This window comes from Dipodomys spectabilis, unplaced genomic scaffold, assembly GCF_019054845.1.
Source record: "Dipodomys spectabilis isolate Male_0828 unplaced genomic scaffold, ASM1905484v1 ptg000042l, whole genome shotgun sequence".
NCBI classification, from domain to species: domain Eukaryota; kingdom Metazoa; phylum Chordata; class Mammalia; order Rodentia; family Heteromyidae; genus Dipodomys; species Dipodomys spectabilis.
Window position 1 is genome coordinate 5986623 of NW_024870719.1, and position 144179 is coordinate 6130801.

The window sequence follows — 144179 nt, forward strand, 5'->3', positions numbered from 1 at the left end:
CACACACACACACACACACACACACACACACACACACACACCCCAATATCCATTAGTTCTACATTGTCTGTACCTACATTATCTGTGCCTACTTTCATTTTTTAGTAACCTGTCTAAACTTTTTAAATTATTTAATTCAATTATCTTTAAGTAGTTGTAAAGGGGGTTTCACTTCAACATGTGAGTTTCTGAGTACAATGTATCTTAAATCATACCATATTTTGTCTTTTCTGATTTCTTGCCCTTTCCATTTTCTATGTCACATATTTCTGTTCTACCCTTTTATGTCTTGCCTTGCTTTTTTATGTTTTACTCATATGCATATGAATATGCGTGCATGTGTGTGTGTGCTAGTTCAACAGATTTAATTCTTCGGGTATCGTTCTCCTGTATAGCTGATGCTCTACCACTTGAACCATACCTCCAGTACTGGTAAATTGGAGCTAGAAACTCACAGACTTTTTGGTCTTAGCTGGCTTCTAACCTTTATCCTCCAAGTGTCAGCCTCCTGAGTAGTCTCTAACACCTGGTGATTTTGCCTGTGCTATTTTTCTAACATCATAAGTAGGTAGATAGTGATTTATCCATCCCAAATAATGATTTTGTCTTTTATATAAAAGTACAACATAGCAGCTTTATTTCTGTTGATCAAGTATATTTTATTTTATTTATTTACTTCCAAACATTTCTTGTCATCCTGTGTTGAATAGCTTTTGGAGCAATTTAAAAAAAAAAAATTAAAAGCCAAATGCTGGTGACTCACTCCTGTAGTCCTAGCTACCCAGGAGGCTAAGATCTGAGGATCAAGGTTTAAAGCCAGTGTGGGCAGAAAAGTTCATAGACTCATCTCCAATTTAACCACTAAAATGCTGGATATGGAGCTGTGGCTCAAGTGGCAGAGTGCTGGCTTTGAGTGAAAAAGCTCAGGAACAGTGTAAGCCCTAAGTTCAAGCCCAGTTCCAGCACCAACATATACAAAAATAAACAATCAAATAATTCACTAAAGTTTCATTTACAGTTTTAATTTAATTTTAATTAATTTGCTTACATTTACTGTTTTTATTCATGTTTAAACATTCAGGTTTTCTTCCCCTGGTACTGGGGTTTTGAACTCAGGGCCTTGAGCTTTCTCAGGTAACATTCTACCACTTGAGCCATGCTATCAGCTCTGATTTTTGCTGGAGATAACGTGGACTTTCTCCTCAAGCTGGTTTCAAACCAAGTTTCTCCAGATCTCAACATCCTTAGTAAGTAGGATTATTGTACAAGCCATTGGTGTCATCTTTTTTTTATTTGGCTCATTCTTCTCTTGTATTTTTTCTTTTCAAGTTTTTATTTCTATACTTTTCTTACTATAATAAAATAATAATATTAGCAAACACACATAAGCAAAGTTAGGAATAACAAAAGCTCAAGCCAGGACATAAAATTTCCAAACCAAAATGTGTAACTTTCAAATCAGTAGAGGAGGAGAGGGAGTAAATGTAACTGAAGCAGTCAAAAATGTCAACGAAATCTTTCCTTCTCTTTCCCAGCTCTCTTCTCTTTCCCAGCTCTCTCTTTCCCACCTTGCCCAGACACCCTCTCTCTGCTCTTTCCTCTCTTTTTTCTAGCTCTCAGCTCTTTCCCAGCTCTCTCTCTTTCCCAGGCCTTTCTCAGCCGCGTGGAGTGCCAACCTGGCCTGGTCCCAGCAGGTCTACTGAATAAACCTACCCCTTACCTAAAAAAAAAAAAAAAGTCAACGATAAGGAACAGGAAAGGAGCAGTGAAGGAAAGGCATGGTAAATAAGCAAAAAAAGAAAAATAATAGACTGATACTTTTTATTTTTTTATAAATTAGAAAGATTTGTAAGGTTCCTACAATAATAAACAGTAGTATTGCATTCACTCTTTTCCAGTCTTCTGCAAATTTCTTAAGACTTCATAAAATCAGTCTTCTCACATACTTATGTGATTTGCCAGTCTATCACTGCTTATAGTGAATAGCATTTTCCATTACTTACAAAATTTTTAAGCAATAGTTACTTTTAGTTTAAGCAATAGTTACTTGAGTTAAACAAAACATCTGTAAATTGCTGGATTCTGAAGGACATTGAGACGGCTTCATGAAATATGAGGAAATATTTAAATCAATCTTACATGACAACACATCCTTGTAACTGCTGCCCTATGAAGTAATCTGGTACTCTCTGATATTCTCATTTAAAGAAATGGTGGCATGGAGCCCGGCACTAGTGGCTCATGCCTGCAATCCTAGCTATTCAGGAGGCTGAGATCTGAGGATCACAGTTCAAAGCCAGTCCAGGCAGGAAGTCCATGAGATTCTTATCTCCAGTAACCACCAGAAAACCGGAAGTGGTGCTGTGGCTCAAGTAGTAGAGCTTTAGCCTTGAGCTGAAGAGCTGAGGGACAACACCCAGGCCCTGAGTTCAAGCCCCATGACCAACAAAAAAGAAAAAATAATAAAAGAAAGAAATGGGAGCATGGGTTAGGAAGATAGCTTAGTGGTAGAGTGCTTGCCTAGCATGCATGAAGCCCTGGGTTCCATTCCTCAATACCACATACACAAAAAAAAGCTAGAAGTGGCACTGTGGCTCAAGTGGTAGAGCACTAGCCTTGAGCAAAAGAAGCTCAAGGACAGTGCTCAGGCCCAGGACTGGCCAAATAAAGAAAAAAGAAAAGAAACGGTAGCGTCTGATAGTCCAGGTGTGTTTGCTGGTTAGAAAAATGTTTCCAACCAGAACATCTTAGACCCACTGTCTGCAGAACTATTCTTTTCCCAGCTGCAATAACCAGAGGATTTCAACAGAGAAAAACCAGTAAAGCCTGGTATGATGAATGTGTTTCCTGTGGGAAATGATTCCCTGCTCTGCTGAGGAAGGAAACCAGGGTTCTCTGATCTGTAAGCTCTTGCTCACCTGTCTGCAGGGAGGAGATGCTTCTCCACAGAGCTCCTGTGTATACATTTAACATGGGCTGAGGACAGTACTGTTTGTTTTGGATAAATAGAGAAATCCATAAGATCAACAATTTTCACAGGAATTAGAAATTTTTTCCCATCAGAAACTCTAGAGATTGCTGATGAATAAAGATTACCTCTGAGCTAAGATATCACTGAGAAATGATGAGCGTACCAATGAAAGAACCACAGATTACAGGGTCACATTTTACTTTATTTAGTGGCTTAAAGTCGTTTCTCCAGAGCAATTTAAAAATAACAATCTTCAAGTGTCTAAAAATTAATCTTAAGGAAATCCTTGTGAGAGGCTGAGGTTAAGTATTCCGTGTGCTTGAAAACATACATGAAGACGTGAAATCCAGCAGAGAAGACAGAATTTCAATGCTTCTCAGACCTGACCATGCATTAGAACACCTATGGATCGTGATGAAATGATTTTCACCATTAAGTCTGAGATTTGGCATTTCTGATAAGCTCCCAGATGATACCAATTAAATGTGATCTTTGCTATGTTTGGGGACTTTCAAAGGAAGAAATTCAGCAGTTTAGTGGCAAATGTACATTTTTTAATTAGAGACTCCAGTTTGGGAACCATAAAGATGGAGTTGACAGCTCAAGTTATGGGAGAGATGCTTGTTTTACTGTTTACTGACTATGAAGAAAACTGTCACTTTTAGCAAATTGTCTTACTTAAAAGTTCCTGCTTTGGCCTGGTGGCTTGGCTCTTGTTGAGGAAAAAAGGAACTGCTTTGTGATAAGAAAGGATTTGTAACATGTGAGGTTTTGTCTTAAACTGATTTCTTTTCAAGATAATAATAACAGGGGGTATGAGTATATTTTGAGATTACTTGAACTGTCCATCTTATTTCAAATACAGGCTACTACATTCAAACTAGCCAATCATGAGAAGATTGTGAACCTGAGCTCAACCAATCTGAGCAGAGGGGTGGGGACTGCTGCATTAGAAATAAATATCATGGCAGCCTGCCTGCTCCGTGTACTTGCTTGCCTGACCTTTGGCTGACAGTGCACCCTTCTGGGAAGAAGTAAATTTTGCCATGCTGAGATAGTTCTGTATTTTCATATCTATCTTTGTGAGTCCAATGGTTCTTGCAAAGCATATGTATAACATGACAAGGCATGTAGAGAGCAGTATTAGTCTTTTACCATGAGCATGTATTCAGCCCTCAAGTATGAGTCCTAAATGTTTAATTCTCAAATTTTATTTTTTAATGAGAACAATAAATCTTTTTTTTTTTATTGTGAGAATACCGTACAGATGGGCTGGGAAGGTGGCTCAGTGGTAGAATGCTTGCCTTGCATGCATGAGGCCCTGGGTTCGATTCCTCAGCCACCACATAAGCAGGAAAAAAAAAAGCCAGAAGGGGCGCTGTGGCTCAAGTTGTAGAGCGCTAGCCTTGAGCTGAAGAGCTGAGGGACAGCGCCCAGGCCCAGAGTTCAGGCCAATGACTGGACCAAAACCCCACTCCCTCCAAAAATATATATATATATATATATACTATATATATATATTTGTGAGAATACTGTACAGAGGAGTTACAATTACATGGGCAAGATAACGAGTACATTTCTTATCAAGCATTGTTGCCTCCTCTGTTTCCCCTTCCCATCCCTTTCCATACTCCCCCCTTCCCCCCACCCAACCCTCCTCCCACCACCCACCAAAGTTGTAAAGTTCGTTTTTTCGACATAACGACTTGTACATCTCATCATTGCAGTGGGTCCACCTGTATCCCTAGTTAAACGATCTGTTTTTTCCCTTCCCCTCCACAAATTATACCAACATCAAATACAGTGAAAGCATGGGTTATACCATGGGGGAGGGACATACAAAGCAACACAGAAATCATCTTATGAATATGTTAGAAACAATCGCATAAAAGGAAAAACAAAAAACAAAAAAATTTGAATACTTATCTTGGGGTACACTCCCCTAATGTCAACTTATCTGACCTTTTCTGCTTGACTCAGACATACACTAGTTATTGCAAATAAGGGAAACCATGGGACCTATGTTTCTTTGGGCCTGGCTTACTTCACTTAATAGAATTTTTTCCAAGTCTTTCCATTTCCTAACAAATTGGGCAATGTCATTCTTTCAGATGGAGGCATAGAATTCCATTGTGTATATATACCACATTTTCTTCATCCATTCATCTACTGAGTGGCATCTGGGTTGGTTCCATATCTTAGCTATGGTAAATAATGCTGCAATAAACATAGTTGTGCTGGTAGCTTTAGTGTGGTCTTGTTTGTGATCATTTGGGTAAATGCTCAAAAGTGAGATTGCTGGGTCATAGGGGAGGCTCTAAGTGGAGTCTTTTGAAAGTAGCAGGGTATAAAATTAACCCTCAAAAATCAATGGCTTTTCTTTATGCCAAAAATGAGAAAAGTGTGGCTGAAATCAGGAAAGCAACTCCATTCATAATAGCCCCACAAAAAAATAAAATATCTAGGAATTAACTTAACCAAAGAAGTGAAGGACCTCTATGATGAAAACTTTAAAAACCTGAAAAAAGGAAACCAAAACAGAACTTAGAAAGTGGAAAAAACTCCCATGCTCCTGGATTGGAAAGATCAACATTGTGAAAATGGCAATACTTTCCAAGGCCATCTACAAATTCAATGTGATACCCATCAAAATTCCAACCTCATTCTTCAAGGAAATAGAAGAGGCAATCCAAAAATTCATATAGAATAATATAAGACCCCGAATAGCAAAAAAAATCCTTAACAGAAAGAACAGTACTGGAGGAATATCAATACCAAATTTCAAACTCTACTACAAAGCTATAGTAATCAAAATAGCTTGGTACTTGCACAAGAACAGACCCAATGGAATAGAATTGAAAACCCAGAAATGAATCTAAAGACCTATAGCCATCTAATCTTGGATAAGGGAGCTAAAAAAATAGAATGGAAGAAAGACAGCCTCTTCAGTAAATGGTGCTGGCAAAATTGGTTAATTACTTGTAGAAAACTAAAGCTAAATCCTTATATATCACCCTGCACCAGAATCAACTCCAAATGGATCAAAGACCTCGGAGTCAAAGCAGACACTCTGAAAACATTACAGGATGGAATAGGAGAAACCCTAGGTCTCCTTGGCACAGGCCAAAATTTTTTTTTGGGGGGGGGGCTGGATGGTGGTCCGGTCATGGGGCCTGAACTCTGGGCCTGGGCGCTGTCCCTCAGCTCTTCAGCTCAAGGCTAGCGCTCTACCACTTGAACGACAACACCACTTCCAGCTTTTTTCTTTTTGCTTATGTGGTGCTGAGGAATCAAACCCAGGGCCTCAGGCATGCAAGGCAAGTGCTCTACCACTGAGCCACCTTCCCAGCCCCTGAAATTTTCTTAATAGAGACCCAGAAACACAACAAATCAAAGAAAGGTTGGACAAATGGGATTGCATGAAATTGTAGCGCTTCTGCATAGCAAAGGAGATAGGCTTGGAAGATCAATAGAAAGCTCACGGATTGGGAGACCTTCACTAGCCATACAACAGACAAGGGTCTCATATCTAAAATATACCTGGAACACAAAAAATTAAATCCCCCAAAAACAAATCCTCAAAGAAACAAATGCCCAATAAATAAGTGGGCTAAAGACATAGAAAGACATCTCTAAAGAGGAAATAAAAATAGCAACTAGACACATGAAGAAATGCTCAACCTCTCTAGCCATAAAAGAAATGCAAATCAAAACAACATTGAGATACCATCTCACCCCAGTTAGAATGGCTAGAATCAAGAACTCTAATAACAACAGATGCTGGAGGGGATGTGGACAGAAGGGATCCTTACTGCATTGCTGGTGGGAGTGTAAACCTGTTCAACCACTTTAGAAAGCAGTATGGAGTTTCCTCAAAAGACGGCACATAGAGCTCCCCTATGACCCAGCAATCCCACTTTTGGACATTTACACAAATGATCACAAACAAATCTCTTTATTTATTAAATATCCTTTTTCAGCAAAGAAGTGTTTCTATTTTGATTTTTTAAAATCATTATGGAGGCTGGGAATGTGGCTTAGTGGTAGAGGGCTTTTAGCATGCATGAAGACCTGGGTTCCATTCCTCAGTACCACATAAACAGAAAAAGCCAGAGTGGTGCTATGGCTCAAGTGGTAGAGTGCTATCCATGAGCAAAAGAAGCTCAAGGACAGTGCCTAGACCCAGAGCTCAAACGCCAGGACTGGAAAAAAAATCATCATATTATTGAAATATTAATGGTTGTACAATATCATGTAACTGAAAGTTTTCATTGACTTCTGGGTTCTGGTAACACCCACAACTAGGTTCTGCATTTAATAGGGATATTGAGGAAATAAGATCCAGAGTACTCAATTGTAAATGGGTCAATCATCATCTATAAGAAAGATCCCAAGGCTGGGAAGGTGGCTCAGTGGTAGAGTACTTGCCTTGCATGCATGAGACCCTGTGTTCGATTCCTCACCACCACATAAGCAGAAAAACTCAGAAGTGGCACTGTGGCTCAAGTGGTAGACCACTACCCTTGAGCTGAAGAGTTGAGGGACAGTGCCCAGGCCCAGAGTTCAGGCCCCACGACCTACACAAAAACAAAGATCCCAAGCCAAGTACTAGTGGCTCACCCCTATAATCCTAGCTACTCAGAACGCTGAGATCTGAGGATCAAGGTTCAAAGCAAGCCTGGGCAGGAACGTCCCTGAGACTTAACTTCAAATAACCACCAGCAAATCGGAAGTAGCCTTTTGGCTCAAATGGTAGAGCGCTAGCTTTGAGCTGAAGAGCTCAATGGCAGCACCCAAGCCCAGAGTTCAAGACCCACAATGACAAAAAAGAAAGATCTCCTTTGTACAGAAAAGATTGACTTCTAAGATTATGAAAGGTTCCTAATTAGGCATGCTCACTAATTGGTTAGATACCATTTATGGAGTAGGTAGTCTTGGCTCTACTTGGAGTTCCAAATAAACTTGGGCTGGGTGCTGGTGGTTCATACCTGTAATCGTAGCTACTCAGGAAGCTAAGATCTAGGGATCATGATTCAAAGCCAGCCCCCGCAGGAAAGTCTGTGAGACTCTTATTTCCAATTAATCACAAAAAAAGTCGAAGTGACATTGTGGCTCAAGTAGTATAGTGCTAGCCTTGAGCAAAAAGAGCTCACAGGGACAGCGCCTAGATCCAGAGTTTAAGCCCCAGGACCAGCAAACTTGGAGCTGGATGCTACTGGATCACACCTGTAATCCTAGCTACTCAGGAAGCTGAGATCTGAGGATCGCGGTTCAAAGCCAGCCAGTCCATGAGACTCTTCTCTCCAATAAAACACTCAGAAAACTGGAAGTGTTGTGGCTCAAGTGGTGGAGCACTAGCCTTGATCTGAAGAGCTGAAGGACAGCGCTCAGGCCCAGAGTTCAAGCCCCATGGCCACAAAAGAAATAAGAACCTGGGAGTCTCTGAGCAGACTTTGCACCATAGACTTCTATATTGTTTGTCGTATGGTAACTCATTTTCCTATATTTACAGAGGGTTTTCTCAATTATATTTAGTTATTAAGTTCCATACATGCCCCAAAGTGGTTCCTGGTAAATGACTCTAATGATTAGGTTCCATTAGTGCTGCCAAGTCCAGCATAGTTTCAGGGAGCTAGTGGATTATTTTTCAGGTATTTGCACAAGAATATTCAGCACACTCACTGTGCTTAGTCCAACTATTTGATGAGAGCTACATCTGCTTCTCCATCTGCATCTGTCTCATCAGAGTTCTATCCATTAGCTGTCTATGACTGTTAAGAGTCAATATGGAGCTAAGGAAAGAAACTACATTTTAAATTCTCTATCCCTCTGCCTAGACATATCATCATTTTGCAGAGTGATATATTTCTTGTGATTAAATAGACCACCAAGGCTGCGATTGTCAAATAGAAAGGTTAACAGAGGCAAAGTTTACTTTTATTAAAAAATGTAATCATATCCAGATATCAGTGGCTCATGCCCATAATCCTAGCTACTCAGGAGGCTGAAGTCTGTGGATCTCAAAGCCAGTGTGGACAGGAAAAGTGTAAGATTCTATCTCTAATTAACCATCCTCCCCCTCCCCCCCCAAAAAAAGCTGGGAGTGGAGCAGTGGCTTAAGTGTAGAGTACTGGCTTTGAGAAAAATGGCTCAATACCTAGGCCCTGAGTTCAAGGCCCAAGACTCACACACACACACTGCAATTACAGAATATCATTAGTAATATACTGATTCATGGTTTCCAAGATTGTCTTATGTGTTAAAGCATGTCTGTCTCTGGGGTCCTTTCACTCCAAATGTGCTAACTCACACATGTGCTTTAAAAATAGAGAAGGCTGGGAAGTGGCTTAGTGGTAGAGTGATTGCCTAGCATGCATAAAGCCCTGGGTTCTTCCATTCCTCCATAACACATAAATAGAAAAAGCCGGAAGTGGCACTGTGGCTCAAGTGGTAGAACCTTGAGCAAAAGAAGCTCAGGGTCAGTGCCCAGACCCTGGTTCAAGTGTCAGGACTCGCAAACAAAAACAACAAACAGAGAGAGAGAGAGAGAGAGAGAGAGAGAGAGAGAGAGAGAGCTATAATTTTATTGTTATTGAGGGGTTACTATTTCACAATCCAGGTAATGAAATCACCCCTTCCTTCATTTTCCCCATTTCCCCCTCCCATCTCTCCCCATAAGTTGCATAGTTCATTTTCCACATCGTGAATACTGAGTACCATAACTGTATTTGTTCACACTTCCTCCCTCCCTTTCTCCACTCTCCTTAGCCCCTCCAAAAAGCAGAAAAAGGGAAAAAGTACACACCATTATTTGAGGTAAACTATACTTACCTGAGCATGGTGACTCAAACCTGTAGTCCTGGCTACTCAGGAGGCATAAGTAGAGAAGTTCCTTTTCTGACCAGCTCAGAACCTTCCTCCCACCAAAAAAATAGTTTTCAACCCCCTCAATGAATAAAAGCCAGGCGCAGCAGCACACATCTGCCATAGGAAGTGTATGAGGCTTACAGTCCAGCCCAACCAGAGCAGAAATGTGAAATCTTACTTTAAAAATAAAAAGAATACAAGAAGTGTCTCAAGTGGTGGCTCAAGTGGTAGGGCATGGTGTACAAGGCCCTGAGTTTGAACTGTAGTCCTGCCAAACAAATAAATGAACTTAGTCCTGAAACAAAGATTATAGCACCATGCTGATCTGTGATGTTTGTATTGTCAAGATTTGGTCTTCTTACATCAAGTGACATATGTGACACATGTGACAGAGTTCTAGACAATGCCTTGTTTCCCCTCTGCTATTGGGGCATGAGCTGGTGTCTCACTCTCTGATTGCTTTTTGCACATGGCTAGTGCTCTACCACTTGCGCCATACCTCCACTTCTAGTTTTTTGCTGTTTAGGGATCACAATCTTTCAGATTTGTCTACTGAGGCTAGCTTTGAACAGTGATCCTCAGAGATTCCTCCTGAATAGGGATAAACCACCAACACCCAGAAAAATACCATTCTTGTTTGAGATAGGGTTTTTAATATATACTCCAGGTTGGCCTCAAATTTGTAACCCTCCTAAGGCTTCTGAGGTGTCAAGATAAAAGGTACATGCCACGAGATACACTCCAGCCACAGAATATTACCCTGGCTGATAGACTTCCCCCTCCTTTTCCTTAATTCAGAGACTGATTGTTACAAATGTAGTTGTGAAATTCTAATGAGAAACCAGAGAATCTTAACGATTCTTGGGATCTACCTAACAGCTTCCTTGTCTACTTACTATTCTTCACCTTACTGTGCTAAACCTCCATCATTACGCTACCAGGTCTGGGAAAATAGAAGCAGTCTCTGTTCCTCAAACACTTTTCTCCCTCCTGCTAAAATTCTCTTTGCACACTATAACAGAGTGTTATTGTGTGTGTGTGTGCACATGCGCGCATATACACATGTGTGCATGTGCTAGCTTGAACGCATGGCCTGAGTACTGTACCTGAGCTTTTATTTGCTTACGTGCTCTACCACTTCTGGCTTCTGGCTTTTTTAGTAGTTAACTGGAGATAAGTTTCACAAGCTTTCCTTACTACTCCTGCAGATCTTGAGACATGTGACTCTGCAACTCTGCTGTCTCCTGCAGTTCTCCCATCTTTTCCTGCAGCTGGTCCAGCTTCTCAGTCAGATAGCCCTGGACCTGCTGCTCTTGACTACAGTCCAGCAGTAAGTTCCTCACTTTCATTAGCCTGACCAGGCCAGCCTGCAGATCAGCTAACTGCTCTAGGAACTTGGGGTTCTGCAATAGTATGCATTTTATGGCTTCATGGACATTCTCCAAGGTCTCCAGAATCTTATTGTGATCTTCTGTAGGTTGACTGAAATCTCCCCAACTCTCTAGTGACCACAACCTCACCTCCTGCTCCTGGTTGAGGACAGAGACTCTGATTTTTCTTGCATTTGAACATGCAGCTTCTAGGTTTCTCCATCTGTAGCTGCCGCTCTGCTTCCATAGTCTTGGGAGTGATGGCTCCACCAGCTGGCTCAATTCTGCCATCCTGGCCTCCAATACCTGCCTCGCCTCTTGCTTTTCCTCTTTCAGTGTGCACATCTGTGCCCATATATGCTGGACCTTTTCTTTCCATGTGGAGCTCCAACACCTTCAGGTTCTCTGCCTATTGGTCTCTCACCAGTTAAGAGTTTTGTCTCCACCTCTGTCAAGCTCCAAACTTATCTCACCAGACATGCCTGGTCGCTACCTGGAGGCTCAGATGTGCTAGGGAATTGAAGCAGTTCTGACATCTAGGCCACCTCTAAAGCTCCTTGAATTCTCAGCTTCATGTCTGCTTTGTCTGTCCGGATTCACAGCCCCTTCTGCCGTTCTGAGTTCTGCTCCTACAGGTCCTCCTTCCTTTCGCTTTTGTCCAGATGCAAATTCAGTCCTCTCTTTCAGTCAGCTCTCTATTGTAGCTGAATGCCTGCTTCAGCTTGGTGTCTACTACAGATGGGTTCTCTCCAGCTTTGTGATGCACTGTTGGGAAGACTGCAGGCAGCCAAAGACTCCAAACTTTCCTGTCAGAATTCCAGCTGCCCCCCCCCCCGAAATGGGATATATACCCAAGAATGGGACAGGTGGATCATATAGTGGAATTATGTGTAGTTTTTTTGAGGGACCCTCTTACTTTTTCCATAATATCTATCCTAATTCATATCCCCCCACTCCCCCAGAAGTATGTTCCATTTTCTGTAAACTCTCATTCATATTTCTCTTTGCTTCTTTGATAAGATCAATTTTTAATTAGAGAAAGATACTGGCTTTTTTTTTTTTCCAAAACTGGTGTTTGAGGGCTGGGAAGGTGGCTCAGTGGTAGAGTGCTTGCCTTGCATGCATGAGGCCCTGGGTTCGATTCCTCAGTACCACATAAGCAGAAAAAACCAAAAGTGGTACTGTGGTAGACTGCTAGCCTTGAGTGAAGAGCTGAGGCTCAGCACTCAGGCCCAGAGTTCAAGCCCCAGGACCAACAAAAAGAAAAAAGAAAACTTGGTGTTTGAAGTGGGACTTGCATTTGTTAGGCAAGTGTTCTACCACTTGAGCCATGTCTCCAGCCCCACTGTGGTTCTGATTTGCTTTCCCTGATGATTAGTGATAGAGTATTTTTTCAGATACTAGTTAGTTAAGCAAATGTAGTTGTTATTGGCCAAGAAATGAATGTAGTTTATTGAACTTGGCTTTATAATTTTTATTTTTTTTTTTGAAACAAGACCTTGCTATGTAGTCCAGACTGGTTTTGAACTCTCAATCCTTCTGCCTCAGCCTTCTTAGTTACTGTTGAACTTATAAATGTGTGCTACCAAACTTGGAAACACTTGGTTTGATGTTAAAGTATTTTTTCAGCTATTTTTTGGACAATATTGACCAATTAGTATTATTTCAAGTATTCATGGCATTTCTATTTACATTTTCCATTTTTCTAGTATACATGTGTATTTTGTAGTCTTGTGCTTGATTTGTATTCATCTCAATTATTTTACTAAGGGGCTGGGAAGGTGGCTCAGTGGTAGAGCACTTGCCTTGCATGCATGAGGCCCTGGGTTTGATTCCTCAGCACCACATAAGCAAAAAGAAAAAAAAGCCGGAAGTGGTGCTGTGGCTCAAGTGGTAGAGCGCTAGCCTTGAGCTGAAGAGCTGAGGCATAGCACCCAGGCCCAGAGTTTAGGCCCCAGGACTGGACCCAAAAAAAAAAGAAAAAGAAAATATAAATTATTTTACTAAGTAAAATTACAGACTTATGGGGGGAGGGCACACAAATCCCTGAGTTCAAGCCCCATACTGGCACCAAGATTAATAATAATAGCAATATTCTTTTACAAAAAATGTAAGTATTCATGGATGAGTTTATAAGGTCATTTTTTAGAGATAAGGTCAATAGTGATAATAGGCTCAAAAATGAATTCCGAAAACAATTCTGAGTAACAGCCCCACGCTCTCGGTGCTAACAATTTAGCAAATATATTTTTATATATCCTAAGTTCTATTTTTTCCCTAATGGCAGTGTCCTTTGAACCACAGACTTGTGGATACTAAAAATCTATTGTGTCCTACATGACTATGCCAGGCAAGAGATAAAATGTATGTGTGTGTGTGTGTGTGTGTGTGTGTATGATGATGATGATGATGAAATATATATTTAGGGGCTGGGAAGGTGGCTCAGTAGTAGAGTGCTTACCTCACATGCAATGAGGCCCTCCGTTCGATTCCTCAGTACTATATAAACAGAAAAAGCCAGAAGTGGCGCTGTAGCTCAAGTGGTAGAGTGTTAGCCTTGAGCTGAAGAGCTGAGGGACAGTGCCCAGGCCCAGAGTTCAGGCCCATGACCAACCAAAAAAAAAAAAAAAAGAAAAGAAAAAAATGTGTATTTATATTATGTAATAATCAAATTAGGCTTATAGAGTATGTATGTATTAATGATCACACTGCACCTCTTAAGTACATAGAAGTATTATGTGTCAATCAGAAATGTTTTAAATGCTCTAGTTCTACATTAGACTTCTCAAGCTTTGCTTGATTTCAAAGTAAGCAGGAAAACAGAGGAAGTATATTTTATTGGCATTTTGACCCAGCAAAGCACAACTCAAATAAAATAGAACAAAGCAATTTAAACTAGTTGAACAACATATAACAGTAATTTCTGTTTTACTATCATATGATTGTGTTCATGCAAGTACAATCATCAAAACTATCTTTCAAAATATATGTCAGAGCACCACTTCCATTTGTAGTAAATGATAATGTAAATTCATTGTCAAATCTTATCTGGCTTTAGAAGTGTAAACATATTTGCTACAAGTAAACTTTAAAAGGTAAAAGTTAATGTTACTAATGAATAAATCAAACTAAAACCAAATACCAACACGTGACATAATTAAACATTACATAATACTGTTTCAATAACAACAACTTAATAATTTCACAAAAGAGAAATAGAAATAAAAAGTAAGGTGTAAACTCCCCATATAGTGTTAAAATACTGAAGGATATAACTTCTACCTAACAAAAAGATGAAACATCAAAATGAAACACCAAAACTAAACCAAATCTGGCTTAGTAGCTACCACAGTCATTATACTTCAAAAGATCTTTTCATTCACTTTGAAAAAAATGCTTTATTTCCTACCTCTTGTTTAATTCATGTAGTTAAATTATGTGAATTGAATATTTGGGGGAGATTTCACATTTATTGTCAGTTGTAGGACTGTAACCCCCTAAAATTTTTCTTTTTTAAACAATTTTTCCAAATAACCTAAAATATTATCTTCATAAAAAAATTACCATTATAAAGTCAGGCAATTCCTAAACATTAAATCCATCTTAACAGAAGTAGAGAAAAAGTGTATATATAAATGCTGAAAATGACAGAAAAATATTTAATGAATAGGCAAAAATGTTCACATTTATCATTACTATTGATTTGTTCCTTTCTGGCTAAAATTCAATATGTTCTTAAAAGGTCAGCAAGGACATTCAGTGCCACTTTAGATTTTTCTATCTGTAATACAAGGCAGACTCTATTTTTATTCTTAAACATAATTAAATTATAAAGACTACAAATTTGTAAAACTAGTTATAATACTGTACCAAGCAAAACAAAGTTGTTCTCATTGCTCTTGTTACATTCCAGCTTAATCTATACAAGTAAAAATGTTTCTAGATGTTGTGTCAAACCATACTGGTACAAGGTGGAGGGAAAAGCATAGAGAGAGATTTCTGCTGGCTCCTAGGATAAACTGAAAAGGGAAAAAAATGAAATTGAAATATTTCATCTCAAGTGTCCTTACGAGGCTTAGCATGTCAAGCAGCACTTGATACAGCAAGTTTCTTCAAATGATCCATGAACACTTGTAAACTAACATCATCTGTGAGAATAGGGGCTCCAGACTCCTAGAGGAAAAGGAAACATCTGTTAGAATCAAAATATAGGATGACACCTTGGAATGTATAAGCAATGTAGAAGCAAATTCTTAAGGCTATCATTTGAAGTAGAATAATGACTGATTCTGGTTGCAGAAAGGGAAACTCAATGTAAATCCTAAGAAATCCCTGAGTAACAGTACTGTCATTCATGGGCATACCTTCGCTTCTGCTAGGAGATGAACTGTCTCAGGAAGAAGGCTGGCAACCAGAAAGAGCAAGGACATGAATACTGGGTTGGGACCTTAATACAACATGACCTCCAGACCCCTGTTCCCTGTCACAAATGCCAGCTGAAAAAAAAGAAAACTCACAATATCATTTTAAATAACTGGCGCTTATCAAATTTCTTTCTAGTCATTTTCATTGATTTCTGTGGGTTTTAAGGAACTAACAAGAGTTAAGGAAAATTCTTAATATGCATTTTAATCAAGACTGCATTGACAAGCTGGGCGACAATGACTCATGCCTATAATCCTTGTTACTCAGGAGGCTGAGATCTGAGGATCACAGTTCGAAGCCAGTGAGGAAAAAAAAAAAAAAAAAAAAAACAGAAGAGGAGGTATTATAGCTCAAGTGTTATAGCACCAGCCTTGTGCAAAAGAGCTCAGAGACAATACCGAGGCCCTGAGTTCAAGCCCCAGTACCAGTACCAAAACAAAAACAAACAAATGTTACATTGAACAACTACTTAAAGATAATTAAAAGTATTTAAATATGCACTGACAAAATGATAGCCTAATCCAATAACTGTTAAGTATTATAATAGGAAAATATTTTCATAAGATTTCTGAATTTTAAATTCTTCTGATGCTCATACTTCATATAGTAATAAATAGAAAAAGTCTAAAAGCAGGAAACATTAAGTAATTTTGAGACCAACAAGTTAGTGGCAAATACAGCTCCTGTGGGTCTAGTCTGGCACAGCCTTTTCTGGCAAAAGGGAAATCCTATCATGTTAATCCATTTTTTTAAACCAAGAGAAAAGCTGTATTTTTTATGGTTGATAATATATATACTTTTTTATTATTATTACCTTTAAGTAGTTGTACAAAGAAGTTTCCATTTTACAAAACAGTATATGAAGACAAAGTGTCTGACAACATTGTCACCCATCTCTCCTAACCCATCCCTTCTCACTTTTTTTCTTTAATTGACATTAGATGATTACATAAATTTCATGTATTTTACAGTATTGTGGAATAGTGATACTTAAAGTCAACATATTTCACAAGGCAAACTGTCATTATCATGGTCTCTACAGTTTGTGAATTCTATGAGCAGAAGAGCTGTATTTTAAGAAAAATGAAATGCAAAAGGAAAAATGCTGAACATGGCATGATATAGTAAAGGAACACTAAAGGTGCTTAAAGTTATATACAGCTATATAGCAGCAGAGAAATTTTTTTAAAGACATACTGAATTAATAAACGGCTTTGTTGAATGACAACTCTTTTATACAACTACTAAAAGATAATAAAAAATAATTATTTTTGGTCATGGATCTTGAACTCTGGACCTGGGCACTGTCCTTCAGCTCTTCAGCTCAAAGCTAGTGCTCTAGCTCTTGAACCACAGCACCACTTTCAATTTTCTGGTAGTTAATTGGAGATAAGAATCTCATGGACTTTCCTGGCTGGGGTGGCTCTGAACCATGATCCTCCTGAGTAAGCTAGGATTACAGGCATGAGCCACCGGCGCCTGGATTTAAAAATATTTTTAAAAGCCAATAGACTTGAAAGATATAGAGTTTAAAAACTGCCAAATACTGGGAATGTGGCTCAATGGTAGGACACTTGCCTTGCACCCATGAGGCCCTGGGTTCGATTCCTCAGCACTACATACGCAGAAAAAGCCGGAAGTGGCACTGTGGCTCAAGTGGTAGAATGTCAGCCTTGAGCAAAAAGCAGCTCAGGGACAGTGCCCAGTGCTCAGGACCGGCAAAAAAAACAAAAAACAAAAAACCTGCCAAAGGGCTGGGAAGGTGGCTCAGTGGTAGAGCGCTTGCCTTGCATGCCTGAGGCTCTGGGTTCGATTCCTTAGCACCACATAAGCAAAAAGAAAAAAGCCGGAAGTAGTGCTGTAGCTCAAGTGGTAGAGCGCTAGCCTTGAGCTGAAGAGCTAAGGGACAATACCCAAGCCCAGAGTTCAGGCCCCACGACTGGACCCAAAAACAAAAGAAGAACCTGCCAAATACTACAGGAAAGAACATGTTTCTTGTTTTGTAAAATCAAAATGCTACTTATCATGTTAATTCGTAAGAAGGATTAGAATTCAGAGGAACACAGTCAGATTGCCTGGGCTCAAATTCTGAATCTGCCACATCTTATTCATGTGACTTTGAGGATTACTTATTCTTTGTCTTAGTCTCTGCATCTGGAAAAAAGGGTACTAGGACCTACTCACACAGTTGTTGTAAGGACTACATCAGTTGAACAACACAACACAAACAGAACCATACCTGGCACACACCATCTGACTACATCCACTATTACTTCTTTTGGAAAACCTATTATTTTATGATACTAAAATAATTTCCTTATTGTACATTAGCAGTTATCCTGGAGAAGCACAGATTTCAGATGAGACTTAAATCAATACAGGCTGGTAGGCCTTCCTAAAACTATGCCTGATTGTTTTTACAATTTACATGTTTACCATCCCAATTCACCCAGTCCCAAATCTACTTCTAGTCAAGACAAAATATGTAACTTGCCTAATTTGGAGGCTGAGATTTTATTTGAAATTACAAATACTAATGCTCAGGCTTTATCAAAAGTTAGCAGTTAAGTTGATCTTTTCAAATACCCTTTTTTTCTCATTAAAATATATGTAGCATTGTGGCTCAAGTGGTAGAGTGCTGCCTTGAGCTGAAGAGCTGAGGCACAGTGCCCAGGCCCACAACCGACAAAAAAATAAATAAAATATATGTAGCATTAGACAGTGAGGCCCAAGGTTCACATCACCTAGCTCACAAAGCACTATATCCAGAGACCCCTCACTGTGACAGAGCAGTGTTACAGTGCTGCCCTCTTCAGGTCACCACTGTTCATGGCTGCTGATAAAAAGAAAACTAAGAAACTAGATTCCATTAATCTTTACTAAAATGTTTGATGACTAATTCCCCAAATCACAATTACCAAGTTACCTTAATAATTAAGAATTTACAAGGAAAGATGGGGGAGAGAGATGAAAAAGGAGACATTAACAAAGAAATAACCTGGGGCTAGGAAGGTGACTCAGTGGTAGAGCGCTTGCCTTGCATGCATGAGGCCCTGGGTTCGATTCCTCAGCACCCCATAAGCAAAAAGAAAAAAAAGCCAGAAGTGGCGCTGTGGCTCAAGTGGTAGAGTGCTAGCCTTGAGCTGAAGAGCTGAGGGACAACGCCCAGGCCCAGAGTTCAGGCCCCACGACCAGACCAAAAAAAAAAGAAAGAAAAGAAATAACCTGACAAGTTGCTAAAATAAGTAATCTCCCTTTAAGTTTTAAAAATTAAAAAGTGCTGGACACTGGTGGCTCATGCCTATAATCCTAGCTACAGGCTGAGTGCAAGCTCCAGGACTGGTAAAAAAAAAAAAGAACCTGCCAAATACTACAGGAAAGGACATGTTTCTTGGTTTGTAAAATCAAAATGCTACTTATCATGCTAATTCATAAGAGAGGTTAGCATTCAGACGAACAGAGTCAGATTGCCTGGGCTCAAATCCTGAATCTGCCACATCTTTCTCAGGTGACTTCGAGGATTACTTATTCCGTGTCTTAGTTCAAAGCCAGCCTAGGCAGGAAAGTCTACCAGAAAACCTGAAGTGGTGCTGTGGCTCAAGTGGTAAGAGCACTTGCCTTGAGCTGAAGAGCTCAAGGACAGTGCCCAGGCTCAGAGTTCAAGCCCCATAGCCCCCCCCAAAACAAATTTAAAAAGTTAAGTAAAATTAAACAAAATAATAATAAAGAATGTAGAATCTGTAATCAAGAGCCTACCACAGTTTAGCGATGGCATCTTAGGCAAGTTAATCTACATAACCTCAAGTTCTTTCAAATACCTCAAGGTCTTACTTATGCTTAGACTACCTTACTTCCAGGAAGTAATAATTAAACTTCAAAGTTTAAAATAAATGTTTTTTGCTTTGTTTTGTTTTTTTTGGGTCCGGTCGTGGGGCCTGAACTCTGGGTCTGGGCGCTGTCCCTCAGCTCTTCAGCTCAAGGCTAGTGCTTTACCACTTGAGCCACAGCGCCTCTTCCAGCTTTTTTCTTTTTGCTTATGTGGTGCTGAGGAATCAAACCCAGGGCCTCAAGCATGCAAGGCAAGCGCTCTACCACTGAGCCACCTTCCCAGCCCTAAAATAAATGTTTTTGTGGGGGGTTTTCGCCAGTCCTGGGACTTGAACTCAGGGCCTGGGCACTGTCCCTGAGCTTCATCCACTCAAGGCTAGCACTCTACCACTTAAGCCACAGCATCACTTCTGGCTTTTTCTGTTTATGTGGTACTGAGGAATGGAACCAAGTGCTTGCTGGGCAAGCACTACCACTAAGCCACATTACCAGCCATAAATGTTCTTTTTTATGTTGAATACCTTTAAAGAGGAATAACTTTTTTGACCAAAGATAGTGAAACTATGCCAATATTCTGATTGTTATTGTCCAAATCAAACACATTACTATTAAAACTGGACAACTAACTTGTCTGTGTTGTAAAATTTTAACTCCTACCCTGTCTGCCAAACTTCTATACATTCATGTTTCCAGATCTACTGTATTCAGTGTTCAGGATATTGTGGGAAGTTCAAAATGAAAGGAGGCAAGGAATTCCTTTTTGCAAAACCAAACGTAAGAAGGATGAAAACAATAAATTAACATGATAACTGCCCTCAAGTATAACCTAACAGCAGAAGAACCATAGGAAACAGGATGCTGGCGTGGGCAGCGAGAGGAGAATGATAGGGCAGGGACATTATACAAAACTACTCATACACTCATAGGAAAAGTTTCAAGGGTTTTGTGAACTATACACTGGGCTTTGAGAATAGCTACATGTGTCTCAGGATGAAACTACAGAGAAGGGAACAAGTTCAGAGAGAGGCCCAGGGGTTGACCAAGGGATCTGTATGGTAGCTAACAGGAGAAAAGCACATTTGGGTCATATCAGTAAAGAACCCTCAATACAATATATAGGAATACTATTCAGTAACAACTGATCAAAGATTTTAAAGCTGATATTTAAAAAAACTAATTTTTTTTTCTTTCATGCAATTGTTTCTAACACATTTATAAGATGATTTCTATGTTGCTTTGTATGTCCCTCCCCCATGGTATAACTCCTACTTTCACTGTATTTGATGCTGGTATAATTTGTGGAGGGAAGGGCAAAAACAAATCGTTTAACTAGGGATACAGGTGGACCTATTGCAACAATGAGATGTACAAGTCATTATGTCGAAAAACGAACTTTAGGGCTAGGAAGGTGGCTCAGTGGTAGAGCGCTTGCCTTGCATGCCTGAGGCCCTGGGTTCAATTCCTCAGCATCACATAAGCAAAAAGAAAAAAGCCGGAAGTGGTGCTGTGGCTCAAGTGGTAGAGCGCTAGCCTTGAGCTAAGAGCTGAGGGACAGCGCCCAGGCCCAGAGTCCAGGCCCCACGACCGGACCCCCCCCCCAAAAAAAAAGAAAAAGAAAAAACGAACTTTACAACTTTGGTGGTGGTGGGGAGGATCGGGCAGGGGAAGGTGGGGGGAGTATGGGAAGGGATGGGAAGGGAAACAAAGAGGAGGCAACAATGCTTGATAAGAAATGTACTTGTTATCTTGCCCATGTAATTGTAACTCCTCTGTATGGTATTGTCACAATAAAAAAAGTAAAAATTAAAAAACAAAACTAATCTGGTAACTGCCCCCTTCCCCCCCCAAAAAAGCTGAAAATACTAAGACCAGTGAGCAGGAATCCCATCAGTCCATGTGAAGGCACCTGACTTTGATTAATGACATGGAAGCGAGAGAAAAGACAAAAGAAACAGGGTAAAACATTTGTAATGAGGAGCAGAAAGAGAAAAAAAATTTAAGTAACTGATGTTTCAAGCCCTGGGGATTAAAGAGACCGATGAGGTCCTTTGTAAAAGTATAGGGAATCATGAAAGACAAGACAGTGTAAAAGGAGAAGTAAGGTCTGGCATTCTGTGTGTGAAATTGTCTACACAAAGTCATGTGTAAAGGCAGCTAAAGAAAAAGTTTACAACTCAGCATGAAGCCAAACAAAAGGTAAAGATTAGCAAGCTAGCCTGCACATGAAAACTGAAGCCATAACAGAGCCATTTCTCTCCCTCTAATTTTGTATACTGCTGTTGTACCCTGGAATATTTTCCTCCAAAATCCAGTTACGTCCTATGGAGTCTTCTTTTGAAATATCTCTCAAATTTATTCCTTTTCACTACTTTGTCTTCATTTCCCCTAAGTTACATCACTATAATAAATAGCTTCTGCCTAAAGATAATTCTAAATTAATCTTAGGATTAATATTAATATTAATATAATTAATATATTATGTAAGGCCCAAATTTGCCTGTCTGTCCAAAAACCTTGAACAATTAGCTCTCTATTGCTTACCAAATAAAGACAACTCTTCAGTCTTCAACTTGGCATTCAAGATTCTCACAATTTGGTCATGGAACAAAGCTCCAGTTTTACATTCTACTATTGACTTCTACACATATTATCTTAACCTATACTATATTTTAAGCAAAATTCCCTTCTCAGGTACTTTCCACTTATTTAGGTAATAATCATTCCTTTTTGGGGTCACAAACCCTCATCTACTGTATCCATAATCTCTTCTCTCTTCTTCTATCCCTACAATACTTGCATATTCTGCCCATAGTTTATTTAGGTATGTAGTCTCCTTAGGTAGACTACAAACTCTTTGAAGGCATACTCCAAAGTGCCAAAACACAGTCCTGTACATACTGAACATTTGATAGATGTTGACGTGGCATCAAGAGGGAGAGCTAATGAAGTCAGTAAATGAGAATAAATAGAGTCAAAGTAGTTCACTCACATGTATGAAAATAGAGAATGTATAAAAATTCAACTGCTCAAATTGTTTTAAAAGGGACAGGGACAAAGGAGTGTGACAGAAAGAGTGAGATTGATTGCAATACATTGCACACAAGAGTGAAATGTCATAATGAAACCCCTCCTGTACAATTAATGTATACTAATTAAAAGTGAAAGGGGGGGCCCAGACCTGTAACCAAGTTAAAATATGCCAAAAACCAATTTCTGACTTCTTTCCTCTCCAAACTTGTTGTGCCTTCCTTCTGCAGTTCACAGCCTTATATCAGACTCAAATCTTCCTTTCCTATTTTATTGCTTTTTGTCTCGGGAGGGTATGGGGCTTAAGGTGGACTATGATGAGGTTCTAGCTGTGTGACTGAATCAACTTGTTTTGTTTTTCTATAGTGCTACCAACTATTAATTCTATTTTCTTTCCTTATTTTCTCATAACTTCTTTTTTTTAGCAGAAAACATCACTAAATACACAGGGGAAAAAATGTGTTTTTTTACTTAAAGAACAAACGATGACAAATGACTACACAAAGAAACAGTTTCAAAGACTGCTACTGACACTTACCTGCCCCCAGGCATACATATTATTATGCGTCTGTGAAGGGTTGACTTTTGAGAGGAGGAAACGAGCCTTAAAGTAAAGAAGAAATAATATTATCCATCAAAAATAGATTTAGCAAATATAACTAAATATACTTGCTGAAGTCAATTTAATGCATTGCTAAAATTAATTTTATTAAAATACATCTAAAAAGATTAAAATTTCAAATGTGTAGGCCATTGTGCTATAAATAATGTTCCCTCTTCTCTTCCAATCATGTGTCCTAACATTAATAACAATAATAAATTGCTGCATCTAAAAGTCAGCATATAAAAATTATGTGTGTAACAAATATGACAAAGTTTAATGTGAAATTATAATTTTTGCAAAGTAGTCAAAAATATAATCAGAATGTCTGAAGTCTCATAAAATGATACAAATAAAAACTCTGACAATCTACATTGTTTCACTTTCAGAAATGGTGTTCCAAGTTAAAAACCACTGGTAATTCATGGGACAACTTAACAATCACTCTCTATCAATCCATCACAGCTTATCATCATGAAAAAAATAAGTTAAAGAGAAAAATAGCAAGACACATTGAGACAGTATTGAGAGTAGTCATAAATCTTAATTATTCGAGAAGAACATATAAGTATTTAGACTCACATAGAATCTGTTTTCTAAGTAAGCAGTTCATACAGTATCTGAGCATTTCTGAACTCAATTCCTAGAGCCAAACTAAGCATGGTGGTGATACCCTATGATCTCAGCACTTGGGACACTAACACAAAGTATGGAGAGATTGATGCCAGACTGTGTTACACACTGAGGCACTGTCTCACAAATAAATTTTACACTCTTCATTTAATGTGCTTCCCTGTCCACAACTACTTCAAATTTCAATTTTCTAATCTTCAAGGTGGAGATAGAAACACAGTTCTTATGAAAATCAAATGAAATAAGGAATGCAAAGTGCACACACATTCTCAGTACATGATAGTCCTATGAAAAATACAGTAAAAGGGGCTGGGAAGGTAGCTCAGTGGTAGAGCGCTTGCCTTGCATGCATGAGGCCCTGGGTTTGACTCCTCAGCACCAAATAAGCAAAAAGAAAAAAGCCGGAAGTGGTGCTGTGGCTCAAGTGATAGAGCGCTAGCCTTGAGCTGAAGAGCTGAGGTACAGCGCCCAGTCCCAGAGTTCAGGCCCCACGACCGGACCCAAAAATAAAAATAAAAAATAAAATAAATAAAATTTAAAAAAGAAAAATACAGTAAAAGCAGAATAATTGGTATAATTTCTATGTAACTGTCACTAATACTTTATAATATTGGGGTTGAAACTAGGGATGTAGCAATAAACAAACTATAGTCTCTGCCACTAAGAAGTAAGTAAAATACATCACAACTTAAAGTTCAATATATATAACTGATCACCACTGCAAGGCAGAAGTGTCTCAGAGACATGTGTTAAAGACCCTAAACCTGGCCTTCTGGAGAGCTCAATAGGCCTGGGTATATATGTACCTACCTATTTAAATCTTAGTTCTAAAAATCACAAAAGCATTTTCTAATACCACAACGCTTTTCTTTTAGTAGAAAACTAGAGCAATATAATGAAGGAGTAAGCTAACACAAAGTTTAGTATTTTACTTTAAGGAAAGTACACTAAATCATTTCCCAAGGATTCCTGATCCTATCTTCTTGCTCACTAAGGCTAATATCCCATTGGAATGCCATTCTGGCTCTGTTACAAGAGGGAGTGGAGGTGGAGTAAAAAATCAAGCGCCAGCCTCAGGCAACTGGTTGATTTTATTGTTCTGCTTTCAGAGCCACTGCAAAAAGCAAGCATTGGATACCCTTCCCTCCCATCTCCTTCCATCTGTTCTGTGAGGCAATTTATTTAAATTCCTCCCAGAAGGCAATCAACAACATAGGCATGTGTATATGAACTACTCACCTGGCTGCCTCCATGTTCTGTGTCAATGTATCTTGGCATTGGAAACCGGGAGTGAAGAATCTCCTGGGCGTCATCCACTGGGGCTTGCAGAAGGTGGCGGAAATTTTCATATTCTGGCATGTCCTGATATCCTGACTTTCGCCACTGGGCTATGGTCTAATTTTAAAACAAAGGAATTTTAAATTTTCCTGTCCATCTAAAAATCTTGAGTTTTTTTAATAAAAGGATGTAATCTTCAGAAAACAAGAAAATGGTTAAAAACTGCATTTATCTCCATTTTTATTGTTTTTATTTTATTATTATAAAGGTGTTATACAGAGGGATTACAATTACCTAAGTCAGGTAATGAGTACATATCTCAATTTTTAAAGTTACAAATACTAATTTCAATAGAGTGGAAAAAACAATTTAAATGCTGAGCACTAATGGCTGAATACTAATAGCTACTCAGGAGGCTTAGATCTGAGGATCATTGTTCAAAGCCAGACAGCCAAAAAAGTCCATAAGACTCTGATTGCTGCCAGGTGCCAGTGGCTCACACCTGTAATCCTACCTACTCAGGAGGCTGAGATCTGGCTTAAAGCCAGCCCAGGCAGGAAAGTCTGTGAGACTCTTATCTCCAATAAACCACCAGAAAGCTGGAAGTGGTGCTGTGGCTCAAGTGGCAAGAGTGCTAGCCTTGAGCTGAAGAGCGCAGGGACAGCGCCCAAGCCCAGAGTTCAAGCCCCACAACCGACCCAAAAAGAAAGTTTATCCCTGACCAAATACTGGCCACATAATAGAAAGGGAAAGCCTCCCCAGAATAAACAGACTTCACACACACAGCATGTAAAGCATTTACATGCACAGAGTTTAAACACCACAGACTCTTACCTCACCATGATAAATCAGAATCTGGAAGAACGTGTCCATGAGGAGAATTCGATCTGCAAGAATGCTGCTGCTATCAAGAAGAACTGGCTAATGAAAAGAAAACAAAAAGACATGAGGAAAAGAAAGTACCTGAAGATACAAAATAGACCCTTCCAAGATGTTTTCTAGATTTTAGTTTCACAGTTCAAGTCTTTGTCATGAATTCTCAGTGTGTTTCAATGTTCTAAGGATTCTCTCTAAGCAATAAAAACAATAACAATAAAAAATAAGCATCAAGAAGAAACTGGGATGACTCCTAAATCTGTTAGTAGTAGCACTGAGTGCAACCAGAAAGGCTTGAATAAAACAGATTTAAGGAACATGGAAAAATAGTTCTGTACATGAAATAAACAGGAAAGCCCTAGACGGATGAATAATTTGGATCTCTCATGCACAAAGATGGTAATTAAAACTATGGGATTAGATTACATCATTTAGAGACAGTGAAGATAAAGCCAAAAGAATGAACTTTCAAGTATGCCATATGTAGAGATCTGAAAGGGAGATGCTAGCAAAGGAGACTGAGCAGGAGCTGCCACAAGTAAAAGACCAGGTTAGAAAGAGTAAGTGTCAGGGAAGCACAAGGTCTTTAAGGAAAGGATCCTTGGGCAAGTGCTGAGCAGAGTTTACTGAGGCAAGCTGGAGGTCATCAGTGGTCTTGAGAGGAGCCATTTTAATATAACATTAGGAACCAAAGTGTAACTCTGGTAAGTGGAGAAGAAAATGTAAGGATAGAAAGGACATATAACAAATAATTGGTTTTAATGGTGACAGGGAACAGAGAAATTATGTGATAATGAAAACATACAGACAAGCTGAAGTTTTCAGTTGGTTTGCTTCTTTAATGAGTATTATTAAAGTTTCTATGTTAATAAGAATGATCCAGATTGACAGAAAGTGATGATACAGGGCAGAAATAAGATTCAAAAGCAAAGCCTTAAAAACATGGAAGCAAGACTAGGAAGGTGGCTCAGTGGTAGAGTGCTTGCCTTGCATGCATGAGGCCATGGGTTCGATTCCTCAGCACCACATAAGCAGATAAAGCCAGAAGTGGGGCTGTGGCTCAAGTGGTAGGGCGCTTGCCTTAAGCTGAAGAGCTGAGGGACAGAGCTCAAGCCCAGAGTTTAGGTCCCACAACCAGCAAAAAAAACAAAAATCAAAAAATATAAAAAACATGGAAGCATGGCTGGACACTGGTGGCTCACGCTTGTAATCCTAGCTACTCAGGAGGCTGAGATCTGAGGATCATGGTTCAAAGCCATTCCAGCCAGGAAAGTCCGTAAGACTCATCTCCAATAAACCACCAGAAAACTGGAAGTGGCACTGTGGCTCAAGTGGTAGAGCACTAGCTTTGAGCTGAAGAGTTGAGGGACAGCACCCAGGTCCAGAGTTCAAACCCCCCAACAACAACAACAACAAACAAACAAGGAAGCAGGACTGGGAATGTGGTTTAGCAGTAGAATGCTTGCCTAGTATGCATGAAGCTCTGGGTTCAATTCCTCAGTACCACATAAACAGAAAAGGCCAGAAGTGGCAGTGTGGCTCAAGTGGTAGAATGCTAGCCTTGAGCAAAAAGCAGTTCAGGGACAGTGCCCAGGCCTGAGTTCAAGCCCCAAGACTGAAAAAAACAAACAAACAACAACAACAACAACAAAAAAAACCATGAAAGCAACTGATGCTCATGCATGAAACAGAATGGCTTGAATTAAGGCAGGAACAGGCATTCTAGGTGACAGGATTACAATTCTTCTAACTATTAACCTACATTTTCCACATATCTGTAATGTACATCTATTACTCTGAACTTAAAAAAAAAAGTTTGTAAAATTTATTTTTCTAACTCAAAGTATTCTAAGACATAATTGTTTTCCAGAAAAGAAGGAATTATCAAATTACTAAACAAATTATAGTAAAAAAAAAAAAAGTGTAACAAAATGAAAGAATTTACCCATTATTTTACAAAACCTGAGGGATAATTAATCAAAATAAGTATTCTTTTAATGGTAACTCTTCCTAAAGAATTACTTTCAAATACAGCCATCATATACTTCTATGTAGTAAACTAGGCAATTCAAAGTAAAGAATAGGACATTGTTCATTTGGTAACAGGTTAAAATAAGTAAGACAATTTGCTAAGGAAAATCAGTGCTGACTTTATCACTCTTCTACATATATATCTTTTTAGTCAACTATATCTCAAAGGATCAAAGGAAAATAGGATTACATTGTAACAAGAGACAGTTTAGAAAGAGGATCACAAATGCAAGGAGCTGAGTCAGAAAAAAGCCAGGAACTTCTCTAGAGAACCACAATCTCTTTTGGACACAGTTAAAGACTGGATAAGATGATCTGCAAGTCCTTCTACCACATTTTTAATATGATCTGTTAAAGATTTCCTAATGAAACCTATCAAGATACTTAGTATATAGGAAGCACTTACAAATATTTTAAAGTGCTTGAGATAATTAATTTAACAAGTGCTTATATTTTACAACTCTCTATTTTTAAGTTGTTTTCATTTCTAAGTGCTGTTTAATGCTTTTAATACATCACAGTAACACAACAATTAACTCTTCTGTTCCTCTTACCTCTGGTGGTCCACTAAAAGAATATGCATATAAAATAGGCTGAATCATGATTAGAGACTGTGTCAGATCTTGACGCATAAAATGGTGACGATAATATGAACTCTCATCAGGACTGTTGTTAAAAATTTGCAAGAAAGGAGATCTTCTTAAGTGAAACATAAACTGCAAGGTAAAACACGGGAGACGGCTCTTGAGAATTTCATTACTGTAACAGAATTTTAGTATTAACAAAGCATGTAATTACAACTATTAGTAGCACAATAAAACACTTTCTATTAAGAAAGTGTGTTGCTTGCCAGGCACTGTGGCTCACGCTGAGATCTGAGGATCGTGGTTCAAAGCCAACCTGGGCAGGAAAGTCCATGAGACTGTGAGCTCCAATTAACCACCAGAAAACCGGAAGTGGCACTGTGGCTCAAGTAGTAAAACGCTCATATTGAGCTAAAGAGCTGAGGGACAGCACCCAACCCAGAGTCTAAGCCCCATGATCAACCAAAAAAACAAAAAAGAAAGAAAGAAAGAGAAAGAGTACTGCTCAAAAAAGAAACCTATTCATGCTAATTATCAGCTGCTTAAAAATGCTATTCTGGAATTAGAGGTATGGCTCAAGTATGTTAGAGCACCAGTCATAAGCAAAAAAGCTCAGCGAGGGTACAAAAACCCTGAGTCCAGACCCTAGTGCTGGCACAAAAAAAAAAAAAAAAAAAAAAAAAATCCATATTAACACTTACATCTTCCTTTCCCCAAAAAAAAAAAATTTCACCAGACTTAGATTCTCCACTACCTTCTTTCATTTTTTTCCCCATCTATACATTCTTCACATAAAAACAGATGAAAAGGAAGAAAGGCAGGCCTGAAAGGACCAAACAAGAGTCTGTCTACTATAGTCATGTTTCTTAAATTCTTTCATCTCTACATGTTGCTCCTGCCTAGGAATAGTCATAGTTCTCTCCACATACACAGCACTCACTGCCGTTGTATTCTTTTTCCTTTTTCAGTGGTCCATAATATACTAGTCTCTTTCTTCTCTTATTTCAGTCTCTAGTGTTGACTCACAAAAATATCTAACTGGTAAATTTTCAGGTAATATTTTAGGGATGAAGACTTCCTTTTACAATGATCTTTTTACAAGATGATAGATTTTGAAAACCCCATATAAAAAACAACATCGAAATGCTTTGCCTTTTATTTCTGGGAAAGCAGAAAAGATGAGACAGCAAGAACTCTGAAGATCTAAATGCTAAAGAGAAGGTTTGGGGCATAGACAGAAAAGAAAGAAAATGAAGTGTGAAGAATTTACCCTAATATATATTCTAACACCCCCAATCTTTGTCCTAGTTTTGTCTATTGCAAAAAATGAAGACACAGAATTCCTCAAACAGAAAGGATTTTACATGCCCCAAGACATACCTCTTCTTCATGGTTTCTTAAAACTTCACCATAAGTTAACAGAAGTCTCCTCTACTAAAATGGAGCTTCTTAGGAGGATTATAAAAGCAGTGGCTTACACCTGTAATCCTAGCTACTCAGGATCACAGTTCAAAGCCAGCCTAGGCAGGAAAGTCTATGAAACTCCTATCTCCAATTTAATCACAGAAAAAGCCAGAAGTGGCACTGTGGCTCAATTGGTAGAATGCTAAAACCCTGAGCAGAGCTCAGGGACAGGGCCCAGGCCCAGAGTTCATGCCTCAGGACTGGGGGTAAAATAAAGTAAAACAAAGCTCTACAAAGAAAGCTCAAATTTTAGGACAGGGGCTGGGAAGATGGCTCAGTGGTAGAGTGAGTGCTTGTCATGCATGCATGAGGCCCTGAGTTCAATTCCTCAGCACCACATAAGCAGAAAAAGCCGGAAGTGGCACTGTGGCTCAGGTGGCAGAACACTAGCCTTGAGCTGAAAAGCTGAGGGACAGAGCCCAGGCCCAGAGTTCAGGCTCACAACCAATAAAAAAAAAAAAAAAAATTAGGATAAAGGTTTTACAGGCAAAAACAAAATTTCACTGTGTGTGACAGTACACACCTATAATTCAGTTGAGGCAGGAGGATCACAAGTTCAAGGTCAACCTGGGCTACATAGTAAAACAATGGCTCAAAAAAAATAGATAAAATGAACCTGATAGATTACTTCCAATTGAAGAAAGTTCTACAAGTAAATCAGTAAACTCTACAGGGTAAAAAAATTAGTTTCCGGGCTGGGAAGGTGGCTCAGTGGTAGAGTGCTTGCCTTGCATGCATGAGGCCCTGGGTTCGATTCCTCAGCACCACATAAGCAGAAAATGCCGGAAGTGGCGCTGTGGCTCAAGTGGTAGAGCGCTAGCCTTGAGCTGAAGAGCTGAGGGACAGCGCCCAGGCCCACAGTTTAGGCCCCACGACTGGACCCCCAAAAAAAAAAAAAATTAGTTTCCTAGGGCTGAGAATGTGGCTCAGTGATACAGTGCTTGCCTAGCATGCATGAAGCCCCGGGGTCCCTTCTTCAGTACCACATAACAGAAAAAGCTGCAAGTGGCACTGTGGCTCACATGGTAGAGTAATAGCCCTGAGCAAAAGAAGCTCAGGAACACTGCCCAGACCCTGAGTTCAAGTCCTATGACTAGCGCAAAAAAAAAAAAAAAAAGCTTTCTTTACCTGATACAGCCAAATAAAATTGTTCTCAAGTGATGATAGCATGCCCTAAGACTAGCTCATTGGTCAGATTATCTCACATAAAGACCTTCCATTAACACAGTAATTTAATTTGAAACTCTTGACTTACATGGAAAGATAATCAGCTTTACACTTATTGTAAAACTCAATCAAATAAATACAAAATAAGAATACCAAACACGATTCATTGACTAACCACAGCACAGTATTAACTACTTAGCTATACCAAAATATTGTCTAACAAAATGAGTAACTCAATAAAACAAATACATAGTAAAGAGAAGACAGTTACTACAAAGGTGAGACTCAGGGCTACTAGCAGCCCAAGAAAAGAATATGGACCTTTTATCTACTCACCTGTGGATAGAGAGAGAAGGTTTCTGAAAATCTAAAGGAACTTGGATCGTCTTTGTGATACTCTCCGAATTTCTGACACTGTAAAACACAAAGTGTTAGTGACAGACTTCCTGGACTACTAAAAACTAAAATTCTTGCCCATATGTGTTGTAGTTTACAAAAAGTTTTTAGGAGGCAAATATAAAAATGGAACATTACATACAGACTTAACAAGATACTGATTACAACGCAAAAAAATAGCCAGGCACTGACTGCTCATGTCTATCACCTTACCTACTCAGGAGGCTGAGATCTGAGGATCGCAGTTCAAAGCCAGTCCAGACAGCAAAGTCTGTGAGACTCTTATCTTCAATTAACCACCAGAAAACCAGAAGTAGAGCTGGTGGCTCAAAGTGGTAGAACACTAGCCTTGAGCAAAACAGCTCAGGGACAGAGCTCAGGCCCCAAGTTAAAGCCCCATGGCCAAAGGGGGAAAAAAATAAGAATACACTTAATTTTTAGGAACAAACAATACTCAGCCCCAGTACAAATGAAAACTCATCCTAAGATGTTTGGATTTAGGGACAGATGGGATATGTGGAACTCAAACTAGTAAAGTGCTTGCCTAGCAATCACAAAGCACTAAATTCAAATCCCAGTACCACCAAAAAATTAAAATAAAATGTTTGGATTTATTTTAACTACGTGTCTATGGTAGCAAATAAAAAACTCTTAAATGTTGACCAAAAGCTTGAGCTTCCTAGGACTTTACAAAAATAGATACCTGACAGAAAGATGCACTATTAAAATACCAAAATAGGGGGGAGGATGGGAAGGGGAAACAAAGGAGGCTACAATGCTTGATAAGAAATGTACTCATTATCTTGCCCATGTAATTGTAACCCCTCTGTACAGTATTTTCACAATAAAAAAAATTTAAAAATTTAAAAATAAAATACCAAAATGGGCTGGGAATGTGGCTTAGTGGCAGAGTGCTTGCCTAGCACGCATGAAGCTCTGGGTTCGATTCCTTAATACAACATAAAAAAAAAGCTGGAAGTAGCACTGTGGCTCAAGTGGCAGAATGCTAGCCTTGGGCACAAAAAGCTCATGGTCAGCGCCCAGGCCCAGAGTTCAAGCCCCAGGACTGGCAAAAAGAACAAAAAAATTAAAATACCAAAATAGCTACAAAGGTAACTTGCTAATATAAAATCTGGCATACAGAAATACCAAGAAAGTCCAGGTACCAGTGGCTCATGCCTGTAATCCTAGCTACTCAGGAGGCACAATGAGGATCTCGGTTCAAAGCCAGCCGGGGTAGAAAAGTCCCCATGACACTCTTGGTGCTGTAAGTCAAGGGGTAAAGCATTAGCTTTGAGCACAGAGAGACTCAAGGACAGTGCCCAGGCCATGAGTTCAAGCTCGACATCCAATAAAAAAAGGGGAAAAAAAGAATATCAAGAAAAAGAAGAGCTGAAGAAAAGAAAATCAAAGAGAATAACAATCTGGTAACAGACCAACTCTCCTGATCTGACAGAAAATGAAGATCTATAGAGAGTCTAACTACTCAAGATTCTGAGATCTGAGGATCATAGTTCAAAGCCAGCTGGGAAGGAAAATCCATCAGACATATCCAATTAACCACCAAAAAACTGGGAATGGAGTGGTGACTCAAATTTAGATGCCAGCTGATGAGAATCTGCTTTGCTCTGGTACTTTGACCACAGTCACCCAGGGAATCTCCCTCTGGCAATCTCCTCTGTCACCTCCCCTCACCCCTGGGAATCTTAACAGAATACCCATCCTTGAGTTATGCTCAGCAAAAAAATCACTCTGGCCTTATCTGAAGGTACAGTACTGCTAAGCCATCACAAACTCAAAATATGACCTTTTGTTACAACAATGAAGACGTTATAAATCTAAAACTTTCATATCCTACTATTTTTAAATCTCAAAACTCCCATGCTCCTAACTCCTTGTTTCTCTGACTCTGGTCAGTGTTACTTGGGGTCCCTCTGCAGCACTGACTAAAGCCTGCTGTGATCTGCTGAGGTCTCTGTCTTCTTTCCTTTTGCCTGCTTGAAATTTTCTAACATCAGTCTTCTGGCACGCACACACACGCGCGTGCACACACTCAGAGATCTACAATGAAATTCCCACTATGTCATAATTCATCCTCTGGCCCAGACATTTTACTGTTGTTGTAAATGTTGCATGATGCAGAAAATGTAGATGAGAGATTAATTATATGGTAAGGCTTTATACTTTCTGCAATTGTTTCATTTGGTTATTTACTAGGCCCTATTTTATATTTTATGAGTGTAATTTACAAACATGTCAAACAATATGACAATTTTTGAGAATAAGGTGTGAGGAAAGAGAGCCTAAGCTAACTCAGAACTCAAAAAAATTACAATCCTCTAGATCATTTCACTGCACTCATGCAAGGAACATAGAAATGTCTATCTTTGAAATGGAAGATACTAAATGGTTTTTACCAGGCTGATAACTCAAGATTGTACTATTCAATTCTATGTTGTATGTAGCAACCTACAAATACAATAGCTCTAAGCAAAATGGAAAAAGCACTTTACTACAAATCATAGCCACCTAACAAGTAAAAGTGCTGATTACTTCTCAAAACAAGACTAAGTCACTTGCAATGAAAAGGCTCAGGAAGCAAGCTCTTTCAGAACACAGTTATTACCCAGAAAGGGAAAAGTCATACTAATGTCCACAAGTAACTTTACAGTTAAGTGAAATGTCAGCAGACACAAGGCTTTTGATCCAATCACTAGAACCAAAAAGGATGTTCCATTTAAAACGATATAACTTAAGGCATTGACAACATATCAGATGATGCTGAAGATTTATGTATCCGTGATTTTAAAAAATAGTTTATTGGCTGGACACTGGGGCTAACACCTGCAGAAATCAAGGAGATTGCAGTTTGAGGCCAGACAGGGTAAAAAAGTTACTGAGACCCCCCATTTCAATCAAATAAGCAAATATCTATAATCCATCTACTCAAGAGGCTATAACAGTAGAAGGATCAAGGTCCAGCCCTGTCCAGATAAAAATTTAAGATCTACAACTGAAGCAGGAAATAGTAGAGTAGTAGAGTACCTGCTTAGCAAGTCCTTGAGTTTAAACTCCATTAGGATAAAAAAGAATCTGAGTTTAATATGGTTTTCTAGATCAGAATGTAACTAATGGGTTCCTAAAATGTTTTTTTAAAAACTCAAATAAAGTAATATTACCAGTAAGTTTCACTAGTATACATTTGGTGATCTATATCAGATAATTTTAAAACTTGTATATAGTTTTTTGTATGTGTAATTTTATATGAAGGCTTACATATTTTAAACATTCCACTAAAATAAAAATAGAAAGCAAAAACCAAGCTGGGCTATGGTGGCTCACAACTGTACTCCGAACTACTCCAAAGGCTGAGATCTAAAGATCTCAGTTCAAAGCAGCCCAAGCAGGAAAATCCATAAGACTCTAATCTCTAACTACTAAAACAACCAGAAGTGGAGCTTCTATGTCTCAAATGGTGGAGCTCTAGCCTTGAACAAAAGAAGCTCAGGGACAGCAAACTAGGCCCTGAATTCAAGCCCTAGGACCAGCACAGAAAACAAAACAAAAACCATAGTAGCAATTAAAAAAAACACTCAAAAAAAGCATTAAGAACAGTTAAGAAGATAAAATTAAACTTCAAACCAGCCAAATTAAATAGAAAAATAACAGGTTACACATTTGCCATTCCATCCTTTTAAGGAAATAGGTATTAGTTTATTGTAATGTCAAATTCTAATAGTTATTATTGTGCTACTATCATGATAACTAAACAGGAGTCCATTCCTCAGGTATACTAAATACTTCAAAGGTGATTATCCACTAAAAAAAAGTTATTACAAATGAATGACACAGACTTGGAAAATTTACATTTACTTCTTACCAATCGAATGAGCTGTCTGTCCAGCCATCTCAGCACATCTGGCCCTTCTTCTGTCTCTGCTCGATATATTGCCAGCCGGGCCATCAGAATAGCAGCTGCCTCCTGGTCAAAAGAAGCAGCAATGTTCTGGATTTGAGTTTGAGCATCTGCCCAGCTAGAGAGTAAAAAAGCACAGAAATGTCACTTGGTTATATTACAACACTGTAGCTAGGGGTTGGGAAGGTGGCTCAGTGGTAAAGTGCTTGCCTTGCATACATGAGGCCCTGGGTTCGATTCCTCAGCACGACGTAAGCAGAAAAAAAAAAGCTGGAAGTGGGGCTGTGGCTCAAGTTGTAGAGCACTTGCCTTGAGCTGAAGAGCTGAGGGACAGTGCCCAGGCCCAGAGTTCAGGCCCCATGATAGATTAAAAAAAAAAAACTGTAGCTGGACACCACAGACATTTACATTTAAGATACATAGGACAACTTCAATATTTCAAATTACAATGGTACCTATACAAACTCTCATTTTTTTAAGAAATCATTAACAGTAGTTTTACTACTGCTTTTTTTAAATAACCGAATCTAAAAATATTTCTCTGAATTGTACAGTCTTGTCTCTTGCTACATTTCCTGAAAACATCAAGACTTTCACAAGTAAAAATAACAGTATGCACATACTTCAGACACATCTCTAATCAAATTTTATAATTTTATTTCTTCAATTTTATAAAAACAGAAAAGTAAAAGTTTCTTCTCAGCCTAATAACCATTTGTTCCACAGAAAAATTAATAAACATGAACAACTCAGAGGCTTTCAATCAGTCAATGATTAGTGATAAAAATCACATAATTAAAAAAACTTTGAGGGCTGGGAAGGTGGCTCAGTGGTAGAGCACTTGCCTTGCATGCCTGAGGCCCTGGGTTCGATTCCTCAGCACCACATAAGCAAAAAGAAAAAAGCCGGAAGTGGTGCTGTGGCTCAAATGGTAGAGCGCTAGCCTTGAGCTGAAGAGCTGAGGGACAGCACCCAGGCCCAGAGTTCAGGCCCCACAACCGGACCCAAAAAATAAATAAATAAATAAAAATAAAAAAAATAAAAAATAAAAAAACTTCGAGCTGGGCGCTTGTCTCATGCCAGTAATTCTAACTACTCAGGAGGCTAAGATCTAAGAATCACAGTTCAAAGCAGCCTGGGCAGGAAGGTCTGTGAGACTCCAATTAGCCACCAGAAAACCTGAAGTGGAGCTGTGGCTCAAAGTGGTAGAGTGCTAGCTTTACGCAAAAAAAAATCTCAGCGACAAGTGCCCAGGCACTGAGTTCAAGCCCCATGACCAACAAAAACAAAAAATTTAAGTGAGACTATGGAAATCAGTATAGAGTTTTTAGAAAAGTTAAAACCAGAACTACCATAATCCAGCTATAATATGTCTGAGTATATATTACATCCAAAAGAATCAAAGTCATCTTACTAGAGAGATTATGGCATAACCTTTTTTATCATGTCACTATTCCTAATAGCCAAGGTATTATAATTATACATACTGTATATTATAAGTATACACACTAGAATCATATTAAGTCACAAAGAATGTAAAAACAATGTTACAGACTCATACTTGTAATCCTAGCTACTTGGTGTAGGTAGGGGTGCCAAGATTTAGAGGACTGTGGTTGAAAGCCAGCCTGGACAGAGAAGTTCACAAGGCCCCCCTCTCAACCAAGAGCTGGATGAGGAGACATACCCCTGTTATCCTAGCTATGACAGGAAGCCTAAAATAGGTGGCTCACAGTGCCCAGGCAGAAAGCAAAACCCTATCTCAAAAATAACTAGTGCAGCCTAATGCTGGTGGCTCACACCTATAATTACACTCAGAAAGGCTGAGGCCTGAGGACTGAAATTTGTAGCCATCCCAGCAAGGAAAGTGCACAAGACTTATTTCCAATTAACTTCCAAAAGCCAGAAGTGGAACTATGCCTAAAGTGGTAGGATGCTAACCTTGAGCTCAGAGACAGAGCTCAGGCTAATTTCAAACTCCAGGATTGGCACCAAAATAAATAAACAAGCTGAGATTTTAGGATTACAGTTCAAAGCCTACCTGAGACTCTTATCTCTAATCACCAAAAAACCAGAGGGTATGCTCAAGTAGGAGAGTGCTATGCTAGCCTTGAGCAAAAAAGCCAAGAGACAGCTCCCAGGCCCTGAGTTCAAGCCACAGTACCAGCAAATAAAATAATAACCAGCACAAAAGAGGCCTGCAAGTGTAGCTCAGTGGTATAGCAGCTGCCTAGAAAGTCAAGAAGCATGAGTTCAAAACCCTAGTATAGCCACACATACATACAAAAAGACTAGGAAAATGGATGGAACTGGAAGCAATCATGTTAGCAAAATAAGCCAGACTCACAAGGGCAAGTAGAATAAGACTGTCCTTATTTGTGAATTTATTGCACACAGTTCTGACCAACCACAGTGAAAAAATAAATAAATTTTGAAAAGACCAAAGGAGATCTCAAAAAAAATATTTTTTTAACTCTCATGTGGGCATTCTATAGCTCAGTTGATTCAGAGATGCTCTCAGTCATACATTATCATCAGTTGTGTTTAAATTGTTTCCCTACCCTCAATTTGTGAAAAATACTTCCCGAAAAGCAAATGGTGCCCCCCAAAAAGTAAAACTTATAGAAATCCTAAGCCTAAGAAATCCTAAGAACATGTAATGTGCTTATTTTAAGTGCTTAAGTGAAAATCTAAGATTTATTGAAAGGCATGTCTTTGGTGCAAGCTGGGTGATATTATGAGAAAAACAAATCAAGAATCTGCATAATTCTTTAAGATCTGGTTTTTCGTAACCATGTCAATGTGAACAGCAGAAGTTGTAGTGATAGTCCTCCATGTGGCTTCAAGTTATAGATGCTCAGAACTACTCAAATACACAGAGGTAATGATTTATCCTCAACAGCAGTCTCTAGACCCATAGGCCTGCAGACATCAGTGGCCTATGGGAAGGGGAAACAAAGGAGGAGGCTTGATAAGAAATGTAGCCCAGGCCAGAGTTCAAGTACCATGACAAGGGGGGGGGGGGAATGTACTCATTATCTTGCCCATGTAATTGTAACCCTTCTGTACAGTATTTTCACAATAAAAAAAATAATAATAATGAATTAAATAAATTTAAAAAACATGAAAGTACTAAAAGGACTATTACAGATGTGAAAGAAAGAAGAGGGGGAATAATAGAGAAAGTGAATACAATATAAATGTCAACAAAAAGCCAAGACTTTGTACAATTAATATCCACTAATTTTTAAGTAATAATTTCAGTCTAAGAAATTAATTTGATAACTATGTATGAAAGAGCAGTAATTTATTAAGTGGTTATCTATATAAGCCCAATCTAGTCAAACTCCTCCTGGGTAGACACTGATTTTTATTTGATTTACTTAATATTTCAAAGTCACTACTTTTTGGTCATATTTTAGCTGATCCAAATTTGTAAAGGACCTCACTTCAGACACAGCTCTTATGGACTTCTGAACAAACATCGAACCAATTATACATGCAATTTTTCATGTAATCAATTCTGCTGTGATCCTGAGAGAATTCAGGTAGTAACAGTTTCAAAATTTTCCTCCTATATTTGTAATTTTCTGGTCTATACCACACCATCACAAGGCAGACCCAGTATGTTATTTGCATTCACACTATCTTGTAAGAGTCACAAATCCACTGAACAGAAGCTGAATGACAACTTCACAGATACATTAAGTAGCTAATATCAACTATATATAGAGAGAGAAAGATAAATATAACTATTACATTACATATACATATACATGACCATCACCAATTGAAAAATAATGTGATTTATCACTTTACTATATAAAATATATATGGTAGATTTGACATGTAAATATGTATATAAGTATATATATTATTGCCTATTAAGTAAAATGTTTATTTGATTTTTTTTCCTCTCATGGGAATAAAGTAAATAAAAAATTTTGAAGCATGTGTCTAGGAGTACTTTTAAAATTTGCTTTTACAGGACTGGGAAGGTTGTTTAGTGGTAGAACGCTTGCCTAGCATGAAGCCCTGGGTTCGATTACTCAGTACCACATAAACAGAAAAGGCCAGAAGTGGTACTGTGGCTCATGTGGTAGAGCACTAGCCTTAAGCAAAGAAGCTCAGGGACAGTTCCCAGGCCTGAGTTCAAGCCCCAGAACTGACACACCCAAAAAAAAAAAATGCTCTTACAGTTTTTATCAATGGATATTCTAGCTAATAAGAAAATAAAAGAAATTAAAGGCTCTGAATTACAAATGTTCACTTTCTAATAATGAATTTCACCAAGACAAGAACTGGGAAGGAGAGCGTGACCTACAGTAGTTCAGCTAAGTAAATTAAATACAACTTACTTCCTGGCGATGGTGGTCACTCGGATGCGCCTCTGGCCACTTGAATGCTGATACTGTGTCACAAACTGGATTGCACCACGTCCACCTTGAGGAATTGGAGCATTATGCTGTGTAAAAGAAGTAAAACCTAAGCAAAATATACTACACTGTCATCATACAATTATATTCTTCAATACTTATAAATGTTCATTCGAAAGTTGAAAGTCTCACATCAAAGAAAAGCTCAGGGCTAAATGGCTTCGCTATAGAATTCTACCAAATACGTAAAAAACGAATACCAACTCTTAAATGAATGAGATTTTTCCCAGGGATATATGGATTAGATCAACCTATGCAAACAAAAACTGGTATCTCTTAGAATGAAGGACATCAGAATTAAAGATAAAAACTGTATTATAATCATCTCAATAAATGAAGAAAAGGCATTTGATAGAATTCAACATCCCTCTTCCTGATGAAAAAACTGAACAAATTTTTTTATTAAAAAAAAAACCTCAACATAATAAAAGCAATACACACCAAGCCCATGACTATCATTATATCAAGAGGTATAAGAAAAAAAACTGAAAAATTTCTTTCATAGAGCTATAATAAGAGTGCCCACCTTCACTACTTTTACTCAACATAGTACTACATGTTCTGAGCAGAGCAATCAGGCAACAGAAAGAAAAAAGGCATTGAAACTGGAAGAGAAAGTTAAACTGTTACCGTTTGCAAATGACACAATCTTTCATATATGCAGAAAACTCCAAACACTTCACTCCAAATATTAGAATAAATTTAGCAAAGTCTCAGAATACAAAGACAAAACATAAAATTCAGCAAAAAAAATATATAAAAATAAAATAGCAAACTATCTATAATAGAAATCAAGGGCTGGAGATATAACTCAGAGGTAGAGCATTTGCCTACCAATTGAGATCTGGGTTCAATCTCTATCATGGATAGGAAAGGGAGAAAAGTAGAGAAAGGAGAAGAGGAGAGGGGAGGAGTGGGGGAAAATCAAGGAAGAAGAAGAAATCAAAAAAGTTATTCCATTTGTAACAAATACAAAAATACCTGTGAATAAATTTAACTATAGATGAAAAGTACAAAACATTAATGAAAGAAATTTAACAAGATATAAACTGAAAAACCGAAAGAATAAATACTGTTAAAAGGTCCATAGTGCCGGGCGCTGGTGGCTCACACCTGTAATCCTAGCTACTCAGGAGACTGAGATCTGAGAATCACGGTTCAAAGCCAGCCCGGGCAGGAGAGACTGTGAGACTCCTATCTCCAATAAACCACCAGAAAACCGGAAGTGGCGCTGTAGCTCAAGTGGTAGAGTGCTCGCCTTGAGCTGAAGAGCTGAGGGACAGCGCCCAGGCCCAGAGTTCAAGCCCCAGGACCGACAAAAAAAACAAAAGGTCCATAGTAAGAGGAGGCTACAATGCTTGGTAAGAAATGTACTCATTATCTTGCCCATGTAATTGTAACCCCTCTGTACAGTATTTTCACATTAAAAAATAAATTAAAAATTTTAAAAAAAGGTCCATAGTAAGAATGCAATCTATGGATTCAATATAATTCAATAAAGGTGGGTGCCAGTAGCTCACACTTGTAATCCTAGTTACTTAGAAGATGAGATCTAAGGACTGCTATTCAAAGTCAGCCCAAGGCAAAGAAGTACATGAGACTCTTATCTACAGGTAAGCAGCAAAACCACCAGACTAGAAGCATGAGTCTAGTGGTAGAGCACCAGATTTGAGTGGAAAAAAGCTAAACAAGAATACATAGCCTGGGCTGAGAATATGGCTTAATGGTAGAGCACTTGACTAGCATGCATGAAACCATGGGTTTGATTCCTCAGTACCATATAAACAGAAAAAGCCAGAAGTAGTACTGTGGCTCAAGTGGTAGAGTGCTAGCATTGAGCAAAAGAAGCTCAGAGACAGTACCAAGGCGCTGAGTTCAAGCCCCAGGACTGGCAAAAAAAAATAGAATACATGGTCTGCGTTCAAGTCCCAGTACCTGCACCAAAAAAGAAGAAAAACAAAAAATACCACTGACATTATCCACAGAACTATTAAAAAAATCCTAAAATTCAGAAGAAATATTCACTGCCTAAATTAAATACTTATTTGCTTGTCAATATTAAAATATAGGATGGCGTACCTGATTAACCACCTCAAAATAGATGGCTAAGGTTGAAGTGGGACTGAGCCCACATATCTTCCACTGACAAGTGCCACCTGTTCCTATCTCCTGCAAAACAAAACACAATGTAGAACAACAAAACACATTTTATTAGTATAATTTATATTAAAAAGAAAATGGGGGCTGGAGTCATGGCTCAAGGGGTAGAGCACCACTCTTTGAGCTAAAGCAAGTACCAGATACTGAGCTCAAGTCCCAGTCTCAGATTGTAATAAAAGGAAAAATCTTCCATAGGAAACAAAGTTTTGATGTCTAAACTAATTCAATGAACGTGAAAAGCTTAAAACTTTTAAGACCATATCAAACACATTATGAGATAAAAATTGAGCCCTTTTTATATAACAAAATTGTTCAGATACACAAATTTTTTGTTAAGTAAATTAAAAATACTGATGAAAGGTCTTTTTACTCTGTTGCCTTTAAAAGCATATACCTTTTAGTGCATTTGTTTGTAAGTATGTGATCTATGGAAATGGACACTTAACACAGGGCATAGGTATGTATGACAAGTCATGCAGTCAGATTTCCAAGCAGAGTCCTGAGAAAATTGAAACATATGCAAACTGCTTATAAATTAGTTTGGTAACTCTGTCATTTTTAAGGCTGATTGCCTATTTTGTATTATTTGCCTCACTGTCCTCTTTAGAGCTACATGATTCTATGATTTGGGATATATCACACTTCCTCTAAATACGAAAAAAAGAAATAAGGGAATAGAAACTCCAATCTTGCCAAGTTGGTAATTTTGCTGCTTATTCTGGTAACAGAAATTCATATTGAATTGATTTTACTTTCAGAAGTATACAAATTTCCAAACCTTAAAAAAAAGTTTTAAGAAACACTAGGGTAAGGAATAACAAAGGCATAGGAAACAAAGGACTGATGATAAAAAGTATGAAAGTTTTAATTTAGCAGTAGATGGGAAATCCTATGTGAAAAGAACAAACATGAACAGAAATCTACAAAGAGAAGGTGAACCATATAAAACCCATACAATAAATTCAAAAGGAATGCTAAAGTCTGCCTTTTCAGGTCTAGCGCTGTCTGAGAATTAACTGTATTTTCTTTTACAATAAAAATGACTTACATTTTCAGACACGCAGGGTCCTTTAGAATTAAGAGACACACAGGGTCCTATAGCTCCTGAAATCTTTATTTCCCTTGAGGTCTGCAAAATAAGAATATACTATGTTTGATTTCCCCAGACAAGACCAGATGTTCATAAGTATTTAAGAATATAAGCTACCTCTCCATATTTAATACTAGGAAGTCAATGAAAATATACTAACATTAAAAAATAACTGGCTACTGAGTACGTCTACACTGATAAATATCAGATTTAAAAATCAATGCCTAATTTTAATCCTCTGTTTCAAACAGCCATAGTCAATCTCCATTTGGAAACCTGACCCTGAGTTCAAACTCAGCACACTCATAATTCACATTTCCTCCTCCCAAACTGTAGAGATCATATATTGTTGTTCCTTGATACCAAGTATAGGAAACCATTTTTCTGCCAAGAGTCATTTGGATATTTATAGTATCATTCTAAGGCCATACAAAACTGTGAATACAGGAAGGAGGACCACAGACAGCTGGAGAGAAGCATTAAGTGTCTGTACCAAATGATTTTGAGAACCTTGGAGGGCCTGAAGGTGGATGTTTTCCACCTCATCTCTACAGAAAATTAAATCTTCAAGAATGATCTCTTTCCAGTCTCTACAGCTACCAAAATTTAAGCTTCCATATTATGGCCTGAAAACATTAAAAGGCCTATGCCTGTTTTCTTGAGATTCTTTTCCTGGCCAATCCTGAATACCACTGTCAGATTTATTACTCAAAACACAGTTCTTAGGGCTGGAAGTATGGCTCAAGTGGTACAGCAATCAGCCTAGCAAGTGCAAGATCCTGAGTTCAAATCACAGTTTCATTTAAAAGAAAAGTTCTTTAATAACCTACAAATGATTTCTATAGATATATGTATCTTCAAACAACAACCTACCCACAAAATTGACACTGTTGTTGCTTTTATTTCCCCAAACCTACCAGCTACTAGCTACTATCACTTAGCATTTTCCTCAAGCATTTCATGTTAATTCTCACCTGACTCTTCACATTTAAGTTCCTAACTAAAATGCACTCTCCTCTTATCCTGAACAAAAAAAAGCAAAACAAAACTCCCCTAGAATAAATAATGTCCTACATATGTTCACTTTTTTCCCTTGAACTTTTAGAGTACTTTTAGTTCCTACTGTTATTTCATTCTTTCACGTTAGTCTCATTTCTCATCACTTACAACAAGACCTTAACTTTAGGTATCCTGACACCTCTACAAATTCCTCGTATAGTGCTAGATAGGCAGAAAATATTCAATGATATAAGAAGATTAACAATGGGCTGGGAAGGTGGCTCAGTGGTAGAGTGCTTGCCTTGCATGCCTGAGGCCCTGGGTTCGATTCCTCAGCACCACATAAGCAAAAAGAAAAAAAGCCGGAAGTGGCGCTGTGGCTCAAGTGGTAGAATGCTAGCCTTGAGCTGAAGAGTTGAGGGACAGCGCCCAGGCCCAGAGTTCAGACCCCATGACCGGACCCAAAAAAAAAAAAAAAAAGAAGATTAACAAAAAATAGTTATGGGCACTGGTGGCTCACACCTGTAATCCTAGGTACTCAGGAGGCTAAGATATGAAGATCACAGTTCAAAGCCAGACCATGCAAGAAAAGTCCATGAGACTTTTATCTCTAATTAATCACCAAAAAGCCAGGAATGGAGCTGTGGCTCAAGTGGCAGAGTGCCAGCCTTTAGCTAAAATAGATAAAGAAGAGCAATGTAATCCTGAAGTCAAGCCCCAGTCCTGGTATCAATAAATAAAGTAATAGTATATTTATAATTTATGTATTATACTTTATATAAACACATATGTATATAAATACACTATAATTAATATATTTATATTTTATTTAATAAAGCTTCAAAATCAGTGTTTATGCATATAACTGTCATTAGATTTTAAATCCAAATTTGAAATGAATTAATAACTGTGTAACTAACCCAAAATTGTTTTGTATCATTTCAAGTTTGAAATGACATTTTTCAAGTTTAAAATACATAGAGAGCTGGGAAGGTGGCTCAGTGGTAGAGTGCTTGCCTTGTATGCATGAGGCCCTGGGTTCAATTCCTCAGCACCACATAAACAGAAAAGGCTGGAGGCTGGGAAGTTGGCTCAGTGGTAGAGCTCTTGCCTTACATGCATGAGGCCCTGGGTTCGATTCCTCAGCACTACATAAGCAGAAAAGGCCAGAAGTGGGGCTGTGGCTCAAGTGGTAGTGCTTGCCTTGAGCTGAAGAGCTGAGGGACAGCACCCAGTCCCAGAGTTCAGACCCCACGACTGACCAAAAAAAAAAAAACAGAAAAGGCTGGAAGTGGCACTGTGGCTCAAGCGGTAGTACACTCACTAGCTCTGAGCTGAACAGCACCCAGGCCTAGAGTTCAAGCCCATGACTGACCAAAAAAAAATAGTTTCCTCTTAAGTTAGATAATTTATGCACCTAAAAAGAGAAAACAACACTAAATTACATCAATTTGGTTGGGAAGGTGGCTCAGTGGTAGAGTGCTTCCCTAGCATGTACGAAGCTCTGGGTTCAATTCCTCAGTACCACATACACAGAAAAGGCCTGAAGTGGTGCTACAGCTCAAGTGGTAGCACGCTAGCCTTGAGCAAAAGAAGCTCAGGGATAGTACCTAGGCCTTAAGTACAAGCCCCAGGACAGACTAAATAAATAAATAAATTTAGCAAGAATAAAAGATAAAACATACAACTGGGTGCAGTGAAAGGATGCCTGTTCCAACATTAAAAAAGCTGAGGCAGGAGGACCAAGAGTTAAGAGGTCAGCCTTGACTACACGGCAAGACCCTGTCTCAAAAATGATCAAACAAAAACACTTTAAAAAATTACATCCAATATAAACAAACAATAGAGTTAAGCGAAATTTTATCTATTTAATTCTACTTTATTCACAAATGTTCAGAAATGCTTAGTCTCATTGGACATGTACAATGTTGACAGATCTTCCCAGTGAACCAAATTTCCCACCTAAGGTTTCAATACATATATTGTGTTTGACTAATATTTTTACCGTAAGATCAAGCCTACAAATTCCTCTTGATAACCATAACACACTTATCAAGTTTGAGTTCATACCTTTATTTCTAACGTACCACCAAAGCCCATTTTAAACTGTCCATGCATATCTTTGGTGAAGACTCGTTGAAAAGTTTGCTTAAATAAGGAAGTGTTGAAAGAGTCACCCATCACCATATACCCGCTGCACAGAAAAAAAAAAAAAACGAAAACACAATGAATGTAAGTTATCTAGGTCACATGCTACATATACATATATTACCACCCAAGGTTACAAGAAACTTTCAAGCTATTTCCAAAAATGTGTGTGTGTGTGTGTGTGTGTGTGTGTGTGTGTATGCATTTGCATGTATGCATATGTACCTGTACTGGGTCTCAAACTAGGGCTTACAAGCTGTCCCTTAGGTTTTTCACTCAAGGCTGGTGTTGTACTACTAAAGACACAGTCCCACTTAGGCTTTTTAGTGGTTACCTGGAGATAAAAGCCTTATGGACATTCCTGCCTGAGCTGACTTCAAACCATGATCCTGAGATCTCAGCATCCCAAGTAACTAAAATTACAGCTATGAGCAACCAGCAAATGGCTTATTTGGCTACGTTTTAGAGTCTGGGAATTATAAATAAAAAATGCAGTCCATGAGACTCTTATCTCCAATAAACCACTAGGAAAACCAGAAGTGGCTCTGTGGCTCAAATGGCAGAGCACTAGCCTCAAGCTGAAGAGCTGAGGAATAATGCCCAGGTCCAGTTCAAGGCCTACAACTGACAAAAAAAAAAAAAAACCTACTGAAGTAATAAAACTTTGGGATATTAAAATTTTAAAACACAGCTAGGCACTGGTGGCTCACGCATGTAATACTAGCTACTTAGTAAGCTGAAATCTGAGGATTGCGGTTCAAAGCCAGCCCAGGCAGGAAAGTCCATGAGACTCTGATTTCTATCTACCAGAAAACTGGAAGTGGTATTATGGCTCAAGTAGGAGAGCACTAGCCTTGAACTGAAGAGCTCAAAGACAGCACCCAGACCCAGATTCAAGCCCCATGACTGAGAAAAAAAAAAAAAATTGAAACAGAACTTGTGATTTTACAATTCTGTGTTTAAAAAAAAGTCAAAGTATAGGCTGGGAAGGTGGCTCAGTGGTAGAGCACTTGCCTTGCATTCCTGAGGCCCGATTCCTCAGCACCACATAAGCAAAAAGAAAAAATCCGGAAGTGGCGCTGTGGCTCAAGTGGTAGACTGCTAGCCTTGAGCTGAAGAGCTGAGGGACAGCGCCCAGGCCCAGAGTTCAGGCCCCACAACCGGACCCAAAAAAAAAAAGTCAAAGTGTAAGCTGGGCATTGGTGGCTTATGCCTGTAATCCTAGCTACTCAGGAGTCTGAGATCTGAGGATCGTGGATCAAAGCCAGTCCAGGCAGGAAAGTCCATGAGACTCTTATCTCCAATAAACCACTCAGAAAAACGGAAGTGGCACAGTAGCTCAAGTGGTAGAGCACTAGCATTGAGCTGAAGAGCTGAAGGACAATGCCCAGCCCCAGAGTTCAAGCCCCATAAGCAAAAAAAAAAAAAAAAGACACACTAAAATCATTAACAGGGGCTAGGAAGGTTGCTCAGTGGTAGAATGCTTGCCTCGAATGCATGAGGCCCTGAGTTTGATTCCTCAGCACATAAACAGAAAAAGCCAGAAGTGGCTCTGTGGCTCAAGTGGTAGAGTGCTGCCTTGAGCTGAAGAACTGAAGGATAATGCCCAGGCCCAGTGTTCAAGCCCCACAATGGACAAAACAGAGGTTGTTCTGAAGTAGTGAGACAACAAGGATACTTTTATTTTCCTGAACTATCATTATTGGTTTATATTTGTAAACTGTCATTATTAACTTATAATTATATAACTTCTACAAATTCCCATACATACCCAGTAAGGTTGGGACAGCACTTCATCTCCAGGAGGCCTGTCTGATCTAATGCACAAGCATAGATATCGATAACGTGGCCAGTTGTAGCAGCCCGATTAGCTAATGCTTCAAAATGCTGTAAGAGATGTTTTAATTAAATCAAATTATTTTAAAACATTCATTTTACATATCTTTTTCCTATTAACAGATCAAAATAATTTAAGACTTAAAAAAAAATCACCTAACTTAAATATTTGTTCTTAATGTTTCATAAAAATGACACAACTGCTAAAATATGACCATTTCATGTTTTATTCAAAGCCACAATTTCTTAATAAAATAATAGGAACATATTTACTTTTCATATATAAGCATGATAGAACAACACAGAATTCCTTTTCTCTACCTTTGTCAAGTTGACAAAAATCATCAAAAGAAATAATAACAAAAGCAGGAAGAAAATTTCAACTATTTTCTGTAGCTCTAATCAAGAAAAATTACAAGTTCAAAAGGAAAACTAGTTGACAGGGGGAAAAAAAGCATTTAAGCCAGGCTTATACCTATTGTAACTATTCAGAAGGCTGAGAACGGAAGATCACAGTTTGAAGCCAGCTATGGCAATAAAGCCCATGAGACTCTTATCTCCAATACACTACTCAGAAAAAGCTAGAAGTGGTGCGGTGACTCAAATGGTAAAACACTAGCCTTAAGCACAAAAAGGCTCAGGGACAGCACCCAGGCTCAAGTTCAAGCCACAGGACCAGAAAAAAAAAAAAAGGCATTTACTAACAGTGACAAAATTGTCATTAAATATTTTCAAAAATATAATGATGACTGTTAAAAATATGAAATAACAGCACAACTAAATCTGAACTAAAAATTAACAGGGATATTAACAAGCATAACCAATATAAAAGAGACCATAATCATCATTAATGAAATATCCTTGCACAAATTCCAAAATGTAACATTAGAAGAATAGAAAAGAATTCACAAGAAAAAGATGCCACTCTAGCACCAGTGACTCACACCTGTAATCCTAGCTACTGAAGAGGCTGAGATCTGAGGATAGTGGTTCAAACCCAGCCTGGGCAGGAAAGTCCATGAGACTCTTATCTCCAATTAACCACCAAAAAACCAGAAGTAGCACCATAGCTCAAGTGGTAGAGCTCTGGCATTAAGATGAAGAGCTCAGAGACAGCGCCCAGCCAGAGTTCAAGCCCCATGACCAACATCATCAAAAAAAAAAAAAAAAATGCCAGTGAATTCAAACTATGAACAGGAAACAGTAGAGACTGCCTAATGCCTAAAAGAAAAACTGCAAAATATACTAGACTTTCCTAAAAAGAAAGATATTCTGTAACACAAAAAATTTTAAAACACACAGGATTTCTCGCCGGAGTATCTTTAGAGATACTTATTCAGACCCACTTTTAAGTTTTTCAGTATTTCAAACCAGAGCCATAAAGACATGGCTCAACATATATTCACACAAATATATATATTCACACACATATGCAAATATTATGCCTTTGAATAGTATTATAGTATCAGACTTCATACCAGATTACTGTCAAAAATAGTGTATTCTTCCCCTCCCATAAAAAGAATAACTGTTTTTAGGAGGTGAAGCTCAAAGGGGAGACTGCATGCCAAACAAGTTCAAGGCCTAGAATTCCTTCCCCATCAACACCATAATGGGGTGGGTGGAAGTGTTTAAAACTATACTCATGTTATAATAAGTTTAAAAAAAGTTACAAAACAACATTACCTTAGTTCCCTTCTTAACATATTTGGCATTATCTTTATCGATGTCATGCCAGGATCTTATAGGTGTCTTCAATTCATCTCCCACCACCATTCCAGGCCCCTGAGTAGCAGGACCACCAATGAACATCATGATGCGAGCACCAGTGTTGGGAAAAGTGCACTGTAGGAAACAGGGAACTCATCAAAAGAGGTTCAAGAAAACAAAAACATGCAGTTATACATCTCTGATAATGAGTTGTAATATATTTTTTCTAAAGAGAGAAAAGTATTATTTCTTTTTTTTTTTTTTTTTGTCAGTCGTGGGGCTTGAACTCTGGGCCTGGGCGTTGTCCCTCAGCTCTTCAGCTCAAGGCGAGCGCTCTACCACTTGAGCTACAGTGCCACTTCCGGTTTTCTGGTGGTTTATTGGAGATAGGAGTCTCACGGTCTCTCCTGCCCGGGCTGGCTTTGAACCGAGATCCTCAGATCTCAGCCTCCTGAGCAGCTAGGATTACAGGCGTGAGCCACCAGCGCCCGGCTAGAAAAGTATTATTTCTAAGGACTTAGCATTATTTCTAGGAAATCAATGTTTAAAACCAAATTAAAGTTGAGCACCAGTGGCTCACACCTATAATCCTAGCTACTCAGGAGGCTAAAATCTGAGGATCACGGTTCAGAGCCAGCCAAGGCAGGAAAAGTCCATGAGACTCTGATTTCCAATTACCCACCAAAAAACCAGAAGTGGCATTGAGCTGAAGAGCTCAGGGACAACATGCAGTCCCAGAGTTAAAGCCCCATGACCAGCAAAAAGCAAAAAAAAAAAAAAAAAGTTGTGCAATTCTCTTTTAAAATCCTAAATAGGGGGCTGGGAATGTGGCTTAGTGGTAGAGTGATTGCCTAGCATGCATGAAGCCCTGGGTTTGATTCCTCAATACTACATAAGCAGAAAAGGACAGAAGTAGTACTGTGGCTCAAGTGGTAGAGCACCAGCCTTCAGCAAAAGCATCTCAGGGACAGTACTCAGCAAAAATAAATAAATAAAATTCTAAATACTTTTTTTTGGTCGATTGTGGGGCTTGAATTCTGGGCCTGTGCACTGTCCCTCAGCTCTTCAGCGCAAGGCTAGTGCTCTACCACTTGAGCCACAGTGCCACTTCTGGTTTTATGAGTGGTTTATTGGAGATAAGAGTCTCACAGACTTTCTTGTTGGCTTTGAACTGTAATCCTCAGATCTCAGCCTCCTGAGTAGCTAAGATTACAAGTGTCAGCCACTGGCGCCTGGCAGGTATTTCTAATTTTAAAAGAATCTATAACCAAGTGCTAGTGGCTTACACCTGTAATCCTAGCTACTCAGGAGGCTGAGGTCTGAGGACCACTGTTTGAAGGCAGCTGAACAACACAGGATTTGAGACTCTTACTTCCAATTAGCCACCAGAAAACAGAAGTGACACTGTTGCTCAAAGCGGCAGACTGCTAGACTATAGCAAAAGAGCTCAGAGACTGCACCCAGGCTCCGAATTCAAACCACAAGACTGACAAAAAAATGCTAATAAAAAAAATAATCTATAAACCTAATCCCTATAAACATTTCTCTTGCTTAAATACATAGCAATAAAAAGAAAAGGCATCTTTTTCTGCTTCATTATTGCTGTTGCTCTAGTTTTTTTTAATTAATATATAGCATGACATCCTTGAAGATGACACATTGAGTACTCCAATCTACTTATTCTTCTTCCTACAGCCAGTGAAATGGCAGAAAAAGTACTGCTTAAGGGGCTGGGAAGGTGGCTCAGTGGTAGAGCACTTGCCTTGCATGCATGAGGCCCTGGGTTCGATTCCTCAGCACCACATAAGCAAAAAAGAAAAAAAAGCCAAAAGTGGCACTGTGGCTCAAGTGGTAGAGCACTAGCCTTGAGCTGAAGAGCTGAGGGACAGTGCCCAGGCCCAGAGTTCAGGCCCCACGACTGGACCCAAAAAAAAAAAAAAAAAAAAAGTACTGCTTAAAAAATAAGTCAACAGGAGCTGGGAAGGTAGCTCAGTGGTAAGTCAAAAGGAGCTGGGAAGGTAGCTCAGTGATAGAGTGCTTGCCTTGCATGCATGAGGCCCTTAGTTCAATTCCTCAGCACCACATAAGGAGAAAAAGCCGAAGTGGCAATGTGGCTCAAGTGGTAGAGTGCTAGCCTTCCTTGAGCTGAAGAGATGAGGGACAGTGCCCAGGCCCAGAGTTCAGGCCCCATGACTGGCAAAAAAAATAATAAGTCAGGGGCTGGGAAGGTGGCTCAGTAGTAGAGCGCTTGCCTTGCATGCATGAGGCCCTGGGTTCGATTCCTCAGCACCAAATAAGCAAAAAGAAAAAAAGCCGGAAATGGCGCTGTGGCTCAAGTAGTAGAGTGCTAGCCTTGAGCTGAAGAGCTGAGGGACAGTGCCCAGGCCCAGAGTTCAGGCCCCGCTCCACAATCGGACCCAAAATAATAATAATAATGATGATGATGATGTCAACAGCCAGGCACTGGTTGCTCATGCTTATAATCCTGGCTACTCAGGAGGCTGAGATGTGATGATCATGATTTCAAACCAGACTGAGCAAGGAAGTCTGTGAGACTCTTAGCTCCAATAAACTAATAAAAATGCCAAAAGAAGTGGAGCTGTGGCTCTAGTGGTAGAGCACTAGCCTTGAGCAAAAAGTTGAGGGACAGAACCCAGGCCCTGATTTCAAGTCCTAGGACCAGCAAAAAAATAATGTAAGTCAACAGCACTGAGGAGTTCAGTGGTGAAGTGCTTGACAAGCATCATAGGTTTGACCTCCAGAAACACACACACACACACACACTACATGCCAAAAAAATTCTTCCTTGCTACCTCAAGAAGTCCTACAGCTATGGAAAGAGCCACTCCTGAGGAACGCAAAGGTCTCTTTCCCTGTGGGACAGGCCAAGGGTCTCTCTGAAGTTCTCCCAGAAGATCTGTGAGATTCATGTCTATTTTCTGTACTGGCTGTAAGAATCTGCAAAATAAAATTGAATAGAAAACCATTTATAATTGGGTGCAAGTGGCTCATGCCTGTAATCCTAGCTTCTTAGGAAGCTGAGATCTGAGGATGGCAGTTTGAAGCCATCCCAGACAGGAGAGACTCTTATTTCCAATTAACCACCAGAAAGCCAGAAGTAGTGCTATGGTTCAAAGTGGTAGAGCACTTGCCTTGAGAAAAAGAACTCAGGGACAGCCCACCAGCACCATGATCGACCAAAACTGACCCAAAGAATTTTTTTAAAAGAAAGAAAAAAGAAAACCATGTATGGATGTAAGGATTTAAGATTTCCTAGAGCGGACCCAAAAAAAATAAATAAAATAAAAAGCTTTTTTTTTTTTTTTTGGTCAGTCGTGGGGCCTGAACTCTGGGTCTGGACACTGTCCCTCAGCTCTTCAGCTCAAGGCTAGCGCTCTACCACTTGAGCCACAGGGCCACTTCTGGCTTTTTTCTTTTTGCTTATGTGGTACTGAGGAATCGAACCCAGGGCCTCATGCATGCAAGACAAGCGCTCTACCATTGAGCCACCTTCCCAGCCCTAAAATAAAAAGCTTTTGAGCATTATTTTGACTTGAACTCCACCAAACCTCAAAAATTGTTGTTTTTTTTTTTTTTTTTTTGTCGGTCGTTGGGCTTGAACTCTGGTCCTGGACGCTGTCTCTCAGCTCTTCAGCTCAAGGCTAGCACTCTACCACTTGAGCCACAGCACCACTTCCAGTTTTTCTGGTGGTTTATTGGAGATTAGAGTCTCTTGGACTTTGCTGCCCGGGCTAGCGATCCTCAGATCTCAGCCTCCCAAGTAGCTAGGATTATAGGTGTGAGCCACTGGCGTCCAGCAAAAATCATGTTTTTTATGAAGTTAAATATAGGAAGTCTTGAAGTAGCGCTATGGATCAAGTGGTAGAGCACTAGCCTTGAGTTGATGAGCTGAGGGACAGCGCCCAGACCCAGAGTTCAAGCCCCACGACTGACAAAAAAAAAAAAATAGGAAGTCTTGGGGCTGAGAAGGTGGCTCAGTGATAGAGTACGTGCCTTGCATGCATGAGGCCCTGGGTTCGATTCCTCACCACCAAATAAGCAGAAAGAGTCAGAAATGGTGTTGTGGCTAAAGTGGTAGACCACTCACCTGGGCTGAAGAGCTTAGGGATAGTGCCCATGCCCAGAGTTCAGACCCCACAAGTGAGAAAAAAAAAAAAATGGGAAGTCTGCCAGGCAGTAGTGGCTCACACCTACTATGTGAGCTACTCAGGAGGCTGAGTGAGATCTAAGGCTCACAATTCAAAGCCAGCCTGCTCAGGAAATTCCTGGAGACTCTTATCTTCAATTAACCACAAAAAAAGGAAAGTGGAGCCATGGCTCAAGTGGTAGAGCACTAGATTTTGAGCAAAAGGAGCTCAGAAACGCACCCAGGTCCTGAGTTCAAGTTCCAGGAGTGGCACTAAATTTAAAAAAATAAAAAAGCCAGGAAACATCTAAACTAAATTCCTTACATTGTAATGAAGAAAAATGAATAATTTTTAGCCAGGTGCCAGTGGCTCATGCCTGTAATCTGGAACTACTCAGGAGTCTGAGATCTGAGGATGATGGATCAAAGCCAGCCCAAGCAGGTATATCAATGAGACTATCTCCAATTAACCACTAGAAAACCAGAATTGGCACTGTGGCTCAAGGGGTAGAGTGCTAGCCTTGAGCTGAAGAGCTCAGGGACAGAGCACAGGCCCAGAGTTCAAGCCCCATGACTGACAAAAATAATAATAATAATAATTTTAGTGATATTACTCTGCCTTAACTCCAAATTGGGTGCATGACTCAAGTTGTACCGTGCCTGCCTAAAAAAATATGAGGACTTGAATTCAATTCCTAATACCAAGAGATTATACTCCTGCAACACAATTACATTCCTAAAAACACTCGTATAGTATCATGAAACTCATATGCTCAAGGGTATGAGATGCTCAAAATAGCTTCATGAATTATAAATCCTGTTTGTCATATTATTACCTATTGGAAGGAGGCGGCTGCTGTACCTGAGGACCACGTGTTGCTTGAGTTACTGGTACTTTAGCAAGCCCCAGCATTTCCTGTAAAGAGATTATTTATCTAAGTGATATTCATTGTTTACAAAGAGTTATGAACTTATTTACCATGTTCAAGGTGCTATACTAGAAATTAGGGACACAAAAATAAAGAACACAACAAGGTCTCTTTCCTCAGAAGACAAACAGTACAGTTGGAGACACTATAAAGGAAGCAATACTAATTCAATGAAATTATCATGAGAGAGAAAGTACAAGGTATATAAGAAAAACAGATTATTAAGTTAGAAATATTCATATATAACTCAGAGTCAAAATAAGTTAATGTGGCTGGATATGGAGCACACACCTGAGTCCTAGCACTAGAGAGTCTGACTGAAGCTAGAAGATCTTTTTTTGGGGGGGAGGGGGGGAGGTCCGGTCGTGGGACCTGAACTCTGGGCCTGGGCGCTGTCCCTCAGCTCTTCAGCTCAAGGCTAGCGCTCTACCACTTGAGCCATAGCGCCACTTCTGGCTTTTTTCTTTTTGCTTATGTGGTGGTGAGGAATCGAACCCAGGACCTCAGGGATGCAAGGCAAGTGCTCTACCACTGAGCCACCTTCCCAACCCAAAGAAGATCTTGAGTTAAAGGCCAGCCTGGGTACATAAGAGTTCCAAGTCAACTTGAACCATATAATGAAACTGTCTCAAAAAAAACAGAACAAACAAAATGCTTAGTCTTAGAGTAAAAATATGTAATAATCACAGTCTATAAACCTACCTCATATATACCAGATTCTGAGCTTACCTCTTTATATGTATTACAGATATGATAAAATATGACAAAATAATAAAAAATCAGGCACAGTGGCACACAACTGTAATTCTATCTACTTAGAAGACTGAGGAAGGATTTAGAGTTTAATACCAACTTGTGTGAGATGCTATCTCAGGAGAGCCCTCCCACCTAAGATATAGGAGGTACGAGAAGGGTAAATATGGTCAAATATCCTAAATGTATGTAAATTTTAACAATAAAATATGTTGATCTGTTCCAAGGGAAGGAGGAATGAGAAGAGATAGGCGGGATGGGTTTGATCTGGATACACTGTATACATATATGGATTTGTTCCAAGAGGAGGAGGAATAGAAAGAGACAGGAGGGATGGTGATCTGGATACATTATATACATATATGGAAACAACACAATCCTTTTATATAATTAATAATGGAGGGGGCTGGGAAGGTGGCTCAGTGGTAGAGCGCTTGCCTTGCATGCATGAACCCTGGGTTCGATTCCTCAGCACCACATAAGTAAAAAGAAAAAAGCCAGAAGTGGCGCTGTGGCTCAAGTGGTAGAGCACTAGCCTTGAGCTGAAGAGCTGAGGGACAGCGCCCAGGCCCAGAGTTCAGACCCCACGACCCGACCCAAAAAATAAAAAAATAAAAAAAAAAGAAAGACTGTACAGAAAGAGAAAGAGAAAGGAAAAAGAGAGAGAGGAAGAGATAGAGGGAGGAAGGGACGAAAGGGAGGGAAGGAAGGAAGGAAGGTAGGAGAGAGGGAGGGAGGGAGGGAGGGAGGGAGGGAGGGAGGGAGGGAAGAAAGCATGCAGGCAGGGAGGCAGGCAAAGATAAAGTAATTTGTGTAATGTTGTACAACAAAGCAAAAAAATTTTTTTTTTTTTTTTTTTTGTCGGTCGTGGGGCTTGAACTCTGGGCCTGGGCGTTGTCCTTCAGCTCTTCAGCTCAAGGCGAGCGCTCTACCACTTGTGCTACAGCGCCACTTCTGGTTTTCTGGTGGTTTATTGGAGATAGGAGTCTCACGGTCTCTCCTGCCCGGGCTGGCTTTGAACCGCGATCCTTAGATCTCAGCCTCCTGAGTAGCTAGGATTACAGGCGTGAGCCACCAGCGCCCGGCTAACAAAGCAAAATTTTAATCCAGGTTTTCCTACAAAACCCTGTAAAGACTTACACCATACTAGGTACATTAATAAAGAAAGTGATGCAAAATTATACAAATAGAAAAGTTTAGGTTTGAACCACAGGACGAGTTGTAGAATAAGTGGCAGAACATTTGCCTAGCAAGCACAGCGTCCTGAATTCAAGGCCTGGTACTACCACCAATTAAAAACAAAAAAGTCAAACACTGGACTATTCAGGGAGAAGGTATGGGTTCTTTTCAATCAAACACAGAAAGAAGATTAAAATGTTCTGATGAGGAAAAAAAAAATTCCTCTATAAGCATTTATTTGTCTATTGCAAAAGGAAGGTATTTTATGCACTACATATGGATTATAGTTTAAATGAAAGGTACTCTATGATCAAAACTTAACTACTCAGGGGCTAGGAAGGTGGCTCAGTGGTAGAGCGCTTGCCTTGCGTGCATGAGGCCCTGGGTTCGATTCCTCAGCACCAAATAAGCAAAAAGAAAAAAAAGCCAGAAATGGCGCTGTAGCTCAAGTGGAAGAGCATTAGCCTTGAGCTGAAGAGCTCAGGGACAGTGCCCAGGCCCAGAGTTCAGGCCCCACGACAGGACCAAAAAAAAAAAAAAACTTAACTACTCATTTAGAAATAACAAAATCCACAATCTGACAAGTGCATGTGATCCTAATATGCAATATGTAACTCCTTTACCCCAGAAGAAAATGCATGTTTCCTCAATGAAAAACATTTTATGCTTAATGTGTATGTGTCTGTATATGTACTCATAGTTCACCTATTAATAACTCCATGCCTGAAAATATTTCCCTTTGCCAAACATAGCCAAGTGTTGAGTTTCTACTTGAAATGTCAAAAGCAAAAGCAAGCAGGGCACCAGTGGCAAATACCTATAATCCTAGCTAGTCAGGAGGCTGAGATCTGAGGATCTTGCTTCAAAGCCTGCCCAAGCAGGAAAGCCTATGAAACTCTTATCTCTAATAAACTACTCAAAGAAAGCCAAAAGTAGAATTGTGGCTCAAGTGGTAGAGCCCTAGCCTGAAGTAAAAGCAGCTCGGGGACAGAGCCCAGAACCTGAGTTCAAGCCCCAGTGCAACAAATCAAAGGTGTGTGATTGCTCTCTATTTGCCTGAAGCACTACTCTTCTCTAAACCCTTTAAATCTCTAGAAAAAATACCTTTAACTATTGTAAAGATACAGTTAAAAAAGTCTTCAATCTGCTGCTGGGGACTCCTGGTAGAGCATCTTTCTTTTTTTTTTTTTTTTTTTTTTGGGGGGGGGGTAGGTCGTGGGGCCTGAACTCTGGGCCTAGGCGCTGTCCCTCAGCAATTCAGCTCAAGACTAGTGCTCTACGACTAGAGCTACTGCACCACTTCTGGCTTTTTCTGCTTATGTGGTGCTGAGGAATCGAACCCAGGGCCTCATGCGTGCAAGGGAAGCTCTCTACCACTGAGCCACCTTCCCAATCCCTCGAGCATGTTTCTTGAATGCACAAGGTCCTAGATTAAATACTACAAAAAAAAGTCTTCAATCTGAGTAATAGCAATTTAAGGCACACAAGACAAAACTGATGTCAATATTACTTATGTATTATAATTCAATTATATTAATCATTCATTTTATTAATTTCCAGAAACATATTCAAAAGACATTTATAAATACATATATTGATATTCACACATAATTAAAAACTATCATTCTTCTTACCTGCAGTTGTTTGGCAGATAGATCTTTTGTTCCTCTAAAGACATAGCTTTTTGAAATGCCTTCACATCCAAGCTCATGAACCTGCACCATTCTCCCAAAAGTAATAAGTCCAACCAAAGCTGTTGGTGGCAAGAGACTTAATGACATCTGCATGGATTCCTTCAAGGCTTGTAAGTCTTCATCTTCCATGCAAGTATCAACAACGTAGAGGAATATCAAAGGCATTTGAGGACCACGCTTTTAAGAAAATTTTGCAATAAGAAAAGATATTAACACTTCAATGCAATATTTAAAACAGTCATTCAAGGACTCATTAATTAGTACAAATTCTAATATGTGCATACAATGCAATAATAACTAAGCCATAACAGAAATAAAGTAGGTTATATGTGTTGTTATTGAAAGGTGGCTCAGAAGCTGTACTGAGGTAAAAATTAAGTTTAAATACAACATAAGCCTGGTACCAGCAGCTCACACCTGTAATCCTAGCTACTCAGGAGGCTAAGATCTGAAGGTCCCATTTCCAAGCCAGCCCAGACAGGAAAAGTCTGTGAGACTCTTACATCCAATTAACCACTAAAAAATCAGATATGGCTCAAGTGGTAGAATACTAGCCTTGAGGGGAAAAACAAACAAACAAACAAGCTCAAAGTCAGTACCCAAGCTCTGCACCCAAAAGAAAAGAAAGAAAAAAGTCATATTATTACACAGAGGGAAATTTATTTTCTATTTAATTACAGGAAGTTAAATTTGCTCTTGTGTCTATATGTCACAAGCTTTTACTTGCAAATCAACATTTTCTAAGTCTGAATTTCATGTAAAAAGTATTTGTTTACTTTTAAATAATAAATCAGTAACTATGTAGCTTAATTAAGCCAGGCATGGTGGTTCACATCTGTAGTTTCAGCTACTTAGGGAGGAGCACTTGAATCAGCAAGTTCAAAACGAGACTGGACAGCACAGCAAGACCTCAATCTCATTTTTTTTAATTTTTTTAAGTTTAAAAAGTATGTATAAAGTGGCACTGTAGCTCAAGTGGTAGAGCAATCGCCTTGAACTGAAGAGCTGAGGACAGCGCTCAGGCCCAGAGTTCAAACCCCACAACTGACAAAAACAAAACAAAACGAAACAAAATAATAATAATAATCCCTCATAGCATTTGGGGCTGGGAAGGTGGCTCAGTGGTAGAGCACTTGCTTTGCATGCATGAGGCTCTGGGTTCGATTCCTCAGCACCACATAAGAAAAAAGGAAAAAGCTGGAAGTGGCACTGTGGCTCAAGTGGTAGAGCGTTAGCCTTGAGCTGAAGAGCTGAGGGACAGTGCCCAGGCCCAGAGTTCAGGCCCCATGACCGGACCAAAAAAAAAAGATAAAAATATGTATAAAATAACTACTTAAACATTAATGCCATTCTTGGAGAATCTTTTTTTTTTGCTGGTTATGGGGCTTGAGCTCTGGGCCTGGGTGCTGTCCCTCAGCTCTTCAGCTCAAGGCAAGTGCCCTACCACTTGAGCCACAGTGCCACTTCTGGCTTTTTCTGTTTATGTGGTACTGAGAAATTAAACAAAGGGCCTCATGCATGCAAGGCATGCATTCTACCACTGAGCCACTTTCCCAGCAGCAGAATCTTAAACTAGTCAGGAAGGCCAAATTGCTGAGTGGCTCCAATAAACCATAATTCTGTTTTCTATACAACATTCAGGAAAACTATTATTTCCACTATGTGAAACTGTTCACAGATGGAAGAAAAAACGATCTTCCCAATGCAAAACAGGTTCATTAATTACAGTTAGGGGGTACATTAACGGATTTAATTATCATAGTAACTAAGTATCTGTGAAAAGACTTTCCAATTACAAAACAAAATATACTAACTTACTCCATACAACAAATCACACATCCTACCCAGTATCTGACTATCTATCAAATAACTACATCAGAGAAATTATCTACAAAGGTAGGTTCTTACCTTTGAAAGGCTCTTTAATTCAGTGAGCTATAATGCATTTAAAGCCATCTGAAGCCAGACACAGTGGCTTACACCTTTAATACTAACAATTTAGGAAATGGAAATAGGAAAATGTAGTTGATTCAAGGCCAGCCTAGGCAAAAAAAATTAGCAAATTCTATCTTGCCAATACTATAATGCCTGCCTGTAATCCAAGCTATGCAGGGAGCATAGACAGGATGACCATACTCTGGGGATGGCCTGAGAAAAACGTGTCAGATTCTGCTAGTAGTTCACATCTAAAATCCTAACTACTCAAGAGGCATCTGGTAGTTCAAGACCAGGCTAGGCAAAAAAGAGTTCATGAGATTCTATCTCTAAATAATCAGCAAAAGCAGGGCAGGGCAGGCACCCATTGGCTCACACCTATAATCCTAGCCAATTAGAAGGCTAAGATCTGAGAATAGAGGTTAGAAGCCAGCCTGGCAGACAAATCTGTTAAGACTTTTATCTCCAAATAACTAGGGGGAAAAGAGTAGGAAGCAGAGGCATGGCTCAAGTTGTAGAATATTAGCCTTGAGCAAAAATGCCTAATGAGAACGTGAGGACCTGAATTTAAATCCCAGGACAGGCACTAAATAAATATTCTACGACCCTATCTGAAAAAAGTTAACAAGACTGGGAGAAATTGCTACTGAGTAGTAGAGGGCCAGCTTAACAAGCACAAAAAAACAAGTTCAAGCACCAGTACTTTAAAAAACAAAAAAACTGGGCTAGGAAGGTGGCTCAATGGTAGAGTGCTTGCCTCACATGCATGAGGCCCTGGCTTCAATTCCTTAGCACCACATACATAGAAAAATCTGGACTGGTGCTGTGGCTCAAGTGTTAGAGCACTCGCCTTGAGCTGAAGAGCTGAGGGACAGTGCCCAGGCCTAGAGTTCAGGCTCCACGACAACAACAAAAATACTCAGTTGGACAATTACTTTGACAAAAATTATTGCATACTTAAAACTTTCTACTTGGGGCTGGGAAGGTGGTTCAGTGGTAGAGTGCTTGCCTTGCATGCCTGAGGCCTTGGGTTCGATTCCTCAGCACCACATAAGCAAAAAGAAAAAAGCTGGAAGTGGCGCAGTGGCTCAAGTAGTAGAGCGCTAGCCTTGAGCTGAAGAGCTGAGGGACCGTGCCCAGGCCTAGAGTTCAGGCTCCACGACAACAACAAAAATACTCAGTTGGACAATTACTTTGACAAAAATTATTGCATACTTAAAACTTTCTACTTGGGGCTGGGAAGGTGGCTCAGTGGTAGAGCGCTTGCCTTGCATGCATGAGGCCCTGGGTTCGATTCCTCAGCACCACATAAGCAAAAAGAAAAAAGCCAGAAGTGGCGCAGTGGCTCAAGTAGTAGAGTGCTAGCCTTGAGCTGAAGAGCTGAGGGACAGTGCCCAGGCCCAGAGTTCAGGCCCCACGACCGGACCCAAAAACAAAAAAAAACTTTCTTCTTATTTGTTCTCATGCTCTTACCAGAACTACATATTCAATGCTAGAAAACTGAGGCAAAAGTTCAGCAGGCTGATTCTGTTCAGATATCCCAGCATAAGTTGGTGGAAACTACAAATAGAAAAACACAAAAATTTTTAATTATTTGCCAGAAAGAGATAATTATAAACTGAAAACTATTTCACCATTTAATTATTAAAAGTTTCAAAACATAAAACATAACTATTTCATCCTTTGTAAAAATGCATTTTCCTATATGACTAGTACTACACATTAGCATCTGCAATGGGTATTTTCTTACCTGATTCCTTTGATAACAGAAGTTGCAAGCCCAGAGTTTTGCTCGATAATCCACTTGACTGTTTTAAGAAAAAGATGTATTAGATTATAATTCACTTCAGTTTCACAAGGATCTTAATTTTTTTTTTTTTTTGGGGGGGGGGTTGAAGGGCTTGAACTCAAGGCTGAATGCTTGAAGCATCAGCTTCAAGAAAAAAGAGCTTTGAGTTCAAGCTCCAGTGTATAAACACAGAAAATAATACTAGCACTTAACAGGTGGGAAACAGGAAGACCTCTGGTTTGAGACAGCCTAGGTTACATGGCAAGTACAAAATCAGCCTGGAAAACATAGCTAAACCCTAGGTCAAAAAAAATATATAGAGGCTGGGAAGGTAGCTTAGTGGTAGAGTGCTTGCCTTGCATGCATGAAGCTCTGGGTTCAATTCCTCAGCCCCACATAAACAGAAAAAGCCGGAAGTGGCTGTGGCTCAAGTGGTAGAGCACTAGCCTTAAGCTGAAGAGCTGAGGGACAGTGCCCAGGCCCAGAGTTCAGGCCCCACAACAACAACAACAAAAAAAAAAAAAGTAAAAAAAATATAGATAGATATAGATATTATGAAAAAAGAAAATTCTTGTAGATGGAAATAATAAAGATTAAAGAAAACAAAGCAGACTATAATAGCAACTTTAAAAAAGAACATTTTTTTTCTTTTCTTTTCCTTTTTTTTTGTGCCAGTCCTAGGGCTTGAACTTGGGGTCTAGACTCTTAAAACTTTTCATTCAAGGCTAACACTCTGCCACTTGAGCCACAGCTCTACTTCTGACCTTTTTGGTAACTAATTGGATAAAGTCTTTTAGATGGTTAGTTGGAGTAGGTCTCATAGACTTTCCTGCCTGGCCTGGCTTTGAACTGCAATCCTCAGATCTCAGCCTCCAGAGTAGTTAGGATTATAGGTGTGAGTCACCAGTGCCCAGCTAGAGAAACTTCTTAAACTGAAGCTTAACCTGAATGAAAAGAAACCATGAGCAGAGTAATTCATAAAGTATGCATATCTGTACAAGTTCCAAGGTAGGAACAAATCTGGTATATTCAAGAATGAAAAAGACAGCAGGATGGCTAAGGTACTATGTAGATGAGAGTAAGAAATATTCATTATACATGATGAAGGCAGAAATATGCACAGAGACTAGATTATATAATGCTTTACAGGGGCTTGGAAGGTGGCTCAGTGGTAGAGTGCTTGCCTTGCACGCATGAGGCCCTGGGTTCGATTCCTCAGTACCACATAAGCAGAAAAAGCCAGAAGTGTGGAGTGCTAGCCTTAAGCTGAAGAACTGAGGGACAGCGCCCAGGCCCACAGTTCAGGCCCCATGACTGACAAATAAACAACAACAAAAAAAAAAAACATAATGCTTTACAGGGTTCGGTAAGGGTTTGAATTTTTCATTCCAAGTATTAAGGAGCTAGAGTGATAAGAGTATTTGCCTAGCACAAGATCCTGAGTCCAATCCCCAGCACTGGGGAAAAAAAAGAAAAGTTGTAGATATATGCATATTTGCTGGGCATGATGGCACATGCCTGGAATTCCAGCACACCAGAGGCAGAGGAAAGAAGATTTACAGTTTTCAAGTACAATCTGTTTTGTAGTATGATAGTGATAGTGAGAACCTGTCTTTAAAAAAATGGGAAGGGGGGCTGGGAAGGTGGCTCAGTGGTAGAGCACTTGCCTTGCATGCTCGAGGCCCTGGGTGTGATTCCTCAGCACCACATAAGAAAAAAGCTGGAAGTGGCGCTGTGGCTCAAGTGGTAGAGCACTAGCCCTGAGCTGAAGAGCTGAGGGACAACGCCCAGGCTCAGAGTTCAGGCCCCACAACCGGACCCGAAAAAAAAAATGGGAAGGGGCCCTAGGAATATGGCCTAGTGGTAAGAGTGCTTGCCTAGCATGCACAAAGCCCTGAGTTCGATTCCTTAGTACCACATAAACAGAAAAAGCCAGAAGTGGCACTATAGCTCAAGTGGTAGAGTACTAGCCTTGAGCAAAAGAAGCTCAGGGACAGTGCCCAGGTCCTGAGTTCAAACCTCAGGACTGGCCAAAAAAAAAAAAAAGGAGAGATCTTAATAATCTGATTTACACTTATAAAATTCCAGCTTCTGAACAGAGAACAGACTTCTGAGACAAAAAATGGAAACAAGGAGATCAAGACATTGACATTACCTAGGAAAAAGATGATGACATCTTTAAGTAGGTAGCAAAGTACAAGGTATAAAAGAACCTGTAGCCAAGTGCCAGTGGCTCCTGCCTTGTAATCCTATGTACTCAGGAGGCTGACGTCTAAGAACCACAGTTCAAAGCCAGCCTGGGCAAGAAAGACCATGAGACTCTTATCTCCAATTAATCACAGAAAAAGCCAGAAGTGGAGCTGTAGCTCTAGTGATAGAGTGCTAACCTTGAGCAAAAAGAAACACAGAGACAGCACCCAAGCCCCAGGACCAGAAAAAAAAAAATCTGGAATAGTCTTGACGTAGAACTCACCAAATTTTCTCCTGAAGTAGGAGGGAAAGAGTAGAATGAGGAATAAGAAATGATTCCTGAGGTTTAGACTTTTTCTGTTTAAAAACCACACCATCTTTTGACATCACGTCACTCAATTATTATTTTTCTAACAGAAGTTAGGTTGATACATAGCTAGACCAGTGCCTAGGACAGACAGGATATTTCAGTTCTTATGTTAGAACCTTTTATACTTGATCAAACTTTTATATTTTGATCTTATATTAACACCTCGCTATAACCAGAATGATTCTAAAACTTTATAACTCTTTGGCTACTGTAATTTGAAAAAGTAACTAAGCACAAATATACTTTTTTTTTCTCCTGTCCTGGGGCTTGAACTCAGGGTCTGGGCACTGTCCCTGAGCTTCTTTTGCTCAAGGCTATCACTCTACCACTTGAGCCTCTTCCAGCTTTTTTTGTTTAAGTGGTACTGAGGCATCAAACTCAGGGCTTCATGCATGTGAGGCAAACACTTTACCACTAAGCCACATTTCCAATCCACACAAGTACTTTCATATAAATGAGCAAGAAATAAACTACATTTTTAATGGTATGCTATAATTAGTTTTCTACGCATTTTCATTACCATAAAGGATTCAAAACAGCACGGCAAGTGGTCCTACTGCACAGAACCGGCTCATACTGAATGGGTGGTAGGTCAGGTCTCTCCTTAAGAGGTGTAAACAAGGCTGCCACTGGAACAACCATTCTTGTAGCTTCCAGTCTACTTGATGGCCAAACATTCCAACTAAAGCGGACTCCATCTCGTTCTTCATTTTGTTGGATGAATTCCAAATAGGTCGTCATGATTGAGCTTGATGCTTATTTCTGAAACAAAATTAAATGACACTTGAAAATCTATGACCCTCTTATTCTTACCTTCCTACTTCTAGGGGTCCTAGTATGCTATCCCATATGCAGCAATATTAACATATTATAGATCATGACCAAATGAAAACATTTATCTCAGAAAAGAATCAGCAAGCAATAACTTTACTTAGAAAAAGAAGTAAGTAGTTGGACACTGGTGGCTCAAAAATGTTATTCTAGCCACTCAGGAGACTGAGATCTGAGGATCATGGTTCAAAGTCAGCCTGGACAGGAAAGTCCGTGAAACTCTTATTTCCAATGAACTACCAGAAAACCAGAAGAGACTCTGTGGCTCAAGTGGTAGAGTGCTCAAAAAAAAAAAAAAAAAAAGTAATGTCGCTCCACACATTCATGGCTATTAGACCCAATACTGGGGATTTTTAACCTTTTTTATTCACTCTTCTAAAATCTATGGCAAAAACAGTGGTAATATTTATGTAAAGGTGTATAAAAAAGGGGCAAAAACTGGGGCTGGGAAGGTAGCTCAGTGGTAGAGCGCTTGCCTTGCATGCATGAGGCCCTGGGTTTGATTCCTCAGCACCACATAAGCAGAAAAAGCTGGAAGTGGAGCTGGGGCTCAAGGGGTAGAGCGCTAGTCTACAGCTGAAGAGCTGAGGGACAGTGCCCAGGCCCAGAGTTCAGGCCCCATGACCGACCCAAAAAAAAAAAAAAAAAGAGGCAAAAATTGGGAAGGCAGACTTAAATCTATGCTTTCTATGTTGCTTGCAATATATTCTAGTATAATAAACAAGTATCAAAATCAAAATGTTTTAACATTTTGGTTCCCTATCCAAAGAAATGACAAGCTCCACTAAACTTCAAAAGAATGCAACAGAAAAGAATTGTTCCAGGGTCTGGGAAGGTGGCTCAGTGGTAGAGCACTTGCCTTGCATGCATGAGGCCCTGGGTTCGATTCCTCAACACCACATCAGCAAAAAGAAAAAAGCTGGAAGTGGCACTGTGGCTCAAGTGGTAGAGTGCTAGCTTTGAGCTGAAGAGCTGAGGAACAGCACCCAGGCCCAGAGTTCAGGCCCCATGACCGGACCCAAAAAAAAAAAACCACAAAGAATTGCTCCAGCTTTTTATCAGTCACGAGACTTGAACTCTGGGCCTGGGCACCTTCCCTCAGCTCTTCAGCTAAAGGCTAGGACTCTACCACTTGAACCACAGCACCATGTCCAGTTTTCCGGTGCTTTATTGGAGGTTAAGAGTCTCACGGGGAAGCCGGGCACCCATGGCTCACACCTGTAATCCTAGCTACTCAGGAGGCTGAGATCTGAGGATCACGGTTCAAAGCCAGCTCGGGCAGGAAAGTCCGTGAGACTCTTATCTGCAATAAACCACTAGAAAACCAGAAGTGGTGCTGTGGCTCAAGCAGTAGAGCACTTGCCTTGAGCTGAAGAGCGCAGGGACAGCACCCAGGCCCAGAGTTCAGGCCCCATGACCCCCAAAAAAAAGTCTTACAGACTTTTCCTGCCCCAGCTGGCTTAGAACTGCAGTCCTCAGATCTCAGCCTCCTAAGTAACTAGGATTACAGTCAGGAGCCACTGGTTCCCAGCAAATTGCTCAATCTTAAAATTACAAAATCAAGTATAAAAATCCTTTTACAAACTAACTTTACATAAAAATGGCAATTACTTGACAAGCACAGGGTCCTCTAATATTAACATGTTTACATAAAAACATAAAACCAAATCAGCACTGCCAGTGGCTCATGCCTGTAATCCTAGCTACTCAGGAGGCTGAGATCCAAGGATTGCAGTTTAAAGACATCCCAAGCTGAAAAACCCATGAGATTCTCCAATTAACTACCAGAAAACCTAGAGAGGGTGCAGTGGTTCAAGTGGTAGAATGTTAGCCTTGAGCAAAAAAGCTCAGGGACAGCACTTAGGCCCCAAGTTTGAGTCCCAAAACCAACACACATACATACATACATACACACACACACACACACACACACACACACACACACACACACACACACACACAAGCAAATTATTACTGTCATACTACGTTAGCGTGCAGACTTAACATGCTCATCTTACATAAAGTAACACAGAACACAAGCCCATCCTAAAGAAATATTCCACCTTTCAATATAACAATCTGTGAACTGTTTGAATTAACTTCTCCTGGCACTTATCAGGTCACTCTAACCTAGTATATCAAACATTTCCCCACAGTATTTAAAAGGCTTTTCTTAGGACTGAAGCCTGGGGTTGTTTTTCACTATTTTACTTTGGTCTTTTCATACATATCTAACGGGAAAAAAAACAAAACATAGAATTCTGGGTAAAATTTCATCTTCAATGAGATAACGTGATGAGTAGCTGTAACAGGTTTGATTCATATCATCAAGTGAAAATGGATGGATCTCTAACTTGATTCCCCCTATACTATCAAAGAGAGAGAGGAAGAATTCACATGCCTTTAGATTTAAATCTAAAACTTTTTGAGCAAGCTGGTGTTGCTAAGGCATTGGTGGCTTGGGGTGGGATGGTGAAGGAGGGGTTAAGGAGGTTCTGTGAACTCAAGACTCTCCACTTAGTAGATTACAAGTGGGTTTCCTCTGACTTCTGGAACACGCTACAGGTGGAATGGGGGCCCAACAACGAAAGAAAAAAAAGAGTGGTCAGATCTGAACTCCACTAGTGATCAAGGGGTGCCCTTCACCCGTTGGGGCTCCAGAGGCTGAATTGGGTGTGAAGTCACCAGGGTTCAAAGTCTAGGGCACTGATGACCGGGGAAGGAATGAGCCAACGCGCCCAGGCACCAGGAGCGAGAGAGAGCAGGGTGGACAGGCGTGTGGCCCGGGAGGGTGAGGTGGGTGCGGGGCGCGGGGAGCTGGGAGCGCGGGGCCTGGGGGTGCGGGGAGGCCGGGGAGCCAGACCCGGTGGCTCCGCGCCGAGGGCGACAGCGGGCTCGGGGGTCGGCGCTGCCCACGCCGCGGCCTCCCTCCGGCGCGCCGCCGCTCCCGACGCCGGGGCACCGAGCCCGGACGCCCTGAGACCGCGGCCCGCCGCCGCCGTCCCGGCTTCCGGCCGAGCGCCCCGCACACCCCCGGGACGCGGCCCGCGGGCGCCCGTGAAAGTCAGTCCTTACCGCAGCGCCCTTCCTGCGAGAGCGGCGCCGGTCGCAGCCTCTCGTCAGTGCTCTGGGCCGCGCCCGAGCCGCCGTGGCACCGCAGTCGCAGGGCCCCGCCCCCCGGCGTCCGCGAGGACCTCGGCCGGCCAACGAGGCACGGGCGGCCTCTGCCACGTCAAGGGGGGCGCGAGGGGGCGGGGCTACCGGAGGAAAGGGCGGGGCTGTGAGAGGAAGGGGCGGGCGGAAGGAGGGGCGCTGGGGTCGAAGGGGCCGGGGCGCTCGGGCTTGAGCGTTTGTTAAGGTTAAAATGCTCGCCTGGAGCTCTGCGGAAAAGCGGGGGAAAGGAAAAGGTGGGCCAACGACCATTCAGTTCAAACGGTTGTCACAGCCGGGCGCCGTTGGCTCACGCCTGTCATCCTAGCTACGCTGGAGGCTGAGATCTGAGGATCGAGGTTCAAAGCCAGCCCGGGCAGGAAAGTCCGTGAGACTCTTATCTCCAATTAACCGGAAGAGGCGCTGTGGCTCAAGTGGTAGAGTGCTCGCCTTGATCGGAAGAGCTGAGGGACAGCGCTCAGGCCCAGAGTTCAAGCCCCACCACCGACCAAAAAAGAAAAAACAGTTGTCACGTTCCTCAGCCATAATGAAATAGCTGTCACTGCGAAACGACTAGAAAGAACCACCTGCCAGGGAGCTGGGAAGTGCGGTGGCCCTGATGGAGGGTCCTTCCCCTCCCTGCACGTCGTAGAAATGGTGGCCAACTGTTGTAGACTCAAGACCAAGAGAAAAAGAGGCATCCTCCAGAACTCCGTCTTTCCTGGGGACCTGGTTGATCTCTGAAACCTTGTGGTTCTTTCACCTAGTATGACTAGTACTGAACACCTACTGTGTTGCACACAATTGACATGGTGATGACAGAATGGCCTGGTGGAATTCACACTCTATTTAGGTATCTCTTGCCAGTCTATCTCTTTTCCTTCTACATCTTCTCTGCCACCTCATCTCCTCCTCCCTACAATAAAGTACCATCTTTCGCTGGTTCTTGTTAACGTGTTTGCTGCAGTTTGGTGGCTGATCTTAGGCAATCACATCCTTCAGCCAGGGATCAAGGCTAATTCCAAACACAACAGCATCTAAAAGTCCTTTGAAGCTTAGGCTTATCAGCATTTTATGGAGTAGCCCACAGCCTACATTCATGAGGCCATAAATACCATACCTAAATTTTCCTTTCTATAATCTATGTGCTACTATTATTTTAGAAGGTGGAAAAGAATGTTTGTTTGTCATATTTGAAATAGAATCCTAAAGAGGAAATCGAAATCAAGGTAAAAATCAATGTAGACCTTCAAATAAAGGAGGCCCAGGAAAGAGTAACCTTAACAGAACACATAAAAGCAGTATGGACAATGTCATAAAGTTGGAATGAGAAACTAAAGATCCAAGAATGAGAACAAATAGACAAGTGTTAAGGTGCTGGGAAGGTGGCTCAGTGGTAGAGTGCTTGCCTTGCATGCATGAGGCACTTGGTTCAATTCCTCACACCACATAAGCAGAAAAAGTCAGAAGTGGAGCTGAGGCTGAAGTGGTAGAGCACTGGTCTGCAGCTGAAGAGCTGGGGGACAATGCCCAGGCCAAGAGTTCACGCTCCACAACCGACAGAAGAAAAAAAAAAAATAGACAAGTGTTAAATCTGTAGGGTTATCTATGCCAAAATATCATATAAACAAAATTTTTCTCACACTTTTAGAGGCTAAGAAGTCCAAGATCAAGACAGGTGCTATTGGTTCACTCCTGTAACCCTAGCTACTAAGGAAACTGAAACCAGTTCAAAGTTCAAAGCCAGCCAGAGCTGAAAAGTCTGAAAGACTCCATCTCCAACCAGTAAATTTTAATTTTTCAGATTGTTTTATTCCAGTTCAGTTTGTCTTTCTTGGAAGCCTCATAAACAATGAAGAGAATTTTTTATTTTGTTAACTCATATTTGCAATTACTGTATGTATAAATTGGACTTGTACATCTAAGATACACCCAGGTTTTGAGTGATTTTGCTTCTCCTATGTTTTGTTTTGTTTCACTTTGTTTTTTGAGTCTCACAATATAGTCAAGCTTGTGTCAAGCTTTTCATCTTCCGGTCTCTACCTCCCATAAACTATGCTTTCAAGCACTCGCCACCAGGCCCAGTACCATGCCTATACCTTGAAACATACTATGTACTACTTCATCATGTGCAGAGTGATTTCATCATTCCTCCACAAATATTCCAAATTACACTTTAAAAAAAAAAAAAGACTAGGGGCTGGGAATGTGGCTCAGGGGTAGAGTGCTTGCCTAGTATGAATGAAGCCGTGGGTTCGATTCCTCAGTACCACATAAACAGAAAAAGTCAGAAGTAGCGCTGTGGCTCAAGTAGCAGAATGCTAGCTTTGAGCAAAACAAGCTCAGGGACATTGCCCAGGACCTGAGTTCAAGCCCCTGGGCTGTCAAAAAAACAAAAAACAAAAAAGACTAATCAGTAGGTTTGGAATAAATGAGGAAGGGGAAACAAAGGAAAGGGTGACATTGACCAAGGAACATTGTACTCATAAACTAACATCTTGAATTGGAAACCCTTTGTACAACTACTTAAAGGTACAAATATCTAATGATTTTTTTTTCTTAAAAGTAAGCCAGATGCCAATGGCTCACACCTATAATCCTAGCTAGTCAGGAGGCTGAGATCTGAGGATATTGGTTTGAAACCAGCCTGAGCAGTGAAGTTCACAAGACTCTTTTTTTGTGGTAACACACCACAAAAAAAAAAGAAAAAGCCAAGCTGGGCGCCCATAGCTCACACCTGTAATCCTAGCTACACAGGAGGCTGAGATCTGAGTTTCAAAGCAGCCCAGACAGGAAAGTCTGTGAAACTCTTATCTCGAATAAACCACCAAAAAGTCAGAAGTGGTGCTGTGGCTCAAGTAGTAGAGAGCTAGCGTTGAGCTGAAGGACAGCACCCAGAGTTCAAACCCCATGACAGACAAAAATAAAAAAAAAAAAAAGTGAAGCTGTGACTCAAGTGGTAGAGCATTAGCCTTGCTCAGGGCAGCACCCAAGCCCTGAGTTCAAGCCCCAGGACTAGTATGATCAATCGATCAATAGATAGATACATACATAGATAGATTTTAAAAGTTTTTTAAAAACAGAAAAAAAGACTAATATAATAAGAAAAAGGAAGAATGGCAGCATTCCTAAGCTGATAGTTAAAAAACAGTACAGTAAAAAAAATAGCAAAATGATGTTTTATTATATTCTCCAAAGGTTCAAGAAGAAATGATTGATAGAGTGAGTAGTAAAGGAAGGAATAAGAAAATCACTCTTTTTATTCTTTTTTTTTTTTTTTTTGTCGGTCATGGGGCCTGAACTCTGGGCCTGGGCGCTGCCCCTCAGCTCTTCAACTAGGGCTCTATCCCTTGAGCCACATTGCCACTTCCAGCTTTTTCTGCTTATGTGGTGCTGAGGAATCATGCAGGAGGGCTTCATGCAGGCGAGGCACTCTACCACTGAGCCACCTTCCTAGCCCCAGAAATCACTCTTTAAAAGACACATACTTTGCTGGGCACCAGTGGCTCACACATGTAATCCTAGCTACTTAGGAGGCTGAGATCTGAGGATTGCAGTTCAAAGCCAGCTTGGGCAGTCCATGAGACTCTTATCTCCAATTAACCACCAGAAAACCAGAAGTGGTGCCGTGGCTCAAGTGGTAGAGTGTGAAGAGCTGAGGTACAGCACTCAGGCCCAGAGTTCAAGCCCCATTGACCAACAAAAAAAAGAAGAAAGAAATCAAGAAAGACACTTCTATCTGTGTGATGCATATTTAATACATATATATTGGGGGGGGGGGGGCAGTGGTGGTAGCAGTAAGATTTGAAATCCAGGGCTTTTACTTCTTAGAAAAGAACCTACAACTTAAACCATGCCTCCAGCCTCAATCTTTTACTTTAAGGTCAATTCCATTTATAAAGGAAAGTTGATTTTGACTAACAGTTCTGGGGGTTCTGACCATGATGATGCCTTGTTGCTAGCAGAGTCCTAAGGCAGGGCAGGACATACATGTAAGGCAACAGATAATAAGCCTGTGTGTACAAGTCTCCTTCTTTCAGTTTTCTTCTTGCAATGCCTAAAGTATTTCATTATCTTCCAACAACTATTATGCTTTTAACTTTCACTAAACATAGTTGAAAGACAGATGAAAAAGACAGAAATTTTGATCCAATAAGAACTGTGAAATCCATGAGTCTTTACATAATCACATGCAGGTGGATTTCTCAAGCACAAAAAAGTGAGTGAACAATGTATTTTTCTCTTTTCTCTCTCTTTTTTTTTTTTCCCAGTGTCTGGAAACTGTCCCTGGGGTGCTTTTGTTCAAGGCTAGCACTCTACCACTTGAGCCACAGCTCCACTTGCCGCTTAACTGAAGAATCTCATAGACTTAAGCCTGGTACTTGGTAGCCCATGCCAGTATTCCTAGCTACTAGGAAGCTAAGATCTGAGGATCACAGTTCAAAGCTAGCCCAGGCAGGAAAATCCATGAGATTCTTTTCTCCAATAAACCACCAGAAAACCAGAAGCGGTGCAGTAGCTCAAGTGGTAGAGTGCTCATCTTGAGCTAAAGAGCTCAGGGATAGCACCCAGGCCCAGAATTCAAGCCCCACAGTGGATAAAAAAAAGGGGGGGTGGCTAGGAAGGTGGATCAGTGCTAGATTGCTTGCCTCACGTGCATGAGGCCCTGGGTTCGATTCCTCAGCACCACATAAGCAGAAAAAGCCGGAAGTGGTGCTGTAACTCCAGCCATAGAGCACTAGCCTTGAACTGAAGAGCTGAGGGACAGCGCCCAAGCCCAGAGTTTTGGCCCTATGACTGGCAAAAGAAAAAGAACAAAGAAAAAAAGGAAACAGCTTACACTAAGCAAAAGGAACGAAATGTACATATCACCTGATTTGGAAGAAACAGTTGTATTGTCAAAGTTTGTAGAGTTCACAAGCTTTATAGACCATGATAATGACAATTTGCCTTGTCAAGATTAAAACGTCGGGCTGGGAAGGTGGCTCAGTGGTAGAGCGCTTGCCTTGCATGCTTGAGGCCCTGGGTTCAATTCCTCAGCACCACATAAGCAAAAAGAAAAAAGCCGGAAGTGGCGCTGTGGCTCAAGTGGTAGAGCGCTAGCCTTGAGCTGAAGAGCTGAGGGACAGCATCCAGGCCCAGAGTTCAGGCCCCACGACCGGACCCCCCCCCCCCCAAAAAAAAAAAAAGATTAAAACATGTTCATAAGAAAAAAAAAAAGCTGGAAGTGGCACTGTGGCTCAAGTGGTAGAGCGCTAGCCTTGAGCTGAAGAGCTGAGGGACAGCGCCCAGGCCCAGAGTTCAGGCCCCACGACTGGACCCAAAAAAAAAAAAAAAAAAGAATGTTTAAAAAAAAAACGTGTTGGGGCTGGGAAGGTGGCTCAGTGGTAGAGCGCTTGCCTTGCATGCCTGAGGCCCTGGGTTCGATTCCTCAGCACCACATAAGCAAAAAGAAGAAAGCCGGAAGTGGCACTGTGGCTCCAGTGGTAGAGCACTAGCCTTCAGCTGAAGAGCTGAGGGACAGCGCCCAGGCCCAGAGTTCAGGCCCCATGACCGGACCCCCCCAAAAAAAATAAAACTACAAAAAAAAAACGTGTTCATGACTTTAGCTAAGTATCACTATCCCACAATACTGTGAAATTTATGTAATCACTTATATTTTTATTCTTATCATAAAGATGATATAAAAAGGGATTACAGTTACATACGTCAAGTAATGAGTACATTTCTTTTTGGACAACATCACCCCTTCTCTCGCTGTCTCCCAGTTTTTCCCTCTTGTTCCCACCCTCAAAGTTATATAGTTCATTTTCAACATACTGTTTAGTGAGTACCACTGCTGCATTTGTTCACCCATTGTCCCTCATTTCTGTGCCCCCTTACCTTCCCAAAGATAGATAAATGAACAAACAAGACAGAAAGAAAACAAAAACAAGGAAAAAACCTCCTGTTTCCATTTCCAAGATCGTGCTCTTCTAATAACACAAATTACAAAATTCATTCACACTTCAAGAGATTTCCCTGCATAAGTTTAATAGATATGATTCTTTTTTTTTTTTTTTTTTTTTTTTGCTAGTTCTGGGGCTTGAACTAAAGGCCTAGATGGTGTCCCTGAGCTTTTTTGCTCAAGGCTAGCACTCTACCACTTGAGCCACAGCACCACTTCTGGCTTTTTCTATTTTATGTGGTATTGAGGAATCAAACCCAGGGCTTTGTACATGCTAGACAAACACTCTACCACTAAGCCCTGATATGATTCTTAAGTAGAAAAATGCTGCCAGGCACTAATGGCTCACACCTGTAATCCTAGGTGTATATAAAAATGTATATAAAACAATGCATTTAAAAAAAAGATGTATGGGGCTGGGAATATGGCTCAGTATGGAGTCGTTGCCTAGCATGCATGAAGTCCTGGGTTCCATTCCTCAGTACTACATTAAAAAAAAAAAAAACAAAACAGAAGTTGTGCTGTAGAATGCTAGCCTTGAGCAAAAGAAGCTCTGGGACATTGCCTAGACCCTGAGTTTAAGTCCCAGGTCTGACGGAAAAAAAAAGGACATAGATAGATAAATAGAAAGATAAATCGATAGATAGATGACTAGCTGCAGGTGTGGTGGTGCACACTTGTAATTGCAACTCTAGGGAGGCAGAGGCAGAAGGAGCACAAGATCCAGACCAGCTTGGGTTACATAATGAGACCCACTGGAAGAAGAGGGAAGAGGAGGGGAGGGGAGGAAAGGGGAGGAGAAAGGAAGGAAGCACAGAAGGAGAGAGAGGACTAAAAGAAAAAGGTTTTGTTTTGTTTTTTGTCGGTCATGGGGCTTGAACTCTGGGCCCGAATGCTACCCTTCAGATCTTCAGCTCACAGCACCACTTCTGGTTTTCTGGTGGTGAAATGGAGATAAGAGTCTCACAGATTTTCCTGCCTGGGCTGGCTTAAACTGTGATCCTCAGATCTCAGCCCCCTGAGTAGCTAGGATTATAGGCATGAGCCACCAGTCCCAGCTAATGATGCAAGAGAAAGAAGAAAAAGAAATGACATGAAGCCATGATCAAGTAGTTATGAATTTGAGATTTGCTGTTACTTCTTATAGGATAGGAATTTTCTCATTCATTTGAAACAGATGATATGAAATTATACCCAGAAAGCACTGAACATTTGGGGTATACATCTTCAAAACCAGGAAAATTTGGAATGGAAAGTGAGGCTAAGATTTTTATCAAAATGTCTAATAAAGTCTTTTACTTAAAAATTCATTGATTATTCCTTTACTCTAATTTGTATAAATTATTGGTAATATGACATGACTGAAATGGCAGAGAACCAACAGTGAACAAAAAAGGCAACCAAGAGGGAAGGCCCTGAATTCAAATCAAACCCTAATGCAAGCAGCAAAAAAGTAATTAATGAAAGAGAAAGGTTCTGTCATCAAATAATGTCAGGAAACATAAAGTTAAAACAGGCTTCTTGCTGGGCCCCAGTGGCTCACATCTGTAATCCTAGCTACTCAGGAGGCTGAGATCTGAGGATCACCATTCAAAGCCAGCCCAGGCAGGAAAGTCCATGAGACTCATGTCCAATTAACCACCAAAAGCCATTCGTGGAATGGCCCAAGTTGTAGAGCAACTAGCCTTGAGCAAAAATCTCAGGGACAGCACTGAGATAAGCCCCAGGATTGGCACACACACACACACACACACACACACACACACACACACACACACACACACACACACACACACACACACACACACACACACACACACACACACACAGAGAAAAAAATAGGCTTCTTAATTCATCATGGATTTGAATATCATAATATTTACTGTGGGGGCTGGGAATGTAGCTTAGTGGTAGAGTGCTTGCCTAACATGCGTGAAGCCTGGGTTTGATTCCTCAATAACACATTAACAGAAAAGCCAGGCGCTGGTGGCTCACGCCTGTAATCCTAGCTACTCAGGAGGCTGAGATCTGAGGATCACAGTTCAAAGCCAGCCCAGGCAAGAAAAAGTCCATGAGACTCTTATCTCCAATAAGCCACTAGAAAACCAGAAATGGCGCTGTGGCTCAAGCGGTAGAGCGCTCGCCTTGAGCTGAAGAGCTGAGGGACAGCGCCCAAGCCCAGAGTTCAAGCCCTACAACCGACAAAAAACAAAAAACAGAAAAATCAGAAGTGGCACTGTGGTTCAAGTGGTAGAGTGCTGGCCTTGAGCAAAAGAAGTTCAGGGACAGTGCTCAGACCCTGAGTTCAAGCCCCAGGACTGGCAAAAAAAAAAAAATTCAAAACTTACAAAACAAAGGAGGGAAATTTCTTTTAAAAGAAGACCCTGATTTCTATTTTTATAATAAAAGAGGAGTGTAAGTTTTGCTTGCCATTCCCATGAATAAACTAAACCTTACCTTGGTTTTCTGACATCAAGTCAGCTACCTCGCTTCTTTGTGGATGTCCATCTCAGAGGCAATGAACAGCATTCTCAGACAGGATCTGAAAACTGCTCATACCCAAAGTGTGCAGCGATTATCTCAACATTGAAGGAGCCTCTAGATTCTAGCTACAGGGGAGAAATAGGAGAGAAAAAGCACTGGTAGTCAGAGAGGGTCAGTTTCCAGATAAGGATATCTCCAAAGGAAGACACCTAGGCTAAAAACACAGTGATACATATGAGCATTGTTGGCCAACAAGGATGGTGCAGGGCAAGTCACTGACTGCCAGTCGAAGTTGGACACTGGTGCACTGGTAAGGAGGAGAGCAGCTGTCAGGTAAAGCATCTGTAATGTCTGAGGACAGGATTAAATAAAACTCCTCCATAGCTTGTTAACCAGAAGCTCCACACCTCAGAATTATCCCGGTTTCCTAACATCAAAGCTCCACTTTCTCCAATTTGCTTAACAAAGCCCAAATCCTGTAAGTGAGTTCTGATTACTTCCTATTGAGTTACCACCTGGATGCCAATCATGTAACCACAGGAGCAACCAAACCGTAATAGGAGTGTGTCATAAATATTAACCACACATATCTAGATTTCTACATTCAGCACCATTCACTACCTATTCTCTGTGCACCAGCCATACTGACCTTCCAATTTTCCAACAGGACCTATTACCTCCAGCATCAAGTCCTTAAATCTTTCTTGATTTGCTGAGAAACTGAATATGCAAGCACTCAATGGTGAAATCACACACACACACAACCACATAAACAGAAAAAGCTGGAAGTGGCACTGTGGCTCAAATAGGAGAGTTCTAGCCTTGACCAAATGAAGCTCAGGGGACAGTTAAAGCCCCAGGACTGGCAAAAAAAAAAAAAAAAAGATGCCCTACTTCTCATAAGCCCATTGTCTTCATTTATTTTCTGCTGCTGTAACAGAATAATACAGATTGTGTAATTTTTGTTGTTGTTAGTCATAGGGGCTTGAACTCTAGGCCTGGGCACTGTCCTTCAGCTCTTCAGCTCAAGGCTATTGCTCGACCACTTGAACCACAGCATCATTTCCAGTTTTCTGGTGGTTAAGTAGAGATAAGAGTCTCATGGACTTTGCTGACCAGGCTGGCTTTCAACCGCAAAGCTCAGATCTCAGCCTCCTGAGTAGCTAGGATTACAGGCATGAGCCACCAGCACCTGGCCAGACTATGTAATTTATAAAGCACAGAAGCTTATTTGGCTCATAGTCTTAAAGGCTGGGAAGTCCAACACTATAGCACTAGCACCTGTTGGGAATCTGATGAGGACCTTCTTTCTGCATAGTAATAGTGCAGAGAATCACATGACAAGTGAAAGCAATGAGACAGAGACAGTGGCTGACACCTTTAATCCCAACTACAGAGGCAGAGACAGGGACAGGGAAGATCAGGGTTAGAGACCCCATAGCAAAAAGTTGGTGAGATACTATCTCAACAAAAAATCTGAGTAAGGGGGCAAGGAATGTGGCCAGTAGTAGAGTGCTTGCCTAGCATGCATGAAGCCCTGGGTTCGATTCTTCAGTACCACTTAAACAGAAAAATAAGAAGTGGCACTGTGGCTCAAGTGGCAGAGTGCTAGCCTTGAGCAAAAGCAGCTCTGGCACAGTGCCCAGGCCCTGAGTTCAAGCCCCAGGACTGGCACGCGTGCACACACGCACGCACACACACACACACACACACACACGTCTGAGTAAGGTGTGAAGCACACACAGGTAAGGAAGAAGTAAGATTGTAGTTCCAGGTCACTCTAAGAAAAAAAAAATCCCTAAAAAATAACAAAGGACTAGGATGTGGTTCAAGTGTGAGGTCTTGAGTTCAAACCTCACCAGTACAAAAAGAAAAAGAAAAAAAAAGTTGGAAAAATGATGTTAGCTTAGGATTGACTCTCTCCCTCTTCTAAGCCATTAATGTCATCATTAAGGACCTGGTCCTCATAATCTCCTAATCCTAATTACATCCGAAGGGCTCCACTTCCAAATATCACTAACATTGGTTTGGGGATCAAATTTCCAACACAGAAATTGTGAGATGCATTTAAACCATAACACCCACCTCTATCTTCCCCATTTTCAATAGCCAGCCTTTAATAAGAACATTCCTAAAGATTGCCTTTTTTTCCCCCACAACTAATCCTTCCCAATCCCTGCCTGCAGAAAATGCAAGTGGGCGGTGGTTGGTGGCTCACTCCTGTAATCCAAGCTACTCAGTAGGCTGACCCGACAGGAAAGGAAAGTCCATCTCTTATCTCCAATTAACCACCAGATTCGCTTTGGCTCAAAGTGATTGAGGGCTAGGGTGGTAGAACTCAGGGAGAGTGCCCAGGTCCGTGAGTTCAAGCCCCACAACAACAACAACAAAGTAGTTCCTAAAATTACTTCTGATTATCTCCGGTAGTTCGCGCCAGTAATGGAAACTATTCAGGTTGAGATCTGAGGATCACGGTTCGAAGCCAGTCCGGGCAGGAAAGTCGGTGAGACTCTTCTGCAATTAACCACCAGAAAACCGAAGTGGCTCAAAGCGCTAGGGCTCTAGCCTAGCGCAAAAGAGCTCAAGGACAGCGCCCAAGCCCAGCCCCGCGACCGACAAAAAAACACTTAATTTTAGAAGAGAGAACAGAAGGCACAAGACCACAGTAGCTCAGGGGTAGAGCGCTTGCCTTGCACGCAAGAGCACCTGGGTTCGATTCCTCGGCACCACATAAGCAGGAAAATCGGAAGTGGGCAGGTTTGCGCATGCGCAGTCACGCCCTCTTAACCAAAGCTCTGCCCAGCGCCAAAAAAGTGTCCACTTGTGCGCCTGCGCCACTGCCAGAACCCACGCGCATGCGCTGTGGTCGGGGCTGTTCGGGACCCGCCGCCGGACTGAAGACCATGGCGTGGGTCCCCACGGAGTCTGCAGTGGAAGAGTTGATGCCCCGGCTGTTGCCGGTGGAGCCCTGCGACTTGACGGAAGGTTTTGATCCCTCGGTACCTCCCAGGACGCCTCAGGAATACTTGAGGCGGGTCCAGTGAGTGATTTGGTGCTGTGCGGGTGGCCCCGCCCACAGGGTTGAGCGAGCTCGGAGCGTGCGTTAAAGACCCGCGCGTGTTCCCGTCCCTGAGTCTCGCGAGGCCTGTCCGGAGGGGGGGGGGGCGGCTGCGAGATTGCCTGGAGGAGCGCGGGCGGTTCTGACTGCAGGTGTGCAGGTGCGTGCTCGCGCGCGCTTCTTTCTCATCCAGATGATGGCAGGCCTGTGTTTGGTTTTCCAGAGTTGGAAGTCTGGACGAGCAAAGCACGATCGTGATGTCGTCCGTTTGTCGCTTTGTTTGCAGGATCGAAGCTGCTCAGTGTCCAGATGTTGTGGTAGCTCAGATTGACCCTAAGAAGTTGAAAAGGAAGCCAAGTGTGAACATTTCTGTGAGTTTTATCTCCGCCTGATGATAATCTGGATCCCACCCTTTAAAGGATCCAACGGTATCCATATGGTATAGGTAGGGTCTAGACATTTTTACTGTTTCTTCGGACGGACATTTGTTTCCAAAGTGATCTTCAGTAACTGGAGTTTGTGGAGACTTGTACATCTTAATTTGGGAACATGATCCAAAAATCCCAAAGAAGTCCTTATAAAAATAAAGGCGTCTCTTTCTTATTCTGCCTTGATAAATACTATTGGGCTGGTGATTGTTCAGTGACGTTCTCACGTTCCGAACTGGAACCGGTATAATTTTTTAAGAATGGCAAGCCAATGCCTTAATACCTTTCTTAGCTCCTTGCACACTGGGAACATTTTCATTCATTTATGGAGCACGCTTTTTATTATGCGAGGAGGTCCTTCCAGGCATAAGAGATAAGACAGAAAAGAGCCCTATAGTTGTAGAGTTAATACCGTCCTGAAGAACACGGAAAGCAAATAATTCCATGGAGAAGATAAACACAGAATAATCAGTAAATAACACTAATAAATAAGGTAGTCACAGAATATTTCTCTAAAAAGTTCTATTTAACCTGAGGTCAAAGAAAAGTGGCATTATTTTTTTTCTTTTTTTTTTTGGGGGGGGGGGGTGAGGTTGAGGATACAGCCAGTCCTGGGGCTTGAATCCGGGGTCTGGGCACTGTCCCTGAGTTTCTTTTGCTCAAAGCTCACACTCTACCACTTGAGCCACAGCAATATGTCTGGCTTTTTCTGTTTATGTGATACTGAGGACTTGAACCCAGGGCTCCATGTATGCTAGGCAAGAGCTCTACCACTAAGCCATATTCCCAGCCCAATTAATTTTTTTTGTAAATTCCTTTTTATGTTTTAAGTAATTCCTTTACTGATTTTAATCAAAATTTTAATTCAGCCGAGCACTGGTGGCTCATAATCCTAGCTACTCAGAAGGTTGAGATCTGAGGATCACTGTTCATAGTCAGCCCAGGCAGGAAAGTCCACAAGACTCTAATCTACAATTAACCACCAAGTGGTAGAGCACTCCCATTGAACTGAAGAGCTGAGGGACAGCGCCCAGGCCCAGAGTTCAAGCCCCACAACCCACACACACAAAAATAATAATTCAGACACCGTTTTATGTAACTTCAGTTTGGGTCTATCTTGTTTTTTTAATTTATTTTTATGCCAGTCCTCGGCCTTGAACTCAGGGCCTGAGTGCTGTCCTTGAGCTCATTTTTGCTCAAGGCTAGTGCTCTAAAACTTGAGCTGCAGCTCCACTTCCAGATTTTGGAGGGTAATTTATTGGAGATGAGTCTCATGGACTTTACTACTCAGGCTGGCTCAAACCATAATCATCAGTTGTCATCTTCCTGAGTAGTTAGGATTACAGACAGGAGCCACCATGCCTAACTTTGTTTTATTTTTATGTGCCAGTCCTAGAGCTTGAACTTGAGGCCTGGGTGCCATCCCTGAGCTTTTTTTTTTTTTTCCCTCTTAACATTAGGGCTCTACCACTTGAATCATATCTCCACTTCCAGTTTCTTGGTACTTGATTAGAAAGAAGAATCTCACTGACTTTCCTGCCCAAGCTGACTTTGAACCATGATTCTCAGATCTCAGCCTCCTAAGTAGCTAGGATTATAGGTGTGAGCCACCAGTGGCCCAGCTTCAGAAATTTTTAATTGATAGAACATGATAATTTAGGGGCTGGGAAGGTGGCTCAGTGGTAGAGTGCTTGCCTTGTATACATGAGGCCATGAGTTCGATTCCTGAGCACCACATAAACAGAAAAGGCTGGAAGTGGCCCTGTGGCTCAGGTGGTAGAGCACTAGCCTTGAGCTGAAGAGCTGATGAGCTGAGGGATAGCACCCAGACCTAGAGTTCAGGCCCCAGGACTGGCAAAAAAAAAAAAAAAAGAACATGATAACTTATATGCATGATGTTCACAAAGTGACCTCACAAAGTTTTATTATAAGGCAATACCTTATTGTGAACCATGTGCTGTTTTAGAAAAACAAAAGTAGAACTTGGATGAAGCTCAGTAAAGCACTTGACTAGCATGTATGAGCCCTGAGTTCCACCCCTACAACTGCCCCCCTCCAAAAGCAAAATGAAATAGACCTTTTCAAGTCATATATCTTTAGGTTGTCTGGGTATATTTTGCCCATCCCCAAATTGGGTATAGCTTTCTTCTTGTTCTGTTTTACAATTATAGGAAAATAAGTCTAGATTATATTTTCAGAGTTAGTATCATTTCGATTTCTACATAAATAGTAAGGTGAAATGCCTGGGGTTTTTGGTACCAATACCAGAGCTTGAACTCAGAATCTTGCACTCACCTGGCTTTTTCACTCAAAGCTGACATTCTACCCTTGAGCCACCTCTTGCTCTGGCTAGCATCAAACTGCATTCCTCAGAATTTAGCCTCCTGAGTAGCTGGGATTACAGGCATGAGCCATCAATACCTGGCCTTCCTTCTTTTTGTGCAGTTGTAAAAGTACCATTTTTTAATGTAGATGTCATGTTTTACTTTATCATTTATTATTTGCCCTTCATCTAGTTTTATGTTCTGCATATGCATGCGATTTCAGTTCTAACATTAACATTGGTTCTGTGAGCTGCTTTCCAGCTTTCAGGATGCCAGCCTGCCCCTGAAGGTTATTCCCCAACACTTCAATGGCAACAGCAACAAGTGGCACAGTTTTCAAGTGTTCGACAGGTAAGTGCTGTATTTCTTCAGTTTCTGTTCTTAGACAATGATGAAAATGTATGTTCCTCAAGTATACAGAGTATTTGTGAATCAACTTGCCAAGTTATTGTTATAATTATTAGGAATATTATAGCGTGTAGTAAAATATTTTCTAAGTTTTAGGGTGGCTGGAATTTGCATAGGAACTGGCTTTTCTTTAGATATGCATCCTCTAAAGACCACTGTGTAAATTTTCTTCTTTTAGAGTGTGAACAAGCATAGAAGCCACTGGAAAGCACAGCAGTTGGATAGTAATGTAACTATGGTATGTAAGTTTCTCTATGTACATTGGATGATGTATACCTGCATGAACTTTATTCATCTATTCAGTCATATTATTTTCACTTTAATCAGACCAATTCTGTTATAACAGTAGATTGAACAACAGAGTCGGTAGGATGGATTGTTACTATTTTGGCTATTTTAATTCCCCATACCTTGGGAGAATTGTGAAAGAAATCAAAATGGTCTACTAAACAAGAAGGGTAAATTATTCATGAGGCCAAATGTTACCCAAAATATCTGATATAATATTCCTAAATTTTGTCTTTACAACTCCCAAAAGCCAGGTACCAGTGGTTCACACCTATAATCCTAGCTTCTCAGGAGGCTGATATCTGGGATGGCAGTTCCAAGCTAGCCCAGGCAAGAAACTCCTTGAGACTCTTGTCTTCAAACAACAACCAAGAAACTGGAAATGCTATGGCTCAAGTGGTAGAGTGCTAGCCTTGAGCAAAAAAGCTCAGGGGCAGTACCTAAGCCTTGAGTTTGAGCACCGTGACCAGCACATATATACATACACAACCAAAAAAAAAAATCAATAAATTAAATTAAAACAAACTTTTACTAGTCTCAGCCTCTTTGAATACACTATATTTTACTGTGGCACATATTCTCATTGCAGTGCTCTACTGTACCCAAGTAAATACTCTGGAGAATTTTTTTTTTTTATTTAGTTTGGCAAATAAGTGATTCTTTGGCCTGTATAGGTTATTCAGGATTCTCCTATACTGTTATTTTTTTTATGAAATATGTTACCAATATTTAAAAGATGGTATACAACCTTATTAGACTTTCCTGATGAAATAATATGCCCTACGGTAAACTCTTTTGTTGTTTTGATAGAGGGGTTTGTTGTTTTTTGTGTTGTTCAAGGTCTTGAATTCTAGGTCTGGGCATTATCCCTAAACTTTTTTGCTCAATGCTGATACTCTTAACACTTGAGCCACATCTCCACTTTGGGCTTTTATTTAGCCAGTTCATTAGAGGTTAAGAGTCTCGTGGACTTTGCTGTACCCAGTGGCTCTGAACCGTAATCCTCAGCTCTTGGCTTCCTGATTAACTAGGATTGCAGACATTACACCACGAGCAAGTGGCTCCCAGTAGTGAATCTTGATATATTCAATGTTATCTGCTTCACAATAACATGATATGACACATGTCATATATATTGGATCTCATCTTTGTTTGGTTTATTTGATCAGTCATGGGGCTTGAACTTGGGGCCTAGGTGCTGTTACTGAGTTCTTCTGCTCAAGTCTAGCTAGCACCACTTCTGGTTTTCTCATAGTTAATTGGAAATAAGAGTCTCCTCGTGGCCTTTTCTGCCCAGGCTGGCTTTGAGCCTTGATCCTTAGAACTCAGCCTCCTGAGTAGCTGGGATTACAGGCCTAAACCACCAGCACCCAGCTTGAATCTCATCTTAACAACTTAGTTATCATTGTAAGCTCTTCAGAAGGTACATTAGCATTTCCAAATGAAAAGAACAGCTAGGAAATTATTTTTAACTTTTTAAGGAATCATATTATTTCTGAGCATCTAATAAAAGCTATTGTTCTATTTGCATACATTAGATGTATTTGGAGGTAATTATGGCATTTCCACACATGTATATATACAACATATCCCATTCAAAATCAACTCTGCATCATTTTCCCTTACCTACCTCCCTGGCTTTGAAAATAACTCAACAAGTTTTATTCTAGTTTTATACGTGAAAACAACTACTTCCACCATGTTCATCTTCTTCATTTACATTCTACTCTCTCTGGTATCCACCTTCCCAACAGAACCATTTTGCTTTCTTATCTTTCCTAATGAAAACTATTGATCTTCTGTTGTGTCCAAATTTCCCCTAATAAAGACACCACTTTAAGTGATTTAGAGTCAGGTACTGGCTGCTCATGTCTGTAATCCTAGCTACTCAAAAGGCTGAGATCTGAGGATTGCAGTTTGGAGCCAACTTGGGCTGTTTGAAAGTCCATGAAACTTTTAGCTCCAATAGTCACCAAAATAGTCAGAATTGGAGCTGTGGCTCAGGTAGTAAAGTAGAACCCTAGCCTTGAGCAAAAAAAGCTCATGGATAGTGCCAAGGTCCTGAGTTCCTAAATTCAGTCCTCAGGATTGGCAAAAAAAAAAGAGGTTTAGAGCTCACATAAATTTAATCACTTTCTTAATGGCCCTGTTTCCCAGTGCAGTCACAGTACAAAGGTGAGGGCTTCCACATAGGAGTCCAGAGGGCATATAGGTGTGCCTATGACTGGCATCATATCTTTGTGTTGAGGTGTGGGAATGTAAGGGTGCTCATTTCTTTCTATGCTGTTCAGTATAAAAATAAGTACACATGTATGTATGTATATATATATATATATATATATATATATATATATATATATGTAATGTACTATATAAATGCAATATAATATTGTAAAATAAGTAAATTTTTTTCCCTTTCAGCCAAAATCCGAAGATGAAGAAGGCTGGAAAAAATTTTGTCTGGGTGAAAGGTTATGTGCTGAAGGGGCTATTGGGCCAGCTACAAATGAAAATCCTGGAATCGATTATGTACAAGTACGTAATAAGTGCATACGCAACACAAAGAATGTTCTCATTCTGGTGTGCCAGTAGTGTTAAGGTGTCAGCAAACTACAAATTGGACCAAATTTGAACCACAAACTATTTTTGTTGTTGTTGTTCGTTGTGGGGGCTGAACTCTGGGCCTGGGCACTGACCCTCAGCTCTTCAGCTCAAGACTAGCGCCCTATCACTTGAGCCACAGTGCCACTTCTGACTTTTTTCTGCTTATGTTGTGCTGAGGAATCGAACCCAGGGCCCTATGCATGCAAGGCAAGCACTCTACCACTGAGCCAACTTCCCAGCCCCACAACCTATTTTTTTTGTATATCTCATGAGTTAAGAACAATTGTTTGGCCAAGCACTGGTGGGTTCTACCTGTCATCCTAGCTACTTAGGAGGCTGAGATCTGAGGATCGTGGTTTGAAGCCCACCAGGGCAGGAAAGTCTATGAAACTCTTATCTAATTATCTACCAGAAAACCAGAAGTGGAGCTGTGACTCAAACTAGCCTTGAGGAGAAAACTTCAGGGATAGTGCCCAGGCCTGACTAAAAAAAAGTTGAGTGGATGGGGGAAGAGTACCTGTTCTGGGACTTTAGTGCTGGGCCTGAGTACTGACCCTAAACTTTTTTTGCTCAAGGCCAGTGCTCTACCAGTGGAGCCTCAGCTCTACTGGTAGCATTTTAATGGTTAATTGGAGGTAAGAGTGACATTGGAGATGAGACTTTCCTGCCTGGCTGGCTTCAAACCTCACATCTGTCTCCTGAGTAGCTAGGATTATAAGTCACTGGTGCCCAAAAATCCAAGCTGTGAGACCCTGAAAGGATTGGGAGTTGGAATGCCTCCTCCCAAATACACTGTGGGAATGCTGAGCTTTCCAGGAAAGGTCAATCAATCTGGGCATAACAGGAACTCAGATTCTACCCTATATCTTGCAGAAGCCGAAGGGTAGACTTGGATTTATGCAAATTGAGGGCTGTTTACTGTTTAGCTCCCTTTCCCCTTACCCTTGCCGTGAAGGACAGAAAACTGAAGAATTTGGGAGGTCAGACTTTCCAGTGTTGTAAAAAAAGCAGAAAAAAGGAAACAAGCAAAATGTGACATGTAACTGAGATTGTGACAGAAAGCCTGAAATAGTTATTGTCTGACTTTTACAGAAAATGGTTGCCAAGCTTTATTGGCTTGTTAACTTAGAAAGAAGCAGCCCACTTTCTAAAATAATTTACTGTAGAGTTTGGCTTCATATCTTTTTTGTTTTGTTTTGTTTGGGTCCGGTCATGGGGCCTGAACTCTGGGTCTGGGCGCTGTCCCTCAGCTCTTCAGCTCAAGGCTAGTGCTCTACCACTTGAGCCACAGCGCCACTTCCGGCTTTTTTCTTTTTGCTTATGTGGTGCTGAGGAATCAAACCCAGGGCCTCAGGCATGCAAGGCAAGTGCTCTACCACTGAGCCACCTACCCAGCCCCTTCATATCTTTTTTTATTATTTTTTTTACTGACTTTAAGTGATTACATAAATTTCAGTTTTGTGGGATGTGATACTTAGCTCAAGTCACAAACACATTCTTCACAAGGTGAATTGTCATTATCTTCATCTCTCTTATGTTTTGGCTCTATAGTAATTTTACAAGTTGTATAGGATTCAGTTCAGAGGTTTTTGGTGTTTCTTGGTCAATCCTGGGGCTTGAACTCACCAGCCTGGTCACTGTCCTTGAGATTTTTTTGCTCTAGGCTAGCACTATACCACTTTAAGCTCTGTGTGTGTGTGTGTGTGTGTGTGTGTGTGTGTGTGTGTGTGTGTGTGTGTGTGTGTGTGTGTGTGTGTCTGTGTCTGTGTGTCTGTGTCTGTGTGTCTGTGTCTGTGTGTCTGTGTCTGTGTCTGTGTGTCTGTGTCTGTGTGTCTGTGTGTGTGTGTCTGTATGTGTCTGTGTCTATGTGTGTTCCGTGGTCAATCCTGGGGCTTGAACTCACCAACCTGGTCACTGTCCTTGAGATTTTTTTTGCTCTAGGCTAGCACTATACCACTTTAAGCTGTGTGTGTGTGTCTGTGTGTCTGTGTCTGTGTGTGTCTGTGTCTGTGTGTGTGTGTGTGTTCCGTGGGGCTTGAACTATGGACCTGGGCGTTGTCCCTCAGCTCTTCAGCTCAAGGCTAGGGCTTCAGCTAAGGGCTTCAGCTAAGGCTAGTGGCTACAACGCACCTACCAGTTTTTCTGTTTATGTGGTGCTAAGGAATCAAACCCAGAGCTTCATGCATAGGAGGCAAGCACTGTACCACTGAGCCACCTTCCCAGCCCTTCTGGCATTTTTTATGGTAAAATTTATTTAGTCACAAAATATAAAGGGCTTTTAAAATCTACAAAAAAGACCAAGAATACTCCATTTGAAAAACAAAAAATGGGATACACATAGACATCCCACAGTAATGAAGTACAGATTATTTACAGTGGAAGATGCCCCACCTGGCTCATAACAGAACCATAACTTGCTCTGGTGATGACTTACCATTTTTCAGATACACTATGTTGACAAAAACTGAGGAAACAAGTATTCAAACACGTGATGTAGAAGTATAAGTAGACATTTAAGCTTTTCTGACACTTTCTTATACAATGTGTTCTTCTTTTAGATACTATCCACTGCTGCACTTTACAAAATTTAAGCCAGCTGGGCCCTGGTGGCTCATGCCTGTACTCCTAGCTACTCAGGAGGCTGAGATCTGAGGATCATGGTTCAAAGCCACACCCACCAGAAAAGTCCATGAGATTCTATCTCCAGTTAACCACTAGAAAACCGGAAGTGGCGCTGTGGCCCAAGTGGTATGGCGCTCGCCTTAAGCTGAAGAGCACAGGGATAACACCCAAGCCCAGAGTTTTAGCCCCACAACTGACAGGAAAAAAAAATTTTAAGCCAGACATTGATGGCTCATGCCTGTAAATCTAGCTACTCAGGAGACTGATTGCTGAGGATCACAGTTCAAAACCAACCTGGGCAGGAAAGTCTGAAAAGTCTTTTTTTTTTTTTTTTTTGCCAATCCTGGGGCTTGAACTGTCAGGGCCTGGGCACTGTCCCTGAGCCTCTCTGGGTTCAAGGCTAGCACTCTACCACTTGAGCCACAGTGCCACGTCCAGCTTTTTCTGTGTATGTGGTATTGAGAAATTGAACCCAGGGCCTCATGCATGCTAGGCAAGCACTCTACTGCTAAGCCACCTTCCCATCCCAATCTGAGAGTCTTATCTCCAATTAACTACCAGAAAACGAGAAGTAGAGCTGTGGCTCAAGTGGTAGAGCACCAGCCTTGAGCTGAAAACCTCAGGGACAGCACCCAGACCCTAAATTCAAGCCCCATGACCAACAACAAATAAACATTTAAACTTACTAAAGAGTTAATATTGTTTGGTTTGTTATCACAGTAAACTATGCAAGTAAAATATGTTGTCTCGTGATTTCTATCTAAGCTTCTTTGTCTTTTTCTTTTTTGGTACTGGGGATCGAACCCAGGACGTTGCACTTGCTAGGCAAGTGCTTTGCCACTGAGCTACATCCCAGCCCTATCTAAGCTTCTTTGGAGGTAGAGAAGGATCGCAGTTTGAGGACAGACGGGAAAAAAGTTAGCAAGACTTAGTTCATGACTTAGAATGGACATGAAGGACTTTTGTTTGATGCAGTACTAATGATTGAATCTAGTATATCAGGCATATTAGGCAAACACTGAATCACATTATCAGCCCCAGAAGTCATCTTTTATCTGTTCTTTTTCCCAAACAAGGAGTATGGAAAGGAATGTACTATTTTGGAAGAAAAAATAAAATCTTCCTTGTAATTCCAATTAATAATTTTCAGTCTTCTTTCTTTCAGATTGGTTTTCCTCCCTTGCTTAGTATTGTAAGCAGAATGAATCAGGTAAATTATAGTAAAATAATAGTATCTACATTCTTTTGTTTACAATATTATGGAAGTATTTGAGTATATTTTGTGTATTTAGTATGTGGTATGCAAGAAGTTGTTCTAAGCTCCTTGGGGTTTATATGTAATCCTTACTATATCTCTTGTAGGGACTTACCTTATATTTAATCCTTACTATATCTCTTATAGGGACTTACCAATAATGGTTTTTGGTTTTTGGTTTTTTTGCCAGTGAGTTTCTTTTGCTCAATGCTAGTGCTCTACCACTTCAGCCACAGTGCCACTTCTGGCTTTTTCTGTATATAAGGTACTGAGGAATTGAACCCAGAGCTTCATGCATGCAAGGCAAGCACTTTACCACTAAGCCACATTCCCAGCCCCTTATAATGTTTTTGTTGTTTTTTTTTTTGATAGATGAGGAAATAAAATCCAAGGCTGAATTACTTGCATGTGGCTTTTCAGAAAATAAGTGACAGCACTGAGAAAAAAATGGCAGGTTGATTTGATTCAAAGTTCTTGTTCCTGATAGGATGCTAAATTAGTGATGTGTGTATATTTCAGTTTTAAGTCTGAGATTCTGAGGCTTACAGTAAATATTACTTCCAGATTGGCATTTGTGTGTGTGTGTGTGTGTGTGCACACGCTCATGCACACAGTACTACTGGGCTTGAATTCAGGACCTTACACACTTAGCTTTTTTGCTCAAGGCTACCACTGGAGCCATAGCTCAACTTGGGAGTTTTGGTAGTTACTTGGAGATGATAAGGGTCTCATAGACTTTTCTGCCCAGATTGGCATCAAACCTCAATCCTCAGATCTCAGCCTCCAGAGTAGGATTGCAGAATTATTTTTATTTTACTTTTTTTTTTTTTGTCAGTGGTGGGGCTTGAACTCTGGACCTGGGCACTGTCCCTGAGTTCTTCAGCTCAAGGGGAGTGCTCTACCACTTGACCTACAGCTCCACTTCCGGTTTTCTGGTGGTTAATTGGAGATAAGAGTCTCATGGACATTCTTGCCCAGGCTGGCTTTGAACCACAATCCTCAGATCTCAGCCTCCTGAGTAGCTAGGATTATAGCTGTGAGCCACCATACCCAGCCAAGACTTGTTTTTTTAAGAGTATGAACTTGCTGGGTGACACTGAGATTTACTATATTAATAACCTGACTTCTGGAATTGAAACACTTTTATACAGCTACCTAAAATTAAAACAGTATGCCGGGCGCTGGTGGCTCACACCTGTAATCCTAGCTACTCAGGAGGCTGAGATCTGAGGATCGCGGTTCAAAGCCAGCCCGGGCAGGAGAGACCGTGAGACTCCTATCTCCAATAAACCACCAGAAAACTGGAAGTGGCGCTGTAGCTCAAGTGGTAGAGCGCTCGCCTTGAGCTGAAGAGCTGAGGGACAGCGCCCAGGCCCAGAGTTCAAGCCCCATGACCGACAAAAAAAAAAAAAAACAGTCTGAAGTTTCTCAGTAGTTAAACACTAAATTGGTTGTTACAAACTAAGTTCTAGGGTTTAAATCAAAGCCTTGATACTTAAGCGTAAAAGATTATTTCTCGGGGCTGGGAAGGCGGCTCAGTGGTAGAACACTTGCCTTGCATGCCTGAAGCCCTGGGTTTGATTCCTCAGCACCACATAAGCAAAAAGGAAAAATTATTTCTCTTAAAAGCCTCTTCCAACTAGATAATTATCTAATGAAGTTTCTAAGTAGGGCCATAGTTTTCTTTGAAGTTCTAAAAAATTTAAACATCAGAATTGCTAACTTTCTGGAACACTTTTCAGTGTTTTTTACTAATACAATTCTTCTGCATCCCATCTTTTTAATTTTTTTTATTTTTTAGGCAACAGTAACTAGTGTGTTGGAATATCTGAGCAATTGGTTTGGAGAAAGAGACTTCACTCCAGAATTGGTAGTATTGCATCTTTTGTTCTCTTAAGGCAGGCAAAATTATGTATACAACTACAGTAAGAATCTCAGTAATGACCCATTTGATAGTCAGAATATTTTGAAGTCTACAATGCCCTGTACCTGTTGTGACAGGACAGAAGAGACATCACTTGGTTCTCCAGGTGATCCTTTGTTGTACATATCATACCACAGTTAAATGTCTTAGGAACTTACTCGTAGCACATTGGCGAGCATAATCTCGGGCCTGTAGATAATAAATGAAATTTATGGTTCAAGAGCTGTCTGCTGAGGGCTGGGAAGATGGCTCATTGGTAGAGTGCTTGCCTTGCATGCACAAGGCCCTGGGTTTGATTCTTCAGTACCATATAAGCAGAAAAGGCCAGAAGTGGCGCTGTGGCTCAAGTGTTAGAGCACTCACCTTGAGCTGAATAGCTGAGGGACAGCGCCCAGCCCCAGAGTTCAGGCCCCATGACCAACAAAAAAAAAAGCTGTCTACTTACTTTTTAAATTTTTCTGTAGGGGCGGTGGTTTTATGCTTTGTTGGCTTGCCTTGAAAAGCCCTTGTTACCTGAGGCTCACTCACTCATTCGGCAGCTGGCAAGAAGGTGCTCTGAAGTGAGGCTTTTAGTGGTAAGTTACTCCTCACTGTTGCAAATTAAAAGCATCTGCCAATCTGTATGGTGCAATATGTCTTAGTTGGAATTAGAGGCCACAAAAACAGAAAGATGCCAAATTATAGTAAGTCCAATTAAGATGTTTTCCTCAGATAAAGGAAATCTAAAGGTGGGCAAATGAGATCTAAAATGACAATGGTCTTTACCTTTCATTCTTCCCTTTTGATTTCCATTCCTATTTTAGCCCATTTTGTGTTTTCCATTCAGGGGATTGACTCCCATGCTAGGCAAGCTTTCTCTCATTAGCTTCTTTCCCAGCCTGAAAAGAGGTACTTCAGTTTTGGAGGCTGAAAGCTCAAGGTCACAGGCTCCATCTGTTCAGTCACCACATGGCAGGAGTGAGTGCAAGCGCAGCTAGCGGGGAAGTACCAGGCTCACTTTCTAACACCCCCTTACCCTGGGCAAAGCTAATCTCAGACATAATCTTAAACGCTTCTTTTGTGGTCTTTAACTCTGAGATTTTTCTCCTCTTCCTTGGAGGGTTCTTTTTGCCACATCATGATTGTCATAAATTAATGTTTCATATTTTCAATAGAAATAAATGGAAACTTATTGTAAAAACAGCCCTTTTTTTTTTGTTTTTTTCCAGGACAGCAAAGATGATGAAAGAGTTCCTGCTTTGAACTTATTAATCTGCTTGGTTAGCAGGTATAGTTTAAGTAAATTTGAACTTCTTATTTATTAACGAGGGTAGAACATGTTTAATTTTGTTGCATTTGTATGGTCTTTTTTTTTTTTTTTTTTTTTGGTCCGCCGTGGGGGCTTGAACTCTGGGCCTGGGCACTGTCCTTCAGCTCTTCAGCTCAAGACGAGTGCTCCACCACTTGAGCTACAGCGCCACTTCCAGTTTCCTGGTGGTTTATTGGAGATAGGAGTCTCACGGTCTCTCCTGCCCGGGCTGGCTTTGAACCGCAATCCTCAGATCTCAGCCTCCTGAGTAGCTAGGATTACAGGCGTGAGCCACCAGCGCCAGGGCGCATTTGTATGTTTTAATTAATCTTTGGTTCCCTTCAATTGATGAGTTCATGCTCTTTTTTTGGTTGTTTTGTTTTTTGTTTTTTTTTTTCCCCAGTCCTGGGGCTTGAACTCAGGGCCTGGACACTGTCCTTGAGCCTCTCTGTGCTCAAGGCAAGCACTCTACCACTTGACCCACAGTACCACATCTGGCTTTATCTGTTTATGTGGTATTGAGTGCTAGAGTGCTCGGCAAGCACTCTACCACTAAGCCACATCCCCAGGCTGTCCCTGAGCTTTTTCTACTCAAGACAAGCACTCTATAGTGCCACTTCCAGTTTCCTGGTGATTAACTGGAGATAAAAGTCTCATGAACTTTCCTGCCTGGACTGACTTCAAACCATCATCCTCAGATCTTAACCTCCTTAGTAGCTAGGATTACAGCTGTGAGCCACCAGCGCCCGCTGAACATATATATATATATATATATATATATATTTTTTTTTTTTTTTTTTTTTTGTCATGGCTTGGGCACTATCCCTCAGCTCTTCAGCTCAAGGCTAGGGCTGTACCACTTGGCCACAGCACCACTTTCAGTTTTCTGGTGGTTTATTGAACATAAGTGTCTCATGGTTGTTCCTGCCCAGGCTGGCTTTGAACCATGATCCTGATACCAGCATCCTGAGTAGCTAGGATTACAGGCATGAGCCACTGGTGCCCAGCTTGAACAACTATTTTCTTTTTTTTGTTGTTGTTGTTTTTTTTGGTCCGGTCGTGGGGCCTGAACTCTGGGCCTGGGCACTATCCCTCAGCTCTTCAGCTCAAGACTAGTGCTCTACCACCTGAGCCACAGCACCACTTCCGGCTTTTTTTCTTTTTGCTTATGTGGTGCTGAGGAATCGAACCCAGGGCCTCAGGCATTCAAGGCAAGTGCTCTACCACTGAGCCACCTTCCCAGCCCCAACTATTTTCTTTTTTTTTTTTTTTTTTTTTTTAGCCCCAACTCTTTTCTTAATCAACAATAATTATGTTGTTAATAATAGTTTACATTTACTAGGCACTTAGTGCCAAGCATTCTTTTGCATTATAATATGAACTTATTTATTCCCTACATGGAAGGTACAACATCAGTTTACAGATAAGGAAAACTAGACAGAGAGGGAAACAGCTTTCCTACGTTTCTACCATCCCAGAGCTAGCAAATGGTACAGCTGGCAACCAGATAGCTTATCTCACAACTATGCTGTTTTGTTTGTTCTGATTGAATTCAAAGCTCTACCACTTGAGCCACACTCTCAATTGCAAAAGCCAAGGAAAATAGTACATTTCTTTTTGGACAATATCACCTCCTTCCTTCACTCCCAGTTTTTACAACTATTTTTGCAATACATCAGGCTATATTTTTCAAGATGAAGATGTAGATTTAGAAATGGTACCATAGCTGGGTGCCAGTGGCTCATGCCTGTAATCCTAGCTACTCAGGAGACTGAGATCTGAGGATCACAGTTCAAATCCAGCCCAGGCAAGAAAGTCCGTGAGATCTGATCTCTAATTAACTGTCAGAAAACCAGAAGTGGTGCTGTGGCTCAAGTGGTAGAGCGCTATCCTTGAGCTGAAGAGCTGAGGGACAGTGCCCATGCCCAGAGTTCAAGGCCATGACTGACAAAAACAAAAAGAAAGAAATGGTAAATAGTAAATAAAGCCAGAGATTTAAACTAGCTTTTGGGTAATGACTGAAATTTTACCATATTATATGATTATAAAAGCATAAATGTTCAAGTGTATTGCTTATGATTTTTCCCCCTCAAAAAGTTAGATAAGGGCTGGGAAGGTGGCTCAGTGGTAGAGTGCTTGCCTCGCATGCATGAGGCCCTGTGTTCGATTCCTCAGCACCACATAAGCAGAAAAAGCCGGAAGTGGCGCTGTGGCTCCAGTAGTAGAGTGCTAGCCTTGAACTGAAGAGTTGAGGGACAGCGCCCATGCACAGAATACAGGCCCCATGACCGGCAGAAGAAAAAAAATGTTAGATAAAAGCCAGGCACCAGTGGCTCACACCTAATCCTAGCTACTCAAGAGGTTAAGATCTGAGGTTGCAGTTCTAGGCTACCCCAGACAGGAAAGTCTCTGAAACTCTGATCTCCAATTAACTACCAAAAAAGCTGGAAGTAGAGCTGTAGCTCAAATGATAGCATCCTAGCCTTGAACACAAAAGCTTAGAGACAGCTCCCATGCCCTAAGTTCAAGCCTTAGCACTGACACAAGAGGGAGGTAAAGAAGTTAGATCAAAGGAACTAGCAGACTTGCTTCAGTGATTACAAAACAAAACAAAAACTAGACACCTGCTTAGCAAGTATAAGGTCCTGAGTAAAAACCCCAGTACCAGATTTTTGTTTCCAGTCAGCCATATTCCCAGCCCACCAGATTTTTTTTTTTAATCATAAAAATAGAATCCAAGATTCTGAAGCTATAGGCTTCACTTAAAAGGATCTATAGTGGCAGGCAAGAGGGTTGCAATTGGAGGCTAGCAGGGGTTAGGTTTAATTGCAAATAAACCTAAATAAGTAAGACTTAATAGAAGATTGTAGCAGATTTGAAGAAATGTCTTATCTTTTTGTAATATTAGCTTAAATGTAAGTATCAGATATTGCTTCAACTCTTCTGTTTTCTTGTTTATATGGGTACTTTTAAGGGAATAACTGCTAATTATCTTTCAAGCTTCTTATTATGGAGATTTTCAGACACATACAAATGTGATAAAATTAAAACCCTAAATCCACCCATCACCCAAGAGTTGTTAACCATTATTCAACTGTTATTGAATTCAACAGAGCGTATTTATTTCTCCCTATCATTTGTTTAATACATTTTAAACAATTCCCAGATGTTGCTGTTGTTTACCTATAGCAAACCTGTTTAGTAATTCTATAATATCATCTGGTGCCTAGCCCATGTTTCATATCCTCTAACCATCCTGAAAATTTTTAAATTTTTTAAAATTTAAATTTTGAAATTTTAAAATTTCTATTTCTAGAATTTCTAATTTTATATTTTCAGCTGAACTTGGGTTACTAAGACTGCAAAAAGTTAAACAATACATCAGTGATAAAACCTTAAAACTAAGGACAGAGCTAGGCTCAAGCCTGTAATCCTAGCTAATCAGGAGGCTGAGAGCTGAGTTCGTGAGACTCTTATCTCTAATAAACCACTAAGAAAAACAGAAGTGGCCTGTGGTTCAAGTAGTAGAGCTCTGGCCTTGAGCTAAGAGCTGAGGGGCAGCACCCAGGCCCGGAGTTCAAGCGCCATGACCAACAACAAAAAAAAAATAAAGCCTAGCACTAGTGACTCATGCCTATAATCCTAGCTATTCTGGAGGCTGAAATCAGAGGATCATAATTCCAAGAAAGCCCCAGGCAGGAAAATTGTAAGACTCTTACCTCCAATAAACCACTCAGAAAAACCTGGAAGTGGAGCTGTGGCTCAGTGGTATAGTGCTAGCCTTAATCTAGAAGAAGCTCAGGGACAATGGGCAGACAGGCCCATGCCAAAAACAAAAATAAAACCATGTGTCCTCTATATGGTTATGTATGTATGTACGTCCTGGGGCCTGGATGCTGACCGTGAGCTGTTTTTGCTCAATGCTAGCACTCTACTATTTGAGCCACAGCTCCACTTCCAACTCCCTGTCTGCCCCTCCACTCCACCTGCCCCCCTCCCCGCCCAGTTGTAGGGCCTGAACTCTATGCCTGGGCGCTGTCCCTCAGCAATTCAGCTCAAGGCTAGTGCTCTACCACTTGAGCCACAGAGCCACTTCCGGCTTTTTCTGCTTACATGGTGCTGAGGAATAGAACCTCATGTCATGCATTCATTCAAGGCAAGCACTCTACCACTGAGCCACCTTCCCAGCCCCCACTTCCAACTTTTTGGGTAGTTTATTGGAGATAAGAGACTCACGGACATTTCTGTCCAGGCTGGATTCGGACCTCAATCTCAAATCTCAGCCTCTTGAGTAGTTAGGATTGCAAGCATGAGCCACCAGTGTCTAGCAGTGTCCAACTATTTCTGACACTGGGTTCACTGTTGGTCCCTGCCTCCTAAGTAACTGGGATTACAAATGTTGTCACCATGCCCAGCTCCTCACCCATTTTTTAGGAATAACCACCTCCCATTATATAGATACGCTGTCAGTTATTCAATTAGTCCCCTTATTGAAAAGATATTTCATTTGTGTTCTTTGGCTGATACAAGCAGTGCTATAATATATTTGTACATACATTGAATTTTCTTTTCACTAGGTATTTTGACCAGCGTGATTTAGCTGATGAGCCATCTTGATATTGCTGATCTCTCAGTGACCGAAGGTAACTCTGCTGAAGACAGCCTAAATTTGAGGAAGTATTGGGAACTCGAGTACAGATTACATCACTTCTTCAACACTCTGAAGGGCCTTTACCATGTACCTCAAGTGCATGTCCAGGATGTAGATTGGCTGAAATATGTGGAAAATTCCACCTGGTAGTCAGTGAACTGTTTGTATTGCTTTCCGCAGTCACATGCATTTGAAAGTATCATTTATCCTCAAAGCAGCCTGCACAGGAACTTTACAATGAAGTTTTATAGAGGTCCTTGGTGCTGCTTCATTGTTTAAACTTTTTAAAGAAAATGTGTTTGGGTTATTCATATTTTGACTTTTGAACAAAATAAACCACAATGATTGTCGTGAATATTATAATTAAGAGTCTAAATGCAAATTTATTTAAAAACTAATCAAATAGTCTCTTAAATTTAACACTTGTTTATTTGTTTTGTTGTGTGTTTTTGTCCATTGTGAGGCTTGAACTCTGGGCCTATACGCTGTCCCTGAGCTCTTCAGCTCAAGACAAGCACTCTGCCACTTAAGCCACAGCGCCACTTCCAATTTTCTGGTGGCTTATTGGAGATAAAGAGTCTCATGGTCTTTCCTACCCAGACTGGCTTTGAACAGCATCCTTAGATCTCAGCCTCCTAAGTAGCTAGAATTACAGGCGTGAGCCACTGGTGCCTGGCAATACTTTTATAAGTGCTTTTTTTTTTTAATCTTGCAAGCAAATCAGTTTCAGTAATACTCTGATAGGTCAAGTGTTTAACTTTTCTGTCAATCTGTTTATAAAATACTCACTTACAATTTATTTATACTTTTTCCTTTAATAACAAAAGGTACAGGTAATATTGGTTACTCAAAGTAGGAGTGTACTTTTTTTTTATAGAATAGCAAGTCTGAAGAACTGGCCGGGGCTGGGAAGGTGGCTCAGTGGTAGAGCGCTTGCCTTGCATGCCTGAGGCCCTGGGCTCGATTCCTCAGCACCACATAAGCAAAAAGAAAAAAAGCCGGAAGTGGCGCTGTGGCTCAAGTGGTAGAGCACTAGCCTTAAGTTGAAGAGCTGAGGGGCAGCGCCCAGGCCCAGAGTTCAGGCCTTATGATAGACCCAAAAAAAACCCAACAACTGGCTGTTAACACTGGTTCAAGGCCTTGATGATATCCAGGTCTCTGTCCTTCTTTTAGCTCTTCCCTCATGGTAGCAAGACTACTGCTTCAGTCTGGGCATCCTGGTACCTACTAGCCCAGGCTAGCCTCAAACTCTTAATCCTCCTGCCTCAGGATCCTGAGTAATAGGTGTGTACTATCATACCCAATCACATTGCCAGCATTAACAGAAGTAGGTTCCATTAAAAAAGGTATAAGGAAAAAAAAAAGTCATAAGGTGTTGGGTTGGCAGCTAACAGTCTCTACCATAAAGAGTTTAATTACCCGGGCCGGGCGCTGGTGGCTCACGCCTGTAATCCTAGCTACTCAGGAGGCTGAGATCTGAGGATCGCGGTTCAAAGCCAGCCCAGGCAGGAGAGACCGTGAGACTCCTATCTCCAATAAACCACCAGAAAACCGGAAGTGGCGCTGTAGTTCAAGTGGTAGAGCGCTCGCCTTGAGCTGAAGAGCTGAGGGACAGCGCCCAGGCCCAGAGTTCAAGCCCTACAACCGACAAAAAAAAAAAAAAAAGAGTTTAATTACCAGCCTGCACCACAACTAGCTATAATAGTGTCACATTTTTTTTTGACTGTATCAGTATTGTGGACTTATATAATAAAGGCAAATCATCAATTGTTTTTAAGTTTCTTCTATAGTGGCCAAACAAATTTATGCATGCTATTCACAGAGAAGAAACGTTTTCTGAGAACTAGTTTAACACTAAAAATAAGATAATTTCACCAGATACCAAGGGCTTATGGCAGAAAATTCCTTAAGACTTTCTCTAGTTAACCAGCAAAATGCTAGACTGGGAGTATGGCTCAAGTGGTAGAGTGCCAGCCATGAGCAAAAAAGCTGAGCAAGAACATGAGGCCCTGGAAACCATGCATGGCACTAGCACAAAAAAAAAAAGCTATTTTGCATGTGCAATAGATAAAAGGTTTTGTTTTGATATTTTACCTTAATCCAGTTCCATCTCTATAGGCAAGTTGAAGGATTTCTGTTACCATGAAATGCCATTTTTGCATTTTTTTTTGGGTCCGGTCATGGGGCCTGAACTCTTGGCCTGGACATTGTCCCTCAGCTCTTCACCTCAAGGCTAGCACTCTACCAGTTGAGCCACAGCGCCACTTCCGGCTTTTTTGTTTTTGCTTATGTGGTGCTGAGGAATTGAACCCAGGGCCTCAGGCATGCAAGGCAAGCGCTCTACCACTGAGCCACTTTCCAGGCCCCATTTTTGCATTTTTTTATTCTTGGCAATACTGGCGTTTCAACTCAGCTTCATGCCTGCTAGGCAGATGCTCTAACACTTGAGCCACATCTCAGCCATTTTTGCTTTATTTGAGGTAAGGTCTCATTTCCCCAGGCTGACCTCAGACCCCATTCCTATCTATGCTTCCTATGTGCTGAGATTAGTTCCAAGCCATCAAACCTAGTTTATGTGTTGAGTTGGGGGTAGGGATCTTCACTAGCTTTTTGCCCAAGATGCCTTTGAACTACAGTCCTTGAAATCAGCCAAGTAGCTGGGACTGCCACTTGAATAGCTAGAATTACAAGCATGTACTAACACATCCAGCTCCAAAAATCCAATTTTCTTACTCAATTTAGCACAGTAGCATTTTTCAGGAGCACAAAGACAAATATCAACATTGTAAACTAGAGAAGCAGACATTTTAAACCAAAAGGGACTCTTCAAGATGCCTTTCTTGATTTCCCCGGTTTCAGGGCTGCACTCCTATCCCCACCCAGCTCCCAGGATAGATCATTGTGCAATCTTAGGACTCAAAAACTGTTTCATTCCAGGCGCCAGTGGCTCATGCCTGTAATCCTAGCTACTCAGGAGGCTAAGATCTGAGGATCTCGGTTCAAAGCCAGCCCAGGCAAGAAAAGCCATGAAACTCTTATCTCCAAAAAACCACTAGAAAACTGGAAGTGGCGCTGTAGCTCAAGTGGTAGAGCGCTAGCCTTGAGTGAGTTGAGGGACAGCGCTCAGGCCCAGAGTTCAAGCCCCATGACCAACAACAAAAAAAAAAACTTTCATGTTTTCCCAACTCAAGTACAAACCTTTTTTGTGGGAAATATTAATAATTCAAGTAACAAAAAATATTTTAGGGCTGGGAAGGTGGCTCAGTGGTAGAGCGCTTGCCTTGCATGCCTGAGGCCCTGGGTTCGATTCCTCAGCACCACATAAGCAAAAAGAAAAAAGCCAGAAGTGGTGCTCTGGCTCAAGTGGTAGAGCGCTAGCCTTGAGCTGAAGAGCTGAGGGACAGCGCCCAGGCCCAGAGTTCAGGCCCCTAACCAGACCCAAATATATATATATATTTTTTTTTTTTTTTGAAGTTGAACTATTGTGAATTTGCAAGTCTGATACATTTTTATGTAATGTGCCCTATATATAGTATGTGCAGTAAAAGGTTTTTGTTTTTTGGCCAATCCTAGGGATTGAACTGAGGGCCTGGACACTGTCCCTGAGCTTCTTTTGTTCAAGACTAGTGCTCTACCACTTGAGCCACAGTACCACTACTGGGTTTTCTGTTTATGTGGTACTGAGGAATCGAACCCAGGGCTTCATGCATGCTAGGCAAGCACTCTACCACTAAGCCACCTTCCCAGCTCCTGGAACAGATTTGATACTAAACCAAGTAAGATCTTTCCATGTGAATGCTTATAAATTTCTTTTTTTTTTTTTTTTTTGGTCAGTTGGGCTTGAATTCTGGGCCTGGGCACTGTCCCTGAGGTTTTTCAGCTCAAGGCAAGCACTCTACCACTTGAGCCATAGCACCACTTCTGGTTTTCAAGATTCTCATGGGCTTTCTTTTTTTTTTTTTCTTTTTGCTTATGTGGTGCTAAGGAATCAAACCCAGGGCCTCAGGCATGCAAGGCAAGCGCTCTACCACTGAGCCATCTTCCTAGCCCCCTCATGGGCTTTCTTGACCGGGCAGTCCTTGAACCGCGATCCTCAGATCTCAGCCTACTGAGTAGCTAGCATTACAGGTGTGAGCCACTGGTGCCAGCTCTACTTCATCCTTCTTAACAGCTGCAGAGAATATCTGTATGCAAGCCTAATCTGATTAGGTGTTTCCAATGAGGTTTTTTTTTTTTTTTTTTTGATTGGTCGTGGGGCTTGGGCGCTATCCCTGCACTCTTCAGCTCAACGCAAGCTGAGCCACAGCGCCACTTCCGGTTTGAGCCACAGCGTCACTTCCGGTATTCGAGTGGTTTATTGGAAATAAAGAGTCTCAAGGACTTTCTTGCCCAGGCTGGCTTTGAACCGTGATCCTCAGATCTCAGCCTCCTCAGTAGCTAGGATTACAGGCATGAGCCACCAGCGCCCCAGCACCAATGAGTATTTTAAATAATGAAGATCCTTTTTCATAGTTTTTACATCTCTTTCTTAGGATAGCTTTGAAGAAATTGGACTGCTGCAGTGTTCACGTAGCATGAACAAGGCTCTGGTTTCAATCCCCAGCTCCCAAAAGTTGCTGAATTAAGGGTGTTTTCTTTTTTCTTTTGTTGGTCATGGGGTTGATCTCTGAGCCTGGGCACTATTCCTTAGCCTATTTTGCTCAAAGTTAGTGCTCTACCATTTGAGCCACAGCTCCACTTCTGTTTTTTGAGTGGTTAACTGGAGATGAGTTTCACAGGGACTTTTCTGCCAGGGCTGGTTTTGAACTGTGATCCTCAGATTTCAACCTCCTGAGTAGCTAAGATTACTGGTGTGAGTCACCAGGACCATCTTAGCCTAACATTTTCAAGTTTCATTTGTGAACCACATCAGCTTTTTTTTTTTTTTTGTCGGTCATGGGCCTTGAACTCAGGGCCTAGGTGCTGTCCCTGAGCTTTTACTCAGGGCTAGCATTCTCCCACTTTAAGCCACAGCTGCACTTCCAGTTTTCTGGTGTTTAATTGGAGATAAGTGTCTCACAGCCTTTCCTGACCAGGTTGGCTTTGAACCACCTGTCCTCAGATCGCAGCCACCTAAGTAGCTAGGCTCACAGGCATGAGTTACCAGCACCTGGCCACACAGGCTTTTTTGTTGCTATTTTGGGGGTTTTTTGGTTTTGGGGGGTGTTTTTGTTTTTTGCCAGTCCTGGGGCTTGTACTCAGGGCCTGAGCACTGTCCCTGAGCTTCTTTTGCTCAAGGCTAGCACTCTACCACTTGAGCCACAGTGTCACTTCCAGCTTTTTCTGTTTATGTGGTACGGAAGAATCGAACCAAGGGCTTCATGCATACTAGGCAAGCACTCTACCACGAAGCCACATTCCCAGCCCCACACAGGCTTTTTAAAGGACAAATAGTACTGCATTGTACTACTACATTTTCTTTGTCCATTCACTCCTACCTACTTAAGATTTCCCACCTTAGTTATTGTAGATGTTACAGTGAACAGGGAGTGATCTCTTCCAGATCTCAATTTCTCTTCTTTTGAATACTGTCATCTTAACAGTAGAGTAGTTCCTACAAAAGACTGCCCCAAACTGTCCATTTGGAGTTAGTTGGGATGACAAAAGTTCTAACACCAGAGTAATCAATCCAATGTGTTAAGGAACTTGTACATTCTTGGGACACAACAGTGTTGACCTTAATATGTCAGCCACAAGGGGTTTGGAGACTGGAGTTATTTTATATGTCTTAGGGCCAGGACTTGTATGTTAGTATTTGCATCAACAACCAAAACGCCTTTAACAGTAGTACTTACAAATGTTCAAAACCTGGTTTGAGTTCCTATATAGCTAGCTGGATCAGAGCTCTCAAGGGACCTTGCTTTACTGTGTTTGTCAGAGTGGAGAAAATGTGGTGGGTGGTTTGTGGGACCCTGTATAAGTGGGAGAACTGGGTCATATGGTATTTGTACTTCTAATTTAATTTAATTCTTAGGAACCCTGGTTTCCACATTCTTCCTTTCATGGTCATCAGAGATCATTGCAGATTGCCTTAAGACAGCCATCATCACATACCTTCACTAAGATGCAAGAGGGGGCTGGGAATGTGGCTTAGTGGTAGAGTGCTTGCCTAGCATGCATGAAGCCCTAGGTTTGATTCCTCAGTACCTAACATAAACAGAAAAAGTGAGAAGTGGTGCTGTAGCTGAAGTGGTAGAGCGCTAACCTTGAACACAGAGAGGCTCAGGGACAGAGCCAGGACCTGAGTTCAAGCCCCAGGACTGGCCAAAAAGAGAAAGAAAGCGAGAGAGACAGAGAGAGAGGCGCAAAAGAATGGAACCTGGGGATGCTGGCTCACACCCATCATCCTAGTTTCTCAAAGGCTGGTACTAGGGATCACAGTTCAAACTCAGCTGTGGGTAGGAAAGTCTGGAAAATTCCATTTTGCTGATTAACCAGCAAAATGCTAGATTGGAAGCATGACTCAATTGGTAAAGCACTACGCTTGAGCAAGAGCTCAAGACCTTAAACACAAGCCTCAGGATCAGCACAAAAAAGGGGGTCGAGAGAGGAGAGTTAATCTGCCATGTATTTTTTTTTCACTGCTAGGGATTGAACTGAGAGCCTCATGTGAAAGATAAGCACTGTACCACCAGATTGTACCCCTAACTCTTGTATCCATGTTTGTGATTTTTTTGTTTTTGATTTGGCATATGTACCCCAAGGTGGACGCATGCTTGCAGTCTAGCCTAGACTGGTCTTAAACTTGGAACCTTCCTGCCTCCATCTCCCAAATGGTGGGGTTACAGGTGTGTGCTACCAACCCTTACTGCTTCTATTCATTTTGAAAGCAACAAGAAATTTTCCAAAACTCAGATTTCTCCCTTTTAGCTCATTATCTAGAACTTTCTCAAAATATCAGGATAAGCAAAATTACCATGATTATCTTAGAATCTACTCAACACACACTTTTGTGGGACTAGGGAAGCAGTACCTCACTATAGCACAAAGCAGCCAGAGAGTAACCACCAGGCTGGGGATTAGCTCAGTGGCAGTATTTACCTAGCACATAAGAGGTTATAATGGGAGTTATCAACAGAGGGAAGATGGGTCAACAAATGAATAACTATGTGGCTTGAAATACCTTTCTCACAAACATACTACATTTGCCCTATTTTGTAATTCTGTATTTTGATCTTTTTTAAATTTTTTTTTAGTTTTGTTTGTCATGAGGGCTGAACTCTGGGCCTGGGCAGACATCCCTCAGCTCTTCAGCTCAAGGCTAGTGCCCTACCACTTGAGCCACAGTGCCACTTGGGCTTCTTTCTGCTTATGTGGTACTGAGGAATTGAACCCAGGGCCTCATGCATGCAAGGCAAGCACTCTACCACTGAGCCAACCTCCCAGCCCCTTGATCTTTTTTAAATGCCAAAGTTAAGTCAGGCACTGCTGGATCACCCCTATAAAGCCTATAAGGATTATAGGCCTGAGCCACTGGTGCCCGACAGCTTTTCTCTTATTTAAATGGCATTTTTATTAAAATAAAGCTAGAATGTGAGGACTAAGGTTTGAAGCCAGCACAAGCAGACAAATCCTAGAAACTCTTACCTTCACTTAACCAGCAAAAAGACTGAAGGTATGGCTCAAATGGTAGAGCACCAGCCTTGAGTGAAAAGCTTAGTTAAGAGTACATCCCTGGAAGTGGTGCTGTAGCTCAAGTGGTAGAGCACTCGCCTTGAGCTGAAGAGCTGAGGGACAGCACCCAGGCCCAGAGTTCAAGCCCCACGACCAACAAAAAAAAAAAAAAAAAGAGTACATCCCTGAAGCTGTGGCTCACGCCTGTAATCCTAACTACGCAGGAGGCTAAGATCTGAGGATTACGGTTCAAAGCCAGCCAGGGCAGGAAAGTCTATGAGACTCTTATCTCCAATAAACCACCAGAAAATCGGAATAGCGCTGTGGCTCAAGTGGTAGAGCACTAACCTTGAGCTCAAGAGCTGAGGGACAGTGCACAGGCCCAGAGTTCAAGCCCCACAACTGACCAAAAAAAAAAGACACAGCCCCTAATCCAAGCCTCAATTAGCAGTACACACATATATACATATACAAAACCTGACAAGACTTACATTATGTTTTTACATTTCTCATAGTCTTTCCTTAAGTATTTTTTCCTCAAAATCTGATAAACTTGTTCTAAATCATCTGAAAATTAGGACAGCTTTAATAAATTAAGTTAAATTTACATCTTGAGGCCAGATGCTGGTGAGTCACATCTCTAATACTAGCTACATAGGAGATAGAGCTCTAGAGAACTGAAGTTCAAAGCCAACTCAAGCGGAAAAGTCTGAGACTGCACTGCCAACTAACTAGGGGAAAAAAAGCCAGACTGGAAGTGTGGCTTAAGTGATAGAATACCAAGTATGTGCAAGGAAGCTCTCAGCAAGAACACCAGGCCCTGAATTCAATCCCTGGAACCCATATCCCCCTAAAAAACAAAAGAAAAATTTGTATCATGATAATACAGTATACCTTTCTATTTCATATTTAGAAAGGTATACTGAGTTTCAGTTTCATAATTTTGGGGGGAGGGGCTGGGAAGGTGGCTCAGTGGTAGAGCACTTGCCTTGCATGCATGAGGCCCTGGGTTCGATTCCTCAGCACCACATAAGCCGGGAAAAAAAGCCGGAAGTGCCACTGTGCCTCAAGTGGTAGAGCATTATCCTTGAGCTGAAGAGCTGAGGGACAGTGCCCAGGCCCAGAGTTCAGGCCCTCTACCAGACCCAAAAAAATATATATATACATAATTTTGGGGGGAGGGTTGATATTAAGAGATTCAACTCAGTCTCATGATTGCTAGGCAGGTACTCTACTACTTGAACTATTCCCCAGCCCTTTTGGGTTGGCTGTTTTCAAGACAGGGACTCCCTTTATACCCTAGCCATCTTGAACTGTCATCTTCCCATTTTTGGTTTCACTTGGTTGCTGGGATAACAGTGCTATTAGGCCCAGTCACTATGCTTCCCAGTAGATGGAATAACAGACCTACACCATCGTGTCCAGCCATTGGCTGAAATGAAGTAATGAACTATATGCTCTGGCTGACCTCAACCTCCATCTCTGATCTCCAGCTCCCAATAAATAGCTAATTCTAATTGCTAATTTTCTATTCATTTGTTAAAGGAGTCACTCTTTTCTAATTTGCTTATTTATTTGTCAGTCGTGGCGCTTGAACTCTGGTCTGGGCCTGGGCGCTGTCCCTACGCTCTTCAGCTCAAGGTGAGCACTCTACCACTTAAGCCACAGCACCACTTCCAGTTTTCTAGTGGTTAACTGGAGATAAGAGTCTCAAGGACTTTTCTGCCCCGGCTGGCTTTGAACCATGTTCCTCAGATCTCAGCCTCCTCTGTAGCTAGGATTACAGGCGTGAGCCACTGGCACCCAGTTCTAATTTGCCAATTTCATACATGTTTCCCTGCCAATCACCCTCCGCCCCCCATTTCAGTAATTAAATGGTAAACACTTTTCATTTTCTTTTGTTTCCTGACCTTGAGCTAGTGATCCTCCTGCCTTCACTTCCCTCAGGTATTACCCACCACACCAGATATAAGTGCAGTTGAATAATCAAAGGCAAGCATTCCAATATGCAAAGTTTTAACAAATTTCAAAGACAGGGCTGGCACTTGCCTTGCATGCTTGAGGCCCTGGGTTCCATTCCTTGGCACCACATAAGCAGGAAAAAAAAGCCGGAAGTGGCGCTGTGACTCAAGTGGTAGAGCACTCGCCCTGAGCTGAAGAGCTGAGGGACAGTGCCCAGGCCCAGAGTTCAGGCCCCACTACTGGACCCCCCCCCCCAAAAAAAAGACAGCTGCTTAAGCCATATAATTAAAATAAAGTAATCCAAAAAGATACTTAAGAGACCTACAGAAGATGAGCAGTAATCCCAAGCCATGGAGAAAATACGATCCCAGAGAATGCTGGTGTGACTATTACCCCTCTGCCTTTGTGAAAGAGTATGTAAGGGGATGAAGATAAAGATGGTATAACTTGCCGGGCGCTGGTGGCTCAAGCCTGTAATCCTAGCTACTCAGGAGGCTGAGATCTGAGGATCGCGGTTCAAAGCCAGCCCGGGCAGGAGAGACCGTGAGACTCCTATCTCCAATAAACCACCAGAAAACCGGAAGTGGCGCTGTAGCTCAAGTGGTAGAGCGCTCGCCTTGAGCTGAAGAGCTCAGGGACAGCACCCAGGCCCAGAGTTCAAGCCCCACGACCGACAAAAAAAAAAAAAAAAGATGGTATAACTTTCGCCAGAACTTCCATGCATGAAGAGAAAAGCTCAAAGTCAAGAATGATACAGGAATAAGTAGAAAAATTTCTTCCTAATATATGTTGTATTCTTTGGCCATGGAGTCACTAACTTTACATTTAAACTAATCTGTATTTCATATTGATTATATGACATGACCTATCGAGGACTAGAATCTAACATAGTGAAATTAAATTTTCAAGCAATTTTAACAGTCACATGTATTTATATATACACACAAACACACCATGTATACATGACATACTTATACAGACATAAAGGTTCTCAAATAGAAATAAATTAAAAATTAAGTTTAATTTACTATATTGTTTGCTTCTTTAAAATAACTAAAACAACTTTAACCAATTTCTGGAATTCTTACAGAAATGATTCTGTTTACTGCATGTTTTTCTTTATGCTAATTCAACAAATCCTGAGTTTTGCTTTTCGTCTGTGGTTAAATATATATCACCCTAAGTAAATAAAAAATATTGAAAATAAAGTTTACGCCTTGGTGTTTAGTTATTTGAAATTAGGTTTTCATTTAAAATAGTATGAGTAACATTTATATCACATTACCCTTTATCTCTGCTTTAACTTGGCCTGTGTTCAATTGATAAAGTGAACCCTTACTTCTGAACAAACATCTAACAAAGCATTACTTAAAACACTTTATACATGAATAATTTATCTCTTTACAATCCAGAAGTCTTGCATGTCAGTATAATCTATAGCTTCTGTATCATCACTTGAAATTTACCTGAAAAAGAAAGCATAAGTCATTGATTTTTAGATACAAGGAAAACAAGTCCATACATCAATTTTTCTGTGCCATTTAGGAAGCAGATTCAATCAACAAACTTGCCGTGTCAAAGATCTTTCTACACCCCTCACCAGTGCTCAATAAAATCAATTCCATTTTTACTAAATAATTCTCTGGCTTAGAAGTAGGTGCCTTTCTTTTTTGTAAATCCCACCTTCTGGGTAGTTTATTGCTAATTATCACAGTAAAGGCAAGGTAATACAAGGAAGCACAAGTAAATTTTATTCCTAGTTAGCAGCCCCAGTGAAGAGATCTTAAGGAAATTTAGTGACCAGTTGGTTTTATTTAGCTTTATATACTATATATATTTTAAACTCTAAAAACTAAAAAGTATCAGCTGGCCTTGGTGGCTTGCACCTATAATCCTAGTTACTCAGGAGGCTGAGACTGGAGGACTACAGTTCAAAGCCAGCCCAGGCAGGAAAGTCCATGAAACTCCTCCATTTAACCACAGAAAACCAGAAGTGGAGCTGTGATAGCTCATGTGGTAGAGCACTAGCCTTTAGTATAAAAGCTCAAGGACAGTGCCCAGGCCCAGAGTCAAGCCCCATGATAAAGAAAGAAAAAAAAAAAAAAAATCTGGGCACCAGTGGCTCACACCTGTAATCCTAGCAACTCAGAAAGCTGAGATCTGAGAATCACAGCTCAAAGCCAGCCCAGGCAGAAAAATCTGTGAGACTCTTATCTCCAAATAACCACCAGAAAACTGAAGTGGCTCTATGGCTCAAGTGGTAGAGCACTCATGCCTTGAACCGAAGAGCTGAGGGACAGTGCCCAGGCCCAGAGGTCAAGCTCCAGACCAACCAAAAAGAAAAGGAAAGAGTTTGCCAATTACAAAGTATTCCCATGCTCCACCTGGTCCTGCATCCCCCTGCAGATTATTCCACCAAGACCTTTTCTGTTCTGTTTTGTTCTGTTTGTGCTGATGTTGGGGCTTGAACTCAGGACCCAGGTGCTGTCACTGAACACTTCTTTTGCTAAAGGCTAGCAATCCACCACTTGAGCCACAGCTCTTCTTGTATTTTTTTTGGGGGGGGTCTGGTCATGGGGCCTGAACTCTGGGCCTGGGCACTGTCCCTTAGCTCTTCAGCTCAAGGTTAGCGCTCTACCACTTGAGCCACAGCGCCACTTCCGGCTTTTTTCTGCTTATGTGGTGCTGAGGAATCGATCTCAGGGCCTCATGCATGCAAGACAAGAGCTCTACCACTGAGCCACCTTCCTAGCCCCTTCTTCTGGCTTTTTGGTAGTTAACTGGAGATAAGTAAGACTCTCACGATGGATTTTCCTGCCCAGATGGGCTTTAAACCATGATCCTCAGATCTCAGCCTCCTAAGTAGCAAGGATTATAGGCATGAGCCATCAGTAAGGAGCCTCTACTGTTTATCCAAGGGGTTTGAATACCAACATCCCGGTTCACTGGGGAGACCAAGCTAAAGTTCCTTCCTCTCTACTTACTAGTGTTCATTCTTTTTGAAAAAAAAGGTTGTCTTATAGAATTAAATTTCTTTGGATTTTCCAAAATCTTAGTCAATTACTAATTTGAAAATAGATGAAGATGAATATAGTATGGCATATATTACCACATTAAGTTTAGTGTCAAGTTGACACTAAGATGAATGTTTTGAGTTTTCAATTTCCTCTACATTTAAAACACAAAACGTACCTAAAAAAAAAATCCCTAAAAATATTTTAAGTAGAATCCAACTTTCAACTTACAGGCAGGCATTGAAGACACTTCTGCTGTTACAATACTTTTTATCCCCAAATTCGATAAGCCACCTCTGATTAAGCCACATGTAAATGCCAGATACTGAAAGAAAAAAAAAAAAACAGTAAGGACTCACTAAATGAGAAAAGTATTAATAAATGTAACATTTAGTTCAAGCCATGTTATCAACAAGTCATCGCTAAATTAAGTATGTAAGTCATTGCTGTCTTTTGTAGAAAGGTTGTGAAAAGCTGGGAAGGAAAGAGTACAAACGTCTAGTTCTAGCTAATCCAGAAGCTGATGTAAAAGAATCTTTATTTTTTGTGGGGGGTCCGGTTGTGGGGCCTGAAATCTGGGCCTGGGCACTGTCCCTCAGCTCTTCAGCTCAAGGCTAGCGCCCTATCACTTGAGCCACAGTGCCACTTCTGGCTTTTCTTTTTCTGCTTATGTGGTGCTGAGGAAGTGAACCCAGGGCTTCAGGCATGCAAGGCAAGCGCTCTACCACTGAGCCACCTTCCCAGCCCCTAGAAGAATCTTTTCAACCCAGGAATTCCAGGTTAGCCTGGGTAACAAAGTCAAGCACCATCTTCCCCAGCAAAGAAAGGAGGAGGTAAGAGTTTCATGGCCTTTTCTGACAGGCTGTGAGACTCTTATTTCCAATAAACCACTCAGAAAACCAGAAGTGCCACTGTGGCTCAAGTGGTAGAGCGCTAGTCTTGAGATGAAGAGCTGAAGGACAGCACTCAGGCCCAGAGCCCCACAACTGACCAAAAAAAAAAAGGCTGGAAATGGCAAGGTGCTGGTGGCTCACATTTGGATTCCTAGCTATTCGGGAAGTTGAGATCTAAGGATCTCAGTTCAAAGCCAGCCCAGGCAGGAAAGTCTGTGAAACTCGTCTCCAATTAAACACCAGAAAAACCATACCTCAAGTGGTAGAGCATTTGCCTTGAGCTGAAAGGCTCAGGGACAGCACCCAGGCCCAGAGTTCAAGACCCACGCCAAAAAAAGAAACAAACGGGGGCTGGGAAGGTGGCTCAGTGGTAGAGTGCTTGCCTTGCATGCATGAGGCCCTGGGTTCGATTCCTCAGCACCACATAAGCAAAAAGAAAAAGGCCGGAAGTGGCGCTGTGGCTCAAGTGGTAGAGCGCTAGCCTTGAGCTGAAGAGCTGAGGGACAGTGCCCAAGCCCAGAGTTCAGGCCCCACGATGGGACCCAAAAAAAATAAAAAAAATAAACAAACGCTGGGTGCTGGTAGCTCTCACCTGCAATCCTAGCTACTCAAGAGGTTGAGATCTGAGGATCACAATTCAATGCCAGCCAAGGCAGGAAAGGCCATGAGACTCCTATCTCCAATTAACCACCAGAAAACCGAAAGTGGAGCTGTGGCTCAAGTGCTTGCCTTGAGCTGAAGAGATCAGAGACAGCACCCAGGCCCACAATTCAAGCCCCACAACCCCCCAAAAAAAGCCCCACAAAAAAAAAAAAAAAAGCTGGAAATGGAGTATGGTTCTTTCTTTCTTTCTTTTTTGGGGGGGGGAGGTGGTTCGGTCATGGGGCCTGAACTCTGGGCCTGAGCACTGTCCCTCAGCTCTTCAGCTCAAAGCTAGCGCTCTACCACTTGAGCCACAGCGCCACTTCCGGCTTTTTTCTTTTTGCTTATATGGTACTGAGGAATGGAACCCAAGGCCTCAGGCATGCAAGGCAAGCGCTCTACCATTGAGCTACCTTCCCAGCCCCAGAAATGGAGTATGGTTCAAGTGATACAGTGCTAACTAGACTTGATCTAAAAAGCTCAAGGACAATGCCCAGGCTCTAAGTTGAAGTACTGTCCCTGAGCTTCTTTTGCTCAAGGCTAGTGCTCCACCACATGATCTACAACTCCACTTCTGGCTTTTTCTGTTTATGTGGAACGGAGGAATCAAACCTGGGGCTTTGTGCATGTAAGCAAGCACTCTACCACTAAGCCACGTTCCCAGACCCTCCCCTCCTTTTTTTAAGTAGTCTAACTTATTAAATACCTTGGATGCATGTTCTAAATACTGTTTTCCTGAAGACATCTGAGTTAGCAGACGAAATTTGTTGTCCTGAAGTACATAGATGCCCTGGTTTCAAAAAACAATACGAATATATATAAACATCCAAAGTTAGTATAACCTATAATCCCTAAAAAGTATCTTATTCCTTATAAAACAATTTAAATGTTCTAAGACATAAGTCATGAGTTCAATGTTTGATAACATTAATATATTTACTGGATAAATCTATACATTGAAAATTAAAAGATGAGTGAAACAGTCCCTCTTAAAGAACTTAAGAAAACCAGGTGTTGTGGTATATACCTATAATACTAGCACTCAAGAGGCTGAGGCAGGAGGATGTAAAAGGGATCTCAAAGATGTACTTCAGTGGTATGGAATCTCAGGGTTTTATCCCTGACAGCACTGAAAACAATAATGAGCCAAAAACAACATAGAACCAAGAATAGTGGCTCAAGCCTATAATCCTAGCTACTTGGGAGGAAGAGACTGGGGATCATAGTTTAAGAACAGACTAGGCAAAAAGAAGTTTGTGAAACTCCATCTCAACCAATGGCTGTGCAGAGAAGTATATACCTGTAATCCCCACAGACACAACTAAACACAACTAGGCGGGTCATAGACCAGTCCAGCCTAGGCATAAGAAGCAAGACTCGGGCTGGGAAGGTGGCTCAGTGGTAGAGCGCTTGCCTTGCATGCATGAGGCCCTGGGTTCGATTCCTCAGCACCACATAAGCAGGGGAAAAAAAGCCGGAAGTGGTGCTGTGGCTCAAGTGGTAGAGCGCTAGCCTTGAGCTGAAGAGCTGAGGGACAGCGCCCAGGCCCAGAGTTCAGGCCCCATGACCAGACCAAAAAAAAAAAAAAAAAGAAGCAAGACACTAGACTGAAAATTACCAATGCAAAGAGGGGCTGGAGACATGGCTCAAGTGGTACTATATCTACCTACTAAGCACGAGGACTTGAGCTTAATGAGGACCATGATAATACAAATGTCAGCAAATGGAGTATCTTTTTCCTGTTATCACTTTAACTAAGTCCTAAAGCCCCATGCCAGTGGCTCATGCCTGTAACCCTGGTCCTCGGGAGGGTGAGATCTGAGGATTACAGTTCAAGTCAGCTAGTTTCAGGAAAGTCCTTAACACTCCAGCAAAAAGCCTGAGGTGGAGCCATGGCTCAAGAAGTAGAGTGCTAGTCCTGAGCAAAAGAGCTAAGGTGCAGCCCCCAGGCCCTGAGTTCAAGTCCCAATACTGACACACAATAAAAAGTTAAGTCTGCTGGGCGCCAGTGGCTCACACCTGTAATCCTAGCTACTCAGGAAGCTGAGATCTGAGGACCAAGGTTCAAAGCCAGCCTGGGCAGCAAAGTCCATGAGACTCTTACCTCCAATAAACCACTAGAAAACTGGAAGTGGCGCTGTGGCTCAAGCGGTAGAGTGCTCTCCTTGAGCTGAAGAGCACAGGGACAGCGCCCAAGCCCAGAGTTCAAGCCCCACGGCTGACCAAAAAAAAAAGTTAAGTCCTAGCCAGGTGCTGGTGGCTCATGCCTGGAATCCCAACTACTCAGGAGGCTGAGATCTAAGGATCACAGTTAGAAGATAGCACGGGCAGGAAAGTCCATAAGACTTTTTTTTTTTTTGTCAGTTGTGGGGCTTGAACTCTGGGCCTGGGCACTGTCCCTCAACCCTTCAGCTCAAGGCTAGTACTCTACCACTTGAGCCACAGAGCCACTTCTGATTTTCTGGTGGTTTTATTGGAGTTTCACAGACTTTCCTGCCCAGGCTGGCTTTGAACCGCAATCCTCAGATCTCAGCCTCCAGAGTGGCTAGGATTACAGGTGAGAGCCACAGGCACGACTCCAGAAGACTTTTATCTCCAGTAAACGACTCAGAAAAACCCAGAAGGCATTGTGGCTCAAGTGATAGAGTTACAGCCTTGAGCAAAAGCAGCTCAGGTACAGCACCCAGGCCAAAAGTTCAAGCCCCAGGGCCAAGGAAAAAAAGATAAAGCACTAGCTACAGTTTTGGGTAGGGGGTGGGGGATATGTAAAACGTATGCCTTTAGTGTTTGGCATACAGAACCTTTAAAAGAAAGAAATGACAGACTGAGTGTCAGTGGTTCTCGCCTATAATCCTAGCTATCAAGGCTGAGATATGCAGATCATGGTTCAAAGCCAGCCCCTGCAAGAATGTCCATGAGACTATCTCCAATTAACCACCAGAAAACCAGAAGTGGCGCTGTAGCTCAAGTGGTAGAGCACTCCCCTTGAGCTGAAGAACTCAGGGACAATGCCCAGGCCCAGAGTTCAAGCCCCATGACTTGCAAGAAAGAAAGAGAGAGAGAAAGAAAGGAAGAAAGGAAGGGAGGGAAGGAGGGAGGGAAGGAAGGAGGGAGGAAGAGAGAAAGAAAGAAAGAAGAAAGAAAGAGAGAGAAAGAGAGAGAGAGAGAGATGACAGTAGCCAGGAGTGATGGTTCAAGCCTATAATCCAGCTACTCTGGAAATGGAGAGAATGATGAATGACATCAAGGCTAGCTTGGGCAAAATGTGGCACTCTTTCTTTTTTTTTGTTGGTTGTGAGGCCTGAACTCTGGGCCTGCGCGCTGTCCCTCAGCTCTTCAGCTCAAGGCTAGCACTCTACCACTTGAACCACAGCGTCACTTCCGGCTTTTTCTGCTTATGTGGTGCTGAGGAATTGAACTCAGGGCCTCATGCATGCAAGGCACGCACTCTACCACTGAGCTACTTTCCTAGCCCAAAATGTGGCACTCTTATCTGAAAAATACTGAAAGCAGACTGACTGAGGATATGACTCCAGCAGTAGAGTGCTTCCCCAGTATATGCCCTGAGTTCAAGCCCTAGCACTGCAAAAGAAATTTAAAAAGAAAAATTAGGGCTGGGAAGGTAGCTCAGTGGTAGAGTGCTTGCCTTGCATTCATGGGGCCCTGGGTTCAATTCCTCAGCACCACATAAGCAGAAAAAGCTGGAAGTGGTGCTATGGCTCAAATGGTAAAGTGCTAGCCTTGAGCTGAAGAGCTAAGGGACAGCACTCACGCCCTGAGTTCAGGTCCCATGTCCAACAAAAAAAAAAAAAAAAGAAAGAAAAAAAAAAGAAAAATCAATGGTAGTAATAAACAATGCAAGGGATATTTATTTAAACATGCTCTAAAATTTATTTTGTTATTAGCAATGCAAGAATTATTTAAGTTGGGGGGGGAGGGGGGAGGCTGGGAAGGGATGTGAAGGGTAAACAAAGGAGGAGGCTGCAATGCTTGGTAAGAAATGTACGCATTATCCTGCCCATGTAATTGTAACCCCTCTGTACAGTATGTTCAAAAAAAAAAAAAGAATTATTTAAGCTATTTAAACATGGTCTATAAATGTAGAAATTACTCTGAAGATATAAATGTGGTATATGTGTAGTTCTGTATATTATCACCACTTTTAACTAAATTCAAAAAACAATTGTCATTTTGACATTTGATACAATTTTAATTTAGCTTGGATAAATGGGAAAAGTGGCTTAGTCTTCATTCACTTTACTAAGAAAAATACTTATTAATACCTGGTGATTTGTCCTTAGATTGTCTATTTGCTTCCTGAATACTGTAGTCCAAAAATCTTTACATACGAACTTCATGATGTCCAACTCATCCTTGAATCTTGCAGTATCTTTTGTAAACCTAAAAAGATCAAACACAAGTAACACAACGCATTTCTTCCAAAGAAACAAAAGGAAAGATATCTTTCTCACTTTCCCCAAGAGAAAACCAACTGCTTTCATTCATTCACAGCTGCCTTCGCAGCTCTAAAATTTACTGAGAGTCACAAAGTTATAAGTATCAAGTAAAGTAGATCCCACCTTCATCAATTCACATGTATATATTATACACCTACAAGTGTGTTGGCAACATTTAAACCAAAACTGTAGCTACAATTTAATCTCATAGATAGAAAAGCTCAGTAGAGGGCTGGGAAGGTGGCTCAGTGGTAGAGTGCTTGCCTTGCATGCCTAAGGCCCTGGGTTCAATTCCTCAGCACCACATAAGCAAAAAGAAAAAAGCCGGAAGTGGTGCTGTGGCTCAAGTGGTAGAGCGCTAGCCTTGAGCTGAAGAGCTGAGGGACAGCGCCCAGGTCCAGAGTTCAGGCCCCACGACCGGACCCAAAAAAAAAAAAAAAACTCAAGAGATAGCACTCAGGACCAGCACCCAAAAAAAAAAAGGAAAAAAAAAAAGGGAGAAACGACAATTGAATTATTTCAATACACCAATATTTTCAGAGAAAATCATCTTAAATGTACAAAACATTTTTTCTATAAATATTAAAACAAAGTGTGGAAGATGGCGACGGGGCAGTAGGGAAACGCCACAGCTCTCTCCAACCAAAAAGAGAGTTCGAGTTCCAACCTTTAATCTCCCCAAGAGACCGACAACAACAAAAAGACGAACACTCAGAGAAAAACCAGAGGTGGAAAATAACAAAAAAAGAAAGAGAGGAAAAGAAGAATTTCAGAACAGAGAAGAGCGAAGACCCCTCCCCCAACCTTTACTGGCCGCGCGGCAGTGCGCCAAGCCGCCGGCCAGCCGGCCCGGCAGGGGCTGCCGGAGCCACAGAGACACAGGGGGCTGCTTGCAGATCACCAGGTACCGGACTGCAGAACAGCGGATCGCCAGGAACAGAGAAACCTACCAGCCGGGAGTCTCCAGGAGGATCCCACCCCACCCATCACTCTCCACCGGAGCGGAGAGGCTCCATCCCACCAAAGCCACCCGGCACCAGCAGCGCCACAAAGGGACCTGTCGCGATCGCAACGACCCGGCGGGGGGCCGCCCAACCCAGCCCGCAACCACCCCAACTGAACTCGGACTGCAACAACAACTGACGGACTGCAACAACAACTGACGACCTACAGGGTGAGTACCCATCAGGGGACAGGGAATCCATCAAGGGAGACCAGAGCTGGAGGGAATCCCCAGACCCTGACCTAGACTCCCTACCCCAACACCCGGACCACAGGACCCACTAAAACTGGGAACTGTTCGAGAGCCCCACCAGCCGGTGGAGCACACTCTGCTGGCCAGGCCAGAGCAAGAGCGCCCCGGGAAGGGAGCTTAAATGCTCAAGCCAGGAACAGTGCCCCTGGGTCAAGACTACCAACAGTAGAAGAAATTTGAACTGTGTCCTCCAGGCTGCATAACCAAGGTGGTATACACATTAGCACAGGCCTAACGAGCGCGCTCCAGGCTGGGGCCGGAACCAGGCCAGGGGACCGGCGCCTGAACAAAGCAAAAAGGGTCAGAAGTGGGGCTGTGGCTCAAATGGTAGGGTGCCAGCCCTGAGCTGAAGAGCTGAGGGACAGCACCCAAACCTAGAGTTCAAGCCCACAACCAGCCCAAAACAAACAAAAACACATCAGGAGCCCATAGCAGACTCCAGTATTTGGGAGAGTGCATCCAGAGCATCTGATCTTCCCAAGAGCACCCGCAGGAGCAAACACAAGCAGTCTAGGCTGCTCAACCCTTCCAAAGGCGGGAATTGCTACAGCAGAGAGCTGAGAATCCTAAGTGAATAGCAGCTGGAAATAGGCTCCCAACAGAATCCAGATCAGACACAGACTCTCTCTACCAATAGAGAATCAGCAACCAAGCAAAGACAGACACACCAAAACAAGATTGAAGAGCAGTCTCCTGAACCCCCATGCGAAAATCACAGAGAAAAATCACAAGGTTTACCACTACCCAGGACAGCAAGCTCACCTCAAAAGCCAGCAGCCACGCAGGGGAGAGCCCCAGTGGGAGCAAAGCAGGAATGGAAGACAAAAACTACATCCAAGGGTTGCTGGAGGCAATGACTCAAGAAATAAAGCGAGAAATGGATCAGAAATTGAAAGAGCACAAGGATGAACTATCAAAAGATATACAGGATATCAAACAAAAATTGGATGCAAAAATAGAAGCTGCACAAACCTCAGTAAGAAGTGAGATAAACGCCAAATTAGAGGTAATGCATACTGATATCACCTCATTGAGAGGTGAGATCAGTACTCTGAGAACCAACATTGAATCCATAAAGGGATCCATTTCCATCATGCAAACTACAATAGAAGCCACGGTCAACAGAGTGAATGAAATGGAAGGTAGAGTGTCAGATACAGAAGACAGAATACACCAACTGGACCAAAAAGTGACAGATATGGAAAAATCACTCAAATTAAACCAAAGGGAAATTCAAGAGCAAGCAGATAATGCTAAAAAATTTAACCTTCGCATAATCGGAGTGGACGAAGGTGAGGAATTCCAGAGCAAGGGAATGCAACACCTATTTAACAAGATAGTCAATGAAAATTTTCCCCACCTCAAAAACGACCATCTTAACTACATCACAAAAGCTTATCGAACACCCAACAAGCAAGATCCCAGGAGAAACACTTCTAGGCACATAATAGTAACAATGATGGATCTGAATAATAAGGAAACAATCCTGCATGCAGCAAAAATGAAGAAGGAGCTATACTACAACGGGAAAAAAATTAGAATCACTGCAGATCTCTCCACACAAACAATGAATGCAAGAAAAGCCTGGGAAAGCACCATACGAGCCCTGAGAGCCAATAACTGCCAACCCAGACTGATATACCCGGCAAAGCTAGCATTCACATTCGATGGAGAACTGAAAACTTTTAATAGCAAAGAAAAACTAAATGAATACATAAACATTAAGCCAGCATTACAAAGAATTCTAAGAGGGGGGACACAACCTGAAGAAAGCAACCAGGAACTGGGACCTGCCCCAAACAGGCATTACTCAAAGTCTAACTGAGCAAGCACAGGAGGAAAGGAAAGAAGAAAAACTTAGGAAAACGGAATGGCAGGGACAACAATGCATCTCTCTATACTTTCTCTTAATATAAATGGGCTGAATTCGCCAATTAAAAGAAAACGAACTGAGGACTGGATCAGAAAACAAGACCCATCCATCTGTTGCCTTCAGGAGACCCACCTCTCAGCCAAACATACAAACAAACTCAGAGTGAAGGGGTGGAAAAGGATCTACCAATCAAATTCCCCCAATAAGAAAGCAGGTGTAGCTATCCTGATATCTGACAAAATAAACTTTTCATTAAAATCAGTACAGAAAGACAAGGACGGACATTACATATTAATAAAGGGAACAATCCAAGAGGAGGATATAACCATCATCAACTTATATGCCCCAAATATCGGTGCACCCAGATATGTTAAACAAATGCTCTCAAACTTACAGAATAAAATAGATCCCAATACGATAATACTAGGAGACTTTAACACGCCACTCTCACCAAAGGACAGGTCTACCAACCAGAGGATTGGCAAAGAAGCTACCGAATTAAGTGAGGCCATACTTCAAGCGGAATTAACTGACATCTACCGAGTATTTCACCCTAAAACAACACAGTACACATTCTTCTCAGCAGCTCATGGAACTTTCTCCAAAATAGACCATATCATAGTTCATTCAAGGAACTTAAGCAAATACAAAGGGATCGACATAATCCCCTGTATCCTATCTGACCACAGTGGAATCAAGCTAGCTCTCAATAACAAAGCATACCGCAGAAATTTCTCTAATACATGGAAATTGAACAGCACACTCCTTAACAAGGCCTGGGTAACAGAAGAGATCAGAGAAGAAATAAAGCATTTCCTAGAACTCAATGAAAATGAAAACACCTCACAAAGAAACTTGTGGGACACAGCAAAAGCAGTCCTGAGGGGCAAATTTATTGCCCTCAGTGCCCACATCAAGAGAATGGAGACAGACCAAGTAAATAATCTCATGTTGCAACTAAAACAGCTAGAAAAACAAGAAAAAATGGGACCTAAAGCTACTAGACGAAGCCAGATAACCAAATTGAGAGCAGAGATTAACCAATTAGAAAATCAGAAAACCATAACCAAAATAAACCAAACAAAAAGCTGGTTCTTTGAAAAAATAAACAAAATTGATGGCCCGTTGGCAAGATTAATTAAAAAAAGAAGAGAGGAAACCCATATTAATAGGATTAGGGATGCCACGGGAAACATCACAACACGTACCCAAGATATCCAAACAATTCTAACAGACTACTTTCAAAAGCTATACTCTCTAAAGGAAGAAAATCTGGCGGAAATGGATGCATTTTTAGAGAAATACAAGTTACCCAAACTGAGCAAAGAAGAAGTTAACCAATTAAATAAGCCAATATCCTATAATGAGATACAGGAAGCTATCAAAAGTCTTCCAACAAAAAAAAGCCCAGGACCAGATGGATTCACAGCAGAATTCTATAAGACCTTTAAAGAAGAACTAATACCCATACTCCTCAAGCTCTTCAGAGAAACAGAGAAGGAGGGAGCTATCCCAAACTCATTCTACGAAGCCAATATCACACTCATCCCCAAACCAGGCAAAGACCCAACCAAAAAGGAGAATTACAGGCCAATCTCCTTGATGAACACAGATGCAAAGATCCTTAACAAGATTCTAGCTAACAGAATCCAGAAACACATAAAAAAAATAATACACTATGATCAGGTAGGCTTCATCCCAGAGACACAGGGATGGTTTAACATACGTAAGTCAATAAATGTAATCCAGCATATCAACAGAGCCAAGGTCAAGAATCACATGATTATCGCCACAGATGCAGAAAAGGCCTTTGATAAAATTCAACATTCATTCATGCTAAAAGCTCTGGAGAAAATAGGAATAGAAGGAACATTTCTAAAAACAATAAAAGCCATTTATGACAGACCAATAGCCAATATTATACTTAATGGGGAAAAGCTACAACCAATCCTCCTAAAAACAGGAACAAGGCAAGGATGTCCACTGTCTCCACTCCTCTTCAACATAGTCCTAGAACCCTTAGCCAGGGCAATAAGGCAAGAAAAAGACATTAAAGGGATCCGCATAGGGAAAGAAGAAGTGAAACTATCCCTTTTTGCAGACGACATGATACTATACCTCCACGATCCCAAAAACTCCATCCCCAAACTTTTAGAAATCATAAGTCACTTCGGCAAAATAGCAGGATACAAAATAAACCCACAAAAATCAGTTGCCTTCCTATACACTGATAACGCACAGGAAGAGAGGGAAATAAAGGGAGCAACCCCATTCACAATAACCTCCCAAAAAATAAAATATTTAGGAATTAACCTAACCAAAGATGTAAAAGAACTATTTAATGAGAACTATAAAAAGTTAAAGAAAGAAATTGCAGAAGACACTAGGAAATGGAAAGACCTCCCATGCTCCTGGATAGGCCGACTTAATATAGTAAAGATGGTGATACTTCCAAAATTAATATACAAATTCAATGCAATTCCTATTAAAATCCCAATGACGTACATCACTGAAATACAGAAAACAGTCCAAAAATTTATATGGAACAACAAAAGACCTAGAATAGCCAAAACAATTCTAGGGGATAAAGACAATATGGGAGGGCTATCCATGCCGAACTTCAAACTCTACTACAGAGCTATAATCACAAAGACAGCATGGTACTGGCACAAAAACAGACCCGAAGACCAATGGAACAGAATAGAAGACCCAGATATAAATCCACAGGCCTACAGCCAGCTGATATTCGACAAAGGAGCCAAAGACATACAATGGAAGAAACACAGCCTCTTCAACCGCTGGTGCTGGGAAAACTGGGCAGCCACATGCAGAAAACTAAAAGTGGACCCCAGCCTATCACCATGCACCAACATCAACTCAAAATGGATTAAAGACCTTAACATTAAACCTGAATCTCTGAAACTACTGCAGGACAGAGTAGGAGAGACACTTGAACTAATAGGCACAGGAAGGAACTTCCTGAACAGAGTCCCAGGGTCACAACAAGTTGGAGAGAGACTCGACAAATGGGACTACCTTAAAATAAAAAGCTTCTGCACAGCTAAATCTATCGCAACTAAGCTAGAAAGACAACCAACTAATTGGGAAAAAATATTTACCAGCAATATATCAGACAAGGGGTTAACATCCTGTATATACAGGGAACTCAAGAAACTAATCCCTCCCAAACCTAACAAACCAATTACTAAATGGGCAAGGGAACTAAAGAGGGACTTCTCAAATGAAGAAATAAAAATGGCAAAGAAACACATGAGGAAATGTTCATCATCCCTGGTGGTGAAGGAAATGCAAATAAAGACAACCCTGAGATACCACCTTACCCCAGTCAGAATGTCCCACATCCACAAATCAGCCAACGACAAATGCTGGAGGGGATGTGGAGAAAGAGGAACCCTATTACACTGCTGGTGGGAATGTACACTTATACAACCACTTTGGAAAGCAGTCTGGAGGGTCCTTAGAAAGCTAAAGATTGACCTCCCTTACGACCCAGTCATACCACTTCTAGGCATCTACCCTGAACAACAGGAACCAATATACAAGGACACGTGCACCTCCATGTTTATTGCAGCACTGTTCGCAATAGCTAGGATATGGAAACAACCTAGGTGCCCCACCACAGATGAATGGATCCAAAAATTGTGGTATCTATACACAATGGAATATTATGCAGCCATTAGAAATGACAAAATAATGGCATTTGCAGGGAAATGGATGGAGCTAGAAGGAATCATGTTGAGCGAGGTAAGCCAAGAACGAAGAGACAAACGGTACATGGTCTCCCTCATAAGTGGATGCTAAATCCAAAAGGTTAGTGATACGACAAAACTAACAGGACTTAAGAAACAAAGAACTCCCGCTCATCTGGTTGAACCACTACTAAATATCCTCATGCTGCTGATCACAAATATGGTATATAACATGTGAACACTGTTATATATTACAGACTGTGGTAGACAATTTGCTCCAGGGAAGTTAGAATGAACTTGTGACTTTGAAATTATGTAATCATTTAATCACAATCAAAAAAAAAAAAAAAAAAAGAACCTCGGGGAAGGGAGGGAGGGAGGGGATGGTAGGGGGAAAACAATGGAGGGGGTAACAATGTTCGAGAGGAAGTGTACTCATAACCTCACTCATGTAACTGTGACCCTCTGTATAGTAGCTTTACAATAAATAAAAAAAAAAAAAAAAAAACAAAGTGTGAAGCCAAGGATGGTGGCATGCACTTGAAACTGAAGCACTCAGGGGCTGAGACAAGAGATTTTCAAATTCAAAGTCAGTCTGGACTGTACAAGACTCAAAAAAGAAGCAAATGAAAGCAAAATTTGATTGGATTAAAGTAACACCAAACTTCTGGTTTGGTTTTTTTTTGTTTTGTTTTGCTTTTGGTTTTAGGTTATTTAGGTGTTGAGCCCAGGGCCTTGCAAAGGCCAAGCACAAGCTCTACAACTGAGCTATACCCACATCTCCCTGAAAAAGAAATTCAATCTGCGAGTTAAAGAACAGGAATGAATTAAAATGAGAATTAAGATAAAAAAAAAATCTTTTAAAATGGACCATCTGTATTCACAACCTACCTGGAAGAAAATTTTCAAATCCATACTGCTCACCTTTCTATCAATCCTTGTCCCACTCGAAATCCCATGTTTTCCAGCTTAGTAATACATCGTCCATTTTCCTATTAAAAAACAATAATAAAAAGATCAGGAAGAGTGCCCAGGCCCTGTGTTCAAGCCTCAGAACTGGCATACTGTCATACTGACATATATACATACATACACATCTAATTAATTTTTTTTTCCTTGTTGTTGGGCATGGGGCCTGAACTCTGGGCCTGGGCGCTGTCCCTCAGCTCTTCAGCTAAAGGCTAGCGCCCTACCACTTGAACCTCAGCCCCACTTCCGGCTTTTCCTGCTTATGTGGTGCTGAGGAATCGAACCCAGGGCCTCATGCATGTGAGGCAAGCACTCTACCACTGAGCCAACTTACCAGCCCACATAAACTTTAATACTTTCAGAATGTCAGAAAGTTGGTATCCAAAACTTGTAGTAAAGTTTTGGTTAAAAATATGACTATATATTGGCTGGAAATTCTACTAGCCTAAAAAATACAGGAGATTGGGCTGGGAGGGTGGCTCAGTGATAGAGCATTTGCCTTGCATGCATGAGGCCATGGGTTCGATTCCTCAGTACCACATAAGCAAAAAAGAAAAAAAAACAGAAGTGGCGCTGTGGCTCAAGTGGTAGAGTGCTAGCCTTGAGCTGAAGAGCTGAGGGACAGCACCCAGGCCCAGAGTTCAGTCCCCACGACAGGACCAAAAAAAAAAATACAGGAGATTTTTTTTGGTTGGTCGTGGTGTGGGCAATGTCCCTTAGCTCTTCAGCTCAAGGTAACTGCTCTACCACTTGAGCCACAGTGCCACTTCTGGTTTTCTAGTGGTTTATTGGAGATGAGTCTCCTGGACTTTCCAGCTTGGGCTGGCTTTGAACCTTGAGCCTCAGATCTCAGCCTCCTGAGTAGCTAGGATTACAGGCGTGAGCCACCAGCACCAGGCAAGATTTTCTATTTTAACAATATGTTTAAAGTAATTGAGGGGCTGGGAAGGTGGCTCAATGGTAGAGCACTTGCCTCGCATGCATGAGGCCCTGGGTTTGATTCTTCAGCACCACATAAGCAGAAAAAGCCAGAAGCGGCACAGTGACTCAAGTGGTAGAGCGCCAGCCTTGAACTGAAGAGCTGAGAGACAGTGCCCAGGCCCAGAGTTCAGGCCCCACGATAAACAAAACAAGTATTTGAAAACTCCTACTGGGGAGGATCCTAAGGAATGAGTCATATGTGGAAATCTATGACAAATAATTCATGCTTAACAATCCAGAAAGCTTACAATATGAAAGAAAGATTGCCAGGTGCCAGTGGTTCACACCTGTAATCCTATCTACTCAGGAGGCTACGATCTGAGCAGTATGATTTTGAAATCAGCTGGGGAAGGAAAGTTCATGAGACTCTTATCTCCAATTAACGTTAAAAAAACAAAAAACAAAAAACCTGAAATGGAGCTGTAGCTCCAAGTGGGAGAACACTAGCCTAGAGCAAAGCAAAGAAGCTCAGGCCCTGACTTCAAATCTCATGTCCAACCAACAAAAAAGACAAAGAAATAAGTATTATAAATGTTATCAATTTATGGCCAGTACCTCACATTTCTTTTTTTTTTGTCGGTAATGGGGCTTGCACTCTCTGGACCTGGGCGCTGTCCCTCAGCTCTTCAGTTCAAGGCTAGCACCCTACCACTTGAGCCACAGAACCACTTCCGACTTTTTCTGCTTATGTGGTGCTGAGGAGTGGAACCCAAGGCCTCATGCATGCGAGGCAAGCACTCTACCACTGAGCCACCTTCCCAGCCATGAACCTCACATTTCTTAAAGTGGACTTGTAGATTTCTACTTTTGCCTTTTGCAAAAAAAAAAAAAGAGGTGAAATAATTCTGTAAGCTTTTTTTTGGTGCTAGTAGTAGTGCTTGAGCTGGAGTCTAGCACTGTTCCTGAGCATCTTTTGCTCAAGGCTACCACTTAAGACACAGTTCCACTTCCAGCTTTTTGGTGGTTAATTGGAGGAGGTAACAGTCTCACGGACTTTCTTGCCTGCTTTAGATTCAATCTGTAATCCTGCAATCTTAGCCTCCTGAGCAGCTAGGATTACAAGCCTGAAACACCAGCACCCAGATTTTCCAAGTATTCTTTAAGATGCAGTTCATAAACTTAATAGTATTTTTGTTGTCACTAGATCTGTTAGTAAAATTATTAGTAAAATTTCTGTGTGCCATGAAGTGTGGATACAGCTTGAATGTGTCCCACAAGGGTTTCTGTATGAAAATTTAATCCATACATATGGATCAGAACTGGAACACTTGCCTAGTATGTGAGGCTGAGGCAGTAAGACAAAGTTTAAAGGCAGTCTTGGCAAAATGGGAAGATGAAGAAAAAGGAGGAGGAGGGGAAAAAAAAGAGAAAGGGGGAAGAAGTGTGACTTGAGTGGTATAGCTTGAGCAAAAAAGCTAAGCAAGAAGAGTTCAAACCCTACTACAGGCACAAAAACAAACAAAAAATGTTAGTAACACAATCCAACTATGGTGCTTAGAGGTGAGGCCTTTGGCAATTAATACTATAGCTGTCAGGGTGGAGCTCTTGTGATTGAATACTTGTGGCTTCTAGGAACCTGGTACCATGGAGAACACAAACATTCCTGTCTCTCATGTGAAACCCTGTGCTACCTGGAACTCTTGACCTTGGACTCAAACCAGGAATTAAAATAAACCTTTTATAATAACGTACACTGTCAATGGTGCTGTTATTAGCATGAAAAAAAACAGACTAATAAAAAAGTGGTTTTGTTTTGTGTGTATGTGCTATTACTTGGCCTTGAACTCAGAGACTCATATTCTTGCTTTCTTTTACTGGTTTTGCTCAAGACTGGCACTCTTCCACTTGAGCCATAGCTCTACTTCAATTTTTTGCTGGTTAATTATAGATAAGAATCTCATGGGCAAAAAAAAAAAAATCTCCTGGGTTTTTCTGCCCATCTGGCTTTGTATCACAAGCCTCAGACTCCTGAGTAGCTTGGAATACAGGTCTGAATACAGGTCTGAGCCACCAGTGCCTCACCCCAGGAACTTTCACATATTTATTTTCCATAAATACCAATGCTACTTGCTAGAAATCTCCATTTTTCTTCTCTACTTCATTATATATCTTTAACTTTTTTTTCATCCATAATTTTGTGTGTGATGTCTCAACATCATCAAGTGTCATAGTTCTTGGTGTGTCTTAGTTGATGACCATTATATTCCTTGAGACATGGAATTGTTTTGGTCTTCCTTTGATAATCCCATCTAATCTTAGGTATCATCTCTACACATACTTCAAAAAGTATCATAGACCCACAAAGCACACCCCAAAGACCCTTGACTTTAAGCTTCTAGTCTTCCTCACACTAACACAGTCTCCTTACTATCTCTTAAACAACCTTTACAGTTTTTGTCAAAAGGTTATTATTCTTCCAGATAATCACATGATGAGCTCCATCATTTCCTTCCCGTCTTTGCTCTCATTAGGACATCTCAATGCAGTCCATCTTAACCATCTTCTTTAAAGCTGCAACATCATCCCCTTTCAGCAACTTTCCATCTTAGTACCAGTCAATATGTGTTCCTCAACCAGCAACATAAGCATCATTCAGTAACCTGCTGAAAACCCAAATTCTTTCCTACTTTCAAATCGTTGAGCTAAAATAAATTTGATGTGGGGGTTGTTTTCTGTGTTTTAACAAGCCTTCTAAACCCAATTCTGAAGCTGGATCTGGAGCTCAATGGTAGAAATCTTGTGAGGCCTGAGTTTGATCCCCTAACACTGTAAAAAGTAAATGGATATAAAATAAAAGTGATCCTAGGCCCAGCACTGGTGAATGGCTCACACCTGTAATACTAGCTACTCAGGAGGCTGAGATTTGAAGATTACGGTTCAAAGCCAGCTCAGACAGGAATGTCCATGAGACTCTATCTCCACTAATTACCAGAAAACCAGAAGTGACCCTGTAGTTCAGGGACAGTGCCCAGGCCCAGAGTTCAAGACCCACGACCAACCAGAAAAAAAATTTTTTAAGCCTTAAGTAGAGCTTGTGGCTCAAGTAGTAGAGTACTATCCCTGGGCAAAAGAAGCTCAGAGAAGGTACCTGGGCCCTCAATTCAAACCCTAGGACTGGCACAACAACAAAAAAAGTGCTTCTGGCCAAGCACTGTTGGCTCATGCTTGTAATCCTAGCTATTCAGGGGGCTGAGAGTTGAGAATCGAAGTTTGAAGCCAGATAAGCCGATGAGACTCATATCCAAGTAAACACCAAAAAGATGGAAGTGGAACAATGTGGCTAAAGGGCAGGGTGCTAAAATTGAGCAAAAAAAAAAAAAAAAAGGCTCAGGGGGCTGTGAATATGGCTTAGTTGTAGAGTGCTTGCCTAGCATGCATGAAGCCCTGGGTTGGATTCCTCAGTACCACAGAAAAGGCTGGAAGTAGCCTGTGGAGCTGTGGCTCAAGTGGTAGAGTGCTAGCCTTGAGCAAAAGAAGCTCAGGAATAGTGCCCAAGCCCCAAGATCAGCACGTTTAAAAAAAAAAAAAAAAAGTAATTCTACTTGTCAGTTATGATGCTCTTCAAGGGACAATCTGCTTTTTGTGAAATTACTCAGGAATATATTCATTAACACAAAAGATTCTGTTCCTTGTTCATTCACTTTGGCATTTTTCAGTGCTTCACCAGACACACCAATTAAAAAAAAAATCAATTTAGAAATATTTTATCCATGAACCTTTTTTTCCTCTTTAAATGCCAATACTGGGACTTACACTCAGGGCCTGGTAGATGGTCCCTTAGCTTTTTTTGCTCAAGACCAGTGCTTCCATGGCTTGGGCCATACCTCCATGAACCTTCTGAGATTCATTTCCCATGGTGCCAAATCATTCAATATAGTTTGAAATCATTTACATAGACATTTAGTGTCACCTCAAGATTTATGAAAGTTTACTTCACTTTTCTGAAAGACTGTGAAACTTTAACCTAATTGTTTCTTAGTGAAAAAAAAAAAATGAAAAGTAGGGCTGGGAAGGTGGCTCAGTGGTGCTTGCCTTGCATGCCTGAGGCCCTGGGTTCGAGTCCTCAGCACCACATGAGCAGAAAAAGCTGGAAGTGGCGCTGTGGCTCGAGTGGTAGAGCGCTAGCCTTGAACTGAAGAGCTGAGGGACAGTGCCCAGGCCCAGAGTTCAGGCCCCACGACCGACAAAAAAGAGGGAGACGGAGGGAGGGAGGGAGGGAGCCGGCTCGCCCGGCGGTGCGGACAGGCTCCGTCCACCAGGCCGGCGGCATCCGGCGGCGCTCGGACCGGGGAACGTCCGAGAACGAGTCGCCGTGGCCAACTCACCACCTCCCCGTGCTCAGCGGACTTGTACACTCCCGACACCATCTCGTTGTGGAGCAGCAAAAACAACGCCTCGTCCGCCATGTCTTCCCGATGCTTCCGAGCTTTGGGTTCCGGCTCCCGTTTGGGCCGGCGCTCGAGCGGCCCGGCCCGCCGCCCGGCTCCCGGTTGCTAGGACACCAAAGAAAGCTCCCGGGCTTCCCCCAGGCCTGTGCTCAGGGAGAGCCGGCCCCGAGGGCCACCGGTCCCCAGGGCCACCGCGCCCAAGGGTCGAAAGACGTCTGACAGCCGCACTGAGAACCGAGACTCCGGATCCGGCCCCGGGGCGGAGTAAAGCGGGGAGCGGGAAAGGGGGGGCGGGGACGAGCGGCGTGTGGCCACTTCCGGTCCCCTCTACCCCGGCATTCCTCCAACTCTATGGTGGTGGGGGTCGCTCTCCCAGCCCGCCTGCCCTGCCCTCCCTGACTCGCCCCCGCCTGGCTCTCCCTTCGGGAGGAAGAGCTCCTTGCGCAGGATAGAGTGGAGCTGACAGGATCCAGGGGAGATGGTAAATCTAGACGTGTCTCGTCTGACTTTCCTTTGCTCCTTAGGTAGACCAGTTGGAAAAGCTGAATCCTGGGCGGTACAGCTCCAGAGGTGGAAGGCTTGCTTAGCGCGAATGCTGGGCCTTCGGGTCAAGCCTCAGTGCCCACAAGTCAAACAGAAAAGGGAGCAAAGCTGGCCCGGATGCTCCCGGGTTTCAAGTCGTGTTTCCCGCCATAGGTTCTTTCATATTAAAAGTTGTGAAGAGACATTCTGGCCGAGAACCGAGTCTCCTCCTGCCTGGGCCTCTCAAGCGTTGGGAATCCGCGTGTGCACAACCACGCCAGCACTGAAATATTTATGAGGGAAAACTTCAAAATTTTTTTTTTGGTCGGTCGTGGGGCTTGAACTCTGGGCCTGGGCGCTGTCCCTCAGCTCTTCAGCTCAAGGCTAGTGCTCCACCACTTGAGCCACAGTGCTTTTTCTGCTTATGTGGTGCTGAGGAATCAAACCCAGGGCCTCAGGCATGCAAGGCAAAGCACTCTACCACTGAGCCACCTTCCCAGCCCTCAGGTATGTTGAGATAGCATACCAACCCATATTAGATTCACGTCCATCCCAGGGGATCAGCCTGAAGCAAGCGGAAAGATTATTATAAGGTTTATTAGAGGGGCCATATCTCCCAGAAGAGGGAGCACATGGCCCTGTCCCTTTCCAGGTGGGGGGGGGGCCAGAAATGAGGTAGGTGGGTACTCTCTTGGCTCTGGGCAGAGAGAGGGAGTGGCCAGCTGTAGGGCTGGAATTCCAGGATGGGGAGGAGCTCAGGTATGGGTGGAGCTGAGGACTAAAGGTAGGCCTAATGCTAACAGATTCTTTTTTTTTATTGTTCTTATAAAGGTGGTAACAGGAGTTACACTTACATAAGTCAGGTAGAATACATTTCTTTTTGGATCCCATCCCCACCCATAAGTTGTACAGTTCATTTTCAATATAGTGCCTAGTGACTACCACTGCTGCATTTGTTCACCCTTTGTCCCTCTGTATCTGTGATACTCCTTACACTCCCCAAAACAGATAAATGAACAAACATGACAAAAAGAAAAGAAAAAAAAAAGCAACAACAAAGTAAAAAAACCTCGTTTCCATTTCCTGGAGTTAATTTTTTTTAAATATTATTTTATATGATCAGGCATTGTGCCTTTGTGTTCTTCTACTGAGACTATCCTCCTTTGGTCTCACTGTGTGTTAATGTCTAGAGTCCTGTGTAATTTGTCATGTCTCAGTGTATTTTAGATCTAGCTTCCACATATCAGAAAAACTGTGGGCCATTTTTCTCAATTTATTCTAGATCCATCCATTTCCCTGCAAAAGACATGATATTATTCTTTCTAATGTCTGTGTAAAATGCTAATATATATACACATACTACATTTTTTTAATCCATTTATGTATTGTAGTGCATCCAAGCTATTAAGACCAGGGGTGCAAAAAGACTGAGAGCCATTTAGAAGTTTACTGGTAGTTGGAACAAAGAACAAAGGAGAACAGAGTAAGCAATAAAATAAAATACTTTGACAAGAAAATATAAACTTGGGCTGGGAAGGTGGCTCAGTGGTAGAGCACTTGCCTTGCATGCTCAAGGCCCTGGGTTCGATTCCTCAGCACCACATAAGAAAAAAGCCGAAAGTGGCGCTGTGGCTCAAGTGGTAGAGTGCTAGCCTTGAGCTGAAGAGCTGAGGGACAGCACCCAGGCCCAGAGTTCAGGCCCACGACTGGACCCCCCCACCCCCCCAAAAAAATACCCAACTCTAATGTGTGTGTGTGTGTGTGTGTGTGTGTGTGTGTGTGTGTATGGCTATCTTGGAGCTTGAACTCAGAGCCTGGGCACTGGCTCTGAACCTCTTTTCTTCAAAGCTAGTGCTCTACCACTTGAGTCACAGCTCCCCATCTTTGGCTTATTTTATTATTATGTGTGTGTGTGTGTGTGTGTGTGTGTGTGTGTGTGTGTGTGTGTTTAATTGGAAATTAGAGTCTCACAGACATTCTTGACTAGGCTGGCTTCAAACTAAGATCCTCAGATCTCAGCCTCTCGAGTAGCTAGGATTACAGACTTGAGCCACAGGTGCAAGGACAATATTACACTTTAAATACATCAGACTTTATGGGGCTGGGAAGGTGGCTCAGTGGTAGAACGCTTGCCTTGCATGCATGAGGCCCTGGGTTCGATTCCTCAGCACCACATAAGCAAAAAGAAAAAAGCCGGAAGTGGTGCTGTGGCTCAAGTGGTAGAGCGCTAGCCTTGAGCTGAAGAGCTAAGGGACAGCGCCCAGGTCCAGAGTTCAGGCCCTACTACTGGACCCCCCCCCCAAAAAAAAAAAAAAGAAAACTTTTCCCCCTCCTTTGGAGCTGAGGTCTGAACTCAGGTTTTGTACTTGCTAGACATCACCTCCACTGAGCTAACTCCCCAATGCCAAGAAGCTTTTGAAGAACAAAAAGGAAATTAAGACTACCTGGATACCTACTAAATGCTGAACATAGCACCTCACTGATCCACCTCCATAAAACAAACTGCTAAATTAGTCAGGATTCTAGGACTAGATCCTATGAAAGTGGGAGGCCTGGGAAGGTGGTTCAGTGGTAGAGTGCTTGCCTCGCGCATGCATGAGGCCCTGGGTTTGATTCCTTAGCACCATATAAGCAGTAGTGGTGTAAGCGGAGTTGTGGCTCAAGTGGTAGAGCACTAGCCGTGAGCTGAAGAGCTCAGAGACAGTGCCTAGGCCTAGAGTTCAAGCCCCACAACGGACCCAAAAAAAAAAAAAAAAAAATCCCAAAAAACAACAAAAAAAAGTCTATCCTTCCTCCCTTCCTTCCTCCTTTCTTTCTTTCTTTCTTTCTTTCTTTCTTTCTTTCTTTCTTTCTTTCTTTCTTTCTTTCTTTCTTTCTTTCTTTCTTTCTTTGTCAGTCATGGGGCCTGAACTCTGAGCCTGGGAGCTGTCCCTCAGCTCTTCAGCTCAAAGTTAGCTACCACTTGAGCCACAGTGCCACTTCTGGCTTTTTCTGCTTATGTGTTGTTGAGGAATTGAACCCAGGGCCTCATGCATACGAGGCAAGCACTCTACCACTGAGCCACCTTCCCCACCCCTAGACCTCGTTTTTTGATAAGTCCAAAAGTATTTTCCAATGGAAAAAAAATGTTATCTTTAGTTGTTAAGATCTGTTCCACATTTAGAAACTTCAGGTACTGCCTGAGTCTTGTATACTGATGTTATATATAGAGAGAGAGAGAGGGAGCCAGTACAGGCAATCCCAGCAGAAGGATTCAGTAGGAAGCTGAGGCAGGAAGATCCCAAATTGGAGGCTATCCTGGGCTACATTAAGATACCCTGTTTTGAAAAGGTAGGAAAGAAAAGGTGACATGGTTCAAGAAGAAATGTAGCGGGATGCCGGTGGCTCACATTTGTAATCCTAGCTACTCAGGAGGCTGAGATCTGAGGATCAGCGATTCAATGCCAGCCCAGGCAGGGAAGTCCATGAGATTCTTTTCTCCAATTAGCCACCAGAAAACTGAAACTGGCACTGTGGCTCAAGTGGTAGAGTGCTAGCCTTGAGCCAAAAAGCTCAAGGACAGTGCCCAGGCCCATGACAGAAAGAAAGAAAGAAAGAGAAAGAAAGAGAGAAAGAAAAGAAAGAAAGAGAGAGAAGGAGGGAGGGAGGGAGGAAGTGAGGAAAGAAAGAGAGAGGGGGGAGGGAGGGAGAGAGGGAGGGAGGAAAGAAGGAAGGAAAGAAGGCAGGAAAGAAGACGTACTCTTTACCTGACTTACGGAACTATAAACCCCCCACCCCATATCACCTTTATAATAACAATTTATTTATTTATTTATTTATTTATTTTTGTTGGTCGTAGGGCTTGAACTCTGGGCTTGGACACTGTCCCTGCACTCTTCAGCTCAAAGCTTGCTGCTTGAGCCACAGTACCACTTCCGGTTTTCTAGTGGTTTATTGGAGATAAGAGTCTCAGAGTTTCCTGCCTGGGTTGGCTTTGAACCGAGATCCACAGATCTCAGCCTCCTGAGTAGCTAGGATTACAGGTGTGAGCCACCAGTGTCTGGCTAATAATAACAATTTTAAATTTGCTAAAAGGTAGATAGATGATAAATGACAGAAAGGAAAATAGTCAATAAATTATGCTTACAATTAGAATTTAATAATTGTGCAACCTCATACCTTTATCCAGTCCTGCCCCTTCCCTGTTTTTTCCCTATCACTTTGAAGTAACTTGCTATGTTACTTGCAGGAAAGTCCGTGAGACTCTTATCTCCAATAAACCACTAGAAAACTGAAAGTGGCGCTTTGGCTCAAGTGGTAGAGTGCTCACCTTGAGCTGAAGAGCGCAGGGACAGCGCCCAATCCCAGAGTTCAAGCCCCACGACCTACCAAAAAAAAAAAATCTCAGGGACTGTTCCTGCCCAGGCTGGCTTTGAACTGTGATCCTCAGATCTCAGCCTCCTGATAGCTAGGATTACAGGTGTGAGACACTGGTGCCCGGTTTTGTCCAGCAGTTGTGTGTGTGTGTGTGTGTGTGTGTGTGTGTGTGTGTGTGTGTGTGTGTGTATTTATTTTCTGTAGTGCTAGAGATGGCATCCAGGTTCTCAAGCTACATCCCCAGCCAGAGATGATACATATATTAATAACATTGTTGCTTTGGGAAATGTTAACGTTTTCTTTGTGCTGGGGATTGAACCAAGTACTTTAAGCATGGTACTCTACTGCATAACTGTATCCTCAGCAGAGATAAAGTGTTTTCTGAGCTACAATGTGTACATACTCTGGAACTAATATACTTCTATGTATATATTCTACTTGGTAGTACAAACTAAGCAGACCCAGAGGTGCAAGACACTCACATAACACACACATAGTTGATCCCCTCAGAGCACTCATTAAACCTATCAGCTCTGGCTCTAGTAGCTAAGTCAATCACACCTGCCAAGTGAATTTCATTTTGTAGTACAAGTCTCAGGCATCTGGTCTGATGGTGAGTATGTATCTGGCTTCTAAGATGTAAGGGCAGGTATAGCAGGTATGTCTTCTCATTAATAGTAAGCATCGCATCTAAGCTTTTGTGAGAGGTGGGGAACAAGAGGAGCGTGAGAGAAAGAGAGGGAGGGAGGGGAGAGAGACAGAGACCGAGACAGAGAGACAGACAGAGACACAAGACAGAGACACTAACTCAGATCCTGGGAGCCGTCCCTGACCTTTTTAGCTCAAGGCTAGTTCTCTACCCCTTGAGCCACAGCTGCACTTGGGCTTTCCGGTGGTTAACTGGAGATAGGAATCTCACGGTTTTTTCTGCCCAGGCTGGCTTACAGCCGTGAGCCTCAGATCTCGGCCAGTGAATCAGCTAGGATTACAGCCTGGAGCCACCTGCACCCGGCCCCAGCTCGTCCTTTGATTCCGCGTGCTCACTCTAATCTAGGGAGGCGTGCCCCCCCCCGCCCCTTTCCGCGCATGCGCCACACCATAATGGCCGCGCCCTTTCCTAATTAAATCACTGAGATAAAAGGGACTAGTTTTGCTCCCTTCCAGTTTTGTGTGACCCGATCAACTAAAACAAGGCGAAGCCGTTAATAAAAGAACCAATCTCAAAAAGCCAGCCCCAGAACTGCCATCTCGGAAGAGCAGCATCTATCAAGCCACCGCCCCGGCTCTGCGCTAGTAGCGGAGCCCAGCCACCCGCGGCTAGTTTGGGGCGGGAGCTACCCGCCTCTTCGACTTCTCATTGGCCCAGAATCCCAAAGGCTGGAAATGTCTCCATCTTCCGTTCGTTGAGTGGCTGAGGCCGAAGGACAACTCCCGTGCTTAGTGGTTCACCCAGCTGTCGGTCTTTCTGCGTCTTGCGTCGCGGCGCCGGTGGCGCGGCCTGTAGAACGGTGTCGGAGGCTGCTGCAGGAGAAGATGGCGGTCGCAGTGAGAACTTTGCAGGAACAGCTAGAAAAGGCCAAAGAAAGCCTAAAGAACGTAGATGAGAACATCCGCAAGCTCACCGGGCGAGATCCGAATGACGTGAGGTAGGGTAGATCGGGAACCGCGGCATGGAAAAGGCAGCCCTCCGGTCAGGGTGAACTGGGACTGGGGAGGACGAACAGTCGGCCCTGAGGAAGAGTGGAAGAAACGTGTAGGCCGGTTCCCCGGGCGGCGGTAAACGCGGGCCTCGGAGGGGGGGGGGGCTGCAGCGGCCTCGGGGCCCCGTCGCAGCCCGGCTCCCGGGCTTCGCCGTCAGCGGAGTCAGCGTCCGGGCCCTGCCGGAGGCCGAGGCGGCTCCCAGGCCCCGCGGTAGGCCGATTCTCGGACCCCGCGGTGGGCCGAGCAGATTCGCCGACCCCGCAGTAGGCCTTGCGGGCTTCTGCGACACGCAGTAAGCCGAAAGGGCCCCTCAGCCCCGCCGTCCACCGCAGGGCAAAGGGCCCGAGGATGCAGAGCGGTGCCTGGCGGCGCCGGCCGGCGCGGATCGCGCTTCCCGCCCTGGGCGCTGCAGGCCTGGGGCTGCAGCACAAAGCCTCTTCCCACTGGGCTGACCCGGGAACCCTCCCGGGTGATTGCCGGCCACCTTTTCCCCGGGCTCTGCCGAGCCAGAGGGCCGCTTCCTCGCGGTGGGTGGATGTGCTAATGCGTAGTGCCCTTGGGGGTAAATGTGATGATTTTTTGAGTACTTCTGCCCTCTCTTTGAAACACGTGGATTTGAAACCGTCATTTTGGAACTGGTCTTCTTCACACTTCCTGCCCCCCCCCCTCCCCGCAAAGAATAGTAAGCTGAAAATATCGTACGACACCCTTAGGTGTTTGTGCACATCATTTTTTAAATGATTGTGAATCTTTTATAGACCCATCCAAGCCCGATTGCTGGCCCTTTCTGGTCCTGGTGGAGGTAGAGGACGTGGTAGTTTATTGCTGAGGTAAGATCCCCTAACACGTGTATTAAATTCGTGCGTTGATTTAAATAAAATTCACCATAAGAACTGTATCACTTCGTTTAATACTGTCATCTGCTAATTTTTTTTTAGAAGTAGAAAGCTAGAGGAGTATTAACTGTACTAGTGTTTAGCAACCTTAATTGTATTCTTAAGAATACTGCACATTGGAATAGAGCAAGAGCAAGGAAAGCCAAAAAGAAATGTACTTTTTACCTGACTTATGTAACTGTAGCCCCTCCATACATCGTCTTTGTAATAAAAATTAAAACTACTACACATGCTTTCTGGAGGATGAGCATGTAGTTCAGCAGTAGAGTTTGCCTAGCATGTATAAGGCTTGAATCTCTAGCACCACACAAAAAAACCCCAACCCCTCCCAAAGTGCTGAATTGTCCATTTAAGGTTACTTCAGTTGGAACATTTTTTTAAAAAGCAACTTTATTATCTTGTTACAAATGTAGCTTATATTTACAATTTATTGTACATTTTTAATTGTAGGCGTGGATTCTCAGATAGTGGAGGAGGACCCCCAGCCAAACAGAGAGACCTTGAAGGGGCAGTCAGTAGGTATGTTTAAAAAAGAATACCTGTCTGGGAATGTGGCTTAGTGGTAGAGTGCTTGCCTAGCATGCATGAATCCCTGGGTTCGATTCCTCAGTACCACACTAACAGAAGTAGCCAGAAGTCACACTGCAGCTTAAGTGGTAGAGTGCTAACCTTGAGCAAAAGAAGTTTAGGGACAGTATGCCCAGGCCCTGAGTTCAAGCCCTAGGACTGGCCAAAAAAGAATATTAAGCCAAGTGCCAGTGGCTCATGTCTGTAATCTTGGCTACACAGGAGACTTATGATCTGGGGATCATGGTTCAAAGCCAGTCCAGGCAGGAGAGTTCATGAGATTCTTACCTCCAATTAACCACCAAAAAGTAGAAGTGGAGCTGTGGCTCAAGTGATAGAGAGCTAGCCTTGAGTGAAAAAACCAAATGAGAGCACCTAGACACCAAGTTCAAGACCAAGTACCAATACTGACAAGACACTATGTCGAAATGAACTTTACAACTTTGGGATTGGGGGCGGGGGAAGAAAGGGGAAAGGGAGAGGGATAGTGGAAGAAAAATGAAGGAGTGGATAACAATGTTTGACATGAAATGTATCATTACCTTATATAACTAACCCTTCTGTACGGCACCTTTACAACAAAATAAAATAAAGGCTAAGTACCAGCAGACACATAAGAGAAGGGATCCTGCCAGCCACTGGTGGCTCTTGCCACCTACTCAGAAGTTTATGATCTAAAGATCACAGTTCAAAGCTAGCCCAAGAATGAAAGTTCGTGAGGCTCCAGTTAACTACTAGAAAACCAGAAGTGACACTGTGGCTCAAAGTAGTAGAGCCTTGAGCACAAAAGCTGAAAGACTGCCTAGGCCCCATGACCACCACAAAAAGAGAAAAGACAGTACAAAAGTATTGTTGAGTTGGGTTGTATTGGAATTTAGTGGTATGCCACTTAATCCTGAGGTCCCTTGATACAAGATTAAGGTAAGACAGCCAGTATCCTTCAAAATTTAGTGTTTTATTCAATAACCTAAATTGGTATGAAAGTAAGGATCATAAAAGAATCAAGATGGGAAGCCAGGCACTGGTGGCTTACACCTTTAATCCTAGCTATTGAGGAGGCTGGGATCTGAGGATCAAGGTTCAAAGCTAGCCCAGCAGGAAAGTCCATGAGGTTCTTATCCAATAAACCCTAGAAAACCGAAAGTGGTGAAGAATTAAGATGTGAAGAACTGACTTGTTTTTATTTATTTATTTTTTTTGGTCCGGTCATGGGGCCTGAACTCTGGGCCTGGGCGCTGTCCTCAGCTCTTCAGCTCAAGGCTAGGGCTCTACCACTTGAGTCACAGCGCCACTTCCGGCTTTTTTCTTTTTGCTTATGTGGTGCTGAGGAATCGAACCCAGGGCCTCAGGCATGCAATGCAAGCACTCTACCCCTGAGCTATCTTCCCAGCCCCGAACTGACATTTTTAAACCTTTTTTTTTTTCTGTCGGTCCTGGGGCTTGAACTCAGGGCCTGGGCATACTGTCCCTAAACTTCCTCAGCTCTTCAGCTCAAAGTGAGTGCTCTACCACTTGAGCCACAGCACCACTTGCAGTGTTCCGGTGGTTTATTGTAGACAAGAGTCTCACAGATTTTTCTACCTAGGCTGGCTTTGAATCTTGATCCTCAGATCTCAGCCTCCTAAGTAGCTAGGATTACAGGTGTGAGCCACCAGTGCCCATCTCCATTTACTCTATTTTGTACTTAGAGAACAAATATTTAGATGTTTGATGAGCCAAATTTGAGTTGAGCATTTGTTACTGTATTTTATCCTTTCACTGCCATAGGAAAAAGAAAAATAGTGAGGAGGCTGAAAGAATGAGGCTTCTGGAGATGAGTACTAGAATTCATGGACATTTGCCTTTTGTGTGCACTTAACTCAGATTCTCCATGGTATAAATTATTTTTCCTTTTGACAGGCTGGGCGGGGAGCGTCGGACAAGAAGAGAATCGCGCCAAGAGAGTGACCCAGAGGATGATGATGTTAAGAAGGTATGAATAAAGTACCTACTACATTTTAAGTATGTTACCCATAAGCTACTTCAGTCATTGAGATTGTCTTTTTGTCTTGCAGCCGGCACTGCAGTCTTCAGTTGTAGCTACCTCCAAAGAACGCACACGCAGAGACCTTATCCAGGATCAAAATATGGATGAAAAGGGAAAGCAGAGGTATCTGTAGAACACATCCAATAGAAAAAAAAAAAACTGTCAAGTAATGATGTGTATGGTAAAAATACAGGGTTGCTCAAATGCCTGAAAATGTATCTTGGGAAATAGCAGTTTTAATTAAGTAGACTCTAGTGAAACTGAGTTTTGTTTGTTGTGTCTTTTAGGAATCGACGAATATTTGGCTTGTTGATGGGTACTCTTCAGAAATTTAAACAAGAATCTACTGTTGCTACTGAAAGGGTAATAAGGCATTTTTTTTTTTTTTTTTTTTGTTTTGCTTTAAACTATCAGCCTAGGTGGCTAATTTTTTTGTTTGTTTTTTTGGGTCTGGTCATGGGGCTTGAACTCTGGGCCTGGGCGCTGTCCCTCAGCTCTTCAGCTCAAGGCTAGCACTCTACCACTTGAGCCACAGCCACTTCCGGTTTTTTTCTTTTTCCTTATGTGGTGCTGAGGAATCGAACCCAGGGCCTCAGGCATGCAAGGCAAGCACTCTACCACTGAGCCACCTTCCCAGCCCTAAAATTGGCCATTTACTAAGAGTTTCTCCTCCCTCTCCCCCCTCCCCCCCACTGTCAGTCGTGGGGCTTGAACTCTGAGCCTGGGCGCTGTCCCTCAGCTCTTCAGCTCAAGGCTAGCGCTCTACCACTTGAGCCACAAACACCACTTCCGGTGGCTAATTTTTTAAGAAAACTTGAGACAGGGTCTCACTATGTAGTACAACTTGACCTTGAACTCTGATCCTTTTACTCAGTATAATGTGATTATAAGTAGACAGTACCACACCAAGTTACTAAAAGGTAAAAAAGTGAGACCCTATCTTAAAACCTAAAAGATAATTCTTCAAAGATTTAATGAAGGCCTAAATTAAAGCCAGTCCCAAAATTTCGGAAAGAGTGGGGAGTTTTTTTGTTTGTTTTTTTCCACAGTCCTGGGGCTTGAACTCAGCCTGGGGGACTACCCTGGAACTTTTTTTTTTATGGTCCTGGGGCTTGAACTCAGGGCCTGGGCACTGTCCCTAAGCTTCTTTTGCTCAAGGCCAGCACTCTACCACTTGAGCCACAGTACCCCTCTGTGGTACTAAGGAATCGAACTCATGGCTTCGTGCATGCTAGGCAAACACTCTGCCACTGAGCTGCATCCCCAGCCCTGGACCTTTTAGCACTCAAGGCTAGTGCTCTACCATTTGAGCAGCAGCTCCATATCTTGCTTTTTGGTATTTAATTGGAGATTAAGAGTCTCATGGACTTTTCTACCTGGGCTGGCTTTGAACCATGATCCTCAGATCTTAGCCTCCTGAGTAACTAGGGTTACAGGCATGAGTCACCAAATGCTGAGGTAGGAATTATTTCCAACTGACCCTTTTGTTTTTACTTATTAAGTGATTTCTGGTCTGTTAAATCTGGGTCTGGTCTAAGGTCTTTATGTCATTATTTGGCCTTAGACAAAGCCATTTATTTAGGTCTCATTGCTTTCTTTCATATAGGGGGTAATTCAGTTTTGCAACTATTTTACTGTTCAGTCTTAATTTACACACATTTACTTGATCTAGAAGCAAAAGTAGGAACATTCTGTAGCTTCCACAGTTAATTTGTCATCATTTTGTACATTTTTTCCTTTGATTGTTATAGCTTAAAATGTATAGAGTTGAACTCTACATACTATTTCTGGAGAAGTAGTAAGAGGGGAAGCAACAATTCAGTAATGGAAAACAAATAGATTATTATAAAGGTGATGTACAGAGAGTTACGGTTACATAACCGTAAAGAGTATACAGATAAAGAGTATATTTCTTAGCCAGGCACTGGTGGCTCATACCTATAATCCTAGCTACTCAGGAGGCTGAGATCTGAGGCTCACGGTTTAAAGCCAACCCAGGCAGGGGCTGGGAAGGTGGCTCAGTGGTAGAGCGCTTGCCTTGCATGCTTGAGGCCCTGGGTTCGATTCCTCAGCACCACATAAGCAGAAAGAAAAAAGCCGGAAGTGGCGCTGTGGCTCAAGTGGTAGAGCGCTAGCCTTGAGCTGAAGAGCTGAGAGATAGCGTCCAGGCCCAGAGTTCAGGCCCCACGACCGGACCAAAAAAAAAAAAAAAGAAAAGAAAAAAGCCAACCCAGGCAGGAAAGTCCATGAGACTCTCAATCTCCAATTAACCAGTAGAAAAAAGTATATTTCTTTTTGGACAGTGTCACCTCTTCCCTCCCTCCTGTTTCCACCCACAAGCTATATAGTTCATTTTCAACATAGATTCAGTGAATTCAACTGCTGCATTTTTTCATCCTTATTTTACCTTTTACGTATTAACTTTGAGATTATAAATAATATCCTAAAAGCAGTCAGGAGGTATGCATATCTAATCTCATCACTCAGGCAAGTTGAGGCTATAGGATTGGGAGTTTAGTGTTAGCTAGGCTACCATGAAAGATCCTGCTTCAAAAAACAAAACAGCAACAAAAAACTTATATCTTGCCAGGCGTGGTGCCTCATGCTTGTAATCCTACCTGTTCTGGAGGCTGAGATCTGAGGATTTTAGGTTGAAGTCAGTTCGAGTAGAAAAGACAGACATATCTCCAATTAACTACCAAAAAAAGCTGGAAATGGAGCTGTAGTAAAACACTAGTCTTGAGCAAAAGAACTCAGAGACAGTGCCAAAGCCCTGAGTTCAAGGCCCAGGACTGGTACTGAAAAACTCCCAAATTTATCTTGGAATTAGAGGAAAGTACAACTGGTTAGTTCATAGGTTAGGACTTCTGTCACATTCTCTTGTTTGGAAAGATTAACTGAAAACAAACTCAAAAAGAACACTTTTTTAGATTTACTTTTGTGGAAAATGTCCTTAAACTTTACAGCAGAAGAGAAGTTACTCTAGGACTGATGGCCTTGATAGGACTGATGGTCTCTATTTTATGAAAGATACTGTGCAACCAGTCTCAAATGCTAAGTTGAAATTATTAGATATTCTGAATTGAAAGTGTGAAATATACATACAACTTTATATAGTAAAACTATAATGTTTTCACATAATCAGGATATGTTTTAGATTATAACTAGACTGAAACCAGATATCTTTTTCCTATTATAATAAAGCAAAGCTGATCATTTATTTTTAGCAAAAGAGACGCCAGGAAATTGAACAAAAACTTGAAGTTCAGGCAGAAGAAGAGAGAAAGCAAGTTGAAAATGAAAGGAGAGAACTATTTGAAGAGAGACGTGCTAAACAGACAGAACTGCGGCTTTTGGAACAGAAGGTTGAGCTTGCGCAGCTGGTAAGTATTGTTTATGAATGCTAAGATTGGTAATCCATGGTGTTATAAAAGCACTGAACTTTTACCTTTTCTTTAGCAAGAAGAATGGAATGAACATAATGCCAAGATAATTAAATATATAAGAACTAAGACAAAGCCCCATTTGTTCTATATTCCTGGAAGAATGTGTCCAGCTACCCAAAAACTAATAGAAGAATCACAGAGAAAAATGAATGGTAAGTGCATGAAGTCTATTGAAGTTTTCTTTTTTTTGGGTCCGGTCGTGGGGCCTGAACTCTGGGCCTGGGTGCTGTTCCTCAGTTCTTCAGCTCAAAGCTAGCACTCTACCACTTGAGTCACAGCGCCACTTCTGGCTTTTTTTTCTTTTTGCTTATGTGGTGCTGAGGAAGGGCCTCAGGCATGCAAGGCAAGCCCTCTACCACTGAGCCACCTTCCAGCCCCTATTGAAGTTATCTTAATGGATAAGATAGTACACTTTCACATTATTGTTTTCTAAAATAATGTGATTTAATAGTTCATTTTGGGTGGGTGTTTCTTAAGATTTTTTTTTTTTTTGGGTCCGGTCATGGGCCTGAACTCTGGGTCTGGGCGCTGTTCCTCAGCTCTTCAGCTCAAGGCTAGCACTCTACCACTTGAGCCACAGCGCCACTTCCGGCTTTTTTTCTTTTTATGTGGTGCTGAGGAATTGAACCCAGGGCCTCGTGCATGCAAGGCAAGCGCTCTACCACTGAGCCACCTTTCCAGCCCCTCTTAAGATATTTTGAGGTAATAGGTTGGAGTATAGATATAGCTTTATGGTGGAGTTTAAACTGAATCTTGTTTTGTTGGTGATTCTTAAGCATATGTATTTATATAAGATAATTTTGCATA

The 144179-nt window shown here is 41.7% G+C and overlaps 4 protein-coding genes across 4 annotated transcripts in view; 2 read left to right on the forward strand and 2 right to left on the reverse strand.

The window, feature by feature from the left end:
* Positions 1–14008: 14008 nt before the first annotated feature.
* Positions 14009–68844, reverse strand: Sec23a (SEC23 homolog A, COPII coat complex component). The gene is made up of 20 exons (XM_042677857.1): positions 68706–68844; positions 65320–65561; positions 62201–62258; positions 61924–62010; positions 58456–58692; positions 54797–54876; positions 52627–52771; positions 49790–49948; positions 48039–48154; positions 46190–46313; positions 43079–43159; positions 41950–42039; positions 39793–39899; positions 35399–35552; positions 31459–31536; positions 28462–28623; positions 25835–25921; positions 24962–25117; positions 23027–23092; positions 14009–15381 (listed from the first exon to the last, which is right to left on the reverse strand). The coding sequence occupies exons 2-20, from the start codon at positions 65538–65540 to the stop codon at positions 15292–15294; spliced, it is 2298 nt and encodes a 765-aa protein (XP_042533791.1). The 5' UTR covers positions 65541–65561; positions 68706–68844; the 3' UTR covers positions 14009–15291.
* Positions 68845–80058: 11214 nt separating this feature from the next.
* On the forward strand, positions 80059–98424 carry Gemin2 (gem nuclear organelle associated protein 2). The gene is made up of 10 exons (XM_042677947.1): positions 80059–80251; positions 80556–80640; positions 83283–83372; positions 83608–83667; positions 86139–86252; positions 90109–90153; positions 92000–92068; positions 92587–92697; positions 93331–93389; positions 97988–98424. Exons 1-10 carry the CDS (start codon positions 80067–80069, stop codon positions 98025–98027), a joined length of 858 nt encoding a protein of 285 aa, XP_042533881.1. The 5' UTR covers positions 80059–80066; the 3' UTR covers positions 98028–98424.
* A 10148-nt stretch (positions 98425–108572) lies between these two features.
* Trappc6b (trafficking protein particle complex subunit 6B) lies at positions 108573–130098 on the reverse strand. Its single transcript, XM_042677842.1, has 6 exons — positions 129796–130098; positions 124445–124512; positions 116509–116626; positions 112932–113015; positions 110922–111015; positions 108573–109142 (listed from the first exon to the last, which is right to left on the reverse strand). Exons 1-6 carry the CDS (start codon positions 129874–129876, stop codon positions 109111–109113), a joined length of 477 nt encoding a protein of 158 aa, XP_042533776.1. The 5' UTR covers positions 129877–130098; the 3' UTR covers positions 108573–109110.
* Positions 130099–136223: 6125 nt separating this feature from the next.
* The window catches only part of Pnn (pinin, desmosome associated protein), a 10983-nt gene continuing 3027 nt past the window's right edge, over positions 136224–144179 (forward strand). Inside the window, exons 1-8 of the mRNA XM_042677809.1 lie at positions 136224–136382; positions 137196–137267; positions 137784–137852; positions 139800–139872; positions 139955–140049; positions 140214–140289; positions 143154–143309; positions 143386–143524. Coding sequence (XP_042533743.1) covers positions 136270–136382; positions 137196–137267; positions 137784–137852; positions 139800–139872; positions 139955–140049; positions 140214–140289; positions 143154–143309; positions 143386–143524 — 793 coding nt within the window. The 5' untranslated portion in view covers positions 136224–136269. The remainder of the gene's footprint in view (positions 136383–137195; positions 137268–137783; positions 137853–139799; positions 139873–139954; positions 140050–140213; positions 140290–143153; positions 143310–143385; positions 143525–144179) is intronic.

What these genes read in the sequence shown, in the direction of transcription:
- Sec23a (XM_042677857.1), bottom strand. Translation starts at nt 65,540, where the DNA reads ATGACGACCTATTTGGAATTCATCCAACAAAATGAAGAACGAGATGGA. An exon ending in ATGTTAAGAAGGGAACTAAG is followed by an intron (nt 48,155 to 49,789) that starts GTAATGTTGTTT and finishes CATCTCTTACAG; the next exon opens with CATTTTGAAGCATTAGCTAA. An exon ending in GTGGTACGTTAGAAATAAAG is followed by an intron (nt 43,160 to 46,189) that starts GTATGAACTCAA and finishes CTTATTTTGCAG; the next exon opens with ACCTCAAGGGAAATAAAGAT.
- Gemin2 (XM_042677947.1), top strand. Translation starts at nt 80,067, where the DNA reads ATGCGCTGTGGTCGGGGCTGTTCGGGACCCGCCGCCGGACTGAAGACC. An exon ending in GAATACTTGAGGCGGGTCCA is followed by an intron (nt 80,252 to 80,555) that starts GTGAGTGATTTG and finishes CTTTGTTTGCAG; the next exon opens with GATCGAAGCTGCTCAGTGTC. An exon ending in GAGACTTCACTCCAGAATTG is followed by an intron (nt 92,069 to 92,586) that starts GTAGTATTGCAT and finishes ATTTTTCTGTAG; the next exon opens with GGGCGGTGGTTTTATGCTTT.
- Trappc6b (XM_042677842.1), bottom strand. Translation starts at nt 129,876, where the DNA reads ATGGCGGACGAGGCGTTGTTTTTGCTGCTCCACAACGAGATGGTGTCG. An exon ending in GGACAAGGATTGATAGAAAG is followed by an intron (nt 116,627 to 124,444) that starts GTGAGCAGTATG and finishes TGATCTTTTTAG; the next exon opens with GTTTACAAAAGATACTGCAA. An exon ending in ATTTAGAACATGCATCCAAG is followed by an intron (nt 111,016 to 112,931) that starts GTATTTAATAAG and finishes TTTTTCTTTCAG; the next exon opens with TATCTGGCATTTACATGTGG.